The 144,179-nt window shown below is 43.1% G+C and overlaps 1 protein-coding gene across 1 annotated transcript; it reads left to right on the top strand.

Annotated features, from left to right (window-relative positions):
* The first annotated feature begins 38,333 nt into the window (after window positions 1-38,333).
* Window positions 38,334-133,846, top strand: LOC126147961 (esterase FE4-like). The gene is made up of 10 exons (XM_049915725.1): window positions 38,334-38,475; window positions 48,200-48,337; window positions 49,194-49,353; window positions 61,643-61,828; window positions 95,601-95,800; window positions 99,256-99,421; window positions 104,035-104,207; window positions 119,689-119,854; window positions 123,965-124,097; window positions 133,416-133,846. The coding sequence occupies exons 1-10, from the start codon at window positions 38,338-38,340 to the stop codon at window positions 133,612-133,614; spliced, it is 1,659 nt and encodes a 552-aa protein (XP_049771682.1). The 5' UTR covers window positions 38,334-38,337; the 3' UTR covers window positions 133,615-133,846.
* Window positions 133,847-144,179: the final 10,333 nt, after the last annotated feature.

Raw genomic sequence — 144,179 nt, 5'->3', positions numbered from 1 at the left:
ATACCATACTAGAACTGACATGTGATTACATTTTCACGCAATTTGGGTGCATAGATCCTGAGAAGTCAGTACCCTTAACAACCACGTCTGGCCGTAATAACGGCATTGATACGCCTGGGCATTGAGTCAAACAGAGCTTGGATAGCGTGTACAGGTACAGCTGCCCATGCAGCTACAACACGATGTAACGGCGGAAATGCATATCCTCCTATTTCCATCTGTTGTACTATAATTTTTTTCCTTGTTTTGTTACCTCAAGATATGACATTTCTGTCTCTTTATATATTGTAATTGTTTTACTATTTGTATATATATTTATGCATCTATGTCGATGTATAATTGGTTTCTTTTGTAAATATTATTTGTATTTTTACGCTGGGTCTTGCCTAGGGAAAACTATGCTATCGAACGAATACGTCGATAGGTCGTGTGGAGAACCAGGGTGTGTAGGATCTTTGATAGTGTTATCTCTGTCGCGTGGAGCGCGGGCAGAGGGAGAGTCTGGCTGGAGTAGTGCAGTGGAGCAGGTGTGTTGTGTGACGCTCCCGTGAGTTGCCGCGCTTTCGGGGTTTGGCAGCATGTAATTGCGCTCGACTCGCGATGATAGTTTCTGACACGGTGTCGCGGACGGGAAGCATTAGCTGGCGCACATCAAGAGCCCGTTTCGTCTGGTGACCGTGTCGAGAAGAAGGCGCGCCAACATCCAGCTTCTGCAACAGCGACGGCCGACAATGAGTGACAGTCGCCACCTCCTCGATCGACGGCTTCAAACCTTCAATCAACCAACAAGGAAGACTGGAAGCACATAAAGTTTTAGAACTGTATGGCAGACCTCAGCTTTTCAAACTGTACCATTTTCGTAACTATAATTAGAGCAACTTAACATGAACGTTTGTTGCTCATTGTCCCAATTGCATTACCAAGCAGGGTCCCTTCCTTTTCCGGAATGAACCAGAGTGTCGTTAATTTAATTTAATTTAATTTCAAAGTTCAGTTAAGGTATTCATAGCTGGCTACAATATTTAGATTGCACAAGCACAAATTAAGAGTGCGAGTTTTGTTACCGTATTTTAGTTACCTGTGACTGCAGCTCAGCGTGGTACGCACTAAATTTTACTATTGTTAATTGTTGAGATCATTTAATTCAAGTTCAAAGTTAAATCTCTTATTTCTAAATTGCGTAGATTCAAGTAGCTTTTGAAATGATTGTTGAGGTAGTCCAAGACTAACCGTATTTTACTGAATTTCGATGTGCTTCTGAAAGAAAGCTCACTATTAACTTCAGTCACTAAATTAACTTTCGATTTTTCGGTTTTATTAATTCTTTTGCTAAATTAAGTCAGAGTGTAGCGAAATTTATTACTTCTGACAAACTTTCAGTTTTCACACTGCATGTGTCAACCTTCGGTTGCCTCGCTTCTAGTGCTAATTATATGTGTAATAGCCTTTCTTTTTCAGTTACTATAGTAATTGTCCTTAGGACTGGCGACCGTAATTTTCCCCAAACCTCAAATATCTAATTACCGCTAGTTGATTGTTGACGTAACGGCCGCACATTTACTTTCTTTATTAACTTTACCCCTTTTCATTAGCATTTTTCCTTTCATTTAGATGTAACCCTTTCCTCCCTCTTTACCGACAAATTAACTTCGGTGACGATTGCTTTTCCCAAATTTCCATTAGGTACACGCGGTTTAATTTTTCACTGTCATTAAGGTCGATAAGTGAGGGGGAGGTTACATGTGGCGACCTAGTGACAGGACAATCTTCGGATTTGAGGTTGTTCTGGACACGAATTTTGCATTGTGCAAATCTCGTAACAAAGTACTGGTTACATAATGGTCGGTTCGTCAGTGAGAATATTAGTGTGAGGAATCCTAATTAGATTTGAGATTGGGCATTTATATTGAAAATTATTAAAATGAGTGAAGGCAACAATTACCAAAATTTGGTAGACTTGGATAAGGAACAATCGGTCGAACAGTGGGAAACACGCACCGCGGTACCCATTGTTCAGGGGCAGGCGTCTAGCACGAAAGACGCGACCGCCGAAACGCAACAAAGAACAAAAATGGAATTCCAAACTTTAGAAAATGTTTCGGAATCGGAAGTGGAAATCAAATCTGAATCCCATGATTACGAATACGGGGGGACAATTAAAGAGGAAGCCGCTACGGAAGTAAAACCGGTAGTTTCCGAGAATTTAACTGATTTACTAAATGTTTTGATTAATGAAATCAAGAGTCAATCGGCAGAAATTAAAGCTCTGTCTGCCAAGCAAGAAGCTCAGGCTGAAAAAATTGAACGGAAGCTAGACAATCAGAACAAAGCTATTAATGTTGTTAACAACAATGTTGGAGTTGTTAACACAAAAGTTGATAAAATCAAAGAAGATATTGCTGTAATTAATACCGAAATCGGTAATCCTAAACAGGAAATGGTAAGCGTTCAGGCGGAAATTGCGAGCATAAATACTCGTTTTAATTCCGAAATTAGCAGAATCGAGAAAAGTGTAGGAGAAGCAGTTGCTCCGATCATCGAGAATAAGGTGACGGAACAAAATCAATTAGTGAAAAAAGAGGATCAAAAGAAGGTGGAAACTTTAAAGGCTTTAGTATCCGAAGTAGATACCAAAGTGAGGAAGCAGGCTAATACCTGCGAAGAGAAAAAAAGGGAAGTAGAAACGCTTGCGACAACCACTTGCCATGTAATTACGAGAGTGTCGGAATTAGAAAAGAAACTTGACGACAAACAGAGCTATGTGCCAATCTGTGCACATAGTTCGGAATTGTTGACGAAAGAGGAGCGGTTCGACCCCTTGAAAAAAGGCGGTATACACGCGACGGATTTCATTAAGAATTGTGAAAGAGTTTTACCCAGATCATGGACTAATGAGAGAAAACTTAATGCGGTTATTGATGTGCTGGCTGGTGATGCCAAGCGTTGGGGCTTAAACCTCAACATTACGAACCTGACTTTTGACGAGTTTAAAAATTTGTTTCTGGCTGAATACTGGTCAGAGCAAAAACAGCAAAGTGTCTGGCGCGAATCTGTCGTATCGAGGCCTTTCGATGCGAGTTCGCGCGGCTCGATGAAGGAGTTTTGTGAGGGCTGGATCCGCAAGTTGGAATATTTGCGTTATCGCCGCACGGAATCCGAAATAGTCTGGGAACTCTACAAGAAGCTTCCAGATAATACAAAACGCTACGTAGGAAGCAATTACAAGACAATCAATGATTTCCTGGAAAGTGTTGAGGACGAGGACACTTGGCGCAATAATCGCGACAGTGGTAGAGGCCGTGGTAACAACAACGGGAACCACAACAACGATAACCATGGGAATAATGCATACCGCAACCACGGCAGCAATAACAATAGTGGTTCGGGCCGTAATAACAATCAGTACAATGCAAATAATAACACGAATGACGGAAACCAGTATCATACTAACGTGATACGGGCTTCACAGGATAGTAATAACGCCAGAGGGTGCGATAAGCCGCCTCAGCAGCATCCGGGGAGCAGATCTGCTGGGACGAGACAGGGAAACCATTAGCCGCGCCGGTGAGGGGCCGACCGGGCGTGGAGAAATTTTGGCGGCCCAATAACAGCAGAAAACCCAGGTGTCGTCGTTATGAAAATTCCGTGTGGAGTAATCAACGGCGGGAGAGTGTGCCAGTGTTAGGAGAAAGGAGTGCGCCACAAGTAGTAGATCAGCTGTATACACGGCAGTAGGAAGTACATTCACTGTCAGTGAGAACAATGTAAGTAGTGTTCCGGAAATCGATTATAAAGTGGCAGCTGTAATACCCACAGCGGAACTGGAGATTGAGTTTAAGAATGATTCGCAAGTGTTGAGAGAAAATATCAGATGTCGGATAAAACGTCCGTCATCGAGCGAGGGGATGCAGAGAGGGATGAGGTCTGGTTAAGGCAGTTCGGTCGCTTATACGACGAACCAAGAGATTATAGGGGCCTGTATGGGAGAAGTGTTTATGGGGAGCGCGTGCAGGATTTTCCGCATCTCGTCCCGCAGGAAGATAGTGTTTGTGAAATGATAGAAAGTTCTGGCCCTAACCGGCAGACTTTACCAGAAATAGTTGATGTTAATAGGGAGCACGACCAAGATTCGTCGTGTTCCGTCCTGCAGGAGTTGGATGTTGAAGTGGTAACGGAAAGTTCTGGCTCTGACCGGCAGACTTTACCGAAAGTTATAGTGGTAGACGTAGCCGACCCATTCGACGCAAACCTCCAGTTTAAACATTGCGAGAGTATTAAGGAGAAAGATTACGAAAATTTTAGTGATAGCCGGACACGATTGGTAGAAAAGCACATAGATTACAGCGTATATGAGGTTAGAGCTGACATTATACGGTCAGACGATAGCAGTGTGGGTTGCGCAGATCTAGAGGAAGTAATTGCAGATACTACTGGGCACATTCCTCCAGGTAAATTGGCAGATGAGATCAATCTGACCAAAGAGGAATCAACGAAGGTGACAATTAATGAATTGATAGCAAAGCAACACTCACTAGTTGACGAGTTACAGGAAAAGGTTTCGTTATTGGAGGCGAAGCTACAGACTAAGCCTCAGGAGAAACGTGTTGAAATTAAAACTGTATGTGAACAGAGGCTGAAAAGGCCGCCAGATAAGCCGGATTTAGGATCAAAGCCGGATGGTTTTTTCTGGAATGACCTGGATATAGACGAGGATTTACTGTGGGAAAATAAAGAAACAATCGAGGACAAGTGTAGACAGATAGTAGTGTCTGTTAATATACACGACCTACAACTAAACGTGTTGATTGACACCGGTGCAGAATTGAGTGCGGTATCTGGGAAAATATTTGAGTTACTGAAAGATAGACCTGGCAGAGTAGTTATACCAGTAACAGGAGTGAAAATTATCGGTGCTACTGGGAAGGCCAGTAAACCGGTCACAAACAGATTTTTCTCGACTTCGAGATATGTGGGGCACGATTTGAACAAGAGCTTGTCGTCGTGCCAGACTTGACTACGGAAGTAATTATCGGGTTAGATTGGCTGTTAAAGTACCGTGCAGTGATTAATTGCGAAAGCAAAACTTTGACATGTACGTCACAAGATAAAACAGTGGTAGTTGGTTTTGACGAGGCAGGAGACGGTGTGCATAGGCAATACCAGCCTATACACATTGTTAACTGGCCGGATGACATTGACGTAGGAATGAATTTGAACTGCCGTAACGTGAGGAATTTCGGCATTGACACAAGTGTAGAAAGTGAATTGGAAGAGATAATCAAATTCCCTCCACGGATTGACATTAGTATTGGTGTGAAAAAAGATCGTTTGCGAGAAGTAATGAAGCTAAAAGTCGATGCTGGCATACGTCGTCATGACGCTAAAGCGCGTTTTGCTAAGTTTGCTATTGGAGACTTAGTACTTGTAAAAGCCCATGAGAAATCGAGCGAGATAGACCGCGAAATCTCTAAATTTAAGTTTGTTTATAATGGACCATATAAAGTCATTGGTATACCTCACACAAATGCTTATTGCTTAGAGTATCCAAGCTCTGGAAAACTATTAGGTATACGGAACATTGTAGACTTGAAATTGTACCAACCTAGGATCGATTAATACCACACAATGGGTAATTTGTACAGTATGTAAAATAGAGTGTAAGATTTAACGATTTGCTAGATTGCCATGCTTTTGACTGACCAAGGTCATTAAAGAAGTTGTAATTAATAAGTAATTAATTTTGATTAATCAATTTCATTTTAATCAATTTAATCATGATCTAATCAACTGAAAAATCCAAGCTGCTAGTTTAAGTTTTCAGCTGAGTCACAGTAGATTAAGGAATGTAAATATGCTTTTGTAACTAGCTGTCAGATTTCATGAATGTGTGTTTTACTAGTCATTGCCGATGTACTTAGACGCTGTTTTAAGTTTCAGGCTAGTACATGCGTGTGATGATAGACAGTGTTGAGTTATCCACTGTGATAGTATTAAGGGACTCCTTGAGATTACTCGGGAGTGAGTTTTTCCTAAAGAATTCAGTGAAACGGACGTTCTGGAAATGCCGTTACACAGGCGAGTGAGATCAAGCGTGCCGCACAGGCGTACGCAACAATACTGACGAGGCGGAGCCGCTGTCGGCTCTTGTGCCGCTGTCGGCATTCTTTGTACTTGCGAGTACGGAAGGCGGAGTTGTTTTTCTTCCCCGACAGCTGATGTGAAAGAATTCTGTTGTCAATATTTATGGTTTTTTCGATCTACTGAATGTTGTTTTCTTGTTTAGCATAAATTGGACTCTCATGACGAGAATATTAATTATGAAAAGATTACATAAAATGTGTACAATATGTAATTAAAAATTAATTTGCGTATTTTGATCTACCTGTTTTTATGACCATGTACTCTGATTAATTTTGTAAATAGTATTCCATTTCTTGATAGTGTTACGAATTTTGACGATTTTGGAATAGCTAAATCATTTTCTATGTTTTCTATGAATTTTAATATGTTGTCAACCTGTTTTATTTTGGGCAAGATGACAGAGTGGAATAATATTAGGAGTGTCTCCACTCAATTATTATGGTCTAAAAATTGATTTATGGTTAATTAGACGAATGCTAAATTTTGTTGATATTTTGAGCATATGCATTTCCGCTGTTTCTTTTTTGGGACATTTTCTGAGTCTGTTTACGTTACATGAACATCCTCAGACAATGTGGGGCACGTGTAACGCCGGAAATGCATATCCTCCTATTTCTATCTATTGAACTATAATTTTTTTCCTTGTTTTGTTACCTCAAGATATGACATTTCTGTCTCTTTATATATTGTAATTGTTTTACTATTTGTATATATATTTATGCATCTATGTCGATGTATAATTGGTTTCTTTTGTAAATATTATTTGTATTTTTACGCTGGGTCTTGCCTAGGGAAAACTATGCTATCGAACGAATACGTTGATAGGTCGTGTGGAGAACCAGGGTGTGTAGGATCTTTGGTAGTGTTAACTCTGGCGCGTGGAGCGCGGGCAGAGGGAGAGTCTGGCTGGAGTAGTGCAGTGGAGCAGGTGTGTTGTGTGACGCTCCCGTGAGTTGCCGCGCTTTCAGGGTTTGGCAGCATGTAATTGCGCTCAACTCGCGATGATAGTTTCTGACACAGTGTCGCGGACGGGAAGCATTAGCGTGGCGCACATCAAGAGCCCGTTTCGTCTGGTGACCGTGTCGAGAAGAAGGCGCGCCAACATCCAGCTTCTGCAACAGCGACGGCCGACAATGAGTAACAGTCGCCACCTCCTCGATCGACGGCTTCAAACCTTCAATCAACCAACAAGGAAGACTGGAAGCACGTAAAGTTTTAGAACTGTATGGCAGACCTCAGCTTTTCAAACTGTACCATTTTCGTAACTATAATTAGAGCAACTTAGCATGAACGTTTGTTGCTCATTGTCCCAATTGCATTACCAAGCAGGGTCCCTTCCTTTTCCAGAATGAACCAGAGTGTCGTTAATTTAATTTAATTTAATTTCAAAGTTCAGTTAAGGTATTCATAGCTGGCTACAATATTTAGATTGCACAAGCACAAATTAAGAGTGCGAGTTTTGTTACCGTATTTTAGTTACCTGTGACTGCAGCTCAGCGTGGTACGCACTAAATTTTACTATTGTTAATTGTTGAGATCATTTAATTCAAGTTCAAAGTTAAATCTCTTATTTCTAAATTGCGTAGATTCAAGTAGCTTTTGAAATGATTGTTGAGGTAGTCCAAGACTAACCGTATTTTACTGAATTTCGATGTGCTTCTGAAAGAAAGCTCACTATTAACTTCAGTCACTAAATTAACTTTCGATTTTTCGGTTTTATTAATTCTTTTGCTAAATTAAGTCAGAGTGTAGCGAAATTTATTACTTCTGACAAACTTTCAGTTTTCACAGTGCATGTGTCAACCTTCGGTTGCCACGCTTCTAGTGCTAATTATATGTGTAATAGCCTTTCTTTTTCAGTTACTATAGTAATTGTCCTTAGGACTGGCGACCGTAATTTTCCCCAAATCTCAAATATCTAATTACCGCTACTTGATTGTTGACGTAACGGCCGCACATTTACTTTCTTTATTAACTTTACCCCTTTTCATTAGCATTTTTCCTTTCATTTAGATGTAACCCTTTCCTCCCTCTTTACCGACAAATTAACTTCGGTGACGATTGCTTTTCCCTAATTTCCATTAGGTACACGTGGTTTAATTTTTCACTGTCATTAAGGTCGATAAGTGAGGGGGAGGTTACAACGATACCACAGTTAATCAAGAGTAGTGACTGGCGTATTGTGACGAGCCAGTTGCTCGGCCACCACTGACCAGACGTTTCCAATTGGTGAGAGATCTGGAGAATGTGCTGGCCAGGGCAGCGATCAGACATTTTCTGTATCCGGAAAGCCCCTACAGGACCTGCAACATGCGTTCGTGCATTATCCTGCTGAAATGTAGCATTTCGCAGGGATCGAATGAAGGGTAGAGCCACGGGTCATAACACATCTGAAATGTAAAGTCTACTGTTCAAAGTGCAGTCAATGTGAACAAGAGGTGACCGAGACGTGTAACCAATGGCACCCTATACCATCAAGCCGGGTGATACGCCAGTATGGCGATGACGAATACACGCTTCCAATGTGCGTTCACCGCGATGTTGCCAAACACGGTTGCGACCATCATGATGCTGTAAACAGAACATGGATTCATCCGAAAAAAAATGATTTTTTGCCACTCGTGCATCCAGTTTCGTCGTTGATACACCATCAGAGGCGCTCCTGTCTGTGATGCAGCGTCAAGGGTAAACGCAGCCATGGTCTCCCATCTGATAGTCCATGCTGCTAAAAACGTCGTCGAACTGTTCGTTCAGATGGATGTTGTCTTGCAAGCGTCCCCATCTGTTGACTCAGGGATCGAGACGTGGCTGCACGATCCGTTACAGCCATGCGGATATGATGCCTGTCATCTCGACTGTTAGTGATACGAAGCCGTTTGGATCCAGCACGGCGTTCCGTATTACCTTCCTGAACCCACCGATTCTATATTCTGCTAACAGTCATTGGAGCTCGGCCAACGCGAGCAGCAATGTCGCGATACGATAAACCGCAATCGCGGCAGGCTACAATTCGACCTTTATCAAAGTCGGAAACGTGATGGTACGCACTTCTGCTCCTTACACGAGGCATCCCAACAACGTTTCACCAGGCAACGCCGGTCAACTGCTGTTTGTGTATGAGAAATCGGTTGGAAACTTTCCGCATGTCAGCATGTTGTAGGTGTCGCCACCAGCGCCTGCCTTGTGTGAATGTTCTGAAAAGCTGACCATTTGCATATCACAGCATCTTCTTCCAGTCGGTTAAATTTTGCGTCTGTAGCGCGTCATCTTCATGGTGTAGCATTTTAATGGCCAGTAGTGTATGTTTCTCAGCGCTCTCAGGCAGGACGCTGACCTGTTTTTTCTCCATGCCGAAATCACCCAAGTGCTCAACAAGAAACTGAATGTCATACCCGTTAAATTACGGAAGAAAACAGGTACGTGAGTTGCTTGGTAGCTGATACTTCAGATTGCACCTATTGTGAGCTGCGCCACAGACCTTCCCCGTAAGATAACAGTGGTCTCTACGAGACGTTTCCGGTTTTCTGTTTATTGGAGCTCCTCAAATATGACAGTCAACCGCGCTATTGGACAAGTCTTCATTCCCCTTGAATTTAGTCATGGGAATGTTGTCTCTCTAAAGATTATCAACCTCTCATGAACGCTTTTCGAGCTCAGACAGCAGCTAAACCGTAGGATTGTCCCCAGCATAAGATTTGTAAAGATTAAGATTTGAATGATAGCTCGTTACAATTTGGTGCATGGGTGCATTTGGTACGTGTTTTTCTGTAAAGGTGGTATGTGAGATCGTGGGCATTGCTTCTGATGGTGAGCATTTTTAAACTTTAGGAATTTGTTTTCCTCAGTAGGCGTAACAACACATACTGGGTCCTTGAATTCACAGTCCTCCAGATGCCTTTATAAATTCTTTTCTTCTGAAAAGATATTTCGATACCTGAAGCAAATGTGCTGTTTACACTTGTGTTTATTGAGTTGAGAGTTAAGAAGGCGGGACATGTCTTTGACCCAAACATAATGCTGATTAGCACCTCCAGAAAAGAGCAGCATGTTTACATGCATCTTACCGGCAAAATTTTGAGAAATGGAGGGGACCGACGACTATATGCCGGTCCTGCTCATCTGACTTGCATTTCTCCAGGCCATAAACATGAACCGATATGCCGGTATTCTGAGCCTCAAATTTAGCCATGTCCTGGATCTTGATGTGGAACTCGATACCATCACAGTTATAATACCCACGAATGTTATAACCCGCATGGTATGTACCAGAATGCTCAGGATGAACTCTGTACTTGTAATTTCTCTCGAAAGCTATGACCGCCCATGCAAAACAAGACTGATCGGTTTTATTTTCGACATTGATGCTTGCGCTCTTATTTGCGCTCTTATTGGCTACATCCTTAGGGAGCTTGATACAGCTGGAACCTACATTTGCCGGATCACAGACATGTGTATGGACGTTCAGGTGTAGTATTTGGCTGAGTGCTTGAGCTGACCCTCAAACTTCCATCTCGGAAAACCAGGCCAGTATAGCTCTCAAAGTGGATTCGCAAACCACTAGGCGACTTATGTCCTCTGCTTCCAGTTGATGAAGGATTCGGCGAGTTGCACAGGGGTATGCATGAAGGCACATATACCTTTCGTTACTGGCGAGCCCAAAAAGTCAGGACGAAGTGGCAACGATGGTGAGGCCCAGTGGGAGCGCCCAGGCTGATGCTGCTGCTGCTGCATGTTGGAGTCTTCACCACTGCCAGCCTGTGAGGTAGGAGGTCGTTACTGTTCTTCTTCTACCTCCAACTGAACCAACCACAGGCGCTGGAGGGTATGCGATGGTGCGATAGCCGGCACTTGCAGAGGCCGCAGCTGATTCTGCTGCCTCTCACGCAGCCACGATCGGTGCTTTCCACGGCGGTGCGTGCCGTTCGGGTGCATGTTTCATTCCTTCCCCCGCAACCACCGCTCTAGCTAGCTGTCGTAATGCTGATGACGACTGTGGTGCCTCTACCCCATACGAATAGCGAAAAAAGAAATTAAATACAACGCTCAAGGATTTTGAAAAAATATATACTGTCAACAAATAACAATATTCCAGAATGATAATAAAAGCATATGCTGTAACGACGATGGTTGCATTGTAATCATCTTTTCCGCTCTGGGTCCAAGGATTGAGCAGTTCAGTCGGACTTTCCAATACTTCTCACACCCAATCCATTACTTCCTCCTCCTCCTCCAAAAGGGCGAGATGGCACTGCCTATCAGTTTCCTCAGTAGCTGCCATCTCATGCACCCACACTGGTATTTTGCTATCGCCTTGAAGCCATCTATCTTGCTCGCTGACGCTACCAACAATAATAAGATACTGAACGTAATTATTTCTTGAAACTGTTAGAGCCTTAGGCACAGTAAATCGTACTGAAAATCTTATTCTTTAGCTCAATGAAATATAAACAGAAAATTGTATTCACTACTTCACTAAAATTACTTATATATGAAACACACTGAATATAAAAATCGTGTCCTGCTACTTACAAGATTGAATCGATGGCTCCTGGCTATCGGTCTCGACACGTACATCTCTTTCCTCATCCATAGAAGCGTCTAGAAAAGCAGATAATATATCTCAGACAACTAAATGCAACACGTTACGAAAAACAAATGTACATACATTCCCCAGCCCTCCTCAGGGATGAAGGCATCAAGAAAACAAAGGACTGTAATACCAACTACGAAATAAAAATTTGTCAGGCACTAAAATTACAACAGCGAACCATTCAAGTACTCGGTAGACTGTGACCTAAACAATGTATCAAAAAATAGACTGCAGAACTGGATTTTAGTAGTACTACCTGTTTCAACTGCAGGCCATCAACTGGTACAAAAATAACTTAAAACATTTTTTTTATCATGAGCATTGAAACACAAAGCATTGAATATTTTAATCCAAATAAACTGATTCATAGCATCCACAAGTGCAGCAATCGTCCTGTTCATATGAGATGACAACACCAAATTGTACTTTTGTGTGGTATTTGTTGTTGTAATCTCATATGAATAGGACGATTGCTGCACTTGTGAATGCTGTGAATGAGTTTTTTATTACGTGTTTGACGCGGATTAAAATGTTCAATGCTTTATTTTACAATATTCGCGACATATGAAATGTTTTAAGTGATTTTCGTACCAGATGATGACTTACGATCGAAACCACTAGTATTAATAAAATCCAGTTAATGCAGTTCAGTGTTACGAGTTTTTTGAAACATATATCGCCTGCTGATACTACCTTAAAAAAAAACCTATATGGATAAGCAGTTGCGTGAGGGATAAATGGCTCTGAGCACTATGGGACTTAACTTCTGAGGTCATCAGTCCCCTAGAACTTAGAACTACTTAAACCTAACTAACCTAAGGACATCACACACATCCATGCCCGAGGCAGGATTCGAACCTGCGACCGTAGCGCAATAATGTGAAACATCATATTCGTGGCAAAAGAATTCTTGTAACTTGCATATTACGAGAGTAAGCTATTTGAAGGCAGTGACCCACTGAAGATCCACTCAAAAAGGCATTGTTCTTGGTACAATTTGTTAGTGAAATATCTACGATTAAGGTTTTCAGCAAGGTGTTATATAGTGTGATTATATACAATGAGAAATTCGTTGGTTTAGCGTAATGCGTAGCGTCACTGCACTGTAATATGTTGGTTGTAGGAGCGTTGGTTCTCGTCTTAACATTTCAAGATTTTTTTCCTAACATTCACGTTTTTATTAGGTTCTGATACTTTATTATTAGTTTAATATAAGTATATACATTGATGTTATGTAAATATAAGTTCACCTGTTTTTTTAAGGGGTGACTTTGTCGATTGGCTTAATCTACAGGACAGCTTGCGGTACTTGTATAAAGATATTTTACTGCGCTTCGTAATTCACATGTTGCAAAGATTCTGCTACTGGATAGGAACAGTGATCAAGTAAGACTGACCTTGGGGTTTTACAAAAATGTGGGAATGATGAAATAATGTTTATTTTATGCGGAGAAGTAGTCCAAATTTGTAACGCGCTATTTGTAATGGAACTTTTATAAGCCTGTGTCCTTATTGATTGGACATGGTATTTCCTTTTCGTGGACGTTGGAGGAAATGTGCGTTTTAATAGAGCTAACGTGGGAATTTTACGCGCACCCGTTGAGTAAACAGTGTGATTTACGAACTAGAAACATCCTTCAACTGCCGCTGGAGTTCGTTGCGATCGCGTATACCACATTGGGGCCCACGTACCGTATGTACAAGTCGCATCGTTCCTGAGCGTTCAGCACCCGTGGTCTAGGAGTAGCGTCTTTGATTCATAATCAAAACGTCTTCGGTCCCGGGTTCGATCGCCGCCACTGCCTAAATTTTGATAAATAGTCAGCATTGGCGGCCGAAGACTTCCGGCATAAGAAGTCAGCCTCATTCTGCCAACGGCCTTGTCAAAGAGGGCGGAGGAGCGGATAGAGGTTCAGGGCGCTCTCTTGTCCTAGGGGTGGGAAATTGCTCCTAAAGGCGGAAGAATCAGCAATGATCAACGACATGAGGATGCAGAAGGCAATGGAAACCACTGCATTAAAGACACGCAACGTGTATCCACAGGACATGTGGCCTGTAATTGAAGAAGTGTCATGATGATCTCTCCATTGGCAAAAGATTCCGGAGTAGTCCCTCTTTCGGATCTCCGGGAGGGGACTGCCACGGGGGAGGTTACCATGAGAAAAAGATTGAATAATCTACGAAAGGATAACGTTCTAAGAGCTTACAGGAGAATATGGGCTTGGGACAAGGAATGAAAGAGGAGAAAGACTAATTGAGTTCTGTAACAAGTTTCAGCTAGTAATAGCGAACACCCTGTTCAAGAATCACAAGAGGAGGAGGTATACTTGGAAAAGGCTGGGAGATACGGGAAGATTTCAATTAGATTACATCATGGTCAGACAGAGATTCCGAAATCAGATACTGGATTGTAAGGCGTACCCAGGGGCAGATATAGACTCGGACCACAATATAGTAGTGACGAAGAGTAGGCTGAAGTTCAAGAAATTAGTCAGGGAGAATCAATACACAAAGAAGTGGGATACGGAAGTACTAAGGAATGACGAGATACGTTTGAAGTTCTCTAACGCTATAGATACAGCAATAAGGAATAGTGCAGTAGGCAGTACAGTTGAAGAGGAATGGACATCTCTAAAAAGGGCCATCACAAAAGTTGGGAAGGAAAACATAGGTACAAAGAAGGTAGCTGCGAAGAAACCATGGGTAACAGAAGAAATACTTCAGTTGATTGATGAAAGGAGGAAGTACAAACATGTTCCGGGAAAATCAGGAATACAGAAATACAAGTCGCTGAGGAATGAAATAAATAGGAAGTGCAGGGAAGCTAAGACGAAATGGCTGCAGGAAAAATGTGAAGACATCGAAAAAGATATGATTGTCGGAAGGACAGACTCAGCATACAGGAAAGTCAAAACAACCTTTGGTGACATTAAAAGCAACGGTGGTAACATTAAGAGTGCAACGGGGATTCCACTGTTAAACGCAGAGGAGAGAGCAGATAGGTGGAAAGAATACATTGAAAGCCTCTATGAGGGTGAAGATTTGTCTGATGTGATAGAAGAAGAAACAGGAGTCGATTTAGAAGAGATAGGGGATCCAGTATTAGAATCGGAATTTAAAAGAGCTTTGGAGGACTTACGGTCAAATAAGGCAGAAGGGATAGATAACATTCCATCAGAATTTCTAAAATCATTGGGGGAAGTGGCAACAAAACGACTATTCACGTTGGTGTGTAGAATATATGAGTCTGGCGATATACCGTCTGAATTTCGGAAAAGCATCATCTTCGGCCGGAGTGGCTGTGTGGTTCTAGGCGCTACAGTCTGGAATCGAGCGACCGCTACGGTCGCAGGTTCGAATCCTGCCTCGGGCATGGATGTGTGTCATGAACTTAGGTTAGTTAGGTTTAATTAGCTCTAAGTTCTAGGCGACTGATGACCTCAGAAGATAGTCGCATAGTGCTCAGAGCCATTTGAACCGTTTGAAAAGCATCATCCACACAATTCAGAAGACGGCAAGAGCTGACAAGTGCGAGAATTATCGCATAATCAGCTTAACAGCTCATGCATCGAAGCTGCTTAGAAGAATAATATACAGAAGAATGGAAAAGAAAATTGAGAATGCGCTAGGTGACGATCAGTTTGTCTTTAGGAAAAGTAAAGGGACGTGAGAGGCAATTCTGACGTTACGGCTAGTAATGGAAGGCTAAAGAAAAATCAAGACACTTTCATAGGATTTGTCGACCTGGAAAAAGCGTTCGACAATATAAAATGGTGCAAGCTGTTCGAGATTCTGAAAAAAGTAGGGGTAAGCTATAGGGAGAGACGGGTCATATACAATATGTACAACAACCAAGAGGGAATAATAAGAGTGGACGATGCATGGGGTCTTAATTAAATATAATGCAAATAATTTTTAATTTTTTTCGCTGTCTGTCCGGTTACGCAGTCTCGTAACCGGGTGGCCCAGACTAGTATTACTCCGCAATCTGACTGCATAGAATAACAACAAAGAATGAAAGAAAACTTCCGTTAACACAATTAATTAATTAAGTCCCCAGCAACTATAAAAGCTACGAAAAAACAAAGCACAAGTGTAACTGTTCTGTGTGTGGAAGTGTGATTCAACGTACACATCTGGCACGGTTCTTCCTCAATAAGACAAGGTATTTTAAGCACCATTTACACTGAAGTAATTAAAAAAAACCAGAAATACTGTAATTGCACATAGAAACCAGAATTACACTCTAATACATGAACACAAGCCAGATGCTTTGTTGACTGAACCTGTGACCAAGAGACATTGTTAGTTAGGAAATTTGAAATAAAAAATTAAAAAAATTCTTTACCTTCATATATATTGACGAAAAATACACTCTGATCATTACAACATCCCCATTCGAACAGCATCGGCTGTCTAGCCCATCAGGACAACTGCACACAACATGCTCACAACTAGTCATGGCAACATCAGAACTCCTACTGCCCACGGCAACTTCTCAACAAGAACTCTCCACGACGACTTCTCAACAAGCACTGCCAGTGGAGGCGGCTGAATAATACTCTTTGGCGCAATCTCGGGCGCTGTGACTCAGTGTAGCCACCTTTCATATGCTCCTCCTCCACGGGCTAGAATTTGATGGTATTTATGCCAGCATTGGTGGTGAAAATAGCACCAAATTCGTCCAAAAAATACAGACAAAAATCAAAAAGTAATATTAATAAGTAAATATCACATAACTAAATAAATTTTGGCTTTGCACTGACCCTTCAATAACCTAATATATAAAATACAGTAAGGAATGCAAATGCTTGCATACATATGATTTTACATAATACACTCCTGGAAATTGAAATAAGAACACCGTGAATTCATTGTCCCAGGAAGGGGAAACTTTATTGACACATTCCTGGGGTCAGATACATCACATGATCACACTGACAGAACCACAGGCACATAGACACAGGCAACAGAGCATGCACAATGTCGGCACTAGTACAGTGTATATCCACCTTTCGCAGCAATGCAGGCTGCTATTCTCCCATGGAGACGATCGTAGAGATGCTGGATGTAGTCCTGTGGAACGGCTTGCCATGCCATTTCCACCTGGCGCCTCAGTTGGACCAGCGTTCGTGCTGGACGTGCAGACCGCGTGAGACGACGCTTCATCCAGTCCCAAACATGCTCAATGGGGGACAGATCCGGAGATCTTGCTTGCCAGGGTAGTTGACTTACACCTTCTAGAGCACGTTGGGTGGCACGGGATACATGCGGACGTGCATTGTCCTGTTGGAACAGCAAGTTCCCTTGCCGGTCTAGGAATGGTAGAACGATGGGTTCGATGACGGTTTGGATGTACCGTGCACTATTCAGTGTCCCCTCGACGATCACCAGCGGTGTACGGCCAGTGTAGGAGATCGCTCCCCACACCATGATGCCGGGTGTTGGCCCTGTGTGCCTCGGTCGTATGCAGTCCTGATTGTGGCGCTCACCTGCACGGCGCCAAACACGCATACGACCATCATTGGCACCAAGGCAGAAGCGACTCTCATCGCTGAAGACGACACGTCTCCATTCGTCCCTCCATTCACGCCTGTCGCGACACCACTGGAGGCGGGCTGCACGATGTTGGGGCGTAAGCGGAAGACGGCCTAACGGTGTGCGGGACCATAGCCCAGCTTCATGGAGACGGTTGCGAATGGTCCTCGCCGATACCCCAGGAGCAACAGTGTCCCTAATTTGCTGGGAAGTGGCGGTGCGGTCCCCTACGGCACTGCGTAGGATCCTACGGTCTTGGCGTGCATCCGTGCGTCGCTGCGGTCCGGTCCCAGGTCGACGGGCACGTGCACCTTCCGCCGACCACTGGCGACAACATCGACGTACTGTGGAGACCTCACGCCCCACGTGTTGAGCAATTCGGCGGTACGTCCACCCGGCCTCCCGCATGCCCACTATACGCCCTCGCTCAAAGTCCGTCAACTGCACATACGGTTCACGTCCACGCTGTCGCGGCATGCTACCAGTGTTAAAGACTGCGATGGAGCTCCGTATGCCACGGCAAACTGGCTGACACTGACGGCGGCGGTGCACAAATGCTGCGCAGCTAGCGCCCATTCGACGGCCAACACCGCGGTTCCTGGTGTGTCCGCTGTGCCGTGCGTGTGATCATTGCTTGTACAGCCCTCTCGCAGTGTCCGGAGCAAGTATGGTGGGTCTGACACCGGTGTCAACGTGTTCTTTTTTCCATTTCCAGGAGTGTAGTTTACAGAAGTATCATGTGGTTAAACAATTCAATCAATAGCGTCAGCAATGACGAATAGGTGCAGGTAAGAGTCTCATAACATTTCATAAACAGTAGACACTGAAAAAAATCAGTTTATACAAATATTCACATAAAATCTTTTCAATAGTTCAATAAACAGGTAACACTCTTCAGAGTAGTTGACAGTTCCAACAGTAGCACCCAGCAATGATCAACAGGTGCAAATGGCAGTCTCATAACATTTCATCAGCAGTATTTAAACAGCTTCAACAGTGGCACCCAAAAATGGCGAGCAGGTGCAGACACCAACAAGTGACATTATCTCAGTAGAAGCAGTTCCATTAGTGACACCCAGCAATGTTGAACAGGTGCAGACACCAACAAGTGACATCATTTCAGTAGAAGCAATTCCGTCAGTGGCACCCAGTAATGTTGAACAGGTGCAGACAGCAACAAGTGACATCATTTCAGTAGAAGCAGTTCCACCAGTGGCACCCAGCATTGTTGAACAGGTGCAGACACTAACAAGTGATATCATCTCAGTAGAAGCAGTTCCATCAGTGCACCTAGTAATGTTGAGCAGGTGCAGACACCAACAGGTGAAATCATTTCGCCCGCATCTCGTGGTCGTGCGGTAGCGTTCTCGCTTCCCATGCCCGGGTTACCGGGTTCGATTCCCGGCGGGGTCAGGAATTTTCTCTGCCTCGTGATGGCTGGGTGTTGTGTGCTGTCCTTAGGTTAGTTAGGTTTAAGTAGTTCTAAGTTCTAGGGGACTTATGACCACAGCAGTTGAGTCCCATAGTGCTCAGAGCCATTTGAATCTTTTTTTTTTTTTTGACATCATTTCAGTAGAAGCAGTTCCACCAGTGGCACCCAGCAATGATGAGCAGGTGCAGGTAACAGTCCATAATATTCACTATCACTAATCAGACAGTTCATCAGAGTTCATTAGCAGAAATTAATCATCTCCAAGTGGCACCCATCATGTTGAACAAGTGCAGGTAACAGTCCATAATATTTTCTATCACTAATCTGACAGTTCATCAGAGTTCATTAGCAGAAATTAAATGGTTCACATCGCTCTGAGCACTATGGGACTTAACATCTATGGTCATCAGTCCCCTAGAACTTAGAACTACTTAAATCTAACTAACCTAAGGACATCACACACATCCATGCCTGAGGCAGGATTCGAACCTGCGACCGCAGCGATCGCGCGGTTTCAGGCTGTAGCGCCTTTAACCGCTTGGCCACCCCGGCCGGCAGTAGAAATTAAACATTTCCAAGTGGCACCCACCAATGTTAATAAATGTAAGCACGAACAACAGTTTAAATGCACACACAATTGCTTTTACAAAATTATTATCAATGCTCGTACACTAATCATACAAATTATAATAAACACACAAATGATATCAGATAATCGTCATATTAAATATTACAAATACACAAATATCAATAAACCTATAATATTTGTGGGTGTCAGTGCAAGCCACAACAAACAAGTAAAATAATATTTAGGTGATAAGTCGGTACCAATTATTTGGGATTAGGAAGGGGAAACACACAAAACACACTCACTCATCTTTCATCCATATTTAAGTACTACTGTGTAATTGAATAGTGTTAACTGTGTAAATGCAATTCTGTCAAAATCTGATGTTCAACATGTGTATCAAGTAGTAGTGGTGACAGTGTATAACAGTCAGTAATAGTTAGTCAACGTCATAGTCATCATGTCAAGACCAATGTTTGCCAAGCCAGATCAAAATGTACGGTTGTTGAACAACTGTCAATGTGCCAAGATATGCAAATACTTCCTCTCTCCAAAAAAAGTATATACTGCTTATTGATTTAACAAAGTGTGTGTGTAGACAATGTTCCTTCCACTTGAGTGTTCTAGTCTGCCGTCTTCATCCTCCTTGTTCCATATAAACCAACAAAAAAATATGCTCCTCACTTACTTTACCTCTTATCCACCAAAACTCCAATAATCATCAGCATCACATAATCTTAATACATCAATAATACCTCTTACATCGATACATATAAATCTTATCATCAATACCATTTACCTTACCGCTTGTCCACCAAAACTCCAATAATCATCAACTTCACACAATCTCAATACCTCAATAATACCTCTTCAATACGTCGATACATATAAACCTTATCACCAATATCATTTCACTTCCATAACAACTCTTTCCTCTAGTCAGTCTCCTCGAACAAGTACAGATAACATCCTAGTGCAAACTTCAATTCATCATCCCATACAATCTGAAGACACAATGTCCATACACAACCTCTGTGTAATCCATCTGACCCAAATCTTCTACTTATTATGAATTATAAAATACATTTTGGTTACCTTGTCCATCATTAAATAAAAGAAATGCATACATGACCTCTAACAGCCTTTAGTTTGAATAACTTTCAGTAAGTAAGTACGAGTACAGAGTGTGAATGATCGTAATATTTCAATGTGTACACCACTTCAAGAATCATGGAAAAACAGAAGCAAACATGTGGAGTAATTTTTTTTTTTTTTGTCAAGTGTCACTGCTATTTCAATTGCTCACGAAGAATGCAGTGTAATAACTGTCAATGGTCTAAACCTAGTGTTGGTATGTCATGTCGTTAGCTTCATTCCTATTAGCATAAATTTATACAGCTTCCATAAAATCTCCAGCTCATTTGACTTCAATGAAGTTTCTTGTACCAACGTCGTTCGTAGAATTATAGCAGTTCATTTTCTTATCTTAAAAATATAAGGCACTGAGCGTAAGCAAAACATGCAATAGCGAGTAAATATACCAGTAGACAACAGAATGTTAACAAGTGGATGTAGCACAATCCCTATAACGAGGCTCTGCCAAGCAAACAATCTATAATCAATACCACAGTGTGGCCTAAACTCAATGTTTTTACACAGTATATCAGCATTTTTATATACCAAATTAAAGAGTAGTTATGACAACAAAACAGAAATGTGTAAACATGCAATCCATACGCAAAGCAACAAGTATATATCTTACATAATAAACAGGTCATTAGCATCATACCAGCATAAGCAAATAAATGTTTATATGTAATCTTAATAAGTAAACATGAAGGCGCAAGCAATAAATCACAAAGTATAACTTACATAAATAACCATATTAGTACAATTAATCAGGTGACAATTATAATTTAAATAAATAAGCACAGCAGGCACATAATAAAAAAAAGTGACATCAGTGAAAAAGCATAGCAGCCAAGCGATGCATAATATACACAAGTAATAACCCTGTTCATTAATAAAACATTGTCAAAATCAGCAAATGTACGCAAGCACGTCGCTTCACAAGTAAATTCATAGAACATAAAATTTACCACAAAGTATAAATCAGGTAATCGCGAGCAGCAAATTACGTCTAAAGTACGTATCTAAGTGGAAATATGTTACCTGAAAAATAAACTCAATTAATAGTTACCTTTTTAGTTTATTAGTTTCTTCTTCGAAATTACATTCTTCCTGAAAATTTCTCGATAGCAAGTCCTCTTAACGTCGGACACACACAGAATTTACCTGAAGTTCTTAAATATTTTATACAACCGTATCCTGAAAAATACTGAACGTTAATAACATAATTTATCAAGTCACTATAGCTTTATACTGAATTTAATCTGAGAAATTAGACTGTGTATTTGTTTACGGCTGTCAGTGCAATCGCACTGAGCGCTCGATCAGCTTTAGGTACGTGTGACGTAGAAAGTAATTGTTTGCGGTCAACGACTGCCTTGTGCGGCGCGCAGAGTTGACTGTTGCTTTGAGTATGTGCCACCGCCGGAACACGGCGCGGTATCCTTGTACTCTCCGTGTGTTTACGTATAACTGTCAGTTTCTCAAAAGTATGTCATTCCACAAAAATTTTAACGTTCGATATATGATGTATTCCTTTAGAGCGCCGAGATTTAAGAGTTTCTACTTCGACAGTGTTACCATGAATAATTTTGCGAACTCTATATGGACCGTTATAAAGCAGAAAAAATTTGCGATACAAGCCCTTTCCTTTGTGAGACAAACGATGAGACTTAATTAACACCTTTTGACCAACTGACAAGGTTTTTAAACGACCAGGACGTTTAGCTGATTTCTCTCTTCTAGCAGCCGCAGATGCAATATTTTGCAGAGCCAGGTTCACAACTTCAGAATGCCGCAGTTTCCGTGTAGGTGGAAAAGGAACGAATTCAGAAATGCGATATGTCGGTGCTTTATTTTTTAATATCAATATAGGCGGCAAAGAAGTTGAATCATTAGGAAGTTCATTCAGAATGTTTTGAAAAATATGAAGATACTGATCCCACATTCTGTGATTCTGATGACAATAAAGTCGACACAATTTATTGATTTCCTTCATCCATCTCTCTGAAGCGTTAAATTAAGGGTGAAAAAGTGAAATGAAAATTGGTTTAATCTTACGACGCTGTAGAGTACGAAGCCAAATTTTAGAGCGAAACTGTGATCCATTATCTGATATAACCTTATCAACATGACCCACTTCTTTAAGAAAATGTTTGATGAAAGCATTAGATACTGTACGAGCTGTTGCTTTGCGTAAAGGTGTAAAACACACATATTTTGATGTCAATTCCACTGCTACCAAAATGTACGCAAAACCATTAGTAGAACGAACCACTGGACCGAACAAATCGACTGCAGCCATGTCGTTTAATTTCGCTGGAATGATAGGAAACAACGGTGCTCTGTGAGAAATAGTTGGCGGCTTAGCCTTTTGACATAATTTGCATTTGGCAAGAACAGATCGAATACGTTTTTCCATATTACTGAAGTAGCAATTTTCTCGTAATTTATGAAAGCATTTTCTGGGACCAAAGTGTGCATAACTGAAATGTGTGTACCAAATCAATTTATTAACCCACTCATCAGGAATACAAACTAACCGAACAGAGTTATCAACCGATTTTCGTTTAAAAAGAATATCATTGCGAACTAAATAATACTGTCTAATCGCTACGCTTTCCTTTCTCCTCCACGTCTCCTTAATGTCCTTCCAGATTGGATCCTTATTTTGCTCCTTAGCGATGTCCTGGAGCGAAGACGAAATAAAATTCTCAAACGCAACACCTTGAATATACATCAAACAATAATTGTTTTCTTTGCAGTCCTCTTTAGCACTTTGTTTCAAACCCATAGGTGCACATGATAAAGCATCAGCAATAATATTTGAAGAACCCTGTATGTAAACAATACTAAAATCAAATTCCTGTAGATACAGCGCCCATCGTGACAATCTTCCATGTGTTAATTTTGCTGACATAAGAAATTCCAGAGCTCGATGATGTAAACCTTAGTATGTCTGCCATACAAAAATATGCGAAATATTGTGAAAGCCCAAACAACAGCCAAGGCTTCAAGTTCCGTAATCGAATAATTCTTTTCTGATTTAGAGAGAACACGACTTCCAAATGCAATAGTTTTCTGTACTACAACGCCGTTTTCTTCTATCTCTTGAAATAAATGTGCACCTAGGCCTTTGTATGATGAGTCCGTCGCCAAACAAAAATCTTTAGATAAATCCGGATGTGAAAGAAGTGGAGCAGCAAATAAAGCATCACGAAGTTGTTCAAATTCTGATTGAGCTTCCTCATCCCAACACCAATTAGAATTCTTTCCAGATAGTTCACACAAACGAGGTGTGGCCAAATCGTCCAATCTAACAAAGCGTCTGAGAAAATTACAGATACCAAAGAAACTACGAACATCACGTTTTGTAGTAGGATCAGCATAATTACGAATAGCGTCTAGTTTCTCTGGATCAGGAAGAATACCTTCTGTAGAAATAATATGACCAAGAAATTTCACCTGAGAACGACCAAATTCAGATTTTTTCAAGTTCACTGTAATGCCAACTCTTGCAAAAATACGTAATAATGAATCCAAAATTTTGTTATGCTCACTCCAAGAACGTTTAGCAATAAGAATATCGTCAACATATGAAGTAATATTGTCACGAAGATAAACAGGTAAAATTTTGTTTAAACTAAGAATGAATGCTGCAGAAGATATAGTAAGTCCAAACGGTAATTTCCGAAATCACTTTGGGGTAAATAGTCATATCTGGTTATTCTTTACCGACTCTCTAGACATATTGATAGTTGAAGAGTTGTTTTGATAGATACAAAGAGTAGTAAAAGAGTAGGCAGCGGTGCAGAAAACTAAAAGGGAAATAGCACCACTACAGCTCGGGGCCCTGTGCACGTTACGGCACATATTCATTTAGTGTAGTGAATCCCCTGAGGACTTAAATAGCCGCACATAAATTCCAGTTTGTGACTTAGTGGCCAATTTGGTGGAAGTGCGTACATAAATTGATCTAACCATGAACATGGATGTATGTCGTTCTTAGAATTGCGAAAGATCTTAAATTTCCGAACAGTTAAGAAGTGTTTATAGTCAAAGTTTTCTCCTCGTGGCGACATAGACCTACCGCGTCTGTCCCAGTCCGAATGTCGATTATTGTCAAGTTCGCGCGCCTGGCGCTCTCTTGTTGCTTCTCGTAAATGAAATAAATTACTTTCTTCAAACCCCTCTGCTATCTGTGATGATTCTAAATGTCTTCTGCTGTTTTTTCCTACGATTTCGCCTTCAATTTGTTTGACTTGCTTTCGTAATGCCTCCCTTCTAACGCGTTCATTAAATTTTCCCTGATTTTCAACATGCTTATTTATGTTCTGGTACTCTTCGGTTTCTGCAAATGGCAATGGAGCTGTATCATCTGAATCTCTGTCCCCATTTAAACTAAGACTTGTCAATTTATCTGCAATCTCCTCAACTCTTTCCGATAAGTCACCTATTTGTTCTTTCTGTTTATTTACGTCTGCCGTAAGTGTCGCGACTCGGGTTTCAGTATTGACACATTTAGTAGTTAACTGTTCATACTGTTGTGTTAGGTTATTTATTCTGTCATTTGGTACGGATTCCTCGATTCTTTCAAATATTTCTTCCTTATCGTGTGCACGTTGTAAATTTAACTCTGAAAATTTTTGTACTATCACCCGATCTCTTTCTTCCTGTTCTCTATCCTGTTCCTTTTGTCTGATTTCTATTGAAATTAATCTATTATTGTGAGCATTCAAAATCGGTTGTACTTCTTCTCTAATTTCTTTCTTTAATTCATCTTTCATATTTTTGAAACATGTCCCTATTCGTGAGTCTTAACCAAGTTTCCATTGTTTCCATCTCCATTTTAATTGTTCCTATTTGTGAGTCTAACCGTGTTTCCATTGTTCCCATTTCAGTTTTAATTATTCCTATTTGTGATCCCACCGTTTTTAATTCAGATCCCAAATTTAATATTGCACTCATCAACTGCTCCATATTAACTGGTTCGAAATTCTTTTCACCCCTAACATTTCCCGCAAAACCAACTTCCTTCGTCATAGCCATAAAGCTATCTGTGTTCGATACTACTCCAGAATCTTCTGTCGTTAATCTCGAATTCTGAATATTTTTTGCTTGTGAAAAATTTTGAACTGGTTCCGAACTATTTTCCCAACTCACTAAATTGCTTTCTACTTCATTATTCATCATACTGTTCTCCTGTGGTGGCGAGTTCGCCATGTTAACAATTTCGTCATTCTCACTATCCATCATTTTTACCTTTTTCATCGATCGTGTAATCATTTACAAAACATACAAAACTCGTCACTATACGAAAATTACACACAATGATACTTTATCTTCAACAATACCATTCACACTAAATGCTTCCCGACAAACACGATTAACGAACAATTGAAATCCTCATAATTGCACAAAATTGTCAAACCCGTATACAAGGCAACAAAAATTAAATTCTGCAAAAATACCATTAGAAGAATGACAAGACAACTACAAATGTTCAATTACCAAATCTACACATGCAGTATAGACTACAATTACTAAACTACAAATTTCTTCAACAATACTACTGTCTGCTATTTTTACAATCAAAAGAATTCCAAGGGACGATCCGAAGCAGCGGTCGCCACGTGCATGGGGGCTTAATTAATTTATAATGCAAATAATTTTTAATTTTAGTTGCTGTCTGTCCGGTTACGCAGTCTCGTAACCGGTTGGCCCAGACTAGTATTACTCCGCAATCTGACTGCACAGAATAACAACAAAGAATGAAAGAAAACTTCCGTTAACACAATTAATTAATTAAGTCCCCAGCAACTATAAAAGCTACGAAACAACAAAGCACAAGTGTAACTGTTCTGTGTGTGGAAGTGTGATTCAACGTACACATCTGGCACGGTTCTTCCTCAATAAGACAAGGTATTTTAAGCATCATTTACACTGAAGTAATTAAAAAAAACACAAATACCGTAATTGCACATCGAAACCAGAATTACACTCTAATACATGAACACAAGCCAGATGCTTTGTTGACTGAACCTGTGACCAAGAGACATTGTTAGTTAGGAAATTTGAAATAAAAAATTAAAAAAATTCTTTACCTTCATATATATTGACGAAAAATACACTCTGATCATTACAACATCCCCATTCAAACAGCATCGGCTGTCTAGCCCATCAGGACAACTGCACACAACATGCTCACAACTAGTCGTGGCAACATCAGAACTCCTACTGCCCACGGCAACTTCTCAACAAGAACTCTCCACGACGACTTCTCAACAAGCACTGCCAGTGGAGGCGGCTGAATAATACTCTTTGGCGCAATCTCTAGCGCTGTGACTCAGTGTAGCCACCTTTCAACGATCAAGAACGAAGTGCCCGTATTAAGTAGGGTGGAAGACAAGGCTGTTGCCTTTCGCCCCTACTCTTCAATCTGTACATCGAGGAAGCAATGATGGAAATAAAAGAAAGGTTCAGGAGTGGAATTAAAACACAAAGTGAAAGGATATCAATGATACGATTCGTTGATGACATTGCTATCCTGAGTGAAAGTGAATAAGAATTAAATGATCTGCTGAACGGAATGGACAGTCTAATGAGTACACAGTATGGTTTGAGAGTAAATCGGAGAAAGACGAAGGTAATGAGAAGTAGTAGAAATGAGAACAGCGAGAAACTTAACATCAGGATTGATGGTCACGAAGTCAATGAAGTTAAGGAATTCTGCTACCTAGGCAGTAAAATAACCAATGACGGACGGAGCAAGGAGGACATCAAAAGCAGACTCGCTATGGCAAAAAAGGCATTTCTGGCCAAGAGAAGTCTACTAATATCAAATACCGGCCTTAATTTGAGGAATAAATTTCTGAGGATGTACGTCTGGAGTACAGCATTGTATGGTAGTGAAACATGGACTGTGGGAAAACCGGAACAGAAGAGAATCGAAGCATTTGAGATGTGGTGCTATAGACGAATGTTGAAAATTAGGTGGACTGATAAGGTAAGTGTAACGTCTCTTAGTAACACACATATTATGTGATAAAGAGAAAACATTGTGTATCACATTTTGTTATTGTATAAAATTATGTATTTTTTTTATTTATTTTAGATAATATCTGTGTCGGCGAGTAATGAAACCGCCACAGACGATAAATATCAAACAAAGATGAGAATATGTGACTAGTATAAATAATACGTAACGAACGTTAATTTCTCTGTCTTCTTCTTGGAGTTACGTGAGAAGGATAGCCTGTGACGTGATATTGTATGCTAGCGTAGCATTCTTTTGTCAAGTTTGTAAGAGGGACGCCATTAGACAAGATTGTTAAAAAGGTGTGTACTACTCAAATTGTTTAAATGTTTGAATAGAGTTATATAGTGAAACCTTGCATTATGATTTATGTCAAGCTTGCCTGGTATTTTATCCCATCCCTTTAAGACATTTTCAGTTGTTTAAATATTATTCGTGGTGCAGAGCGGCGCTACGAACGAGCCAGCCGCTGCCGCGGTTCATTTAAATTGCAGTACATGAAACCTATCATACCGCAAAGAAGCGGTCAGGTAATAGTGAAGTGAAAAATTATTTCTTTCAGCTTTCGAAGTCGCAAAGCAGAGCTACAGATTTTATGATGTGTTTTACAGGCTGACGCGGGCTGCTGATAATATAATACTAATAGTGAAAAGAGATAATTTATTTTCATCACATGAAAGAAATCTTGCTGTGCGTAGTTCTGGTCTGGCAACCTTATAGTAAAAACATTATTTTTCTCCGATAAGAGTCTCATGTTCTCGGGTTAGCCGTGGTACTTATTGTTGTTTTAGTATTAACAAAAATCCACTGCAAAATTATGATGCTGAACAATCATTGCGTACTATAACTGCTTTAATAGAAAGCCAGATACAGAACAATAGGAACATAATACATTTTCTTTTGTTGAAAATTAGTGATCCAAAGAAAGGCATAGCACAGCACCGCTAAAAGGTATTTCGAGTCTCTTTTCGCAGTAACATATCTCATTTAATATATGAGTTGTTACGCGAATAATAATAAGAATAAGAAATAAAAACAAAGCAAATAAATAAAAAAGAGGCCCGAGAAGTGAAACTAGGCCAGAGAGAGGTGAAACTGTCGCCCAAAAACGCGGGGCCCGAATTTGCAGTGGCTACGAAAATAATAACTGTTTTACGTGTTTTCTTTCATTGTCTATTGTTATATACATGTATGTATTTGGTGATAAATGTATGTATGTGTCATGATTAATGTCACGTATTAATGAATGTACAAAAACTCTTTCATGAAAAAAAAACGCACCACTGCAAGCGAGTCAGAGGAAACGATCCTGATAGTACTGAGAAACTGTAACGACTACATAATCCGGGGGCAGCCGAACCCCGAAATCAGATAAACTAAAGGTAAGACTGCAGTGTAGTTGTCCTGTTTGTTGAAGCTTAACTCCAGTGAAGTGATCTCATATCGCTAGTGGTGTGCGTAGTTTGACGTTAGTGTTTATAACAGGGCAAAGTTGAGTGTAGATAGTAATTTTTAGTGTGTAGTGTATTGTAGATAAATTAACATATTTTGTGTGCAAGTGGCAAAACTGTCAGATCTTGTGTTCGAGTAGGTAATTTATGAATATGGTTAAATTGCGTAGTCAACATCCGAGCAATATGGATACTGAGGAACAGCCATTAGTTAGTGCAGGAAATGTAGAAACGGGTGCATTAAGCAGTACAAGTACTCTCTTTGAGGATATACCATGCGCAAATGTGGGGGCAGAGGCACAGGAAGTAGTGCCACCGCCCACCAGTGCTCAAGGAGATGTAGATAAAGAAATTGCACCACTCCCAGAAAAGCAGGAACCAGAGAGTGGTAATCTGCCTGGTGGGTATTCACTTCAGGCGATATTAGAGCGCGTGCTGGATTACCAGTCAAAATTCGCACAACAACAAGCTGAAAAGGATGAAAAAATTGAGATCTTTCTCGCGCAGCAAGCTGAGCGAGATCGCCAGCAAGCTGAGCGAGATCGTCAGTTAACACAAAATCTCCTTGCCCAGCAAGCTGAGCGGGATCGCCAGCAAGCTGAGCGGGACCAGCAACTTATGCAATCGTTAGAAATTATGAAAAAAGAGATTGCCTGTATGAAACAGAATTATGAGTCGATACCTAAAGCCGTGCAGGAGTTGACTGTACAGGTCAACAACCTGCAAGTAGCAAACACTAACAGGGTAGACGAGATAGGTGTCTTAGCCAACCGATTAGAAAAGCTAGAAATAGATTCCACACAGCTTGTAGAGCAGAAGTGGAACGAACAAGCGACTAAAATTGAAACCGAATTCAACTCATGGCTAGAAGCGAAGGAGAGTGAGATCGACAAAAATATTAATTCTAAGTTACAAGCAGCCATGGCAGATAGAGATTCCGAATCGTTCAGTACCGCAGTAAATAGTCAGGTACAGAACGACGTGCAAACCATCAAACAAGTACTCAGTGAGGATATTCCGCAGTGGCAAGTGAATATTAGTAAACGGATATGCGACTTGGAAAAGGGTTTAGCCCAGTGCAGCAAACATCTTGAACATGAAACTATGTCGCCAACAGCCAATGTTTTTGGCAACGCACAATCTTATACGCGACGCAACAATGGTGAATCTTTAGGCGATAATGCGAAGAGCTGTAGCTTCGGTTCGGAGCACACAGCCTATGTCCCAGGAGCAAACCAGTATAGTCCGAAAATATTGGTTGAAGAAAGTTTGATAAAAAATAGGCAGTTTCAAACGTTTACTACTGAACGGAAGTCAGTACACCCAGTAGTATTCACAAAAAGCTTTAAAAATATCTTGCCTAGTGTGTGGAACGAAGCCCAGAAAATTCAATACGTAATGTCATACATTCAGGGTGATGCAGCGTTGTGGGCTACGGAAGTAGCAGACAGCTGCATGACGTATGAACAATTCGAAAGGGTGTTTTTGTCGAAATACTGGTCGCCTTGTATACAAGAGCGGCTAAGAAAAGAAGTATAAAATCCCGAACCGTACTCACCCCGTCTGGGGAATCTGAGACGGTATTTCGAGAAGTATATAAACAAAACGCGTTATTGGGATGAGCCTATCTCACCAAGAGACATAATAAGACTCCTAAAATCACATTTACCCATTCATATCAAAGAGAAATTAATACACGTACCAGAGAGCGACATGGAACATTTCCTGTCTGTTCTAGATTCAATAGATTTAATCCAGGAAGACGCAAAAGCAGCGTGTGATCACTCGCGGAATAATGGATCAGGGTGTAAACATGACAGAAATAATAGTGCACAAAACCACAACCATGGAAATGGTGGGGGTGGTAACAAGCGGCAAGAGCACTCGCAAAATTGTAATAATGGGAGAAGTCAGAGCGGGTATGGTCAACCGTCCCATAACAAAAAGCGTCGATTTGACGACCAGTACGATTCCGGACTGCCAGGGACCAACCGCTGGAAAAATGCGCGAGGTCAGTGGCATAGCAATTACAGTGACAGTAATCGCAATTAGAATCAGAATCAGCGACCAAGCCCAGAACGGCAAGGTAATGACCGGTACGACAAAAACAGACCACCACTGTAAAACGCGCCTATCGCGCAGTCGTGGCGGCCTACAAATCAAAACGTAAATATAGTAGAGGTCGCGGACAATAGTCGTCCAAGTACCTCGCAAGCAAGCCATTCAACAAACTAGAATCGGCCTCGATATGCTCTCCATCGCTGGCCGAGGGGTGGAGTGAGAGCAACACGGATGACAATAATATCCCTGGAATACGTATGCTGCGATACAACGACGGTATCAGTATGGATAAAGATCTACTGACCGAACCGCATGAATGTAAGAAAGATAGAAACGAGAATGTGCAAGCCATAATAGAAGCGAAGATCAATGATGTTGCAGTGAATATAATCATCGACACAGGTGCCTCAGTGAGTGTAATGAGTACAGAGTTGTTTAAAGCGCTGGGGAAAGGACGTAGCATACCGACTTTCCCGGTTAATAATTGCAAGGAGTCTGGGGCTATAAGTGCACAGAGCCAATTAGTTAAGTACCAGGTGCAGGTGGAGATTTGCAAGGAGGGCGAAGCCATAGCGAGCTCGTTCCTCATTGTTAAAGGGTTAAAGGTGGCCTGCATTCTGGGAGTAGATTTTCTCCGTGAGAGGGACGCAGTGATCGACCTCTCCTCGGGAAAACTAAGCATAGTTAATAAAGGTAGGAGGATTGAGTTGTCTATGGTGAAATCGAAGGAGGTACTTGTGCCATGTTGCAACCGAATTAGTATCAAATGTAGGAACCCCTGGGTACTACACCTCGATGATTGTTCACATGTAGCAGACCTCTATTATCCGAATTTAGAAGATAGAAATTTTGAAACAAATGTTGATGCATTTCAAACCAAAGTACAGGAATCTGAAAGTTTAAGCAACATACAAAAGCAACAGTTGACGCAGCTGCTATCGGAATATAACATGGTATTTACCGACCGACCAGGAATTATCAAGGGGTACCACTATCACATAGAGGTGATGCCCCACAAAACATACTGTCGCGCATCTTACTCCATACCTTGGTCGAAGAGGGAAGTAGTGGCTAAAGAGATTCGGAAGATGTTAGAGTGGGATATCATTGAGCCCTCCTTCTCCCCATACAGTAGTCCTCTTGTAGCAGTGGCGAAAGCCAACGGAAAAATCCGGCTAGTGTTAGATGCGCGGGACATCAATAAAATTATTATACCTGTCAGGACTCGTCCAGAAAATTTAGATGAGCAGATACAAAAATTCCATGGAGTGCAGTACTTGACCTCGGTCGATCTTAAAAGTTCGTACTGGCAAATCCCACTTGCACCAGAATCAAGGAAGTACACAGCCTTCATATTCGGAGGGCGAAGTTACCAATTCCAGGTACTTCCCTTCGGGTTGAATGTAAGTGCTGGAGTATTTATTACTGCTCTAGATACGGTACTGGGTCCAGATTTGTTAGAAAAAAATCACAATATATGTTGATGACCTTGTAATCGCTACTGCTACTTGGGACGAACATATGGAATTGCTGCATAGAGTATTAGAGAAATTTAAGCAAACAGGTGTGACAGCAAATTTAGAAAAGTCAAAATACGGACGCAATAAAATTAAATTTCTAGGCCACCTTATCACGCCGCTTGGTATCAGCCCAGACAACAAAAAACTAGAGGCGATCCGAGAATTTCCGAGCCCCCGAACTAAAAGGCAATTGAAAGCGTTCATTGGACTTACGTTTTTTTTCAGAAGGTTCGTACCTAATCAGTTGTTAAATGATGCGTCATTGTTAAATCTACTGCGAAAAAATGTGCAGTGGGTTTGGACGGACAAATGCCAGCAAGCTTCCGAAGCAATTAAAACCGCCCTGCTGAATGCAAATATTTTGCAGCACCCGGACCTGTCAAAGAATTTTTGTCTTGCGACGGACTCGTGTTCCTATGGCTTGGGAGCGTGCCTGTTCCAGTGGGAGGAAGGCAACGACCCGGCAACAATAAAGATTATCGGCTTTGCCAGTAGGACTCTAACTAGCTGCGAGAGAGCCTACTCGGCAACCGAACTGGAAGCGCTCGCCGTAGTCTGGGCTGTAAAAAAGTTCAATTACTATCTATATGGGAAGGAGATTAAAGTGTATAGTGACCACCAGGCATTAAGTTTTTTCATGTCATGCAAGTTATTCCATACCCGACTAAGGAGATGGATGCTTACCTTACAAGAAGACCGAATAAAGATTATGTACATAAAAGGCCAAGATAACATAGTAGCGGATGCTTTGTCGCGACTGCCGGTAGGATTACTGGAGTTAGCAGAAATGCTAGAACAATCCGCCGAGTATAAAGTGCTTTTAGTACAAGACAATGCGTACAGGAAGGATTTTTTTATATATGTGTAAAAATATGTCTGAACTACAGAGATCAGATCCGATGTGGGCACAAATCATTAGTAATATTGAAAATGATGCTAACAATAGAGATGAGCAAGGTTTTAAAATCGTGGACAATCTTTTATATCATAAACTTAGCACGAAAGAAGACTACTGGGCACTATGTATACCCAACCAGTACGTCAAAGTCATAATATGGCACACGCACTTGGCATGGGGCCATGCAGGGATCGGGAAGTGCGCAGAACTCATGGCGAGATACTGCTACTTTCCCCGAATGAAACACCAAATTCAGGTAACAGTTAGGACTTGCGCTATATGCCAGAAAGCAAAACACTATAATAGGTCCACAAAATTTGAACTTCATCCCATAGTTCCACTCCGGCCGCTTCAATTAGTATCTTTGGATGTAGCAGGTCCCTATCCCATGGCCAGAGGAGGTATGAAATATATACTGGCCATGTACGATATTTTTTCCAAATACTTGGCAATTTATTGTATAAAATCAGCTACTGCCAAAACCATAGTCAGAAGGATCAATCAAGAATACTTGCCTCACGTGGGGAAACCTGAAGCCATAACGACTGACAATGCCACTTATTTCACGGGTCGCACTTGGAAAAATTACCTACTGGAACAAGGTATACAGCATATTCTGGTATCCCGGTTCCATCCAGAAGCAAGTTTAGTCGAAAGAACATTCAGAGAATTGAATAAGTTCCTTAGAATTTACATAGGGAACCGACACACAAAATGGCCTGAGTTGGTACCTAAATTCGTAGAAATACACAATTTAACACCCCACTCAAGTACAGGATACCCACCGGTAGAGATATTGAAAGGGGTTAATGAGACACAAAGTGAATGGCTCACGCCTTTACCGAGACTACCAGCCAGGGCAGAAACAAGAGAGGAAAAGATAAAAAAGGTATGGGACAACCTAACTAGCTGTGCTGCAAAGAGAAAAAAGAAGTACGACCGAGGTGTAACTAACAAACAGAAATACAATGTAGGGGACATGGTGCTTATTCGTAACCACCCCAAATCCTCAGCCATCCTAAAGCAAAATAGTAAGTGGCAATTGTTATATTCAGGACCTTTTGAAGTAATAAAGGTGCCACACGAAGCTATTTGTTAGCACATCCCCAGACGGGGAAAATAAAAGGACTGTATCCACGTAAAGATGTAAAATTATTTATTCAATGACATGTCAGATGTAAACAGTAGTAGTAATAAGACGATTTCAATTGTGTTTTAGAGTATAAGTATGTTAGCTTTAAGAAAGAATTTGTGTGTATTTAGAATTTTGAAGAAGCAAGACATAAATAAGTAAGCATAGCATGAAAATAGAATTAGTAAACTGAGCAATAGCATGCAAATGGAAGACTTTGTTCACAGACAATTAGTGTCATTAAAATACTATATGCTCATCAAGCAATGAACAATCTTTTCGTTGATAAAATAATGATTAATTTCTTGAATCATTTTTCATTTGTAGTAAGTAAGTACAATTAATGATGCAATCTCATATAGTAATGTAACAGATGTAATTGTGTTAGAATTAAGGAACCCTGAGAGAGAGTCTCTACTGGCCAAAAAATTGACTTTGTAGTACGACACAATTATGTGATGTAACGTTTACTGCCAATAGTGATCTGAGAACGACACTGGAATAGAATTCAATCAAAAACAAACCCATTCCGTGTAACCTACGCTTTATATGTATCGATGCTTCAATTGAAGCCAGTGTACTTGGTACATATCCTTGAGTATTAATTACGCGATACGCGAGTCAAGTCAATCAACGTGGAAACTACACTGTAGTCGTGTAGGACAGATCATTAAAAAATAATACTAGTACTAAACGAAGTATTTATTGAGCAATATGCCCAAGTCCAGCTGTCATGCACATGGTAAAATCTGTTGGCTAGATGGGTGATAACCGGGCAAGCTACACTAAAAAGGAAAAAGAAAGCTATGTACCAAAAATCTCACACCTTTAAATAATTACAAAAAAGCCATATATGCCTAGTAATAGTATTAAAAGTGTGTAATGACATGGTAAACACAATGGACTCAATGTAGATGAGAGTGATTATGCTAAGAACAGTTGATATGCATTAAAAATAAACTGTGTGCATAAACAATCTAGGAAAGGACGGAATATTGTGTGTAGTAGGGACAGAAAATGACTGTTGTATCTGCACCAATATATACGTCGGTATAAGTCAAGTGTTGAGTGACTAACTGTCATAGTGCAGTGCTCAACGAATAATAAATTTACTGTGTGTAAAACCAGTAGTTAGTGATCCGTTCGGAGTCGATCCAAACAAACAGCGCTCGACGGAAACATTTAGTGTGTGTGAACCGAAACATTTTCGCGTGTTGAGAGACGCTCTGGCAGCGTATCGACCGTGAGAATAAATGAAAGTGTGTAGTACAACGTATGTGTGACGAACCCTGAATACCAGTGTCACAATGCGATTGACTTGTGAAGCCACAAGAAACCTGTTATCACGCCAAAACATCCTGTGCATACCAGCGAAACGACGGCTTACTGAACAATAAACGCTTTTAACCAAGTTGCATTTTCTTCCACAGCTAATAATCTGTATCCTTAAAGACAGTACACCGTTGTGGAATATTTGTTTCATGCGTTGTGACGGGGAGCCATGCGGAGAAGCAGAGACGAGTGCCGTGCCGCCAGCCAGCCGGCCGCGGGAAACCACTGCAACACGCCAACATTGGTGAATGGTTCGGCGCGGTTCGCGACTACTCGGGCGCCACCCCAGCACGCCGTCGCTGTTACGGTGAGCAGGTCGTCGACCCCAGCAGTCGTTGGCACGCCGCGTTCCAGACGACGCCACGCAACAATTGCTTCGCGCCGCCCGCTCCGTACAACATTGTTGACATTCAACTGAACTTTACCAACTACGCTGTTAATGTACTAATATGAAAACGATTTATTGGACACGAAATTACGTGACAGACATTTTTTTTCTTCTTTAATTCACTGTGTATAAACTCAAAACATTTACTTGTTCGATGATATATGTTATATGTTTTCGTCATATTAGTGAAGCAAACTGACACGAATGCCATACCATGGTAGAACATTGGTCGTGAGTAAGTGCAGAGACAATCAATTACACTACTGTAAAACTGTTTAATGATTGACTTTCAGTGTGACACAGAACACAAATGTGAAAGAGTGTAGAAGGTACATTTTTAACAAGGAGACTAAAAGTTTAACATTCTGTCATAAATAACCTTTGCTATCTGTGAACTTTGAATGAATTCCAACCTTTTTTTGATGAACAATCGAACTGTGTTTTAAGACAAACCAGGCGAGATGAACATGGCTCCGGCGCAGTTTTCCCAGGTTTTCTGACCGCACGTAGCCCGAATGGGGGAGCCAAAAAACTGTAATGACCCTGGGACTAGGTTTACGGTCACCTCGCAAAGTGTGAGAAAACCATAAAGAGTGTGATTAAAATTATAATGCAAAATAGCAAACAAGTGAATAGTGAATCTTCCAAATAAGGTAACAGACAATGACAAAACGGACGTTAGTGGCAGCATATTGCCGAACATTCTTAACGTTAGTCAATTGCTGCCAGGGGGCATTGTAACGTCTCTTAGTGAAAGACATATTATGTGATAAAGAGAAAACATTGTGTATCATATTTTGTTATTGTATAAAATTATGTATTTTTTTTATTTATTTTAGATAATATCTATGTCGGCGAGTAATGAAACCGCCACAGACGATAAATATCAAACAAAGATGAGAATATGTGACTAGTATAAATAATACATAACGAACATTAATTTCTCTGTCTTCTTCTTGGAGTTACGTGAGAAGGATAGCCTGTGACGTGATATTGTATGCTAGCGTAGCATTCTTTTGTCAAGTTTGTAAGAGGGACGCCATTAGACAAGATTGTTAAAAAGGTGTGTACTACTCAAATTGTTTAAATGTTTGAATAGAGTTATATAGTGAAACCTTGCATTATGATTTATGTCAAGCTTGCCTGGTATTTTATCCCATCCCTTTAAGACATTTTCAGTTGTTTAAATATTATTCGTGGTGCAGAGCGGCGCTACGAACGAGCCAGCCGCTGCCGCGGTTCATTTAAATTGCAGTACATGAAACCTATCATACCGCAAAGAAGCGGTCAGGTAATAGTGAAGTGAAAAATTATTTCTTTCAGCTTTCGAAGTCGCAAAGCAGAGCTACAGATTTTATGATGTGTTTTACAGGCTGACGCGGGCTGCTGATAATATAATACTAATAGTGAAAAGAGATAATTTATTTTCATCACATGAAAGAAATCTTGCTGTGCGTAGTTCTGGTCTGGCAACCTTATGGTAAAAACATTATTTTTCTCCGATAAGAGTCTCATGTTCTCGGGTTAGCCGTGGTACTTATTGTTGTTTTAGTATTAACAAAAATCCACTGCAAAATTATGATGCTGAACAATCATTGCGTACTATAACTGCTTTAATAGAAAGCCAGATACAGAACAATAGGAACATAATACATTTTCTTTTGTTGAAAATTAGTGATCCAAAGAAAGGCATAGCACAGCACCGCTAAAAGGTATTTCGAGTCTCTTTTCGCAGTAACATATCTCATTTAATATATGAGTTGTTACGCGAATAATAATAATAAGAATAAGAAATAAAAACAAAGCAAATAAATAAAAAAGAGGCCCGAGAAGTGAAACTAGGCCAGAGAGAGGTGAAATAAGGAATGAGGAGGTTCTACGCAGATTCGGAGAGGCAAGGAATATGTGCATAGCTACGGGTTTGAGGGCGATTGCGCAAGCATACGCACGCAGGAGCAGGTGATTCTGCCTGCTACGTGGCGGCGGCGTTTCGCAAGAGGCTCGTGGCGTGTCTGAATGCCGGCAGGAAGGCGGCCGTACAATTGCTGCGAGTCAAGGCCGGTGGGCTGCTCGGCTGCTCGGCGACGCTCGGCGTTCATCGCTCAGTGTGCCGGCAGCAGGCATGGCGGACGGGGCGATAGTGCGCGTGTCCCAGGGAGCTCTGCGCGGCAGCAGTGTGCAGGGCGCCTGGGCCAGCAGCTACCTCGCCTTCCGCGGCATCCCCTACGCACAACCGCCAGTCGGGGAGCTGCGCTTCAAGGTGGGTCTCTCCCTTCAAACGTGCTTCAACGGCATAAACGTTTACGGCTCAAACATCGTAAATTAGTAAATCAACTGAATTCAGTCCTCTGCCTGGGCCATCAGAGAATTTGGCTCACTGCAGTTTGCCGCACTTCACCTCAAGGAAAGCTATGGCTGACAATGGACGCACAACGATTCGTCATGCCAAAATTCTTGGGTTACCTCCTAACATAGTGCAGCAATTGGCCTGGCGATGACTCAGCAAGTTGTCGGAAGTCCCCTGCAGAAATATCGAGCCATACTGCCTCTGTAGCCGTCCATAGCTGCGGAAGTATTGCTGGCGCAGGATTTTTTGCACGAACTATAAATGTTTCAGTGTCTCAGACACTGCACTACAGCTGTAAATCACGGATACAAGCGACCAAAGAGACGTTTTCTTACGTAAACGTCCTTTGTATATAATACAGTCGCTTTCACTTCAAATAATCTACGTGTACATTCAGAAAGTTGCCTTATAGTGTGTGGCGGAGGGTACTTTGTGTCCCACAGCCACAGTCACGTTTTCTGTCCCAGTCGTGAATGGTGCGCGGTAAGAACAACTGCTAGTGAGCCTCCAAATGAGCTCGAATACCTCCAATTTTACCTTCATAAACTTTTCTCAAGATGTTATACAATCTGTAGGTTGAGCAAGTAGTGAGGAAACAAAGGAGAAATCTGGGAAGGGAATTAAAGTTTAGGGAGAAGAAATAAAAACCTCGCGGGTTGCCGATGACATGATTCTGTCAGAGATGGCCAACGAGTCAGAGACGGCCAACGACTTGGAAGAACAGTTGAACGGAATGAAAAGTTTTTTGAAAAACAGATTATACAATGAAAATCAACACAAGTAAAACAAGATTTATGCTGTGGTGCTGACAGAATTTGATAAGGGAATGAGGCACAAAAAGTAAACGATGAGTTTTGTTATTTGGGTAACAAAATTAGTGACAGTGACGAGGAGGTACTGAATCAAAAAATGGTGCAAATGACTCTAAGCACTATGGGACTTAACATCTGAGTCCCCTGGCCGGCTGGAGTGACCGTGCGGTTCTAGGCGCTACAGTCTGGAACCGCGAGACCGCTACGGTCGCAGGTTCGAATCCTGCCTCGGCCATGGATGTGTGTGATGTCCTTAGGTTAGTTAGGTTTAAGTAGTTCCAAGTTCTAGGGGACTGATGACCTCAGACGTTGAGTCCCATAGTGCTCAGAGCCATTTGAACCATCAGTCCCCTGTCCGCCCCCGGTATCTGAGTGGTCAGCGGGATAGAATGTCAATCCTAGGGGCTCGGGTTCAACTCCCGGCTGAGTCGGAGATTTTCTCTGCTCGGGGACTGGGTGTTGTGTTGTCCTAATCATCATCATTTCATCCCCATTGAGGCGAAAGTCGCCGAAGTGGCGGTAAATCGAAAGAATTGCACCTGCACCTGGCCCTAGTCACACGACACATCAGTCCCCTAGACTTAGAACTATTTAAACCTAACTAACCTAAGGACATCACACACGTCCATGCCCGAGGTAGGATTCGAACCTGCGACCGTAGCAGCAGCGCGGTTCCGGACTGAAGCCAGCTTACTGAATTGAACTGGGAAAATAACAAATTTATGGCACAACTTTACTAACGGTAGGACTTTCTTGATAGGACATATCTCGAGGCATCAAAGAATCGTTAATTTCGCAACGGACGGAAGTGAAGGGGAAAGGAGGGGTAAAACATTGTTGGGGGGACCAAGGACTGAATACATTAAGCAGTTTCAAATGGATATAAGTTCCAGTAGCTATGCGGAGATAAAGAGGGCTGTACAGGACAGCCTAGCCTGTGGTAAAACAGTCTTCGGAATGAAGAAGAAGACGATGACGACGACGACAACAACAACAACGTACGAGGAAACCATATGTTGACCGACTCTTCTAGGAACGCACGCTCTTCGAAATTTAACTGTAAACTGCTCCGTGAAACACAGCGCGTCAGCGTATGAGCATCTCCACGGCGCTCTCTCGCTAACTAAACGAACCTGGACGAAACGCGCTGTTCTTCTTTGGATCTCCTCTTCTTCCCTGTCAATCCTATACGGAATGAGTCCCGGACTTCGAGCAATACGCAAATACCGGTCGAAAGAGTGTCTTGTAAGCTTCCTCCCTCGTAGCTAACTACACTTTCTGACGATTCTGGCATCTGCACTTCTTGTGATGTGGTTGCTCCACTTTAAACCCCGTTCCGAACGCATGCTCTCACATATTTAACGGGTTTGACTGCTCCCAGTGAAATCAACAATCGCGTGATCGCACGATAACGAACTTTGCCGCTTTTTTAATCGTCAGCTGTAATCGACCGTCTGCAGCGCTTCTCGCATTTCGCAACAGTTCCCTAGTGTTGCAACGTCATTATATACAGTACAGTATCATCCCCGAACAGTCTCATGCTGATTCTGACATTATCCTGTTATATGTACAGTGAACAGTAATGGTTCTGTACTACTCTCACTGAAGAACTGGAGATGGACAATGCCATTTTGTTTTGGCACCTCTAGAGGCTTGCTACAGTACTGTGGCGAGGAGATTCCGAGGTGTTCGTGGAATGCAGACACGTACCTGTAAACAAGAAAAACGTTAGTTAAGTTACTGTAATTTTGCGAATTGATAATTAAAACTCTGATTGTCTCTCGCACACCCGCTTTCTTGCTCCGTACATTTAATAATTTCTTGTGTCAAACTTATTATACTGCCGAAATGTCATTAATTTATAATATTTATAGTGTTGTAATTAATATAAAACTAGTATGTAATTCGGGAAACGAGAAAATTTCTCAGCCTTGCATAGAGATGCATATGATATCAATGAAAATTTGTTTTTATTGATTTCATCCCTTTGCTCAACAACGTAAGTGAAGTGACAACTTGATTATAAACGCACCTTTGTTTGCATAACTTTTGAAAGTGGTCGCAAAATGTGCATTTTCTTCAGTAAATTATAATACTGTATCGTCATAAAGGTGCATTTTCTTGCCGCGCGGGATTAGCCGAGCGGTCTGGGGCGCTGCAGTCATGGACTGTGTGGCTGGTCCCGGCGGAGGTTCGAGTCCTCCCTCGGGCATGGGTGTGTGTGTTTGTCCTTAGGATAATTTAGGTTAAGTAGTGAGTAAGCTTCGGGACTGATGACCTTTGCAGTTACGTCCCATAAAATTTCACACAAATTTGAACATTTTGCATTTTCTTCAGTAAATTATAATGCTGTATCGTCACAAAGTTCAATTAAGAAACAGTTCAAATGTGACTACTTCAAACCAGCAACGAAACAGTAAGTTAAGTACGCTGGATAGATTACCTGTCAATAAGTTCATCAACATCTACATTTACATGATTACTCTTCAATTCACATCGAACCACCTTCAACCTATTTCTCTAGCGTTCCACTTTCGAACAGTCATCAGGAGAAACGGACATTCAAATATTTCCGTGCATTCTCCGGCCTCTCTTATTATATTATGATGATCATTTCTTCCTATGTAGGTGGGCGCCAACAAAATATTTTTGCGTTCGGAAAGAAAATTGGTGTTGAAAATTCATGAGAAGATCCTGCCACAACGAAAATACCTTCGTTTTAATGAACAGCACCCCAATTCGTATATCATATCAGTAGCACTCTCTCCCCTATTTCACGATAATACAAAATAAGCTGTCATTTTTTGAACTTCTCCGATGTCCTCCGTCAATCCTATCTGATACAGATCCTATACCACTCAGCAGATTCCAGAAGAGGAGGGATGAGCGTAATATAGGCAGCCTCTTTCACAGACCTGCTGAATTTTCTAAGTGTTCTGCCAATAGATCACAGTCTCTCGTCCGCTTCCGCCACATTAGCCGAGCGGTTCTAGGCGCTTCTGTCCGGAACCGAGCTGCTGCTACGGTCGTAGGTTCGAATCCTGCCTCGGGCATGGATGTGTGTGATGTCCTTAGGTGAGCTAGGTTTAAGTAGTTCTAAATCTAGGGTACTGATGACCTCAGACATTAAGTTCAAAATGGTTCAAATGGCTCTGAGCACTATGGGACTTAACTTCTGAGGTCATCAGTCCCCTAGAACTACTTAAACCTAACTAACCTAAGGACATCACACACATCCATGCCCGAGGCAGGATTCGAACCTGCGACCGTAGTGGTCGCGCGGTTCCAGGCATTAAATCCCGTAGTGCTTAGAGTCATTTGAACCATTTTGAACCGTCACATTATCTATGTGATCGTTCCAATTTAAGTTATTCGTCCTTGTCATCCTTAGGTATTTAGTTGAATTTACAGTCTACATTTGTGTCATTCATCGTGTAATCGAAATTTAGGCATTCCTTTTAGCACTCGAGTGAATGACTGCCACTTTTCGCTATTTAAAGCCAATTTCCACTTTTCGCACCTTACAGATATCTTGTCTAAATCATTTTGCTATGGTTTCGATCATCTGATGACTTTACAAGACGGTAAATGACAGCATCATCTATCTGCATGCATTGTAGGAGCGCAAATCGGAAAGTCTTCGCCTCTATTTTTATAAGCCATACCTATTTTTAAGCCATACCTATTCCCAGTGTCGGATCTTTCTTTCTTCCCGCCGGTCATATCTGCCTATAGTTTCGCCGCACGGCACTGTTGCCAGTTGTTAAATTAGCGGTTGTGCTTCACACATGCACGCCGTTAGAGCAACGAAGTGTGATTCATTTTCTGTTGAGCAAGGGACGGACGTGCATCGTGACCTACAGTGAATTGCAGCCTACGTACGGGAAAAACTCTCGCTTTGAGAGCTGTGAGGTGGTGGTGTTATGACCTCGACAAAGGTCGTAGGTCTTGCATGACAGTGAGCCGTCGGGGAGGCCGCATTCGTCGCTGACTGACGAAAAGATTTCCCGCGTGGATGCACCGGTGAAAGCAGAGAGGCGGGTGCACATCACGACCATTTCGCTGGAGCTTGCTACATCGTATGGAAGCGCTTACGACATCGTTCACGGGTTCTTAGTGTACCGGAGGGTTTCCTTTCGGTGGGTGCCTAAGCAGTTGGATGACATGACGAAAGGCAAGAGAATGATGTCTTCACTACATCATCTGGAACGGAACTTCAAGGAGAGTGAAGGTTTGCTGGACCTCATTGTTACTGGCGATAAAACATAGATAGTACATTTCAAACCGAAATCCAAGAACGATGTGGGAACACCCGGGTTCGCCTGCGATATAAAAATTCCGTTCATCGTCATCTGTTGGGAAACTGATGTTAACGGCCTTCTGGGATAGCCGTTGACCGCGCCTCCAGGATTTCGTGCCTCAAGGTGCAGCCGACAGTTATTATTCCACGCTGTCACGTCTTAGGGCTAATAAAAAAAATTGGCAAAGACTTTGTGATTTGCCCTCGTAAGAAGGCTGTCCAGATTGTTTCCTAAATCATGTACGTACGTCAGGAACAGCAGATGGCTGTAACACTTTCTTGCAGGACGCCAGATATTACTTTCACTCGGTGACTGCCCATCAATTACTTCGAACAGTGACCTTTCTGAGAGGAAATCACGAATCCGTTAACCAACTGAGATGGCACTCCATAGGCACGCAATTTGATTAGAAGTTGCTTGTAAGGAAAGTTGTCAGAGCCTTCTTGAAATCTTAAAATATACGGTCATTTGACATTCTCTGTCTATAACATTCGTTGCTTCGAGCGTATGAAGAGCTAGTTGCGTTTCATAAGTACGATGTTTCTTGAATCCTTGCTCAATGTGTATCAATAGACCATTACCTTCGGAGTAATTCTATTGTTCGAATACAGTACATGTTCCAAAACGCTATTGAAAATTAACGTTAGTGATATGGGCCAGTAATTCAACGGATTACTCCTATTTCTTTCTTGGATATTGCTATGACTTGTACAACTTTCAAGTCTTTGTGTAAAGATCTTTCTATGAGCGTGCGGTAGCATATGACTGGTAAGTATGGAGCTACTGTATCTGCATACTAATACACAATCTCCCTTGCCTTTATTAAGTGATTTAAGCTGCTATTCTATACTGAGGACAGACACTCATAAGTTACTTTTGTTAGCAGTTCTTCTTGATTCTAATTCTGGAATATCTGCTTTGTCTTTTTTTGTGAAGGAATTGCGGAAAAAATTTCTTTTACTGGCACTGGCACAAGTAACATTAACATTGTTACAGTAGACCCAGAAGAAGGCCGCTGCAACCGGTGGCCGAAACGTTGGTTTTCTCCAGCAGTAGTTTTATACAATATGAAGCGGTACTGTACCCATAAACACTTTTATGTAAAAACTTTTATATTGATCAACATCATTATCGCACATTTTTATCGAGCGTTGTTTCTGCGTCTCGGCTCCGGTGTAGTTTACATACCAACAGACTCTTTGGGTTTTCTGCAAGATTTCGAGACCGAATATAATTGTGGAAACTATTAAAACCATCTCGCATTGAAGTTCGCGCTAAATTTCGAGCTCCTGCAAAACATCATCAATTTTGGGGAGCAAGCTTTTTTCGATGCTTCTGCAACAGTGTTCTGATCTCTTTTGGGTACCATTAGGGATCAGTACCATCTCTTATAAATTTAATTGCTATACACGTCTCATCTGCCGTCGATACTATTTCTTTGAATTCACACCACTTCTAGTCTACACTTATACAGATTGGAATGAATGGAGACTGTCACTAATTGCTTTATCTGTCATAATGCTCCTTATTTTGTCAGGATTGTTTGTTGCCAAGAGGTCAAGTATGTTTTCATAACCATTTACACTTCGAGTGGGCTGTCAACTAACTGTTCAAAATAATTTTCTAAGAAAGTATTCAGTTCGATTTCGGACGACTTTTTATGCTTACCAGCGACTTTAAATATATATTTTCATCAATATGTCAATGGTAGATCGAAGACACAGCCAACTATAATTATGTGAGTGCGGTTATTAATTTACTCCGGTTGTCAAGCTTTACCTCCACCCACACGAACTCAGAGGTTCTATATACTTCAGTATCATTACTAAACTGCTTCAGACAGCAATAAACACGCCACCATCAACTGTACTTAATCTGCCCTTTCTGAACACTGTTAGGTGCTTTTTAAAAGTTTCGACTGAAATTATTTCCGGCTTTAGTCAGCTTTCTCTACCGATAACGATATGAGTTACAGCTCTTTCTATTATCAGTGGGAACTCCGGCTCTTTCGCAACATGGTAACGACGATGTACAACTATAGTGCCGGTTCTTGCTGGCTCTACCTTCGTCCAGTGTTTGCAATGTACCTTTTTAGAGTGGTGCCCTCTCTGTAATTTATGCCCAGTGATGTCTGGGTGCAGAACTAGTACTTGTCATTGAAACCTTGCTAAAGAAAAGAAAATCACGTAATAATTGCCGAATTCTGTACAAACCAATTGGATCAACTGAATATGGAAAAGATGAGAAATAGTGTGCATTACAAAAGGAAAATAAAGTAATTTTTAGGTGCCCAAAAAGGTGCTTTGCAACGGGAAAACAAAGGACTTTGAAGTAAAAATTGCTGGAACATCTGAACTGTTCACGAGCTTTTGTACCCCCTGACTTTCACCTTTTCTGTATTTAAATTAATTTGCAGCTGCGATCTGTTTTGAGTTTGTGGAAAAGACTCGCCGGATGTAGATCTTTCAGAACCGCATTTCAGCTTCTGAATTTAACCACTGGAAAAAATTAGACAAGATGCGTTGTACGAAACTGGCGTTCTCCGAGAATTAACTGCTTCTTTGGGTTGAGAGTTTCTCCAAGTTCAGTGTCAGGAGACATGCAAACATTTAGTTTTCATGCCTGTCGGGTATCGTGTGTATCAGAAGAAAGGTTTGTCACCTAGCCTGCTGTCGATGATAAGAGCGACACAACTGATCTACTTTATGCTGAGACGACGTTATTTATTATGTGGCTACCAGTTTCGGTGCTTTAGTACATCTTCAGGCCTCAACAGAGCGGCCTTGGAGACACAACATCGTTGTTACAGGTAGTCTGTGAAAACAATTCATATTTGTCAGCTACTGATGGCATCGTGTATACGATTGGAGTTCATCCTCTCAGCGTCAGTTAAGGTCTGAAGATGGTGTACTGAAGCACCGAAACTGGTAACCATAAAATAAATAACATCTCAAGGAAGGCTGCATGTGTTCCATTTTACTACTCCCAATTAAGTCTGGTCCGACATTCGTTTTATCAATATGTATTAACAAGGACAACAAAACACGAAGAATAAACAGCAATGGCTCAGTAGCGCTGCGTGCTTGGCGGTGGAAGTCAGCGCAGGACGGGCCAGTACTGCCACTGCTGGAGTGTTGGTTAGCCTTCATGTTTTACTGTCTCCGTTAATGCATACTGATAAAACGAATGTCGGACTACACTAATCAGGGACAGCTCTGTCGAATGGTCACGAAAAATTTCGTTTTAAAAATCATTCTTTTTCAAACGGGAAACAAACCAATGCTTTTGCTTTCAGCCGTCAGTGGGCGTCGAATTTGAAAGATATGATGAGCAGTATTTATGTGGGCTGACTCCGGCAACACAGTGCAAAAGCCGATATTGTAATTATGTCCTGAAACACCAGGGAAAATGCGCCTGACGGGTGTTAGGTGAGGCAGCCTATATAGTCGCCTTTAATCAGGCGATTATGAAGTAATTAGATTAGGGAATGAGGCACTAAAAGTAGTGGATGAATTTTTTTTTAATTTAATCTTCGAAATAACTCCAGATGGGGTAAGTAAATAAGACATTTAGTGCAGACTAGAAATAGAAAGAGACGCATTTTTGATCAGAAAAAGCATATATAATCGTCTAACGTAATTGTCAGGAATTTTCTGAAGGCATTTGTATGGAGTGTAGCCTGGTGGCGAAGTGTAACGTGAACGTTATGTGACTCAGACAAGAAGTGGATAGATGTTTATGAAATGTGGGGTTTCAGAATAATGCTGAAGATTAGATGGGTAGATGGAATAACTAATTAGGAGATGCTGATTGAGGATAAAATAAATTTATGGCCCAATTTGACCAAAAGAACGGGTCGGTTGGTGGGAGACATCGTGAGGCATCAAAGAGTCATCAATTTGTTAATGGAGGAAAGTGTGTGGTGTAAAAATTGTTGAGGAAGACATAAGGACGAATACAGTAAACAAGCTCAAATGGACGTCCTTTTCAGTAGTTATTCGGAGATGAGACATTTGCACACTATAGACTAGCTTGGAGAGGTTCTTCAGATCAGTGTTGTGACTGAAGATCACAACAGACACAAATTGTTTAAGGTAATTTGCGACATTGTTTCTCTGAAAGGTTATGGATGATGTCCTTACCCACCCTTTCCTATCCAGGCTTGTGCTACGACTCTAACCTTATTCTTTTCACAGAGACGCGAGAGGGTGGGTGGTCATTTCGTCACAGTGTGAGTTATGCCCTGTCGTTTTAACATCACCATCGCCGTCTGTTGTTAGCAACGGGTAAAAGAACATAGCAGGATGAGGATGACCAGTGAAACCTTTTCATCAAACGCTTGCGAAAAGAAAAAGAAAGGTATTCGTTTCCTCCTGTAGGGTCCCTGTATTTTTGTAAGTATGAGCGAATGTTTGGTACGATCTCTCCCTCGCTCTTCGCTCCTGAGATATAAATCTTCAGTTTTGGCTCATCTCATGTTTGGCGTACCACGATGTAGTGACACAGTGTCTCCTGGTGTTGCAGCCGCCGCAGCCGGGCGCTCCCTGGAGCGGAGTGCGGGACGCGACCAGCGAGGGCAGCGTGGCTCCCCAGCTGGACGATGACACGGGCCGCTACTTGGGCGACGAGGACTGCCTCTTCCTCAACGTCTACACGCCGCGGGTGCGTACTTCACGCTGACGACCACATTCTAAACAAATGTAACACGTCTACCAGTTTCTTCCCTTACCCACTCCCACTAACCCTTTCACCCTACACATACTGCCAACGTTTCCCAAATGTGCATCCTGTAGACAGCATTAGTCCCTTAAAAGACCGCATTGCTCGCTCTGGAACGCTGTGGATGGCGTAGAAATGCTACCAGGCGGTCACGTGACCCTCCACCACTGACGTAAGTAATGGCAATGAGGTGGGGCGAATCAGAACACTGAGGTCGGTGACCGGGAAAATGGCAAAGAATGGCAGAAACGTGTTTGGTGGAGACCGTGACCTTAACGTGGATGTAGTTGCTCAATTTGTTGGTGTACCAACGCGCTCTTCCAAAGTGTACATGAAGAGTGGCTCAATATTCGCAAACATGTCTTTAAAAAGACTGGTTATTTTAACTTCTCCCTTTTTTATGGCTCGGAACATTTTTTGTTGTGTCGTAACTCGTAGGGAGCTTTGTATCCTGTAAAATCAGCAGATCCCGCGCCACGCTCGTTTATGCTCTATTTTAAGAGATTAAATTCTTGACTTTATCGAAATTGATACACAACTTTGATTCTCAAACTGCAGAGTGAGTACGTCATAGCACGCAAGACAGCTTCTCCATGGCGTGCGATTGTGCCTCTAATTATTTTAAAGAATTTTCAGAGTCGACAATCGCCTAATGAAAAACACGTACAACATATGTTAACCTGGCGCCACTCTGTGTTTGTCAAAATAATTTCCTTGTAACCAGTAGGGTCAATATTTTTGTAAAGTGATATCTAACGCAGTGACTGTGGGACGTACAGTATTGGTGCATGTTACGCAGCTTCCTTCGGAGGCCACCAGGGAGCTGCTGCCTGTGATGGTGATGGTGCACGGCGGAGGGCTGGTGCATCTGTCTGGGAGCAGCCAGTGGTGGGGGCCGGACTTCCTCGTAAGGCGCGGCGTCGTTATGGTTTCCTTCAACTACCGGCTCGGAGTACTGGGTAAGGCACTCCCAAAACTGTAAACACTTACAACGCGGAGATCTTTCTATGGCCCACGGGGCCTATGGCTGTCAGTGTCAGAGCAGTCCTTTAACCACGAAGTCAAAAATTAATCCTAAACTCGGAAGAATCAGTAGTGATCAACTGCATGACAATACAGAAGGCAATAGAAATCGCTGTATAAAAGATAAATAATGTGTATCCACAGGACATTTGGTCTGTTGATGAAACATGTGAAATGATCTCTCCATTGTCAAAAGGTTTCAGACGAGCAACGCCCCCCCCTCCTCCCCCGCGGTTCTCTGGGAGGGACTGTCAAGGGAGAGATGACCGTGAGACAGAGATGGAATAGTCAACGAAAAAGTAACATTCTACCGTGAAGAGCGTGAAAGGACGGAAGTCCGAAAGTGGAAAGGAAACTAGGAAATGTGAAAAGGAGAACTGAAAGGACCGATGTAGCGGAAATCAATGGAGTGAAATGGAAAGACGATAACGATTTATGGTCAGATGAACGTAGGATGTCGGTACCGGTTTGAATTACCGCGATCGACGGTTTAACATCTGCGTGTACTTGTAGGCTGAATAAAGAAAGTAGGCTTGACTCGGCTTGATGTAACACTTTATTAACGAAGCCCTGCGGACAGAACAGACCATAATACACTGCACTCAATAAATCGTGCTAAGGCGTAAGAAAAGTTCAGTACGGTAAATTATTCCGTATCTAACACTTGGATTCACGCTTTTCGTCAAGGAGTAAGACGTGGAACAGAAATCAATAATCAAAGAGTAAATCACAGAACAAATGTCGCTTGTGTATAGCGTCTCTGGCGTCCAGCGGTAAAGTTTCGCGGCACTGTACTTGCAAATACCCGCGCATGTCACAGCGCTGGACGATGACAGTAGACGCCACATAGGATAATATATACAGCGCGGGAAAATGATGTAACAGAAGAAGAATGTGTTATGAATGGGAAGGTAGGGAAGAGATGAGTTATTGTGAACAATTTACTGAAAGCGTTATCATTACCAGAATCGAGCAGCAAACTATCGCCAAGTATAAATGCCGACGTCACAAGAAGAAGATAAAGAGATAGAGCATATGAGGACATTAAACAAATAGCTGAGTACGTAAAAGGAGATTAAAAATAGTAATCATGGATGACTGTAAAGTTTCGTAGTGGAAGGAATAGAAGACATTGTTGTGGGAGAATATGGAGCCGATTGTGGGAATGAGAGAGGAGAAAGACTCCTGAATGACTTTCAGCTCCCTATCATACGCGAAATACCGATGGCAGGATGTTGAGTAATAAACCGACCTTGAAAATCAAATATTCCACATGGCGTGCTCACATCAGTGTGCTGTCGACAAAGAGTCCAAGCCATTTGACTGACTGACACCCTAATCGTTTCTCGGGTGATGTTGTCGTCCATCACCTGCCGTGTAAAGACAACCGCCGAAGAATTTGGTATTTTCCAGATTCAGTCCAGTTCTACACTTACGCGAATACAGTACGTAAGCCGCTCGATCCAACCACCTTAGCGTCATCCTCAAGGTGGGGGGGAAACGTGTACATGCAAATGTCATCGGCGTACATTAGGACTTTTACTGAAGGATCAAAAATTGTGTTACGGTCTGACGAGTACACTGCATAAAAGATGGGACTTGCGGCAGTTTTCTGTACACGCGGTTCATACAGTGTACTGTCCCGTCGTCTGACATAGATTAAACGTTGCCGTAGGAGAGAGTAAACATTTCGGGTAATAAGGTCTGGCACACCCACTGACTGGAGCTTGCGTACCAGGATGCTCACGTCCACGCTATCATACGCAACAGTGCCATCACGTAACCATTAGAAGCATAAACATGTTCTATGTCGGTAGTTACCAGGTGTAAAGTATGAAACCGGAATTTCCCTTTGTATGGCGCTAGACGTCAGTGTAGGGCCAGTGAGATCGCGTCTGCAGCGTCATCTGCTTCCTGTAACGGCTGACGACGAATGTCAACACGCAGTAACTGAGGTCTATACATCGTATCTGTTTCAAACCCGTAAAAATGTCAAGTTTTGTGCCTACGAACTACTATTTGCAGACTGCACTGGTTTTCTGTCATCATTTGAAGAAAACTGCTGCAGAATCGCATGGAATGCTTGTCGAAGCTTTCAGCGACTAAGCTTTTGGGAAAACAGTGTTTCGAGTGGTTAAAAAAATACAAACGTGGTGATTTTGACGTGATTAACGACGAGCGTGGAAAACCACCGAAAAAGTTCGAATACAACGAATTGCAGGCCTTATTGGATGAAGATGATACTCATACTCAACAGGAACTCGAGGAACAGTTGGGTATGACACAGAAAGCCGTTTCTCTTCGGTTGAAAGCTGTGGTAAAGGTGCAGAAAGTGAGAAAATGCCTTCCGCATGAACTAAATGAAAGACAGCATGCAAATCGAAAGACCACTTGTGAAATGCTGCTCGCAGATACAAAAGAAAGTCGTTTCTCCATAGAATAGTGACAGCTGATGAAAAAATGGATTTATTTTGAGAATCCTATGCGTCGTAAGTCATGGGTGAATCCAGGCAAACCATCGACATCCACTGCAAGGCCAAATCGCTTTAGAAAAAAGACAATGCTCTGTGCTTGGTGGGATCAGAAGGGTGTCATCTATTATGAACTGCTAAAACCTGGTGAAACCGTTAACATTGATCGCTACCAATAGCAAATGGTCGTTTTAGACCGAGCATTACGTGAAAAGCGACCGGAACATGAAAAAAGGCAAAACATAGTCATATTTCTCCATGATAACGCCCCATCACACACAGCTAAACGGACCAAGAAAACGATCGAGGCGTTCAGTGGAGGAATACTAGGGCATGCGGCTTATTTTCCAGACTTGGCTCCAGCGATTATCATCGTTTTGCATCACTGGGACATGCTCTCACAGAACAACTTTTCAATTCGTATGAAAATGTACGAAAATGGTTCGCTGACTGGTTCGCTTCGAAAGAAGAACATTTTTTGGCGTGGCATTCATAGCCTGCCGGAGAGATATGAGAAATGTATAAATAGCAATGGAGAGTATTATGAATAAATATCGTTTATCAGTTTCAAGCAACAGACGTGAAATTATTGCAACTAAATTCCGGTTTCATACTTCTGCACCTGGTAAGAGACTTAGGCTGTCTATGATGTCTCTGCCTTTTCGAAATCTGCTTTGAGAGCGTGGCAGAAGGGGTTCCTCTTAAACCACCATTCCAAACGGCGCTTTATGATACTTTCTAATGACTTAAACGTGAAAGAAGAAAGAGCGATGAGACAGTATGAACTACCCAAAGCGGGGTCTTTGCCGGGCTTGAGAATGGGAACAATTACGTAAGTGTGCATTCGTCCGAGAAGTTGCTAAATTCCCGCAAATGATTTTAGATGCCGAGCTATATGTGTAAGACTCCGCCCTGCAAATTGACCAGCATTTTGTGGTGGATGTCGTCATATCCTGGAGCAGCATTGCTGGTACCTTCTAAGACGTTTCGCAGTTCTGAGAACTGAAATGGAGTCAGTAAGGATTGATTCGACCCCAGGGACGAAGGAGAAGCACCATGCGAGGTTGGTAGTGATTCAGAGATGACCAATGGGGCGCGACGATTTGTGCGAAGTCATTCAGCCAGCCATGTAAACCTTTACACAACGGGCACCTGTTTCGAAATTTGCGTATGGTGGATCAAACCGAAGACAACGGTGTTTCTCTGGTGTCTCACAAAACTGTTTCCAAGACGCTCTTTTCGCTGCTTCAAAAGCCTTTTGGTAGCGTCGGCCACCTATTTGTACACTCCTGGAAATTGAAATAAAAACACCGTGAATTCATTGTCCCAGGAAGGGGAAACTTTATTGACACATTCCTGGGGTCAGATACATCACATGATCACACTGACAGAACCACAGGCACATAGACACAGGCAACAGAGCATGCACAATGTCGGCACTTGTACAGTGTATATCCACCTTTCGCAGCAATGCAGGCTGCTATTCTCCCATGGAGACAATCGTAGAGATGCTGGATGTAGTCCTGTGGAACGGCTTGCCACGCCATTTCCACCTGGCGCCTCAGTTGGACCAGCGTTCGTGCTGGACGTGCAGACCGCGTGAGACGACGCTTCATCCAGTCCCAAACATGCTCAATGGGGGACAGATCCGGAGATCTTGCTGGCCAGGGTAGTTGACTTACACCTTCTAGAGCACGTTGGGTGGCACGGGATACATGCGGACGTGCATTGTCCTGTTGGAACAGCAAGTTCCCTTGCCGGTCTAGGAATGGTAGAACGATGGGTTCGATGACGGTTTGGATGTACCGTGCACTATTCAGTGTCCCCTCGACGATCACCAGTGGTGTACGGCCAGTGTAGGAGATCGCTCCCCACACCATGATGCCGGGTGTTGGCCCTGTGTGCCTCGGTCGTATGCAGTCCTGATTGTGGCGCTCACCTGCACGGCGCCAAACACGCATACGACCATCATAGGCACCAAGGCAGAAGCGACTCTCATCGCTGAAGACGACACGTCTCAATTCGTCCCTCCATTCACGCCTGTCGCGACACCACTGGAGGTGGGCTGCACGATGTTGGGGCGTGAGCGGAAGACGGCCTAACGGTGTGCGGGACCGTAGCCCAGCTTCATGGAGACGGTTGCGAATGGTCCTCGCCGATACCCCAGGAGCAACAGTGTCCGTAATTTGCTGGGAAGTGGCGGTGCGGTCCCCTACGGCACTGCGTAGGATCCTACGGTCTTGGCGTGCATCCGTGCGTCGCTGCGGTCCAGTCCCAGGTCGACGGGCACGTGCACCTTCCGCCGACCACTGGCGACAACATCGATGTACTGTGGAGACCTCACGCCCCACGTGTTGAGCAATTCGGCGGTACGTCCACCCGGCCTCCCGCATGCCCACTATACGCCCTCGCTCAAAGTCCGTCAACTGCACATACGGTTCACGTCCACGCTGTCGCGGCATGCTACCAGTGTTAAAGACTGCGATGGAGCTCCGTATGCCACGGCAAACTGGCTGACACTGACGGCGGCGGTGCACAAATGCTGCGCAGCTAGCGCCATTCGACGGCCAACACCGCGGTTCCCGGTGTGTCCGCTGTGCCGTGCATGTGATCATTGCTTGTACAGCCCTCTCGCAGTGTACGGAGCAAGTATGGTGGGTCTGACACACCGGTGTCAATGTGTTCTTTTTTCCATTTCCAGGAGTGTATTTGAGAAATTTCACTCAGGTGCTTTCTCGTGTATAGATGCTGTAAGTTAGCTTTTGTTTAGCAACTTGTCTTGAGCATTCCTTATTCCACCATGGAACTGAAAGACCTTTCGCTCTCCGTATCGGTTTGACCTGGAATTTGGAAAATACGGCCGCCTCGCTTATTAGGGAAATGAACAGACTGTAACGTTCGTCTGCGGGCCCCTGCAATAAACCTGCGTGAAGGTGTTCCTTGATGTATATGTTTTACACCCCTCCCAGCTGGTTTTGAACATGTTCCATTTTGATGACGGCATGTATGGATCTGACTCACTCTCATTTATCCTAATTATTCGAATACCAAATGATCAGATTCCAGTGGGTAGCAGCAGACCTCCCACTTAAATTTTTTAAAGATACTCGAAGAACACAGAGTCATGTCTATTGCAGACGAACGCCTTCCAGGCCCCGGGATGAGAGTTGGGCAACCGATGTTCAGAATAAGTAAACTGAATTAATATGATGTCCAAAACAGCTGCTCCATATCCATAGTTCATTTCGCATCCCCAGGTCATATGGTGCGCATTGAAGTCTCTACAAAACAGGAAAGGGGGCTCGAGGTGATTAACCAATGTATGCCACTCATCAGTTTCGATTTTGGTTCTTGGACGGCGTATAGTGCCACTTTGGAGAGGTCTAAAGTCTTGGAACGAGTGTTCGCCGCTACAGCCTGAAAGTCTCTTTATGTGTGTGTGGTCGACGTATGTAGCAGTAGTAGGAACTGAAGATCGAACGAACAGTGCAACTTCGCCTTTTCCGTCGTGTCTGTCTTTCAGAAAAATGTGGAGGCCTGGAAGCGAGAACAATGGATGTGGTTTAAACGAAGTGAAGATAATTCTCTTTGCAGGGTTTCTTTGTTGGAAATGACCGACCTGGCATCCCATTGTAGAATTTTAATCACTGTTTTGCTGAATCAGTGTTTCCAGCAACATCTGGTATCGCTGCGGAACCGACTGGTCCTTGTGGTGCTGTTTGGATTTCTTGAATGACCCGCACGATAAGATTAAAAAGTTTTTCTTGCAAAATGAGTGACCCTGGAGCGGACATTCTGCCTGTTTCCATCCCCAGAGTAAAACAGCTATTACAAGAGCTGTCCAGTAACATGGAGGCTTGTTGTTACGGTGGGTGCGGATTACTGCGGATCGGTCCCAGTGGCAGTGTGTTCGGGTGCAGAGGTGGAGGTAGCCTCCATTGGGGCGTAGGCACGGGCGGGCGGCCTCACGTCGTTGCTGTGTGGCTGTATACGAGGGGGGTTTGAAAAGTCCGTGCAAAAATAAAAACTACGTACGTGTTTGGGGTAAACCTTTTTTATTTTTCTACTTAGTCTTCTTATAGACTTATACACTTCGTCCAACGCTGTTCTAATTCGTTGATCCCTTCCGAATAATAGGAATTGTCCAAGTGTGCAAAATAGCTATTAGTTGCTGAATCACCTTCTCGTTTGAATAAAATCTTTGTCCCGCCAGCCATTTCTTCAAATTGGGGAACAAATAGTAGTCTGAGGAAGCCAAGTTGGAGAACAGGGGGGATGTGAAACGAGTTGGAATCCTATTTCCATTAATTTTGCGATCACAACTGCTGCGGTGTGTGCTGGTGCATTGTCGTGATAGAAAAGGACTTTTTTGCGGTCCAATCGCCGGCGTTTTTCTTGCAGCTCGGTTTTAAAACGGTCGAATAACGATGAATAATATGCACCTGTAATAGATTTACCCTTTTCCAGATAGTAGATGAGGAATATCTCTTGCGAATCCCAAAAGACAGTGGCCATAACATTTCCGGCCGAAGGAATGGTCTTCGCCTTTTTGGTGCCGATTCTCCCTTGGTAACCCATTGTTTAGATTGTTGTTTGGTCTCAGGAGTATAAAGTCCTGTGGATTCTTCCTGAACAGCTGCAAACCATCCTTGCAACACTTCACACGATTCCGTTTTTGGTCAAGCGTGAGCAATCGCGGAACCCATCTTGTGGATAACTTTCTCATGTCCAAATGTTTATGCAAAATATTATGTACCCATTCATTCGAGATTCCCACAGCACTAGCAATCTCACACACCTTAACTCTTCTGTCATACATCACCATATCATGGATTTTATCAATGATTTCTGGAGTCGTAACCTCCACAGGGCGTCCAGAACGTTCAGCATCACTTGTGCCATATGGCCACTCCGAAAATGTTGAAACCACTTATAAACTGTTCTAATCGAAGATGCAGAGTCATCGTAATGTTTATCAAGCTTCTGTTTAGTCACCTGAAGCCTTTAGCCTTTCATAAACTAATGTTTAATCACCACACGAGATTCTTTTTCGTACACTTTTTGACAATCACTCGACTTCCTTGATTCACACGAACGCCAAACACAAAGAAATAGACCCATATGGCTGAAACTTGGTGTGGGTTCTGTCCAAAGATTCTACTAACTAAACATGACCTCGACAAGCGCCGCTGGTGTCATCTCTCGGACTTTGCACGGACTTTTCAAACGCCCATTGTATCTTGCGGCTAAGCCTACAGAACTGGGAAGGCTCGTTAATCACGCACGGATGGAGGAGATTTCACTGCTTCGGCATACGGACTATGTGAGATAGCCGTCTCGGCTACCTTGCCTGGTAGCGATTTCCTTTTGGCGCGCGTACTACTTCCGGTTCATCGCCTCATGCGCCTGTTTGCAGTGTACACACCGCGGCTGAGTGGACGGGCAGTCGGCTCGCGCATTATTTCCTCCACATTTGGCGCATCTTATGGCAGAGCGGCACTGGCTGCTTACATGATTAAATCTCAGAAAATTAAAACATTGCCGCACGGAAGGGACATATATAGACAACGGGAACACATGCTGTAGTTTGAAACAAAGTCTGGCAGTACTTGCGAAGCAAACTGCACCACACACGGTCCAAATAGTGCGGTAGAGGTAATTCCACCTTTCATCCCTTTTTTGACGTGCGCCTGACACACAAGGCGGTATAGGGTGAAACTATCGTATGCAGGAGTTCTTATTCATTTAAGCTGGTGTCAACTTTTCTGATTACGCACTGATGCGTTGTGGCTTGACTTGGTAAGCATGCCTCCAGTTGGTGAGCTGAAAATACCGGGGAGTCTGCCAGTTAGTTGGTTGCTCTGGGAGGGTTAAGTTCAACTGTGATTCTGTTACGTCCTATTGATAAGAAATTTGTAATGTCTTGGCTGCTCTGTGAATTCGTTGTGTTCACAAACTTTCCAGTTGCCATCGGATGCAGCCTAAAAACGTTTCCTGCACTTCCTTAAACATATATACAGAAAGGGCCAACGTCACTGCTTCGATAACGGTTGTTTTTATTCATGGCATAAGCTAATCGACGGGAGGGAGCAGCATTGTTTGTATGACGAATTGGTGCAATACTAGAAGAGTTTGCAAGTGCATATTCAGCTGCAGGGCTCTCTAATGGCAACGCTTTATCTGCGCACTGTTGCGATAAGCTGGCTACTTCCTTTGTTTGGTTGTTGTACTGCTCCACGGCGAGTGCTGTTCTTTCGTCGCTCTTCTTTTCTTCCTCATGCTCGAATGTCTGCTTCTGTACGTCAGGCGAAGCACCGGTACCGGATGAGGTGATGGTGTCATTGCTGGGATAATCACTGTGAACTTTCGTGGCCTCCGCGACCGCTGTGTGTAGTGGCTGCTGGTCTGCCGTCGAATGATGCACGCCCGCCGGCAAAGGGGCCAGGTAGCAAAATTTTATTCCAACACAATGGGTAAGCCTATTTCATTGCTCCAAGCTTTAAAGTCAGATTTTGAGAAACGTAACTTTTGAGGCAAGTGGGCTCTGGCCCCTGTGTTCAGACACTTAAGAGTCTGATTGAACAGTGCGAGAGGACTCACTCATTTCTTGTCAAATTGGAAACCAGAACAGAAAGTGTCTGACACAAAGAATACCTTTATTATAACAAGTAGCCAAATATAATGAGTTCCGCTCGCTGCGGAGCTGGTTGAGACACACTTATACTCGCTGCTGGTAACAAAAAGGTCCGGTGCTGCATCTAGACGACACAAGTGCAGTCACAAAGTGTACTGGGCTGGGGCAAAAGTGAGACGGAGAGCTCAACACCTTGAATGCCTCGTTATTAATATAGAAATGTGTGTGTGGGGGGGGGGGGGAGGGGGGGGGGAAGATCATGCACTATTAGGGAAACGTTTTACACACAGTAAAAGAAATTGCTGGTACTATGCCAGGTCGCGACGCGTGTGGCAGGATGAAATCAGTTTCATTCAGTGATGACAGTTTCAAGAGGAATTGACGAGTTAGATTTTGATGTGCAACATTAGTTTTTTGATGCGTTGAAGAACAGATAATTTGTAATGCATATTGATGAACCGTTAGCTGTAGTCAAGGAACCTTTGCTGGTGTCCTAATTCATTAATCGGAAATTCGAGGTAATATAGGAAATGTTCCATACAGAAATTTAGCCAACTCTAGGAAATACTGTTCTCTCTGTTATAAATTGGAATATATTTTTAAAGAATACAAAAAATCCTTTTGCTAACATACTTGCGTGTCCAACCGCTGGAGTTGCGTCCATGATTGGCAGATATCACTGACTTTTAGACACTTTAATATTAATCTTCTGTTCATTAAAGATAAATGTCTACCTACATCATTGTTTTTATGTTCTCCTTTTCTATCAACTAGTAGTTTAAGTTCGAATTATTCATTCTTGCCCATAGAATGTTTTCCCCATTATAAGTTAATTGTCATTCTATCATCAAAATACTCAATTTTAATTATTCGCCTGAAGAAAATACCTCTTTGATCATTCTTACAGTGAATACCAATATGTTAAAAGTATCAAATTTTACAGAAATGTGTTCAGTATTGTGAAATACACGTTTTAGTTTTGAAGAAGGAAACTTCGAAAATTTTGTTGAGATTGTTTTTTAAAAATATATTTGGACATAAAGAAAAGTAAATTTACGTTATCTAAAAACATATTTATTTATAAAACCTTTCCCATTTTTCCAGCTGTGATTATGCCATTGCTAAGTACATACAAGGTAAACCTCGATTTTACACCAGGAAGATCTGTGGCGGTGACGTCGCGGTGGTGTTAAATGGGACACGGGGCCGGCCACCATTTCAAAGCGACAAGAGGATGCTTACTCGAAAAAGTTTGAAAACCACTGCCTTAGACCATGGCCTAATATCCATAATATCTACGCAGCTCTTGCAATTGACTTTTCACCACAGAATTTTTTTATTGTTTGCCTTCGATTCCTGGCACAAGGGCTGTTTCAGGTTCCGCCCGCCATAAGGCGCGCCATAAAGCCAAACTGAGAGCCGGAAGTAAGGGACAGAGAGATCCATTTGAGATAAACGGCTGGGGAACGTCAACTCTGGCATTTTTCTTACAACCAAGAAAAGCCACCTTAAAACCACTGAAGGGATTTGGATACTGGAGATATTATTAATTTGTTTAGAGCTAAAAATATGAATGTCGAGTCATTGTACGTGTATGTATTTGTGCGTATTAATAAGTAAAGTTAGTAAATAGCTTGGCATGGATGGACGTGTTGTGCAGTGCGCAAAGGCCTGCTGCACTCTATTGGTTACTGACCCGTCCGTGAAAATGACTAATCTGCCACTAACGTCTGCAAGGTCTAGCAGCATGAGCAGTACCAGCCTTCTAGAAGTCCATCGATTCACGTTATATACCAAAATTATGTGGTTTCTTGGCCCCGCCCACTCATTTCAATCACACGCTGTCACTCATGGCCGGCCGGAGTGGCCGAGAGGTTTTAGGCGCTACAGCCTGTACTCGGCCAGCTGAGGTCGTGTTTCTTCCTTTTTTACCATTCAGTTATTGAATGAAATTTGGAAATTTGTGGTAAGGTCTTATGGGACCAAACTGCTGAGGTCATCGGGCATTAAGCTTACACACTATTTAATGTAACTTAAACTAACTTACTCTGAGGACGACACACACATCCATGCCCGAGGGAGGACTCGAACCTCCCACGGGGGGAGCCGTGTGGACCGTGACAATACGCCTCAGACCAGGCGGCTATCCTGCGTGGCAGTTACTGAATGAATTCACGGTTATACACTCCAGTGACACATTGTCTACATGCAGCTCTATCTGTAATGACGATTTAACAATAATCAAAGCTCATAACTTATTTGACTTTTGATTGAGCTAGACGATATGTTCTTATCCATGTGGAAAATTGAACTCTACGTTCGTTCGAGAGTCATTTCAGTTCCGGCTCGAAATCTCTAACCGACCTTTCGTCAACTGCCACGATTCGATACGAAAAAACTTGACTTTCAAAAATGTTTGTTTCACCAACGTTGGGAGCTCTAGGCGGTTGCAGTTTTATTCCGCACTCAACCAGTGAGGGAGCCATCGCGCAGTAATTTTTCTCAATAGTCAAATTACGGTATACTGCAAGATCGAATTCCTGTATCTTCCGAAATACCATAGCTTGTCCCATGATGATTTTGAAGAGCTTCTGCTATAAGTCTCAGAATTCGTTCACCTGCTTATTTTTTCGGCCTTTCTGGTCATGGACCGTTGTTTATGCCCACACAATGTTCACAAAACGATTAGTTCAACGAGGAAGAATCCACTGTTAAAGAGAAGTCACTTAAAGCATTGAAAATTTCGATCCGATTTATGTCATGCAACGTTTCGACCATACTGTACGATCTTTGATGTTCAACAAATGCAGAACACGAAATCAGTGAGAACGTCATTTCTAACTTCCGTTACTACAAAACAAAATACGTCGGTGAAGACAAAACACGATCTTCCTCCACAGGTGTTGGCTTACACTAGCCAAAACCAACAATCTCGACAAGTTAATCTCTCTACAGGTGTCAACTTGTTCATTTTTATGAAATGTCCCTCGCATTTACGACTAACCGACTAGTATTGAAATTCGTAAAAATTCGTTTACTTGTGTCAAGAGGATAAGGATAAAAATATAGGTGTAATTTAAACATAAATGGAAACGTGTAAGATGTACCGGTGTGTCGTAGGTTTCCTGGCTACCGGCGACTCCGTGGTGCCCGGCAACATGGGCTTCAAGGACCAGGTGATGGCGTTGCGCTGGGTGCGCGACAACATCGCCAGATTCGGCGGGGATCCTGACAACGTCACCATCTTCGGGGTCAGCGCAGGCGGCTGGTCTTGCCACGCGCTCATGATGTCGCCTCTAGCTAAGGGTGAGCCACCTGCCTGTACTTCCCTCGATTCCATCACGCAATCGAGTGGTCTGAGGCTCTGAGCACTATGGGACTTAACATCTATGGTCATCAGTCCGTGTGGTCTCGTATCCTCCGTCGAGTTATTTGCGTGGTGCTCATCGCGCAAAGTATGTGGAAATGTACACACCATCAAAACTGCAGTTCCAGAAACGATGACGAGCAGCAATATTTTATCTGTTCTGTGTATACAGTATCATACGAAGCACACATTATTAAGTTTGTAGGTGATTTAGATTATAGGAGAGAGCCGTGTAGTATTGAGTAGGATAAGGTATTTGACTTTACTACTGTGTAACTATGGTGGTTAATCGGTATATTAATATACTGTTTTCTACCATCAAGACATGTGAAATAATTTATATGTTTTATTTACAATACTTCATTTCATCGAAAGTAAAAGAGGTATAGTTACAAGGCTTGTAGAAAGTGTTTTGTAATACCGGCCATCGATTTTTCTGTGATAACATCGGTTGTCAATGATACACTGCACTAGCAATTATTAAATAATTATAGAAGAGATAGCTTGGGACTTATTGTTACTATTTTGGCTCAGTTCACCAATGTTTAGCTCGCTGTTTTAGAGACAGGAAAGACAAAATATTCTTCTGTCCCATACATCCCATATGTGCCCAGTCAGTACGCTTGGTACACGGCATCCAGGCTTCTTCAGATGACTACAAACACATAGTGCTCTTTTCAGTCTGTTCTGTTGACCCATTATTTCCAGTAAATTCGAGTTTTCTTTGCCACTTTGTAATTTGCTTTCAATGACCACTCTTTGCTCTTTTATTTTATTTTGGAACATCCGACTTAAGTTCTTTCTTTGGCTCTCTTTCAGATCTTAGTTTTTCTGGTTTTCATGTCTTCTCTTCGGCGGCGACTTTTATCTTTTCTAATTGTTCAAAACTCTTTAGCTGCCTACCTCGCTCTCATTTTGTACACATAACCTTACTCAAAACAATTTTCATGCAATCTTCTTTCAATTTTCCTCTTTTTTTCATTTTCCGCCATTTAAATCTGAAAAGAAGTAAGAAGAAGAAAATTACTTTAAATTTTTAAATTACTATACAGCAAACATGCAGTAGGATCTAGCCATATTCTTTATAGACATTATCATGAAACATTTCTTAGATGTCATTCCTCAACATAAATAACCGAAGTAAATTAACCACTTACCATAAAAACGTGTACCACAGGCCTCAAAATATCTTCCGTGCACTAAGAGAAACAGCAACAACTTCAAGCATTCATAGCAGAAAAAGCATTGGAGAGAGGAACAAGATATTGGACTCCAGTGCACAGGGACACACATGCTTGCGTCTGCTTCTGCTGTTTGGAGACGGAAAGGGAAATCACAGTAATGGCTGATACTGCATGACTCTCCCCTAAATGGTAAGAACGGTAGTAGACAGCATCACAGGCTCTGACCTGGCTGGGTACCGAGTGGAACTGAGCTTAGCAGGAGTGTCATTGCATGCTGCTTCAACACTATGCCAGGGTTCAGCAATCATAGTATGTGGTGACTGGTCTAAAACTGGCTATGCGAACCAGAGGTGATCTTGGTTTGTACCCACTGACACCCTGCAGCATCACACTAGGCGCTAGATCCATATGACAGATACCAATGTTTATAGTCCTCAGTCTCAACGATGGTCACCGTTTTTATAGTCCGTGGTGATCCAGACACCATCGTGCTGTCTGTGTGAGTACTTACCTTGCTGCAAACAGGCACAATTCCTGACTCAAGCCACATGATGTGGCTGTACTATCCTGAACAGCCTAGTGAACAACTTGTGCACCCTCTTAAACTACCTATTCACAGGCCGACCAGTCCGCCAACTCTCCCTGGCAAGCAGGTCTGCCTGACACATTCGTCTTCGTGTGGACGATCTTATAGCTGTCGGGTCTGTGATCATCGGAGCAGCACCGACCTCTACTTGCCACGCCACACTCCATCCGTTACACAGTCGCAGGGTGCCCACACATAGTCAGACGGGTCGGTGACCTGCTCAGCAGGGGTGGGAGGCCTGTGAATGGGTGGCTTTAGGTGCTGCCAATCGCCATACCACAGTGCTCACATTGATTCCTGTCAGATTACCGAGGTTAAGTGCGTCGGGCGTGGCTAGCACTTTGTTGGTTGACAAAGTGGTTCTGCAGAGTGCTGTTGGCAAGTGTTGTGCACTCAGCTCCTGTGACACTAATAGAAGAGCTACGTAACTGGGAAGTACTGGTGTCAGTGACGGAAACTGCTAATGGGTAGGAGTGTAGTGTGGTGACCACATGCCTCTCCAGTCCAGATGGACTGTGGATGTCACGGTAGTCAGCTGGTACCATTGGGGTTTGAAGGCCTGTTCGAGTTTTTTTATTGCTCCTTAGGCGTTCGTCGTGTGGAGCTGTTGAGATCTTACATGGCGCTGAATATGGTGCTCCTCGAACCGTCAATTCCATAATCACCTGGCAATCATGATATCGTGACGAATGCGTATAGAATTGTTATGGAACCATGAAACCGCAGGCTTGCAAGGTCACAATTTTGACGCGTCTGATTCTGACACATTGTGGTAGACGATACTCCTTCTTACACAAGGCGTTATATCATCTCACAACGACTTCATAATGTGAAACCCACTGCAGAACGTGGATAGCGTCACCCCTCGTACTTCGTACGATTGTGCCGAACTGTGAATCATTTTCATGTCCTATATGTGGCAAACCTTATGGCAGTTTAACGTATGTTACTTTTCTGCTTCATGGTGTTGTGATTTTAATAGCCAGGAATTTATTAATTTCTTCACCTCTCTCCTGTCACAACTTCCTTGCGCGCCGTGTGATTCCTTAGTGGGTAAAGGAGCGAGAAACAGATGCTGTTCATGAACAGAGAATACAGATATTAATTTATTCTACAGCTAATATCAAGCACTAAAAATATACATGACCTTATTGCTGTAGTAGCAGCGACAGTTCTTAACAGTAGCTTTGAATGTTGAAATATATATCGACACAAATGATTTACAGTTCAGACAGTCTTAATACTATGACTATTTGGCAAATGACGAGCCCTGGCCACTATGAAAGCCTGTAAATGTTATTCAACAGGCAAACACACTAAAGGAGCTCAGTACATGAATGTTCGAACTTAAGCACACGCGCTGCTTGGGCTCCGGAAGGGAGGGGGGAGGGGGTGCTTGCATCTCATTGGCAGCAGCGTAATCGTTCATGGCAGTTGCCTCCTACTGCTGTAGGAAAGGCGGCGGAGTAATGTGGCGCGCGTATTTGAAATTGCGGCCGACAGGATCACGGCCGATAACGCATGCCGAAGCATCATTGTTTGTGTAATGCAGTTCCTATTGTGCCTCACATGTAATATTAAAGTAACTGTGTCGCACTGAATTGAAACTCATTTCGTTCGCCTATTGCACCATTTTAACATCTCAGGCAAAGCAGCAGCGCGTAGGCTTACGTTTTCCCTGAAATATACAGGGTGATCAGAAACAGTCCGAAAAGCTGGTAAGGATGTTGCAGGATAGGTCGTGCTGAGAGATAACTGCTAAGAAAAATGTCGATCCGTTGCGCCGTTTCTGTGTTAATTAGCACCGAAGTTAGAAATCAGGCTGTTGCGGGAGCAAATTCAAGCGGGCCGCCAGATACAATTAGAATCAGCAGTTATTTTCATAGCGTAGAAGACAGCACATGAGACTGCTCAGCCTTTGGCTCGGGTTCAGTACCAACTACCGTAGTATTGTAACAAGGCCAGCCCCATTCCAAAATACCGTTATCCATGATGGCGGCCATGACGTCAGAGTCATTATGAACTGTTTTCATAACACCGTCACCATTCCTAAGCATCGTTAGTCGACAACAACAAGGTCGCACGCAATGTATCCGGCATGTGTTGACTCTCTAGTCTTTATTACCGTAGCGGGTTGTGACATAGAGAGAGTCCATTCCAAAGCATCGTTAGTTGACAACAACAAGGTCGCACGCAGTGTATCCGGCACGTGTTGACTCTCTAGTCTTTATTACCGGCGCGGGGTTGTGACATAGAGAGAGAGTTAGCGCCATCTCTCTCTATGCCGCAACCCTGCGCATACATACACGCGCTAGGCAGGACCTATATAAATCAATGCACGACCTACCTCACTCTCACACTGCTCGTATACTTCATTCATCCAATACTTGTCACGTCTTCGTAATTAAACGTGTAAAAATGAAACGATCACGAACCGCCAGTGACAGCAGCAGCAGCAAACGTGCTCATGTGGACGAAGTTCCATTTCCTGGTAAGTACATTTTCAGTATTCTGATATCTACACCCTTTAACTCTGTGTATGAGTGCTACATATCTTTTATAATGCTCTCTATAAAGATCGCTCCTCCACTTGTTCTGTGTGTGTTCTGGCTTACGTTTTTTACCCTTTTGAATCTCTCTCTCTATAAAAATTGCTTATCCACGCCTTTTTTTTTTACCTCTAACTTGGGTGTCTGAATCTTTTATTTTAACTGTTACATTTGTTTTGTACTGCTCTCTATAAATATTGTTCACCCACGTGTTGTATGTTATGTGTTATACCCGTTTTCGATCTCTCTCTGTAAAGTTTACTAAGTCTTTTAACGGATTCTATTTTTGTGTATGTGTTAAGTCTTATATCCGTTTTGGACATCTCTATGTAAAGAATGACTTTCCACATGTTGTATGTGTTATAATTAATTTACCGTATCCGCTATAAAGATAGAGCTTCCACGTGTTGTGTATCTGTTATATTCGTTGTGCAGTGCTCTTTGTAAATATTTCATTTCGTTCCTTTTTTTTTTTAATTTGCTGGTCCGCTTATTTCTCTATCACTTAACTGAAAGCACACTTCCCTTTCCATATGCGATATTATATTCAGTCTTCTCCATCTTTCCAGATTTCTTCCAGCAAATCACGGCTGATCTAGACAACCAGATCGAGATGGAAAGGGCTCAAGCGCAGCTCGAATGTAAGTACATTTATAATACAATCATACTTCTTAAACTTAATTAATTTCATCTAATATATACCCGTTTCCTGATTGTATACATTTAGTCCTCATAAGCCGGTCTTTTCTTTGTAGATGCGCCTAATTCAGCATTCGGTTCAACCACCCAAAACGTTCAAGGAGGCGGCGGTAGCGTTCAAATGGCGCCCGCCACACAGGACACTCAGTCTTTAGAGGAGGAGGAGACCAACCTGCCTGACCCGTTTGAGGAGGAGATCAACCTACCTGAGTGGTTTGAGGATCTACTTGGTTTTGGCAATGAGTTGCTCAAACCATGGAGTCAGAGTGGAGAAGGTGAATAATTTTGAACATTAACATTCCTTCAAATAACCGCCATTATCTACTCTTATTGTTATTATTTATCGCTCTTTTAAATATAAATCACTAAATTAATTTTTTTCCTTATTTATCTTACGGGTATATCACACGGCGTAGGCCGTGTTCCTAGAGCGATGGTTGCGGGGGCGGGACTCGGGCGCACCGAACCGCAAAGACACGCTGCGCCTTGCGTAGCCCCTATAAGGGCTTCGCGGGAGACGGATGCAGAACACGCACCAGCTCCTCCCCCAGCGCTGTCGCAACCGTTTGGCTGCGCAGCCCGTCCGCCGTCGCCACAGCCTGGCCCTTCAAACCGGCTGTCACCCCCTCCTCCTCTAGAAGCAGCAGCTCGCCGCCGCCGCCCACGCAAGGTATGCGTTCCGAGACGTATACCTCTCCCCGCAAATGATGATGATTACGATCACCCATCACCAGCCCATTCATCTATCGGATGGACTCCTAGTTGTAGCAACAGTAATAATAGTAATTTCCTTATGGCTAGCGGTAGTTCTCACCCCCGTCCTATCGATAACGAATTCTATCAGAATAACGGCGTAATGACTCCCTTAGAATACTCAGCAGTTGCTAGAGCGTTTGAGGGGCGAATCTCTTTCCCCGTCTTGGAGTCCGAGCTCCTCAAACTCTTAGAAGATCCGGAATTTAACGCCTTTAAATGCAGTGCTGTGTTATGCTGTGAACTGAGTCACCCCCCTAAACATCAAGGTGATGCGGAGACGGCTACTCTGCATTATATATGGGGTGACAATGGCGTTATTTCTCGGAGCACATCGATTGCTGAGTGGTATCGAGAATCCACCTTGAGCGCTATTATGGCCCGATTTTCCGAGATGGAAGTACGTGGATCCGCTAAAGCGCTCAGCAGTATACCACACCTCGACATCCATATACATGTCTATGATCCAATGAATGGAGGGTCCAGTTATATTAAACTCCCTATAGATATTGAGAAAAACCAAGCATGCATTAATGTTCAAAATAAGTATGATAATGCGTGTTTTGCATGGTCAGTCCTGACTTGCGAGAGAAATTACAATTACAAACATCATCCCGAGCGTCCCAGCAGTTACAAAGTCAAAGATATTAAGAGACAGTATAACTTTGACGGAATAGAGTTCCCTTTAAGAATCCAGGACATACCTAAGTTTGAGGCTCAGAATACCGCAATATCGGTCCACGTTTATGGCCTGGAGAAGAAAAGCAAGTCAGATGAGCAGAACAAGCATACAGTAGTAGGCCCCCTCCATTTCTCAAAATTTGCAGGTGAGCGAGAGTTGCATGTCAACATGCTGCTCTTCTCCGAACGTGATAATTATCACTACATCTGGATCAAAGACATGTCCCGACTCATTTCCTCCCAGTTAAGTAAAAATGATCATAAACAACATATTTGTATAAGGTGTTTGAATTATTTTTCATCTCAAGAGTTATTAGCAACACATCTATTAGATTGTGCATGCAAGGACCCGGTACGTGTTGTTATGCCCACTGAGGAAAATAACTTCATTAAATTTAAAAATGCTCACCACCAGCAGCGTTGTCCTTTTGTACGCCGATTTTGAATGCTTGCTGGCTCCTATTACTCGTTGTGAAGGGAACCCCTTAGCCTCACACACAACCTTCACACAAAAACACGTACCTTATGCGGCGGCGTTCCAAGTTGTATGCGCATATGATTGTAAACTTAATAGCTATCAGTCTTATGTAGGGAACGACCCGGCGGTTTGGCTTCTCACAGAGCTTGAAAAACTTTCTTGGCAAGTTCACAAGCTCTACAGCATCAATATTCCCATGACCAAATCAAAGGAAAATGATGACTTGTTTGAAAAGGCTGTTAATTGTCATATTTGCGGGCTGGTCTTAGATAGAAAAGCGGAGACTCCTCGTAGAGACCATTGTCATCTTACGGGTAAGTTCCGCGGTGCAGCCCACAATGCATGCAACTTGAAGTATCAGTTACCTACACACATATCCGTCTTTTTTCATAATCTGAGCGGGTATGACGCTCATTTTCTCGTTGAGCACTTGGCTAAGTTCGGTATGAAGAATGATCAGGTCAATATCCTGCCTGAAAGTGTTGAAAAGTACATTTCTTTTTCAAAACGAATGACGCCGAAAATTACGCTCCGCTTCCTTGACTCTCTACGATTTATGCAAACTTCGCTTCAGAAACTGGTTGAGACTTTACCTCGGAATGATATGCATATCACTCGATCTGCATTTACCGATGAGGAAAAGTTTCAACTTGCGACGAGGAAAGGAGTTTTCCCGTACGAGTATCTTGATAGTATGGCAAAACTCAATGAAACCAGGCTTCCCGACATAACTTCTTTTACCAGTACTCTCACTGGCGATACCATAACTATCACAGATTATGAGCATGCCGTTAATGTCTGGCAGGAATTCAACATCCCCAATCTGGGAGAATATGCAAGGTTATACATGGACACGGACGTTCGTTTGCTTGCAGATGTTTTCGAAAAGTTCCGGAGTGTATGTATGACCACGTACTCTCTGGACCCTGCCTTTTATTACACGGCACCTGGGTTGTCCTGGGACGCTATGCTCAAAAAAACGGATTGCAACATTGAACTTTTGACTGATGCTTCAATGCTTCTATTTTTTGAGCGAGGGATCCGCGGTGGACTTTGTCAATGTGTTCACAGACACGCCAGGGCAAATAATCCGCGGATGGGTGTCGAGTACAACGCATCCCTTGATTCTAGTTACATTTTGTACTTAGATGTTAACAATTTATATGGGCATGCTATGAAGCAACCGCTGCCGGTTGCCGGGTTCCAATGGGTGCCTGAAGACGAATTGAAGGGATTAGGTGGACAGATAATGGGTCTTGCGGCCGATTCTGATGTAGGGTATGTGCTTGAGGCAGACATCGCGTACCCTAATAATTTGCATGGAGAGACAAGCGACTTGCCGTTATGTCCAGAGCAACAAATTCCACGAGGAAGCACCATCCCTAAACTGATGGCCACTGTTGGGGATAAGCAGAGGTATATTATTCATTATCGTAACCTCCAGCAGTGTCTCAGATTAGGAATGGAGCTCATTAAAATCACCCGGGCACTCTCCTTCAAGCAATCCCCCTGGTTGAAGGAGTATATTGAACTAAATACCGAAAAGAGGGCGGTCGCGAGTAATGATTTTGAAAAAGACTTTTATAAATTAATGAATAATTCCATTTTCGGGAAAACTATGCAAAATGTAAGAAATGAACGCGATATTGTTATTAGAACCGCATGGGAAGGGCGTTACGGCGTGAGAAAATGTATAGCCAGGCCAAATTTTAAGCGTGCCACCATCTTCAATGAAAACTTTGTTGCTGTGGAGATGTCGAAGACTGCAGTAGAGTTTATGAAACCCATCTATTTGGGGATGTGTATACTCGATATCTCCAAATTCTACATGTACCGATTCCACTATGAGTTTGCGAAACCTCATTTCGTAGATCCAAAATTACTTTATATGGATACAGACAGCTTTATCTACTGGATCAAGAACTGTGATCCATATGAAGTAATTAGGTGCAATGGTAAAGAATTCGACACATCTTCTTATGAGGTCAATAATCCTTATGGTATTGTTCCACAGAACAAGAAGGTTATCGGTCTCATGAAAGACGAGTCGAATGGTTTACCAATTGTAGAGTTTGTGGGACTGAGATCGAAAATGTATGCATATCGCACAGTAGACGGGGGCACTCTGAGACGGGCAAAGGGTGTTAGACGGATCGCGTCTCGTGCGCTTACGGCCGAGGACTACTTGCAGTGCCTGTACGGTCGTAGCGTTGAAGGCGCTCATCCGCACATGGTTCAACAAACTAGCATTCGATCACGAGCTCACGAGGTGTACACTGTGCTGCAGTCTAAAGTCGGACTGTCTCCTCATGACGATAAAAGAGTCATTTGTGAGGATGGGGTGGGAACCCTCCCATACTCACACTATTTACTTGAAACGAAAGTAGAGGTGGGGTACTCTGGTTGAGTGATAGAGAGGGAATGAGCGTGTGAATGTTACGAATGTGGGCTATGCGTGGAAATAGTATGGCTCTTTTATCATAGTGTAAATAGTTGATGAGCGTGTTTTGTTGCGTGTATCAGTTTGCGTGCTTCCATGCATGTCTGAGTGTGCGAATGAGCGCGAACTTGTGTTAAGTGTGTGTGTATGTAAATATAATCATTATTTTTTCAAAGAAAATCATAATAAATAAAATAGTCTTTATATCTACATATTGCTGACCATTATTAATATATATATATATATATATATATATATATATATATATATATATATATGAAAAGGCTATAAATTTAGCCAATTAACTTCTGTATGAACAAAAAAAAATAATAAAATTTTCTCACGTAATATATGCATCACTTCTAGTCATTATAGAGCTTAGATTTTAGTTTGTAAGTTTCACCTACCGCTAGCCACCCAGCCAGAACTAGTTTTTAAGTGTATGAGTTCCACTAATTAAATTCTTTCTATATGTTCAATTGCTTGTTCTAGCGGAAAATGTTTCTAGACGTCCACTTTAAAGAAAAATATATATGTTCACCTTGTTCTTGTAGTTGAAAATCTTTAAATCGACTTACTTGAAAAAAAATTTATATTCAATTTGTTGTTGTTCTTTCGAAAATGTTTAGAGCCATTGACTTGAAGCAAATAGGTTTGGTATTAATTAAAAGTGCTTTGTTTTTCTGGTGGAACTTCATTAGCGATATTAGTTACTTTGTAAGATAGGGTAGTACCTCTGCATTAGCTTTAAAATTATATATATAATTTATCTGAAGAGAATGCTTATATATATTTCTTAATTATCTAAAATAGTTAAAAAAAATTATCTAAAAAGATGTGGAATTTCAGATTTTTGGTTAAAAACCAGTCTTATATCTGTAAACTCGTATATGTAATGTGAAAAATGTTAAATTCTGAATTCAATAATAAACTCAGTTATTTCCTTCTAAAAAAATGTTGTTATTATTTGATACCCTAATAATGATTATTCTTTTTATTAAAAATATTATAAATTTATTTATGTGTGTATGCAGAATACGTACATACAGCCACATCGCAATGCATAAAGTTATAAGGTTTCCTGCTTTTAATCACAAGTGCCGGACTTCTGCTAGTTGTCACGAACACACACAGCCCACTGCAGCGCTATCTCTTACAGTCCTACGTCAACAGATACTTTAGAGATCGTAATCTGACACATCGCTTTCCACAACGGCCGCGAGGCCGGCAACTGGTGCAACCCCCTACCAAGCGTCAGCGCGTGTCTGCCGATTTCGACGGAGGCCGCGAGATCGGCATCTGACGCATCCGCGCCTAACTATGACAGTAGGCTCATTCCACGTCAAAGGCCGGGGTATGTGTCTCTCTCGGACAGTTCCCTTCATATGCAATATAAAAAGAATAAACTTACAATACTAGGGACGTTGGATGTCATAGAAAGAAAAAACACTCAATCTTATAAATTATTATTTATTTCTAATAAAAGTGAAAAGTAATTTTACATTCTCATATGCAGATACAAAAGCACTTTTTTGGTAATCGTTCTTCAGTCGATGGATGGATGGACATCCGTACCATTCAAGGTCTTGAATAGATGCAAATTTAAATATTTGACGCATCCAGGAGGTTTTGTCCTTTCCCTTCACGTAAACGATGGCGTCCTTGTGATCGAATAATTTAAGTGCGATCACCACATCTTTATAGGGTATGCCGGGATCATCCCAGTGAATTCCATGATAAAAATTAGTTAACCACAATGCACTGGTCCGTGTTTTACAAGATTTCACTTGCGTGAACGGTCTTGGTGATCGAATATTTGCGGAGAAGGTTTCAATTATTCCTGCGTCTTGTGTGTAGGCCACAAAAGCAACTTGTTTAAATACGAACTGTCTTCGCTCTCCGTCATGGAATCCTTGAACATCTGCAATGATCTTCACAGGCTGAGTTGCCATCGTCAAATGATCAATGCACAGGACAGCATATTTTCATTTATACAGCTCGTTGCACAACACCTGTGAGCGGTGAGTAATTGATTATTCTGTCGTGTAGGACTAATGCATATGCAGCGGTGTGTTCTGGGAAATTTGTCGATGATTCAAATTCAATTCGAACGTCTATAGGTCCAGACTTAATTATCTCATTCTGTTTAGAGCAGTCTATTACAATGATCGGTGAAAGCTCTTTGAACTTACGAGGACTCAGTAGACACCCCCCTCCCTCTCCTTCAGCAATTTCATAGTAAGAAGGACGAAACCTTGCATACATGTCATACGCGAGGCTGTATACATTTTCATTCCATTGCAGATGTAGATTGTCATATGGGTAGAATTCTGAATTGAGGTAGACTTTGGCGTTAGTTAACTTGCAGTTATCGAACACGGTGGAATCGTTTGATGTATTTGCTCTTCTATCAGTCTGAAACGCAAGTATAATGAATCTGGGTGTCTCGATATGACTGGAGGTCTTAATAGCCCATGTTTGTCTGCTCGCGATCGGTAACACTGGATACTCAAAGATCTCCCATGAGCGGAAGGTCAGTGACAGAAATGTACCTGAATTCAACACTTTCAAAAGCTTCAATCGTTCCTCGTCGGATACACTGACGTGAGGCATTTTCCATATTAATTTGTTGATTGTGATCCTATTCTCTTCTTGAGCTCCCTGAATGTACGAGTTATTGTCTGTCGCACTCCGCACGAGAATAAGTTCCTGTTTAGCGTTCATAATAATCTGTCTCATATCCTCAAAATATCCCATAAGTATTTTTAGAGGTATGCATGCAGTAAATCGCTTGTACTCCTGGGGTGTTCTACCCTCCGCATCGTCTATGAACCATCCAGCATTTTCTAAACTGTGCAGATCTGCTGGTGATGCCGAGACGTATGTTTTAAGGGTCGATGTTAGACCAACATTGCGTGTACGATCAATCTCAGAACCATTCAGTTCATAGCGAATCTCTTGGAAGAGGAATGCCAATGCGTTGCGTGTCAGCTTGGACCCCACTGTATCGGTGCCATCAGTTTTCTTGAATGACCCTTCGAGATATATGAAACTCTTGCACGGAAGAGTGAGTGTGTCCTGGTGCTGTATGACAATCCTGATTTCATCATTCTTGTTAAACGTGGTTGAAGCGTAAGATTTATGAGAGAAGTATTCTTGACGTATAATTCTGTCATCATACTCTGTTGGATTGGTTATATTGAGTGATGACGTCATTGCAGGGTTTGAGACCAACTGATTTAAGAAATTCGTAGTTCACAGGTGTTATCAGTTTGCTGTTCAGTAGCGAAGTGGCGCGCTGTGTATTGCGTGCACTTGTTTTATACCGCAAGCCCATCTTGTTTTAGATGTAATCGTATAATGATTTCCTCACCGCGAAAGTCGACAAGTTTATTATTCTGATCCACAATACGCAGCTCCAAATATCCCAGTGTCTGAGCAGTCACTGGAAGGTATATTGCATTGGCAGGTGTCTCAACAATCTTATACCTCGTTGCAACTGAGGGGAAGAATCCGTAAATAGTGTGAATGAGAGTATCGTTGAGATAGGAATTCGTAGCAATGTTACACTCGACACGTATTGTGCTGACTGGAAGTATATCCACAGACTGATTGGACTTGTAAAATTTAGTTGTATCTTTCTTCAAAATCTGCCCTTTTGTGAATCCAAGCAGGGGTCCTATTGAATGTTTCTGGCTAAAGTCAATCGTTGCATTTAGAGTCCTTATTTCAGATTTAAGTGTACTGATGTTTGCACGTAGTTCAATACCTTTTCCAGACTGTTTTAAGAGTTCGTTTAAATCGTCAATATCGTATGCACCAGATTCTATTTCAAGAATATCTTTTTCACCATTAATATCGAGATGCAGTTTATTGTTAGTGTTGGTGATATTCGGGATGCTGTTGTACGTCTCCAGTCCAATCAATGCAACACTCCATTGACCTGCACTCAAATCAATTGGTGGGAAGTAATTTGCACGCAATACAGATGACCGTCCTTTCAACGTCAAAGTGTACGACATTGCATCTGAACGTCAACTGATGAATGAAGGTTTAAACATCCTGCTTATATACGTTAGTTCTTGTTCTTATTCTTCATTGTGAACGTCAAGAGAAAGATGATGCAAAGATGCCCGCAGAGGTATGTATTAAAGTCCTGATACCGTTGATAATTGTATAGCACATGTCTTCTGTGAGTGAAGTATTGCTGTAATTCTTCGGGTGGTTGCAGGTCACCAAAGGAGTCGAAATAGTAGACTACCCCAGCGTCTTTCATAACGTACGCCACCCAGTGGGTGCCAGGACCTCCGACAACATCTAAATTCACAATACCGCATTCACCAGTTTTCCACATAGTCTTAGGTAATGTATCCCTCATAAACACACCACGGAATCTTGGTATCTTGAATTTATGTCTAACAAACTTAAGAAGGTCTGTATTTGTGAGTGGTCGATCTGGTAGGACCGCTATTGGGCTTTTTTTTTTATTTATGAATAGACCAAGACACTTCTTGTATGGTTTCAAGTATAGACCTTTTCCAATGACTGCTGCTTCCATCATGCGGTTATGTCTTCTCACCTCTTCTAACTGGGTTTGCGAGTTTTGCGCATTCTTGACTGTTCGAGCGATAGCTGCAGCCCCACCGGCGAGCGAACCTACCGCTGAGAGCGCGGAGAGGGCTGGGATGAGAAAAGGAATAAAACCGCCGGATGTCTTGGGTATTGGTAGAATGCGAGGTGCTTTAACGGATCTTCTCGTTGGTGATTCTTTGTCCTTCATTGCGTTTGTAGCTGCATACATCGCTGTCAGGATACATTTCTTCAAAGAACCCTTCTTGTTCTTCATGTTTAGTGCGCGACGTGCAGCGTTCATAACGCGCTTGAAATTCATCACTCCTAATCCTAACTTGATTTTTCCGCGCATGGTTTTATCAACTGCGAATGCTGCGATGCGTTGACCTATACCAATATCTTTTCTTTTCCGTATCGCCTTAGCTTTATCAGCTAAAATCCTATCTGCAATGTGACGACTTGGTAGATCTTTATTTGCTTCGTATGCAATGTCGTGTTCCATGCACGCTTCGTCAAGCAGATTCACTCCCTTATCACCTCGCGCCAAGCGTTTCTGAAGCTTTGTCCCAGGTCCGCAGTAGTTATACCCCGGGATGTGTAATTCCAAAGGTAGTTTGTCCAGAACACCACCGCCTCCTCTAATGTGCCCTCGATCACGCATGTCAGGCTACTGTGGTGGTTGTGGACGATGAATGTTCATTATATAGCAAATCCCTGGCATCAATCCAACTGTTTTGTGTAGCAGGAAAACCAAGCCATTTGACTAGGGCTTTATTTCCAAGTCGTCTTATGACTCTCTCCACGAGAAAAAGATCTGGTTGTGAGCTCTTCTGCATCTCCTCAGTGTAGAAGGAGCCTGCAATTTCTTCACCTTTACTGTCTTTCAATAAATAAGTTCTAGGATTCGTTCGCTGCACATTTGAAACTGTAAATATCTCAGTTGACCAGTTCGGTAGGTATGATTTCTCAAATGCGGTCTTGTGTTTTGAGATACGCACCAAATCACCTACATTAAATTTCTGTTTGCGTGGATCCAGTATCTTAATGTGAAAGTATACCGTATCCATGAGTGTGTTATCACGAACATCAATTGGCCGCATTTTTATTGTGCTATGTTTGGTTCTATTATATTGAGCAATTATTTCTGGGAGGATATCTGTCCATTTGTATGAGCCACGAAGGTTAAACCGCATCCACATTCTGCCTTTTATTGTTCTGTTCAAGCGCTCTACGATACTTGCCTTCAGGTGAGTGAATGTCGAGTAGTGATGTATTCCATACCGCTGCATCACTGTCTTGAAGTACCTATTGTAGAACTCACCACCATGATCGGTTTGGAGATTGTCCGGGCATCGATTGGTTCCTATCTGTAGCAAGCGTTCAAAAGCATCAGCGACATTTGGTCCGGTTTTTGTCTTGACTGGTACTGCCCATGCAAATTTGGAGTATGTATCAATAACAATTAAAATGTATTTGAAGCCTTTATTCTCATGTGAATATTGTCGCATATCTACAAGATCAGCTTGCCACAAGTCATCCATCCCTTTAATCATGACATGCCTGCGCGGGTATGTTTTGCGTGCTGGTTTGTGTAGTTTTCGAACTACGGTCTCCATACTTATTCGATGATACCTCTCTCTCGAAGCTCAGAGATTATGGAGATAACTTCATTCGAATGAGCTGTATTACCTGCAGCAGCTGATGCCATGAGCAGACGTAGTCGATCTATTAGTTCGTTGGGGTCGTCATAATATATATACTGAGGGACTCGATTGTTCACTGTCTTAAGACCAATGTCAATACCATCTCCGCTGCTGGCATCGTTGTTGTTGTTTTGGTCTTCAAGTATTGGTTTTATAATGGTTTTATACTTCCTGTTGGTTAGGCTTTTGGTGATCTTGTGTACACCAGTCATGTGTAGTATTTGACGGTACGTGTCCTTATCACTAACTGAATAATTTATAGGTTTTTTAGTTGGTCTTAGGAAAATAAGATTCATTAAGCCTGGTGTTCGGTCAAACTGTCTATCAGCTATTTGTATTTTGTCTTCTGTTACAGTTATGGGATGCGTGCCCAACATGTACGGTCTTCCCGGGCTAACGCCGAATGTTCTATCTATCTGGCCTGGTGCGTGACTAATAATGAATTCATCAATGGCTTGACTGTCGTTTTGGGTCGTTTTTGTTTTTGGTGAGAGCTGTCGGAGAGACTCAGTAACGGGCTTAAAGGTCTCTCTTAGTGTTTGCTGACGATCAATATACCCTAACCTAAGCAACCGTAATTTCTCTCGGACTGCTTTACGGGCTTGAATGACTTTCTGTTTGGTCGTCGACATCTCAACGTATACTAATCAGACGTCTCTGCGACATGAGGCTTTATATATGCATTCATTTTCTTCAGCTTCTTAGTATGATCACGATCACCCTTATCGACAACAATGAGGTCTACATCTATTTTTCTCTGAATATGATCGACCTTTTCAGTTAAGTCGGTTACTTTCTTACTGACTTGATTAACTAGCTCATTTAACTGATTCACCATTCTCAGAAGGGTTTGGTAATAGGTCTCTAGTTCCCTGCGCATACTTGCAACTTTAAGAGCCATAGCTTGAATTTTCGCATCCATGTACAAGCGAATGTTCTGTCTGTGTACACCAATCATCTCAGGTTGAGAGGTGGACATACGCGCGAATTTGTCCATGGTATGACGTAGACTGATGTGTTAACGTCTATTACCTTGTTATATATGCAAAAATTCTTGAAAGTTTCGTCTGTATCTACCATCATACAGTTTTCTTGTTTTATCAATAACGAGAAACCCATACTGTGAATGGTTCCAACAGTCTGCACATATCTTTAAGAAATCATTGAACGACATATCCGTCCCCACATGTGCTTGGTAAATGTGTCTTAAATTAAGATTGTCTTGCTTGAAGGCTATAATGAGATTTGCGTTATCCCTAACAAGTTGTTTGGGGATTCTGGAATATGTTTGACTTAGATAAAATACGTCAGCACCCATATGGCGACCGAAAGAGAAATATTTGCGAATTTGGTCTTGGTTTTCTACTGCAACATCGTCAAATATGAATACTGTGTTTGGTTTTGTTTCTTCAGGTGGGGGGATATCAGAGCTTTCACTGAATGTTGTGTATGTAGCGCCATCTACACCTCGAAATATCTCATGCAATAGCTGATACTTGGGTTGAAAGAGTGTTTTTGAGAATAGACAGACATGTTCAAATCGGACACCTTGCACATGAGTTAGCAGAGTCATGAGGACATTAGTCTTGCCGCAGTTGGATGGGCCTACAATAATTGCTCTTATATTATCGGGAAGGAGAATTCCGTTTTTCTTGTTCTTCTTCTTCTTCTGCTCTTCACTTGAATCTTCACATGACCAGTCACCGACAACAAAGTCCTTGTGGTGAGGGTGCTTCACCCAGCCAGCCATGATAGTAAATGAGCCATGTACAAACAAGTACTTGACATATATAGAAAATATAACTGAGAGGATAATAATAATATTTGTGTGTAGCCAGTATAGTTCGATCAATTAACCGATTGAGCTATACTGCCTACACGAGGAACACATGTATGAAGAGTAAGATGGTCATAATTTGAGTAGAATTAAAAAATTATTGGATCAATTTGATTATAATAGGAGTGGTGGTCTGAAATAAAAGAGAAACAGGAGATAAGATTAAATATAAATTATTTATTTAAAAATCATACATTAGATGTACTATTTCTGAGGTGTTATCATAATCTGCACGTTTCTTCTTAGAACCTGTAGAATATATACCAAATAATTCTCTTTGGTTGGCAATAAATTCTGCACGTATCTCACGCAATCCGATAGGTGACTCTGAGTACTCTGGTTTTTGACACACGCATTTCAATTGAATGTCTGTAGTTTTAATGGTCATATGCGAACGAAGATGCTGCTCAAAATCGTCAATATGTATATTATTAACACGTAGAGAGTTTTTAACATCACTATATGCTGCCTCTATGCTAGGAACCCAACGATTCAGTCTTTCGAGAGCAAACCGTATAGAGGAGTCTAGGTTGAATAATTTGATAACTGATGGATGCCTTAGATAGACGCTGTCGACACCTGATTTAATGCATAAGGCGCAGTCATCATATACAGTAGTAATGGAAAGTGTGACATCGGCAAGACGAATTTCTGGTGGGGGATGAGTTGGATCATATTCGGTGGTCATTTGTTGATTGATGTAGCGCTCTGCATGACAGATCCCGGCCCAGTCGAACTCGGAAATCGGGACTTTAACACTTTTGGAAATATTTTCAACCTCCATTATAGCTTGGATCCCCCAGACATGATGGACGTCTATAGAAATGTTCACACGTTTGGAACCACTGGAGGTTAAATTGTATGTCGTGGTGAATAGCGTAGCCGCACTAGACGTATTCTTCTTATTTACAGTATCTAAACTCGGTGGTTGCACTATCACGGGAGTGTTCGATTGTGATGAGTTATATTTAGGCATCCAGTACTGACCACCATTTAGTTGATCTTTAACACCACCAGTGGTTGAATTCGTTGTGTGGTGAGCAGATCGAGCATCTTCATCACACAAGTTGCTGAGTGGGACGGAGAGCAGCAACTCCTTGTCCTGCTCCAACATGAGAGCTACAGGATCCCACGTGGTCGCTACTGGCTCAAATGAGTCGGCTGTCGCTGGTGTAGGTCCGGATGAGATGGTTAACGAAGCTAATGATGATGCAGGTTCGGACGCATCTGTGGAGCTAAGCATGGTTGCGTTTGACTCTGTTGAAAAAAGAAGATGAATGATTAGATATTAGCGAATAAGTGAAAACATTGAATAATAAGGATAATGAACGAGATAGAATAATGTGAAATATGATACTTACTTTTCCGTTTGATTCTGTTCTGAGTGACTGCACTGGAGGTCGACTGGAGCTTCATGATTGTTCTTCTTAGTCTCCCGCTGACTGAGTGACCAAGACTGAGGTCCAGGAACTTAACCTATATATGTCCTACAATGAGGTCATAGGATAGTTGAATCCAATTGGTAGAAGTCTAACATGTGACTCAATTAAGGGATCGTATTGGATACAGCCATTTCCACCACCCCACAAAACCATCAGCTGACTTGATGACAGATTACTCTGGTGGCGGTAATAAAGACTAGAGAGTCAACATGTGCCGGATACACTGCGTGCGACCTTGTTGTTGTCGACTAACGATGCTTTGGAATGGACTCTCTCTATGTCACAACCCGCTACGGTAATAAAGACTAGAGAGTCAACACGTGCCGGATACACTGCGTGCGACCTTGTTGTTGTCAATTAACGATGCTTTGGAATGGACTCTCTCTATGTCACAACCCGCTACGGTAATAAAGACTAGAGAGTCAACACGTGCCAGATACACTGCGTGCGACCTTGTTGTTGTCAACTAACGATGCTTTGGAATGGACTCTCTCTATGTCACAACCCGCTACGGTAATAAAGACTAGAGAGGCAACACGTGCCGGATACATTGCGTGCGACCTTGTTGTTGTCGACTAACGATGCTTTGGAATGGACTCTCTCTATGTCACAACCCGCTACGGTAATAAAGACTAGAGAGTCAACACGTGCCGGATACACTGCGTGCGACCTTGTTGTTGTCAACTAACGATGCTTTGGAATGGACTCTCTCTATGTCACAATCCGCTACGGTAATAAAGACTAGAGAGGCAACACGTGCCGGATACATTGCGTGCGACCTTGTTGTTGTCAACTAACGATGCTTTGGAATGGACTCTCTCTATGTCACAACCCGCTACGGTAATAAAGACTAGAGAGTCAACACGTGCCAGATACACTGCGTGCGACCTTGTTGTTGTCAACTAACGATGCTTTGGAATGGACTCTCTCTATGTCACAACCCGCTACGGTAATAAAGACTAGAGAGGCAACACGTGCCGGATACATTGCGTGCGACCTTGTTGCTGTCGACTAACGATGCTTAGGAATGGTGACGGTGTTATGAAAACAGTTCATAATGACTCTGACGTCATGGCCGCCATCATGGATAACGGTATTTTGGAATGGGGCCGGCCTTGTTACAATACTGCCGTTTCTGTGTTAATTAGCACCGAAGTTAGAAATCAGGCTGTTGCGGGAGCAAATTCAAGCGGGCCGCCAGATACAATTAGAGTCAGCAGTTATTTTCATAGTGTAGAAGACAGCACATGAGACTGCTCAGCCTTCGGCTCGGGTTCAGTACCAACTACCGTCGCATGTCCAATTTTTGTATCAGTCTTTTGTTCGGTTTCAGAAACCAAACTAAGAACACGTTCGGCGCCACCGTCCAGTTATTTCTCACCACCGCCTAACCTGCAGCACCCTTACACACTTTCAGATGTTTCTGAGCATCCTCTATAAATTTCATTATACATATTATTTCATTCCGTTTATTATTTTAATCCCTCATTAACAATGCGTCACATGTAGTACTTTTATCATCCCCGATTTTTCCTGTGCAATTCCCATTTTTATCGAAAAGCCATTTTGCCTCAGAGTGGGATCGGACTAACCTCTTAACTACGAAGAAAAGCTGATCAAGTTCGAAACAATTAAGAGGTTACACAAATTTACTACTAACTTAATAGCTTCGATATAGACCGTGAGATATGTTGAAATCAGTGGAATAGTCCATAGTACTATAGGAATGTTTTAGAAATGTTTCGTGTCGCTGAGGAAATCGTGAATTTTGATTTATTTAAGATTCTAAGGAATGTATTAATGCTTCCATCAAAAAATAAGAATGCATACAGAATATTTTCTACATGCACAAGTGAATGTAAAATCTTTACACTTCACTTTACTATGATATATTGTATTTGCGTAACACTAGTAGACATTAGAAGACATTTCCCTGAGGAATGCCGTCTTTGCCTGTTCTAGAAAGTCTCTTATGTCTTCCTTGTGTTCTCTGTTTGTTTCCAGGGTAGCAGGATTCCGTAATCTCTTCTACTTCGTTGATGTTAAGTTTATCGGTACTATCATTTGTGGTATTCCTCGATATATTCGACTTTCTTCGGTTTTCTATCAGTCCATTGTGTGTCCTCATCAGACCGTTCATTTCATATATATGTCTTGCAATTCTTTCTCGCTTTCACTGAGAATAGCTATGTAATCGCCGAATCGCATCTATGATGTCGCTTCACACTGAATTTTAATCCCATTCCTGAACCTTTTTCTATTCCCGTCTTTGCTTCTTGAATAGTCGAAAGCCTACATCCTCGTCTTATATTCTTCCTAATACGAGTTCTTCGTTCTTGGTCTTCCGTCCTTAACTATGGAATGAATACGATTCACTGGCGCATCACACCCAGCTTGGGTGGAATTAAACTGGTCTGCAAAACTTGCATGTACACTGCCAAATAACGTAATTCGATAACAATGGGAACCGCTATACTATAGAACAGTATATTATAGTACACCACAGTGCAGTACAGTACACAAGGTAACTGAAAGATATGCAATGAGACGAACAGAAATGACACTTTTATTCAAAGTCAGTAATTATATTGAATTCACGTTATTAATGACTATCCCCTGGACACTGCAAAAGGTGGGACATGGTTCTTAATAGGGCGTGTGATCACCACAGGTGATGGTGCATGATCTGAAACGTGCTCGCCACAAGGTCAGTAAGTAGTGATAGGACGTTCCATTTCTCCAACGCGGTTGACAAATGCTGGATGAACGTTGGTTTCTGTGGACGTACTGCAGTGCGCCTCCCCAACGTGTTCCACACGGGGTAAAGGGCAGGCCAGTCCATTCGCCGAATACCCTCTCATTCGAAGACCTCCTCCGCCTGCTCTGTTAGATGCGGTTGCACGTTGGCATCCATAAAAATGAGGTCAGGGACGGCTGCAGTCCAGAACAGGCGAACATGGAGAAGGTGTACAGTGTCACAGTAACGTCCAAAGATTTGGAGGTCAGTATCTCCACTCAACATTGTGCCACCGCTCATCATAATACCTGGACTAGCAAAACGATTGTGTTCATCAATTTTCCTGGGTTCATTACGTGCTCCACTTCTCTCCTTAAGAGGGTGCTTCCAGAATCACACAACTCAGACTGAAGCTGCTTCAGACTGAATCTGCTTCAGACTGAATCTGCTCCCACCCGAGAAGAGCACACCACCCCAATCTCTATGCTCTTGGCACAATCGCAGTACAGCGCCGCCGCCAACAGAAACCAAAGTACGTACAGGTCGTTGGGCAAAGTGACCGCCGCCACGCATCCTCCTTTCTCCTGTGGAACGTAAGATTGCTTGCCTTGCACTCCTGTTAAACGTACTTGCAATTGCACCCGATGCGCCGGCCGCTGTGGCCGAGCGGTTCTAGGCGCTTCAGTCTGGAACCGCGCTGCTGCTACGGTCGCAGGTTCGAATCCTGCCTCGGGCAGGGATGTGTGTGATGTCCTTAGGTTAGTTAGGTTTAAGCAGATCTAATTCTAGGGGACTGATGACCTCAGATGTTAAGTCCAATAGTGTTTGGAGGCATTTGAATCATTTTTTAGCACCCGCTGCTTGATGTGAGTCCCTTCTTGCTTGTTGTGTAATGCATTGGTCATATACACCTGGAGTTGACAGTGGCCCACCACCTCCTGTATTTCGGGCAGCCGCTCGGGATTAGCCGAGCGGTCTAGTGCGCTGCGGTCATGGACTATGCGGCTGGTCCCGGCGGAGGTTCGAGTCCTCCCTCGGGCATGGGGGTGTGTGTTTGTCCTTAGGATAATTTAGGTTAAGTAGTCTGTAAGCTTAGGGACTGATGACCTTAGCAGTTAAGTCCCATAAGATTTCACACACATCTAAACATTTTTTCTTTCGGGCAGCAGTGCCTGTAATCTGGAGCGCTCTTCATGCATGCGAAACAATATCAGACTTCGTCCTTCTTGAAATTTCCCAATGATTCTTCCCCGTGTAAAGGCATCAGATTTCGTCTCCGGGTCATGTTGCAATGAAGAACACCATCATAGTGCACTGTAACTGCTCGCTGATCACACGCACTGTCTTATCCTGCCTCGTATTGCGAGACCAGCCCTATTTTGCGCCATAGTCACGTTGACCTCATGCCACGTGATGTCCAGTTTTCTGTGCACGGCTGGGACACCACCGGCAACATGCTCCCGCACTGTCATTCATTTCCACGTAGTTGTTAATAAGTTATGGAGTTTTACGTATCTCGTCTCCTTAAGTTTTGCAGAGCTGTGTGTTAATGAGCATGGCTACCGCTTCGGACAGCTGTACTGGAACGTTGGCTAGGAACGAGAATATTGCAAGCGAGTGATTAACGCTCTGTCCACAGGGAGCTATCTGGGCATAACACACAAATGAACCAATACATTCTGTGTTGGCCCATATTCTGAAAACATAATACTTCAGCGATTGTGATATAGATCCGACAAATCCTTGGTAAGTTTACGGAGGTATATGACAGCAGATGTGTAAGCAAAAGTCACGCAGTTCCTATAAATCACGGGCAGGTCACCCCAAAGTGTCGAGATATTTTCTAATGGATTCATATAAGCTCAACTTGCTGTCCAAAACATAAATGTAAGTTCACCCATAGTGCTCCTCAAACCACAGTAATACTGTTCTGGTTTCGTCAGATGGCCATTTATCCTTCTGAAGCATGCCATCGCCAGCAGGGAAAGCATAAAATGTAAAGGTAAGCAGATGGTTCGCAATAATGTTCAAATAGTCCAGAGCTGTGATGGTGCTTTCGATTACTATTTCAGGTCCCATGGGAGCCAGGTGAATGTTCCCCACAACCTAATAGTGTCCCCATCAGCTTACGTCCGCGGAGCATGTTTACAGTACCCATTAACATGGATGCTTGCATATCTGAATGTGACCATCGAGCTGATACGTGATTCATCCGACCATGTGACACGGTCCAATCTCGATAATCCCGTACCCATTGCAGCAATAATTACCGACGTCACTGGGTCAATTTGGTAACCCATAGTATTGGTCTGCTGCGGTCCTGCATTTTAACAATGTGCCCTCAACGGCGTGCTGCGAAACACTTGTGTCGGCAACAGCATTGTACGTTGTCGTCATGTCTGCCACAGACCGCCGCTTATCGTGTCTCACACTGTGAGCAGGTCTCCGACCTCGAAGTTCTGTGGTGAAGCATGTTTTTCCAACACCTTGGCGCTTACTCCTTGTTTCATATAGATGCTCGTGACAGTAGCACGCATGCAGACTACCTTCTTCACCGTTTCCGAGATAGTCATTCCCAGACGACGGGCCATAACAATCTGCTCTTTGACGAAACCGCTATTAAAACTGTAGAACCGCCGCAAGTCGCATATAATTTTGACTTATTTACATGTTTCATTCGACAGCCGTGTGGTTCTTTAGAAATATACTAACCAAGAGCCACGCGTTGAATGCACAGACGGAAAAAAATGCCATACAAAAAAATAATTAATATAGAATAATGATATTTCTGGAATACATTTTTCTAGGTAACATATTTAAGTGATTCAAATTACAAGATCATAGGTTAATGTAAGAGAGGGATAAGCCATTGCAAATGTGAAATGCTGGCACATTAATAACTAGTGTACCCTCTAGAATGTTGAATACAAGCATGGAAATTCGCACGCATTGTGTTATGTAAGTGCTGCATGTCAGTTTATGGGATGGAGTTCCATGCCTGTTGGTCGGTCAATACAGGGACAGTTAATGCTGTTTGTAGCTGTTGCTAGAGTTGTCGTCTGATGGTGACTAAAATGTGCTCGATTAGAGACAGATCTGGTGATCGAATAGGCCAAAGCAACATTTCAACACATTGTAGAGCATGTTGGGTTACAACAGCGATATGTGGACGAGCGTTATCCGGTTGGAAAACACCCTGTGGAATGCAGTTCGTGAATGACAGCACAAGAGATCGAATCACCAGATTGATGTACAGATTTGTAGTCAGGGTGTGTGCGATAACAACGACCGTGCTCCTGCTGTTATACAAAATCGCACCCCACACCATAACTACAGGTGTAGTTGCAATGTGTGTAGCACGTAGCCAGGTTGTTTTCAGGCCTCAGCTGGCCTCCTCCTAACCAACACACATCCATCACTGGCACGGAGACAGAACCAGCTTTCGTCAGAAAACACGACAAATCTCCACCGTGCCCTCCAATGAGCTGTCGCTTGATACCACTGAAGTCGCAAATCGCGGTGGTTTAGGGTCAGTGGAACGCACGCTAAAGGGTGTCCGGCTAGGAGCTGTCCTTGAAGCAACCGGTTTATAACAGTTCAATTCGTTGCGTCACTGTGGTGCCAACTGCTGCTCAAATTGCTGCTGCAGATGCAGTACAATGTACCACAGACATACGCCGAACACAGTGGTCTTCCCTCTCGGTAGTGCCAAGTGGCCGTCTGGACCGTGCGCTACCGTGACACACGCCCCTGGCAATAGTGAACAGTGGCTACATTCCTACCGAGTCTTTCTGCGATATCGCGGAAGGAACATCCATCTTTCCGTAGCCTTTTTACGCGACCTCGTTCAAATTCAATAAGGCGTTGATAATGGCGTCTTTGTCGACTTACAGGGATCCCTGACTAACATCAGCTCACGACGTCCAATCTCAAACGTAACTAACGTTCAGGACCGTTACACCGGGTACGTAAATCAAACTGATTTGCATCCTCATAGTCCGTAGCTCGTGACCGTGCGGTAAGGTTGTCGCTTCCGACGCCCGGGTTCCCGGCGGGATCAGGGATTTTCTCTGCCTCGTGATGACTGGGTGTTGTGTGCTGTCCTTAGGTTAGTTGGGTTTAAGTAGTTCTAAGTTCTAGGGGACTGATGACCATAGATGTTAAGTCCCATAGTGCTCAGAGCCATTTGAACCTTTTTTTTTTTTTTTTTGCATCCTCATAGTAGTGCTACCTGCGCCACTCTTACGCGTATGGCGCGAAATTTTAATAGACATTATCTTTCAGATGTAGAAACACGCCTACCAGATGTCGTTTATGTCGCACAACTCCTTCTTGCTGCTCCGTGAGTATTTATTTGGCTGCGTATTTTTTTATCTAAGGCGGCGGGGCTATGCACGGCCAGATATTTTAACGTGTGGCCCTTAGCTACTAAATTTCTGAAGAAGCTCGCGTCTGTCGAGTGAAATATGTCAATAAACGACATTTATATGCGGTTGTGGCTGTTCTACAATTTTAATTTCTAACGATCACTTTTCCTCCACTGACTAAAGTAGGTTATGTCAGTGGATTTCCCGATTTTCGGTCTGTCTCGCCCTAGAATGATGCCCCATTCGTCTCGGTTCCCCTGATGTGCTTTCCCAGCCGCGTCACGGGACCGCGACGCCGCAAGGCAGCACTCACAAGGGAAAATTCCCATCGCACCTCCCTCAGGTTTAGTGGTAAAACGGGCCAGTAGGTAGCCCGTCAAAAACCACACACAGGTCGAGCAGGAAAACAGGAAGAAGCTCCACTGAACTGTGAATGAAAATAAAAACCGTGAACGGTTCAAGCTCCACACGTGCAATATTGAGGTGTACTGAATATCAGTGGCGTCGTGCTTAAAGCCGGCACGGTAGCGCAGCGTGTTCAGTCACAGGGTAAACTACACTCTGTAATAAAAAAAAAACCGTAGTGAACGAATCAACGAAGACACTGAACGGGTGTCATCGGACGTCTGCCCCGATCAAATTCAACGAACAATATAGAACAAAAATGAGATCAACAAAAAAAAGAGTGGTCGTGCTATTAGACTGTAAACCGCCCGAGCCGTGTTCAAGACTCTTCACACCATTTCTTTTTGTTTCATCTTTTTTCACAACATTATGAACTGTCTGTCCTGTCATTGAAATGTTTTTACTCTGTTTCTGTAGTCCTGGCAGTTGTCGTACCATACATTCGTTGTAGAATATGAATCGTGTGGTAAGACTACGTTACCGTCGCCAGTTAATGTGATGAATAGTGAGAGCAGATGCGATGCCATATAGACGTCCCACAGAAAGGAAAACAACAAATAAACGGGTGTGAAGTATGTTACAACGAAGGAATTCAAGAGTCAAAACTTCCAAAACGGGAAGCAACTTCAAAAGCGTTAAAAACATATATATGTTTTGACAGAGCACAGAGAAACTGTGTGCTTGTGAAACTGTTGTGCTCATTTGTTGCACCTTATGTGACAAACTGTTTGTCTTCATCATTTCCTTGGGAGTGATCACATTCATACGAACACCTAAATGGGTCGAGGAGGCATATCTCACTCACCAGTTGTGTAAATGAAGTGCGTCGATAAGATTGTTATGAACAAACGTTTGCGGTTCTTATTGGAAAGCCACTTCCTTTCCGCTGCCAATAGAGTAGTTCTGCAGCATCAACTGTCATTATAGGTCCTTAGCTTACACCTTGCTTTTGCAAACAGACTTTACACCACGACACAGACGTAAATTTGAATGCAGCGACCAGCGGAAAAAAAAGGTTGACACTATGGAGGATCGAACACAAGTCTCCCGCTTGACAGTCCAACACCATGACTAGTTATCCACGACGCAGTTTTCCGTCAGTCTGCTTTATATTGCGCTTCTTGGACCGTTTACTGTTTCTATTTTGCTTTTTTTTCACAGTTCAGTACACCTTCCTGTTTTCATGCTTGACCTGTGTTCAGTTTTTGACGGGCTGTCCTCTGGGTCCCCTACCATTAAATCTGAAGGGGAGGGGAGCGATGAGGGGGGGGGGGGCGGCCTTGTCAGTCTCGCGATGAGTGGATGAGCAGTGGTCGTCGTGTCTTGGATCATCAGTGTATTTGGAAAAGGGATTCAGATGGGCTCGAGAAGTAGCTTAGGTTATCGTCCTCTGGGGAGATGTTTTCATTTGTCGAACAGCACAAATTTTCACTTGTCGCCACTGAGTTTCCTCAATACCGTCATGCGGCTGACGTCGGTATTCCTCTTTCATCACTTATTTATACGGCTGCAGAACCATGACTGTGTGGTCTCTGTTCTTTTGGACATGTGTGAAAGAACAGACGTAAATGTAAATAATAATTAATATGTCACTACCACAAGCTACTCTAATGTGTTCTGTCGGTGGTAGTCAGTACGCGTAAAGAAGTTGCCTGAGTTCCGATAATGGAACTGTACAAATGCACTTGGCGCTGAACATCACTTTAGGAACCACGAAGTGTCAATATTGAGACTGTTGAAGCTGCGGACGTGCTGCGGTGCACTGGGTCTGTATTCAGAGGAGCACAGTGCCCATCTACCCACTGTCATAACTTGTGCTTTTGGAAGCATATTTCCTCAAAAAGGCAGAGAAAAAAGTGCTGCCAATACTCTAATAACTGAAATATGGATTCACCTCTCAGCTGTCAAACAAAAACTACCATTGTCCCTCATTTGTGGAAGAACACTTTAAAAGCTATGAAACCTTCCAGACTAAGTGATTTCTCTGTAAAACAGCAATCTCATCAAGTAGGAAAGGCTGGTTCATTTTCAAATCTTTAAAAACAAAGTCTGGGAAAACAACACTAGCGCTATGTTACTCGAACAACTACTCTCACTGCTCAAAAAATCTCCTTGCTTTCTGTAATGTCTCAATAATAATTTCTGAATGTAGAAAATCACACAATTTTGGGGAAACCAATTGTACTATATAAGGGCCAATACTATGGTGAATCCTGGCGCATTTATTATGATCAAATCAATTCCTTTGAGTTACGACATACTATCGAAAAGAATCTGCGAAAGTGCCTTGGTATGGATGTGTCAAATCTTTCACAAATACGTCCAGTATTAGTCTGAAAATAAGTAAAGTTCTGAAAAATATAATTAGAATTATTTAAATTTTTTTGCCAGAAGCTACAGTAAATTTGCAGTTATGTGTAAATTGTGGCAGTGCTAAGTCTATAATAAGGTTCGCATACTACGTAAACTATGACTGTGTTTAAATTAGGCTGACTTGTGGCGGCGACGGTGTATTGGGAGGATGGGAGTGGCCGCTAGCCATCATTCCAAAACCTAGTCGAAAACGTTGAACACCACAGGGTAACGCGTAGCCACAGTATGTCCCAGGACCATTTAGAGGCTGCTGAAATTCAGTGTACGTTATCTGAAACACATGGAAATGGAAGTAAAAACATTGCAGATAGACGTCTCGCTTCGCGATGTGTTAACTGAACGATAACGCAGAAGGTTTTGCCTGACCTTTCCTTGGAACAAGTCGACCTACTGCTGTTGCAGATACCATTTCTTGTGTAACTTTTTGTGACATTTATTATTTCACTATTGCTGCATTTGTAGCCACTCTCAGCATCTGTTGCAGATGGAGGAGTTGCAAGAGCTCAGAGTCTCTTTCGATTTGTAAGGAATATGAGTTATTACCACATCCTTGTCGCCTTATTTATAAAATTAAAAACTGGTTAATGTAGCCGATCGAGAAGCTAATAATCCAGATTGTGCTAAATTGTTATTGGCTGAGAAAAATACTGTCCAAAGCCAGAGGTTGCAACAACATAACATTTTAAAGTGTGTAGAACATCACACTTGCAATACCACGCTACAATGAGCAGCATTCAGAAACAACCTTTGTGGCATAAAGGCATCACCGTGACTCATATGTGTGTTGAGGTTCTGACTCTTCGCTAAATGTTAACCCTAACTTTATTCTCCTCCGCGTTGCTGACAGGAGTAGCTATATTGGTGGAAGTCGAATGGGCCTGTCGGTAGTGACAGATTCCTCGGTGCAGCTAATCTGGTCAAATTCGGGAAGACGACGGTTCAAACCCGCGTCCGACCAAACTGATTTAGGTTTTATGTGATTTCCCTAAATCGCTTAAGGCAAATGCCGGGATGGTTCCTTTGAAAGGACACGGCCGACTTTCTTCGCCTTCCCTAAGCCGATGGGATCGATGACCTTGCTGTTTGGTCCCCTCCCCCAAATCGACCAACCAACCTAACCTGGTCAAACTTAGGAAGCAAGTGTCGCCCGTAATCAAAGGAAACATAAATGTTATTTCTAACTGACTTTCAAATAGTTTAAATTTTTTAATATGTTGAATGCAGATACTCTCTGCACTTGAAAGCTAGGGTTTGTAGCGACTGGAAGCTGTTGAATATCCGTCCGAAGTCATACACCGCGTTCTGTTTTCTATCAAAACAGTTACCCCTTCAGCCACTGCACTACTGCACAGTGGGTCACCTTACAGTAAGCAATTAATATGCTGTCCAGCAGCTGTCACACACCTGATGTACATGTGCTAGATAGGTGGTTCACTGTGGCCATGTTGTATGGCTTCCATGCATGCAGCATCTCTGACAGGTTGTTCTGTTTCTTATGGGAATCAGAAATGGTGTAATACTGGGTTCCGGCCCTCCACAATATTTTCGCTACTACAGCATAAAACTGCTGCAATATGAATAGCTACACTGAAGTGTGTAAATTGTACTACTGTTCGATGAAATCCTTGCAGATCTGAAACAGTTGAAAGCTCTGGAATGAATAATAGGGGTTAACAGCTTTTTACAATTAAATCTATTATATACAAAGAGCAGAGGGTATGTATCTATGTCCGTGATCTCCTCCCACACCCCTGGGTCAATTTCCCCCAAACCTGGCGCAGAAACAGCACGCATCATAGTACCAGCACTATGTGGTTTATAACCTCCTAACTCCAATAGGAGAGGACATATAGGCAAAAACGTGTTTTTTCCAGCCCTTAGTCTATAGGCTGCTTTGAAGACAGACAAGTTGTGTAGAAACAGTACTGCTCCGCCAAATCAACCTGCTTTTCATGCAGCCCATATGTCAGAGACAAGAAACAGTCTCCTGGGCTCCAACATATAGGCTACCCTGCATGACACGCATGATATTTTAAAGTAATATCGGTCTACTTTATCGATCAGCTGTACATCGTGGCCTGTAGTACAAGGGGAAATAAATGATTTTCAAGCCCCTTATATGTAGCCTACCCACTTGACAGGCATGTTGAGGGAATATTGAAAGTATAGGAAGGATTAAACTACCAAAAGGTGGGAATTTAAGGAGATGGGACGTGGATAAAGAACCAGAGGTTGTACAGAGTTTCAGGGGAGCATAAGGGAACAATTGACAGGAATGGGGGAAAGAAATACAGTAGGAGAAGAATTAGTAGCTTTGAGGAATGAAATAGTGAAGGCAGCAGAGGATCAAGAAGGTAAAAAGACGAGGGCTAGTAGAAATCCTTGGGTAACAGAAGAGATACTGAATTTAATTGATGAAAGGAGAAAATATAAAAAAGCAGTAAGTGAAGCAGGAAAAAAGGAATACAAAATGAGGTCGTCAGTAAGTGAAAAATGACTAAGCAGGGATGGCTAGAGGACAAATCTAAGGATGTAGAGGCTTACCTCACGAGAGGTAAGATAGATACTGCCTACAGGAAAATTAAAGAGATCTTTGGAGAAAGGAGAGCCACTTGCATGAATATTAAGAGCACAGCAAAGAAGGGAAAGCAGAAAGATGGAAGGAGAACATAGAGGGTCTATACAGGGGCGATGTTCTTGAGGACAATATTATGGAAATGGAAGAGGAGGTAGATGAAGATGAAATGGGAGATATGATACTGCGTGAAGAGTTTGACAGAGCACTGAAAGACCTAAGTCGAGAAAAGGCCCTGGGAGTAGACAACATTCCATTAGAACTACTGACAGCCTTGGGAGAGCTAGTCCTGACAAAACTCTACCATCTGGTGAGCAAGATGTATGAGACAGGCGAAATTCCCTCAGATTTCAAGAAGCATCTAATAATTCCAATCCCAAAGAAAGCAGGTGTTGACAGATGTGAAAATTACCGAACTATCAGTTTAATAGGTCACAGCTGCAAAATACTAACTCGAATTCTTTACAGACGAATGGAAAAACTGATAGAAGCCGACCTCGGAGAAGATCAGTTAGGATTCCGTAGAAATATTGGAACACGTGATTCAATACTGACCCTACGACTTATCTTAGAAGAAAGATTAAGGAAAGACAAACCTACGTTTGTGGCATTTGTAGACTTAAAGAAAAAGCTTTTGACAATGTGGACTGGAATGCTCACTTTCAAATTCTGAAGGTGGCAGGGGTAAAATACAGGGAGCGAAAGGCTATTTACAATTTGTACAGAAAGCAGATGGCAGTTATAAGAGTCGAGGGGCGTGAAAGGGAAGCAGTGGTTGGGAAGGGAGTGAGACAGGGTTGTAGCCTCTCCCCGATGCTATTCAATCTGTATATTGAGCAAGCAGTAAAGGAAACAAAAGAAAAGTTCGGAGTAGGTATTAAAATCCATGGAGAAGAAATAACAACTTTGAGGTTCGCCGATGACATTGTAATTCTATCAGAGACAGTAAAGGACTTGGAAGAGCAGTTGAACGGAATGGACAGTGTCTTGAAAGGAGGGTATAAGATGGACATCAACAAAAGCAAAACGAGGATAATGGAATGTAGTCGAATTAAGTCGGGTGATGCTGAGGGAATTAGATTAGGAAATGAGACACTTAAAGTAGTAAAGGAGTTTTGCTATTTGGGGAGCAAAGTAACTGATGATGGTCGATGGCAAGGAAAGCGTTTCTGAAGAAGAGAAATTTGTTAACTTCGAGTATAGATTTAAGTGTCAGGAAGTCGTTTCTGAAAGTATTTGTATGGAGTGTAGCCATGTATGGAAGTGAAACATGGACGATAAATAGTTTAGAGAAGAAGAGAATAGAAGGCTTCGAAATGTGGTGCTACAGAAGAATGCTGAAGATTAGGTGGGTAGATCACATAAGTAATGAGGAGGTATTGAATAGAATTGGGGAGAAGAGGATTTTGTGGCGCAACTTGACTAGAAGAAGGGATCGTTTGGTAGGACATGCTCTGAGGCATCAAGGGATCACCAATTTGGTACTGGAGGGTAAAAGTCGTAGAGGGAGACCAAGAGATGAATACACTAAGCAGATTCAGAAGGATGTAGGCTGCAGTAGGTACTGGGAGATGAAGAAGCTTGCACAGAATAGAGTAGCATGGAGAGCTGCATCAATCCAGTCTCAGGACTGAAGACCACAACAACAACAACATGTGTACCAATGACCATGGGTAAGGGCAGGTTGAGATGGATATGGAAACGGTGGATAGAGCAAGGAGGAGGAGAGGGAGACGTATGAGGAAGGTGGAAGGTGTTCAGGGGTGGTAGGCAAGTGGGAGAAGAAGAGCGGGAGTTGGAAATGGAAAGAGTGAGGGGGAGGGGAATATGGTCAGAGGGAGGGGGTGGAGGAAATGGACAAAGAGAGGGATAGGAGGAGATGAAGAAACAGAGAGCGGTTGGAGGATGAGTTAGAGAGACATGGGGAGGAAGAGATGGACGTAGAGAGAGAGGAGGGGGTGTGTTCAGTATATGCCTCGAATGCATACATGCTAGAAGCCAAGAGGCAAAGGATAGTTAGAAAGAAGTGCTGCACTTTCATTGCAGTGGCCACATAATGTCTTTTTTTCGGTTAGCCAGAAGAAATTTGTGAATTTTAGTGAATAATGGCTGTCGGCATTGCATCCAGTGATAAATAAATGTCTTCTAATGATGATTTTTGATTCCAGTCTCTTTTTGATTGTAGTCAAGCGTGTTTCACAACCTTTGAACGTCTTAACCTCGTCCTCTCTTTGTTCCCTTGGTTTCTTTAATTTTGATTGCTGCCGTTGTTCCTAGCCTGACTTCCTGTGTCTCGTTGAGATGGCGAGCTGCCTGTCACGATGCCGCAGGGCTGTTCCGGCGAGTGATCGCGCAGAGCGGCGTGGCAGTGGGCGACGGCGCGTTCAGCGCGCGGGTGCCGGAGCGCTCGTTCGCGCTGGCTGCCCACCTCGGCCTCGCGACAGCAGACTCCAGCCAGCTGCTCGAGTTCCTGGCGCGCCAGCCCGCCACGGCGCTCGTCGAGAACACTCTTCGAGGTCGCACCGAGGAGGTACGTCATGTGTCCGCCACGTTCTGGCGTCTCGTCTACACAGCCTGTCACAGGATCAGTAATAACTATGGAAACCATAAGACAGTTGTCACAAAAGTTGGAAATTTTGTTACGAGAGAAGAGTTACAGAAAAAGCGTATCGTCTAAATCAGTGGCGCTGCTGTATTCTTGCGTCGTCTGTACATAGTTGGAGGACTACATCTTATGGAGTACTAAAGTATTTGTGATAGAAGATGAAGTATTACAACTGGGATAGCTGACTCACTTGAATAGTGTTGAAGTATCGAAGTTACGACCGATCCTACAATTTTTGTACTTATAGATATTTTCTGGTACTGATGGTCACCATCGGAGTAGGACTCATTTGTGTACATCAATATTTGAAGGTTCTTCCTTCCAGTACTCGAAACATACCTGCAACGCCATTTACGTTTAAGACGCGGTGGGATCCCATCGTGTTTGCCTTCAAACATGGCGCAAAGAAACCTATGGTAAACTGAATGAGATTTTCACTCTGCAGCGGAGTGTGCGCTGATATGAAACTTCCTGGCAGATTAAAACTGTGTGCCGGACCGGGACTCGAACTCGGGAACTTTGCCTTTTGCGGGCAAGTGCTCTGCCAACTGAGCTACCCAAGCACGACTCACGCCCCGTCCTCACAGCTTTACTTCTGCCAGTACCTCGTCTCCTACCTTCCAAACTTTACAGAAGCTCTCCTGCGAACCTTGCAGAACTAGCACTCCTGAAAGAAAGGATATTGCGGAGACATGGCTTTGCCACAGCCTGGGGGATGTTTCCAGACTGAGATTTTCACTCTGCAGCGGAGTGTGCGCTGTTATGAAACTTCCTGGCAGATAAAACTGTGTGCCGGGCCGAGACGCGAACCCGGCGTGAACGGGGCGCGAGTCGTGCTTGGGTAGCCAGTTGGTAGAGCACTTGCCGGCGGAAGGCAAAGGTCCCAAGTTCGAGTCTCGGACCGGTACACAGTTTTAATCTGCCAGGAAGTTTCATATCAGCGCACACTCCGCTGCAGAGTGAAAATCTCAGTCTGGAAACATCCCCCAGGCTGTGGCAAAGCCATGTCTCCGCAATATCCTTTCTTTCAGGTGTGTTAGTTCTGCAAGGTTCGCAGGAGAGCTTCTGTAAAGTTTGGAAGGTAAGAGACGAGGCACTGGCAGAAGTAAAGCTGTGAGGACGGGGCGTGAATCGTGCTTGGGTAGCTCAGTTGGTACAGCACTTGCCCGCGAAAGGCAAAGGTCCCGAGTTTCGAGTCTCGGTCCGGCACACAGTTTTAATCTGCCAGGAAGTTTCTATAGTAAACTGTTCGTCAGCTGCCACTGAAATGAATCTGTTTTGATGAAACGTGCCATGGTGTAAGGACTCAGATCAAGATCGACAAACAATAGCGCTCTAAGAGCCAGCAGACCCGGCTGATGCCCCCACTGTGTTCAGGTGGTCGTGGTAGGTTTCTGGGCGCGTTATCAGACGCCGTAATAAAATAATGAGTTGTAATACATGTTTATTCAGTAATTTTACAGTTCAGACGGCGTCTTCCGTTCTCTCCTAGGTCCTGGGTCGGACTCTCACGTCTGTCTGCTGCTGTGGTCCTGAGTGGACCTACGAGACGACGTGGGAGTGCTCGGTCCCTCCCAAGGCTCCTCTCGCCTTCTCACACCGCGTGGAGTTGTCGGATGCCGCGTTGTCCGACACTATTGCAGTAGCAGGCTCTGAATTTTGCCGTGTTGGGTCATCGCGATGAGCGGCGCTGTTGCCCATCAGGTGACTGCGTCGTCGTGATGTCGTGCTGTTCGCCGATCGTGACCCACCCTGCAGCAAGCCGGTGGTGGATCGGAGGCTGCGACGTTAAAACGTCATGGCAGTCTCTTGGGTAGCTCACGGGCGGCAGTGTAGCGGATATGTGCTGTACAGATGGAACAATCGTGCACAAACTGTTACCTAACAGTGGTTCAAATGGTTCAAATGGCTCTGAGCGCTATGGGATTTAACAGGTGTGGTCATCAGTCCCCTAGAACTTGGAACTACTTAAACCTAACTAACCTAAGGACATCACACACATCCACGCCCGAGGCAGGATTCGAACCTGCGACCGTAGCGGTCACGCGGCTCCAGACTGAAGCTCCTAGAACCGCACGGCCACACCAGCCGGCCACCTAACAGTAATCAGACAATCTAGCGCTAAGGGCTTGAACGCCATCGATGATTCTGATAGAGTCATTACTGGTCTGTCAGCTGGAGAATTTTTTTTTTTACGGTTGGGGAAGGGGTTTTGCTATTAAACATCATTCGTAATGACCGGACCCTCTTCCTTTAGTCCCAGCCGTTAACAGTCTCTGCTATTGCTACGTTTGTTTAACGATTCGTGTCGGTACAGTAGCCCCCTTGACAAACCAACAGTGCAGGAAGTTGCGAATCGAATCATGTGTCTTGCATAACGTTGCGGAGGCGCACTGAGTCCCGCCTGATTGTTCTGTCTCTGCCTCACGCCACCTGCTGAATCGCTCGCAGTCACGCACTGCCCTGCTGTGCTCGCTGTTTCCGCCGGCCTCCTCGCCAAGCTTACTGGGTTACGACACACGCCGTGCCTGTTGACACATCGGCACCGCTGCGGACGCAATGTTCGGACGGTAAACTGAACTGTTCTGCCGTAAAGCAGCTCATTGATACGCTGCGGCAAATAGTTCCTTATTAATGCGATTAGTTTAATTTCTTTTGTTTCGCGAATGAACACCATGTTATACAGTTTTAAAAGCGTGTAAGGGTGTTGCAGATGAGGCTGTGTTGAGAAATAATTGTAAAGAAAAAAATTCGATACGTTGCGCTTTTTCCGAGTCGTTTATCATTGAAGGTAGCCAATCAGGTCGTTGCGAGCTCAAATTTAAGCACTTAGATGTGCTAAAATGCGGTAATGTAAGGCATCTGTGGGTGGGTAAGTTACCACTTGTAGAAATGTTCATTATCAGTTAAAATGTGCCTCTTTCAGAAGTTTTAAATTTAAGCGAGGTGAGCAAAAGCTACGTGTGTTCGGTTTGCGGAAACCAAACGAATAACACGTTTCACGACACCGCCTCTGGCAGGCTGCTTTGATTTGCACACGTTACGACCTGATTGGCGAACTTCAGTGTTAAATAACTCCCCAAACGGCGGAACGTATCGAATTTTTTCCTTAACAATTATTTCTCAGCACAGCACCCTCTTACAAGGTTTCGAGACTGTTTTTGACCATTCTGTATAAGTTAATAGCTATTAGTTGTAGACGCCACGTCTAGTAGGTGGTGACGATAGGGAAAGAATTCTAAGTGTAGCTGTAGCAGCATAGTTCGGCTTATTGAAGTTTATACTTTAAATGTCGTAGATAATAGCGAAATTGTGGCGCTCGCTCTCACCCTTCGAGTAAAAGCAACTGTACGTTATACCGGCGTGTCGGGCGGTTGCAGGACAAGGCGCGTGGGCTGACGTTCCCCTTCGTGGGCACCGTGGAGCCGGCGGGAGAGGGCGCCTTCCTGACGCGCCACCCCGAGGACATCCTGCGCAGCGGGGACTTCCAGCAGCTGCCGCTCATCACGGGCGCCACCGCCTTCGAGGGCTCACTCTTTCTCCCAGGTCGGCAGAGCCGCCACGTTAGCTGTACAACCTGCTACTCTCTTTTTTTACAAAGTGCCTTTAAGTGAGTATTGATGAATAATACACGACTCAGAATACTTCGAGCGTCTGTAGAAATTCCTGATATACCATCTGAAAAATGTAATGTCTGAGAGAGCAAGAGCCTTACTTTTCAATTTTAATTTTGTTTAACGTTCGTCTGTAGCATCACACGCGTTGCAAGCAGAGAGCTATCATTGAGTTTCTTTTGGCGGAAAACCAGAGCATCGCAGATATACACAGGCGCTTGCAAAATGTCTAGGCAGACCTGGCACTGAACAAAAGCAGGGTGAGTCGTCGGGCTAGGCGTCTGTCATCATCGCAACAAGGTCGAGCACGCTTGTCCGATCTCTCGCACGCAGGGCGCACCCAGCTGTGACTCCTATTATGTTGGAAACTGCGGACACTCTCATCCGAGGTGATCGACGGATCACTGTCAAACACGTTGCTGCACATCTGTACGTCTCTGTTGTTAGTGTTGGCATACTCATCTACCAGTTGGGGTACTGAAGGGTGTATTTCCGCTGGGTTCCTCGCCACCTAACAGAAGAGCATAAAGAGCAACGAAGGACCATCTGTGCGGAATTGATTGGGCATTACGAGGCTGATCGTGACAATATTTTGGCGAACATCGTCAAGGAACCAGAGGCAAAACAGCAATCCATGGAGTTGCGCCAAACCACCTCTCCTCTGAAGAAAAAGTTCATAGCTGCACCCTCAGCCGGTAAAGTCGAGGTGAGGATCTTCTGGGACCATGAATGCGTTATTGTGTTTCATGTCCTGCCTCACTGTGTAACGATCAACTCTGAAGTGTGTAATGCTACTCTCAGGCAATTGAAGAAACAACTTCAGTCTGTTCGTCACCACAGAAATGCAAACGAAATTCCTTCTCCATGACAATGCAAGGTCTCGCACGAGTCTGCGCACCCGAATCAGGTACTCACATAATTCTGTGGACTATTCTTCCTCATCACCCTACAGCCCGATTCTCGCACCTTCCGAGTTCCATCTGTTTGGCCCAATGAAGTGGTGCACTCTGCACTCCGCGGGAAGCAGTACGTGGACGGTGGGGAGGTTATTGAAGCAGCAACACGTTTGCTCCGACGTAAACGAACAGAGTGGTACCATGCGGACATATATTGTCTCCCAGTAAGGTGGCGTAAGGCAGTCGCACTGAACGGAGATTACGTTGAAAAATACGGTTTTGTAGCCAAAGGAGTGGAGAATAATACGGTGTATTGTGATCCTGAATAGATCCAACCTACTGTCAGACTAAAGTGTTGCATTACTTATTGAACTCCCCGTGCATATTTCACTCGCTATTCCAAATAATCCCAGCCACTTTTTACGGGACTAAGTTGGCTAGTCGAACTGCTGAAACACTGATTCATCGAGAATTTTGAAATTAGCATCTTGATTCATGTTCAGAGTAAAGTGAATGAATGGGTCCATATCATGGTACAAACAACACCCCCAAATAGGCACAGAACCACCTCCAGCCTGAGCTACACCTTCGAGACACTACGCGCTAAATGACTCATCGGGCTGTCGATGTACACGACGCCTCGCATCTTCTGAAAAGAAGCAAAAGCACGACTCGTCGGACCACTCAGTCAGCTACTGTCCAGTTTCTGTGTTGTTTGATCCACTGAAGATGCGCAGCTATATGTGCCTTCGTGAGCAATGGACTTTCGTGAGTCACCCGGCCCCAAACGTCCACTGCATGAAGTTTCCTCCACAGTGTTCGCTCGTAAACTGGGCGAGATGGACCTGCGTTCGTTGACAGTGGCAATTCTTGTCGCATATGAAATAGATTGTCACTGACAAGGAGGGACATCCGTCTTCAGCCCCCTGACGGTTTGTTACTATCTTTTTTACGTCCAATATTCTTACGCTGTGTTACATGACTACGATTGATGCGCCATTACTTGTAGAGGCGTTGGGACATTCTGCGTTGACACACCATCAAATTTTAATAGTGGTGTGGTCATGGGCACGCCTGAACACAATATCTCCTTACTGCCACTATGTCACGTTTCCGTATCGACTCATCTAAATGCGCTGATCGTATGCGCAGTGAATCACAGTTCCGTTAAGACTATGGCTATAAAAAATAAATGTCGTGACTTATGTTCACAAAATCACTATATTTATTCAAAATAGTCTCCCCCTGAATCAAAGCAGAGCTGAAATCGTTTTAAAAGTGTTTTGAAACTGTAATTGCAGTCCTTTTTTGAAAAACTGCATTTAGTACTGCAGTACAGATGTCCTGGATATCCTTAAGTGCGCCGTAACGGGGTCATCTCATTCCTAATGTCTATCTGGGGAACAACTAGATGTCGGCTGTGGCCAAATCTGGGGGGTGATCCAGGAGTGATCCGCTAGCGCACGATCTTCGCTTTGTGGACTGGCGCGTTGTCATGGTGGGGCCTGATGCAACGATGCTAGAGCTTTGACCTCCTGCACGGCTGTTGTTCACACTTCAAGGATCGTAACGCCGCAACTCGTCACGAGACATTATTGCAGCATGGAATTTCACACAAGCAGTCCTAGAGGAACTGGGACACAATGTAATAACCAACTGGCTCCCCTCCCCCCCCCCCCTCCTCCAAACACACACACCTCATTTCACTATCATGGCTTGTATCAACAACAGACAACACAGTTTGACATGATCGCCTGATAGTAGTTCTACACCATTTGCAGCGAATCAAATCAAGCACTGTGCGCTTTTAAGGCGGAGACTAACATTCTTTTCCGGTGAATTAACTAAGTAGGGATCACGGTTCTTCTTGTCGCTTTTTTCCGTTACTAAGTGCGAAATCAGAATTACTTTCCGGCCTCATTTCTATTTTGAAGTAGAACTGTCCTTCGTCTAGTACCTCTTCCATTTTCGTATTTAATCTTCTGTGTATAATTAGATTCAAAAGATTTCACCTATGAAATCTTAGACTGGCCCCACGGTAATTTTAATATACACTCTGAGACAAAAAATGAAAAAATGAAGAAAAACGTACTATATGGGTATTATCCGAATGGGCTGGAAAACGGTAGATGTGATGTGCACGTAGGAACAAAAAAGTGCTTACAATTACAGAAAAATTGGATAATTTATTCAGGAGGAAAGAGTTTCACCGGCTGAGTAAGCCAGTAATACGTTGGCCCACCTCTGGGCCTTATACAAGCACTTATTCGGCTTCGCATTGATTGACAGACTTGTTGGATGTGCTCCTGATGGATGTCATGGCATATTCTGTCCAATTGGCGCGTTATATAGTCAAAACACCGAAATGGTTGGAGAGCCCTGCCCATAATGCCCCAAACGTTCATTTGGGGAGTGATCTGGTGACCTTGTTGGCCAAGGTAGTTTTAGGCAAGCAAGAAGACAAGCAGCAGAAACTCGCGTCGTCTGCGAGTAGGCAGAAATGTAAGGACAGCATGGCTTGCTATGAAGGCCAACGAAACGGGGTGTAAAATATCTTCGACGTACCACTGTGCTGTAAGAGTGTCACCGATGAGAATAAAACAGGTGGCACCCCAGACCATCATCACTCCTGGCTGTCAGGTTCTGTGGTGAGCGATAGTCAGGTTGGTATCCCACTGTGTCCTGGCCTTCTCGCCACAAGTCGTAAGCCGGGAATCTCATTGACTGGAACAGAGTTGTCTTCAGTAACGAGTCTCGCTTCGAAATGAGCCCCGCTGACCAGCGGAGACGTGTCTGGGGACGCCCCGGACACCAGTGGGAGACCAACCTGTCTGTCGCCCGCCGTATGGCCCAACAACCAGGAGTGTTGGTCTGGTGTGCCGTTTTATTTCACAGCATGTCTTCTTTGGACATCATCCACGGCACCCTTACAGCACAGAGGTGCGTCGACAATATTCTGCGCACCGTTTTGTTACCATCCATGGCAAGACATCCTAGTCTTACATTTCACCAAGATAATGCCCGTCCGCACACGCAGAGAGTTTCTACTGCTTGCCTTCGTGCTTGACAAACCATACCTTGGCCAGCAAAGTCGCCGGATCACTCCATAATGAAAAACGTTCAGAGCACTATGGAAAGGGGCTTCTAACCAGCTCGTGATTGTGACCATCTAACGCTCCAATTAGAAAGAGTTTTGCACGATATCCCTCAACAGGGCTTCCAACAACTCTGTCAATCAACGCGAAGCCGAAAAAGTACTTCCATAAGGGCCAGTGGTGGCCCAACGCACTGTTGATGTGCTCAATTTATTAAACTTTTTCTGAAGAATAAATCATCCACTTTTCCTGAAATTGTAATTTTTTGCTTGTCTCTGAGTGTACATCGTATCTACCGACTTCCGTCCTATTCGGATAATTCCCTCATGGTGCTTTGTTTACATTTTGTCTTAGAGTGTATATGCCCTCGTCACTTTTCTGTATTACGATGACAAGGCTCAGCTCAAATAACCTTTGAATTCTTATATCTTCAGACATAATTCGGTAGTTCTGAACATATGGCAGTGACGGACTTAATCTGCTGCAAAATGGCATTTTGTCCAATCGCCACACTGTCAGGTAATTTTCATTTCTTGTTGGTGTTTTCTTGACAGGTCTGCTGAAGGAGCCGAAGATCGTAACGAATTACGCTGTGAACCACCGGCTACTAATTCCATACAACCTCCGGTGCAGAGACGAGGACAGGGATACAGTGGCAGAGCAGATACGCAGTTTCTACTTCGGAGACCGAGCGATTGGTATGGATACTATGAAGGAGCTTTGCATGGTAAGCAATTCCCATACAACTCCTTTGAAGTCTGGTGCTTTTTGGTAAAAATGAGCAAATCAAGCGTAGATAATTCACTCATTGTTTATAAGGTAAAACGCAGGTGGTAAAGACAGCCAGATGTCCTATCACTAACAGATCAAATTTGCAATACTAATAGAATGCCGATTCCCAACATTCAGGAAATGTGTTTTCGACTGTGCTTGTAGCAACGCAATGTTTTGTTACCCGAAAAGAGCAACGGTAGTATTGGGTAACTACACTGGTTTCCATAAAATATCGTAACTACTAGATCAGATATAGCTCAGAAGAAAACTGATTAAATTGTCACCACTGCAGCTATTCACATTACTACATCATGAACCCTAGGGCATCTTTCTGATACTGCGTCATCTTTAAACATCACACAACTGTATGAGAGAAGGCAGCTGAGACAGCGTTTTAGCTCACACTTACAAACTTTCTTCACAGTCACCATACAATTTGCTGAATTATCGTCCCTTTAGCAATTTGTCCTTGTTTTATGGAAACCGATGTAGTCTGTGTGCATCCCTTCTACGAGAAAGAATAATGTTTTGCTCCATACGGTATAAATCAAGGATCTCTTCCATATTTTGCGTTAATTATAATAGGTGCTAAAGCGTAAAGTACACACATAGATGAAGCTTGAGACAACTTGCAATGTGTCCCTCGTCTTTGGCACGCTTCCGGTCTTAAGTTTGAATGCCATTGCTGTTGATTGAAATAATGTTCCCTGTGAGTAACACCGTCTACTTTCTCTCACGAAAACAATAAAGTTCATGAACTACCGATACTGAGCTCATAAAGAGGAGGAATAGTTTTAAAAACACCACTCCCCATGATGAATAATAATTTGTCTGTTTTTCCTAGCCATCTTCAGCAAAGCATTAGCTCATTGTCTTCATCATCTGAGGCTAATTAAGTCCATGGCTCGTTTTTAAAACTCTAAACACAGAAGAACCATTTTCTTGCCCCTCCTTCCATCCTACTCTCGAACTCCTTTCATTCCCTGCAGTTCCTCCGCTATTACCAGCGTACTACATAAGACCAATAAAGCGATTGTCAACAAACCCCAGTTGCATGTTGGAAGCTGCTTTGCAAACGCCTTTACGATCCCTTGTGTCACTGATAGAGTTGAAAAACTACCGTAAAGTATCATAAGTAAGCGTAGTCGACAGTTTTCCTAGCAACTTGGGTCAGTTAACATGGTAAATGTAAATGTCGTGCGTCTAGGGCCTACCGTCGGATAGACCGTTCGCAAGGTGCAAGTCTTTCGATTTGACGCCACTTCGGCGACTTGCGCGTCGATGGGGATAAAATGATGATGATTAGGACAACACAACATCCAGTCCCTGAACGGAGAAAACTCTCCGACCCAGCCGGGAATCTAACCCGGACCCTTAGGATTGACATTCTGTAGCGCTGACAACTCAGCTACTGGGGGCGGACAGTTAACATGGTAAACGCATTACATATACATTAGGCGTATTGCATATGTATCGGGCGTCACCTCATTTTGATAGCTTTGTTTGCGTATGCGATCAGTGTCTTATTGGATTCGCCTAGAAACAGTTAGTGGTGAACAGTCTAGAAATTGAATCAGGGTGCTGTCTATTACTTAAAAATAAACACTCTGTACAGCAAAATTGTTTCAGTTTTATTCAAAAATCGTTGATTTTCCAAGTGAAACAGAGGGATGTGGTAGCGAAAACAAAAGAAAAAAACACAGATTTATCATATAGCATTAGAAGTCGCAATTTTCTCAAAAAGAGGGTAAACTTGAAAAAAAAAATGCAAAAGAAAAACAAATCGAACATCCCTCAACTACTTGGTCGAGCTTATATAAAACTTGTTTCTGTTATTTGTAAACAACTTTCGCACTTACCATAAATAAGAGGAAACTCTGGTTTTGATCATGATGAGGAACGTTCTATTGCAGGGGTCTCCAAACGTTTTAGTCCGCGGGCCACATTGACTCCTCCACGAAGTCATAAGGGCCAAGATCAAACTAATGGGATCAAAGAACCCTAGCGCTCCATGATCACCGTAATGTAAGGCTAAAGGAAAGATGAAATCGCAAACATCTAAGGTTGTGGGACTAGCTAGCACTGAAACGAACTACGATTTTTATTTAATTACATAATTTTCATTGGTGAACGTACCTGACCGTAATTCTGGCGTATTTTATTCTGGCGAATTTCACCGACAAAAAAGTATGTCACTGCACACTATTCACGAAAGCGTCCTGCAAAGTTAACGAAATATCAAAATCAGTGTTAGCAACACTATTACTGCAAGACGTAACAGAGGTTGATATGTCAAAGCCAGAGCATATATTTGATAGTTCTGTTGCGTGATTGTGTCTATGTTGCGAGTGTCTCACGAATTTTTTAGTGTGTTATGCGGTGTACTAGTAGGTGAGACAACGAAGTGTGGGACAATTCAAAGGCTGAATTCGGAGAGACAAGGAAAATCTGAAAATCGAAATACGTATAGCACGACTTGAGTATTTTTTCTCTGTAGTTTTTAGTGGAACTACAGTGTATTTGTGAGTATTTAATTCAGTAATTAAAGTACCTTAAAAATAAATTCATTGCATTTTGTTTCGGCAGACTACTCCATAGTTTCATTAGTATTAAATAGCACAATTTTATTTTCAGGTTACAATATTTCGTGAAGTTCTGTACAAATGTGGAAAAGATACGAAAGGTTGACAGTGAATGTAGAATTTTTAAAGACCAGTGGGGATGTCAATATTTCGTGGTGGAGTCAAGAAACAAACCAATGTGTATTATTTGCAATGAAGCAATATCAGTCCTCAAAGAATACAATATAAAACGTCACTATGAGACTAAGCACTCTCAGAATTACTCCAAGTTTACAGGATGCGAACGATTAGAAATGTATGAGTCTCTGAAACGCCAGCTAAAAACCCAGCAGTCGCGGTTTAAGAAAGTAATTGCTGAACAACATGTAGCAACACTAGTTTTCATGTGGCTCATTTAGTAGCGAAACAGTGTAAGCCATTTAATGACGGTGAATTAATTAAGAACTGCATTATTGCAACAGCAGAAGAAATGTGTCCAGAAAAAGTTAATTTATTTAAAAACATAAGTTTGTCGACAAACACTGTGGCTCGAAGAATAGATGACAATGCACAAAATATATCAGCACACCTGCGTGACAAAAATCAAGACGAAGACTGGTTCTCTTTGGCCGTGGATGAGTCAACAGATGTATCAGATACTGCTCAAGTACTACTTCTTATTCGAGGGATTGACAAAAATTATGAAGTTTATGAAGAGCTCCTTGATGTTCGCAGTATTCACGGGACGACCACTGGCGAAGATATTTTTAAAGGAGTTGAAAGGGCAGTTCAGAAAAACAATCTTCAGTGGAAGAAATTAAAATGTATTACAACTGATGGCGGCTAAAACATGTGTGGGAAAAATAAAGGTGCTGTTGCTCCCCTTTCTAAGACCGTAGACAATGACGGTGGCTCAAAACCATTAGTAGTGCATTGTATTATTCACCAACAGTCTTTGTGTGGAAAACATTTAGATATGTCAGAAGTTTCAAAGCCAGTTATTTCACCTAGCCGTTGGTGGGGAGGCTTTCGTGTCTCAGCGATACAGATAGCCGTACCGTAGGTGCATCCACAACGGAGAGGTATCTGTTGAGAGGCCAGACAAACGTGTGGTACCTGAAGAGGGGCAGCAGCCTTTTCAGTAGTTACAGGGGCAACAGTCTGGATGATTGACTGATCTGGCCCTGTAACGCTAACCAAAACGGCCTTGCTGTGCTGGTACTGCGAACGGCTGAAAGCAAGGGGAAACTACGGCTGTAATTTTTCCCGAGGGCATGCAGCTTTACTGTATGATTAAATGATGATGGCGTCCTCTTGGGTAAAATATTCCGGAGGTAAAATAGTCCCCCATTCGGATCTCCGGGCGGGGACTACTCAAGAGGATGTCATTATCAGGAGAAAGAAAACTGGCGTTCTACGGATCGGAGCGTGGAATGTCAGATCCCTTAATCGGGCAGGTAGGTTAGAAAATTTAAAAAGGAAATGGATAGGTTAATGTTAGATATAGTGGGAATTAGCGAAGTTCGGTGGCAGGAGGAACAAGACTTCTGGTCAGGTGACTACAGGGTTATAAACACAAAATCAAATAGGGGTAAATCAGGAGTGGGTTTAATAATGAATAGGAAAATAGAAATGCGGGTAAGCTACTACAAACAACATAGTGAACGCATTATTGTGGCCAAGATACATACGAAGCCCACGCCTACCACAGTAGTATAAGTTTATATGCCGACTAGCTCTGCAGATGACGAAGAAATTGAAGAAATGTATGATGAAATAAAAGCAATTATTCAGATAGTGAAGGGAGACGAAAATTTAATAGTCATGGGTGATTGGAATTCGTCAGCAGGAAAAGGGAGAGAAGGAAACGTAGTGGGCGAATATGGATTGGGGCTAAGAAATGAAAGAGGAAGCCGTCTGGTAGAATTTTGCACAGAGCACAACTTAATCATAGCTAACACTTGGTTCAAAAATCATAAAAGAAGGTTGTATACATGGAAGAAGCCTGGAGATACTGACAGGTTTCAGATAGATTATATAATGGTAAGACAGAGATTTAGGAACCAGGTTTTAAATTGTAAGACATTTCCAGGGGCAGATGTGGACTCTGACCACAATCTATTGGTTATGAACTGTAGATTAAAACTGAAGAAAGTACAAAAAGGTGGTAATTTAAGGAGATGGGACCTGGATAAACTGACTAAACCAGAGGTTGTACAGAGTTTCAGGGAGAGCATAATGGAACAATTGACAAGGAGGGGGGAAAGAAATACAGTAGAAGAAGAATGGGTAACTTTGAGGGATGACGTACTGAAGGCAGCAGACGATCAAGTAGGTAAAAAGACAAGGGCTAGTAGAAATCCTTGGGTAACAGAAGAAATATTGAATTTAATTGATGAAAGGAGGAAATATAAAAATGCAGTAAATGAAGCAGGCAAAAACGAATACAAACGTCTCAAAAATGAGATCAACAGGAAGTGCAAAATGGCTAAGCAGGGATGGCTAGAGGACAAATGTAAGGATGTAGAGGCTTATCTCACTAGGGGTCAGATAGATACTGCCTACAGGAAAATTAAAGAGACCTTTGGAGAAACGAGAACCACTTGTATGAATATCAAGAGCTCAGATGGAAACCCAGTTCTAAGCAAAGAAGGGAAAGCAGAAAGGTGGAAGGAGTATATAGAGGGTCTATACAAGGGCGATGTACTTGAGGACAATATTATGGAAATGGAAGAGGATGTAGATGAAGATGAATTGGGAGATATGATACTGCGTGAAGAGTTTGACAGAGCACTGAAAGACCTGAGTCGAAACAAGGCCCCGGGAGTAGACAACATTCCATTAGAACTACGGACAGCCTTGGGAGAGATAGTCCTGACAAAACTCTACCGTCTGGTGAGCAAGATGTATGAGACAGGCGAAATACCCTCAGACTTCAAGAAGAATATAATAATTCCAATCCCGAAGAAAGCAGGTGTTGACAGATGTGAAAATTACCGAACTATCAGTTTAATAAGTCACGGCTGCAAAATACTAACGCGAATTCTTTACAGACGAACGGAAAAACTAGTAGAAGCCGACCCCGGAGAAGATCAGTTTGTCTTCCGTAGAAATGTTGCAACACGTGAGGCAATACTGACCCTACGACTTATCTTCGAAAATAGATTAACGAAAGGCAAACCTACGTTTCTAGCATTTGTAGACTTGGAGAAAGTTTTTGACAATGTTGACTGGAATACTCCCTTCCAAATTCTAAAGGTGGCAGGGGTAAAATACAGGGAGCGAAAGGCTATTTACAATTTTTACAGAAAGCAGATGGCAGTTATAAGAGCAGTGGTTGGGAAGGGAGTGAGACAGGGTTGTAGCCTCTCCCCGATGTTATTCAATCCGTATATTGAGGAAGCAGTGAAGGAAACAAAAGAAAAATTCGGAGTAGGTATTAAAATCCATGGAGAAGAAATAACAACTTTGAGGTTCACCGATGACATTGTAATTCTGTCAGAGACAGCAAAGGACTTGGAAGAGCAGTTGAACGAAATGGACAGTGTCTTGAAAGGAGCGTATAAGATGAACATCAACAAAAGCAAAACGAGGATAATGGAATGTAATCGAATTAAGTCGGGTGATGCTGAAGGAATTAGATTAGGAAATGAGACATTTAAAGTAGTAAAGGAGTTTTGCTATTTGGGGAGCAAAGTAACTGACGATGGTCGAAGTAGATAGGATATAATATGTATACTGGAAATGGCAAAGAAAGCGTTTCTGAAGAAGAGAAATTTGTTAACATCGAATATAGATTTAAGTGTCAGGAAGTCGTTTCTGAAAGTATTTGTATGGAGTGTAGCCATGTATGGAAGTGAAACATGGACGATAAATAGTTTGGACAAGAAGAGAATAGAAGCTTTCGAAATGTGGTGCTACAGAAGAATGCTTAAGATTAGATGGGTAGATCACATAACTAATGAGGAGGATTGGGGAGAAGAGACGTTTGTGGCACAACTTGAGCAGAAGAAGGGATCGGTTTATAGGACATGTTCTGAGGCATCAAGGGATCACCAATTTAGTATTGGAGGGCAGCGTGGAGGGTAAAAATCGTAGAGGGAGACCAAGAGATGAATACACTAAGCATATTCAGAAGGATGTAGGTTGCAGTAGGTACTGGGAGATGAAGAAGCTTGCACAGAATAGAGTAGCATGGAGGGCTGCAGCAAACCAGTCTCAGGACTGAAGACCACAACAACAACAACAATTATATCAGATCCCATGCACACAGTCATCGCCAGTTCCGCGAGTTTCTTGAAGATATTGAGGAAAGCCACTTGCCATATTATACTACAGTGCGCTGGCTTAGCTGCGGTAAAGTTCTGACCCGTTTTTTAAACTCCGAACAGTAATTGAATTTTTTTGGAACGAAAGGAATCGGCCTCTGTCTGAGTTACGGAACGGTGAGCGGTTATGGAAGCTAGCATTTTATACAGATTTAACTAAACATATGAATGACCTTAATTTAAAATTGCAAGGTGAAAACCCGCTTCTACCTGATTATACACGCATGTTAAGTCCTATCGACAAAAGATTGCTTTGTTTCAATCTCAGTTGAACAAAGTATGCTTCATGCATTTTAATACATGCCAAACATTCAGTCAGCAAACTGAGATTCCGTTTCCCGTAACTATCGCAATTGAAGCTTTGGGCGCTTTAAAAATTAATTTTGAATCACGTTTTTCAGATATAGATGCAAATTCAAACGATATCAAGATACACTCCTGGAAATTGAAATAAGAACACCGTGAATTCATTGTCCCAGGAAGGGGAAACTTTATTGACACATTCCTGGGGTCAGATACATCACATGATCACACTGACAGAACCACAGGCACATAGACACAGGCAACAGAGCATGCACAATGTCGGCAATAGTACAGTGTATATCCACCTTTCGCAGCAATGCAGGCTGCTATTCTCCCATGGAGACGATCGTAGAGATGCTGGATGTAGTCCTGTGGAACGGCTTGCCATGCCATTTCCACCTGGCGCCTCAGTTGGACCAGCGTTCGTGCTGGACGTGCAGACCGCGTGAGACGACGCTTCATCCAGTCCCAAACATGCTCAATGGGGGACAGATCCGGAGATCTTGCTGGCCAGGGTAGTTGACTTACACCTTCTAGAACACATTGACACCGGTGTGTCAGACCCACCATACTTGCTCCGGACACTGCGAGAGGGCTGTACAAGCAATGATCACACGCATGGCACAGCGGACACACCAGGAACCGCGGTGTTGGCCGTCGAATGGCGCTAGCTGCGCAGCATTTGTGCACCGTCGCCGTCAGTGTCAGCCAGTTTGCCGTGGCATACGGAGCTCCATCGCAGTCTTTAACACTGGTAGCATGCCGCGACAGCGTGGACGTGAACCGTATGTGCAGTTGACGGACTTTGAGCGAGGGCGTATAGTGGGCATGCGGGAGGCCGGGTGGACGTACCGCCGAATTGCTCAACACGTGGGGCGTGAGGTCTCCACAGTACATCGATGTTGTCGCCAGTGGTCGGCGGAAGGTGCACGTGCCCGTCGACCTGGGACCGGACTGCAGCGACGCACGGATGCACGCCAAGACCGTAGGATCCTACGCAGTGCCGTAGGGGACCGCACCGCCACTTCCCAGCAAATTAGGGACACTGTTGCTCCTGGGGTATCGGCGAGGACCATTCGCAACCGTCTCCATGAAGCTGGGCTACGGTCCCGCACACCGTTAGGCCGTCTTCCGCTCACGCCCCAACATCGTGCAGCCCGCCTCCAGTGGTGTCGCGACAGGCGTGAATGGAGGGACGAATGGAGACGTGTCGTCTTCAGTGATGAGACTCGCTTCTGCCTTGGTGCCAATGATGGTCGTATGCGTGTTTGGCGCCGTGCAGGTGAGCGCCACAATCAGGACTGCATACGCCCGAGGCACACAGGGCCAACACCCGGCATCATGGTGTGGGGAGCGATCTCCTACACTGGCCGTACACCACTGGTGATCGTCGAGGGGACACTGAATAGTGCACGGTACATCCAAACCGTCATCGAACCCATCGTTCTACCATTCCTAGACCGGCAAGGGAACTTGCTGTTCCAACAGGACAATCCACGTCCGCATGTATCCCGTGCCACCCAACGTGCTCTAGAAGGTGTAAGTCAACTACCCTGGCCAGCAAGATCTCCGGATCTGTCCCCCATTAAGCATGTTTGGGACTGGATGAAGCGTCGTCTCACGCGGTCTGCACGTCCAGCACGAACGCTGGTCCAACTGAGGCGCCAGGTGGAAATGGCATGGCAAGCCGTTCCACAGGACTACATCCAGCATCTCTACGATCGTCTCCATGGGAGAATAGCAGCCTGCATTGCTGCGAAAGGTGGATATACACTGTACTAGTGCCGACATTGTGCATGCTCTGTTGCCTGTGTCTATGTGCCTGTGGTTCTGTCAGTGTGATCATGTGATGTATCTGACCCCAGTAATGTGTCAATAAAGTTTCCCCTTCCTGGGACAATGAATTCACGGTGTTCTTATTTCAATTCCCAGGAGTGTATGTTGCGGAAATATTAGTGGCAGTTGGTGGTCGACTTCCCTTCCTGTCGCCATCACTCCTCCTCCCCCTCCCCCCCCTACCACCACCACGGCACGGAATCTGTGCACCCTTTCTATCTGCGTCGAGAGTGAATCTCTTGTTCAAGTGTGGCAAAGTAATTGTTTGTGTAGCTTGTAGCTGCGGCGGGACGTGGGCGCCGCCGCTGCATTACCTATTTGGATTTTGGGAACCGCCTAAAAACTGCAGCCAGGCTGGACGTCTCACCAGCCCTCGTCATTAATCCGCAACGTGGGTCAATCTGGGCCGGCTCGTCTCCGGCATGGGATAGCAACGCTTCCTTCTTTTCTGGAACATCTGAACTCCCAACATCCAAGCATCTGTTTCACCATGGAGGTAGAGAAAGATGGTGAGCTTCCGTTTCTGGATGTTTTGGTTCGTAAAAAAGGAGACGGCTCCTTGGGTCACAGTGTGTTCCGGAAGCCTACGCACACAGACTTGTATTTACAAGCTACGAGCTGTCATCATCCCTCACAGCGCAGCGGTGTATTACGGACGCTAGTGAATAGGGCTAGAACCATCTCAGATCAGGACAGCTTATCGGCAGAGCTTGGTTTTTCTACCGTATGTCGGTGGCGTGTCTTTTAAGATGGGCAGAATTTTCAAGAAATACCGGATTAAATGTGTTTTCCGGCCCCCAGCACGAGTGCAATCAATGCTGGGCTCTGTTAAAGACAACCTCGGCTGGAGGAGACCAGGAATATATAAAATGCCGTGCCACTGTGGGAAGTCTTATATTGGCCAGACATGTCGTACGGTTAAAGACAGATGCGACGAACATAAACGTCACACGAGGTTGGGTCAGCCAGAGAAATTTGCGGTTGCTGAACACTGCCTTGAAACGGTACGCGGCATGAATTATGAAGAAATCAAGATCCTCTCGTATGCTTCCACATACCGGGACTCCATCATCAAAGAGGCGGTCGAAATACGTATAAGCAGTGACCTAGTAAACAGAGACACGGGGTTTCACCTGAGCAAAGCCTGGGAGCCAGCCTTGGCGGCACTAAGGAATCGTCAGCCGCAGATTAGCAACTGCACCGAGTCCACGCAGATGGGAAACCTTAGCGCAGATGCCTAAATCGCGCGCCAACACCTCGCGCGCGCGAACGGGGTTCGTCGCTCCCGGCCGCATTTTCCCGCGCCGCGGCGCGCTTCCGCAGCCCGCGACCCGTTTCTCCAGCAGAGGGCTCTGGTATTCGACGCCGTCTACGATTGGTCTTCGATGACGTTATGCCGCCGCTGGCGCCTGCGCTGTTCTAGAAAGCCAACACACAAATTGGCGAGCTTCTCAGCGACGCGTCAGTAGCACCTTAAGATGGCAGGCAGTTGTCTCGCTGAAATATGTGCGGTTTTTTACAATATTATCCGGCGTAATTCCAGGGAAACTATCAAGCTGACTATTCCTTAATGTGAAATGTTTTTTCTTTTTTTTTATTCCTGTCTTTGATCACAATATACAGTCCTTCGACGTTGCCCGGCTTCAGTCAGTAATGGCCATCTTCAGATCAACAATATAAAAAATATACACCTACTGGGCAGTCTAGCTTTCAAAACAATACAGAATTTCATATCACAATACACTCTCATACAATCTGGAAAATGTACAGATAAAATAAGGTAAAGCGTACCTGTTCTGCACCATGTCCTAATGTGATAAAGCCGTAATGGCATCGTCAAAACATATAAATACACTCAGTAAAGCATCGTCACGTAGAACTAAAGTATGGTGTAAAATAGACCACATCGTCCGGACAGGACACAGGACTCCTCGATGTCTCCGAATGCGTCCTATCAAGCGATCCCTTCATTTAGTCAAGTTTGCCACGAATTTCTTTTCTTCCTAATTCGATTCACTACCGTCTCGTTAGCTGATTCATAAAAATGTGGGAATTCAGCCGTCACCAAACTTGTCTGCTGTTAATATTTGATGACTGAACAGTTTACAGCAGAAATATTAGCAACAGGCAAAATTTGCTTACGACTGAATTTCCGCGGTGAGAACATGAAAACTGACACCCCTTGTTATCCAGTCTACTCGTCTAAGCTTCAGTATCTTCTGTAGCAGCACACTTCACAAGCTCCTCTTCTTGTCTGATCTGCTTTTGATCCATATTTCTCTTCAGTATGAGGCTATGCCCCAAACAAATAACTTCAGAAAAGGTTTCTAATTTAAGACGTAAATTGAAAAAAGACCACATTGAGGAAGAACAAATGTAATGTAGAGTAATGAAGAATGAAATCAATTCAGAGTCAAAAAAGGCTAAACAACAATACTCAAAGGACAAATGCAAAGAAGTGAGTGACATTATCAAGGAACCTGCCTATAAATCAGTTAAAGAGTTCTTTGGAAACAGACAAGCAAAATGCAGTGGATTTCAAAATGGGGATGGAATTTTATTATATGCACAGAAAATAAAGACGATCTGGTACTGGAGAAAGATGAAGAAATCGATCCGTAAGAAGAGGGAGACTATCTTGCGCGATGAGTACGACCTTGCGGTCAGGCAGCTAAAACCTGGGAAAACCACTAGATTTTACGATATATCAACAGAATTTATACAGCCTGCTGGAGAGCAGCTACATGAAGAACTGTTCCATCTCATACAAGTTAAACAGGAAACCGGGGAGCTCCCAACAGACTTTAAGAAATGTATCACAGTGCCAATATCAAAGAAAGCATGTGCAAACAAATGTGAATAATATAGGGCTCTCAGTTTGGAAACACACACCTCGAAGATCTTCGCCTCTATCATTCTAAGACGGATAGAAGGCAGAATTGGAGAGACTGTCATGAAGTATCAGGACAGAAGAACAATGCAGGGACAGTATGGAGAAGAGGTGGCTGTGGTACGGTGTGGAGAATATCAAGAAGATGTTACTATTAAGCAGGATGTAGAAACAGGGTTGCTCAATCTCTCCTGTCTTCTTCAGTGGATACATTCAAAGGACAATAGATGGTGCTAGAGAGAAACTAGGAGCTATACAGGGTTATTACAAATGATTGAAGCGATTTCACAGCTCTACAATAACTTTATTATTTGAGATATTTTCACAATGCTTTGCACACACATACAAAAACTCAAAAAGTTTTTTTAGGCATTCACAAATGTTCGATATGTGCCCCTTTAGTGATTCGGCAGACATCAAGACGATAATCAAGTTCCTCCCACACTCGGCGCATCATGTCCCCATCAATGAGTTCGAAAGCATCGTTGATGCGAGCTCGCAGTTCTGGCACGTTTCTTGGTAGAGGAGGTTTAAACACTGAATCTTTCACATAACCCCACAGAAAGAAATCGCATGGGTTTAAGTCGGGAGAGCGTGGAGGCCATGACATGAATTGCTGCTCATGATCACCACCACGACCGATCCATCGCTTTTCCAATCTCCTGTTTAAGAAATGCCAAACATCATGATGGAAGTGCGGTGGAGCACCATCCTGTCGAAAGATGAAATCGGCGCTGTCGGTCTCCAGTTGTGGCATGAGCCAATTTTCCAGTATGTCCAGATACACGTGTCCTGTAACGTTTTTTTCGCAGAAGAAAAAGGGGCCGTAAACTTTAAACCGTGAAATTGCACAAAACACATTAGCTTTTGGTGAATTGTGAATTTTCTGCACGAATGCGTGAGGATTCTCTACCGCCCAGATTCGCACATTGTGTCTGTTCACTTCACCATAAAGAAAAAATGTTGCTTCAACACTGAAAACAAGTTTCGCACTGAACGCATCCTCTTGCATGAGCTGTTGCAACCGCGCCGAAAATTCAAAGCGTTTGACTTTGTCATCGGATGTCAGGGCTTGTAGCAATTGTAAACGGTAAGGCTTCTGCTTTAGCCTTTTCCGTAAGATTTTCCGAACCGTCGGCTGTGGTACGTTTAGCTCCCTGCTTGCTTTATTCGTCGACTTCCGCGGGCTAAGCGTGAAACTTGCCCGCACGCGTTCAACCGTTTCTTCGCTCACTGCAGGCCGACCCGTTGACTTCCCCTTACAGAGGCATCCAGAAGCTTTAAACTGCACATACCATCGCCGATGGAGTTAGCAGTTGGTGGATCTTTGTTGAACTTCGTCCTGAAGTGTCGTTGCACTGTTATGGCTGATTGATGTGAGTGCATTTCAAGCACGACATACGCTTTCTCGGCTCCTGTCGCCATTTTGTCTCACTACGCTCTCGAGCGCTCTGGCGGCAGAAACCTGAAGTGCGGCTTCAGCCGAACAAAACTTTATGAGTTTTTCTACGTATCTGTAGTGTGTCGTGACCATATGTCAATGAATGGAGCTACAGTGAATTTATGAAATCGCTTCAATCATTTGTAATAGCCCTGTAGGAGGAATTAAAATTCATGGTAAGAAAAAATAGACATGCTAGGACTTGCGGATGATATTGCAGTATTAACTGAAGATGGAGAACAGTTAGGATGCTGGCCCAGGCGGAAACAACCTTCCGCTCTTCCCATAATATGAAAATTAATAAAGGTAAAAGAAAAATCTTAGTGGTGAGCAGACAAAACTCCGTTACCGAATGCTCACTTAACAATGAGCGATTGGAGACGGTTGAATCCTTTGCCTCCCAAGGGAGCAAAATTAGATCAGACGGAAGGCCAAGGAAGGATATTGTAAGCTGAATCCATCAACGAAAACCGATTTTAACAAGAGAAGAAACGTTTTCACATCCAGTAGCATAGACAAACATCGCAGGACAAACCTCATAAATAGTTTAGTTGGGAGTATGGTGCTGTAAGCAGTTGAAACACTCGGGGAAGCAGAAAAACATAAAATAACAGCCTTCTAGATGGGTGCTACAGCTGAATGCTCAAGATATCCCGGATAGACAAGATGTCAAACGAAGACGTGCTCCACAGAGCGGAGGAAGATAAGCCTTGTCTCCTGAAGGTAATCGAACACAAAAGAAAACATGGGTGCCATCTGCTGAGACATGATGGTATCATTAAAAGTGTCATTGAAGGGACTGTAGAAGTGATAAATACAAGAGGCAGACCGAGACTAGAAAACATCAACCAAATCATGGAGGATACCAGCTCCAGCACGTATACCAAGCTCAAAAGGAAGGCCGAAGACAGAAATGCATGGCGAACTGCTGATGGTTGAAGACCTAAGAAGAACAAGAAAAAAACTTATAATAGATGTCGACAAATTCCTGTAGGCAGAAACCATTTTCTTGCTATTAACAATCTGCATTTTAAACGCTCTCTACTTTGTCCATCACCAGTTAGTTTTCTGTCCAAGTAACAAACCTCATCTACTACTTTTCTAATTCAATTGCAACAGCTTCTTCTGACTTAAATCGAGTACATTTCATCACTCTCGTTTTGCTTCTATTTATGTTCATCGTTTAACCTGTTTTCAAAGTATTATGCATTCCGCTCAAACGATATTTCAAGTCCTTTGCCGTCTCAGATGGAACTACAACGTCGTCGGCAAGCTTCAAAGTATTTTTTTTGTCTCCTTCCTGAATAATAATTCCATTTCTATACTGCTCCCTGGCTTTCTTTATTACCTGCTCAATGTACAGAATGTATAACATACGACATAAGCTTCAGTTTTACCCTACTCTCTACTGAGTTACTGCTTCTCTTTAGTATCCTGCTAATCTGCAGCCTGATTGTTGAACAAATTGTATAGACCATTTTGCTCTCCATATTTGATCTCTGCAGCCTTTAGAATTTAAAAGGATGTATTCCAATCGTCATTGTCAAAAACTTCCTCTATTAGTATACAAATGCTATAAATGTAGATTTACCTTTCCTCAGTCTAGACTATCTTCTAACTCGCAGTCTCAGTATTTCCTCGCATATTCTTAAATTTCTTCGGAACCCAAACTGATCTTCCGCAAGGCCTATTTCCACCAGAGTTTTCCTTCTACTGTAAATAAAGCGTGTAACCATGAATTATTAAATGACGGTTCGCTTACATTCACACGTGTCAGCAGCCGAACTATTTGAAATTGGAATTATTACATTCTACTTGAAATATTAGAGTATTTCGCCTGTCTCATATATCGTACCTCACATAGAATATTTTTACCGGTCTACATTTTCCCAAGTATCTCAGCAGTTCTGAGAGATGTCTTAGGAGTGATTTAGCTTGCTTTTTCGGATATTTTTGATTTTTACTTTATTTTAGGTTGCGCAATGAACATTGATTACACATTACTATAGAATTATTTCACCATTTCATTTAGCAAGGCAGGTGAGGCAGTTCTAAGATAGATTCTCTGTTTTCAGCTGCGAGGCGACGCGATGTTCACCTACCCCGCAGTGAGAGCGGCAACAGCTCACAGCGCTAAGTCTGCGGCACCTGTGTACTTTTACAAATTAGATGCCTTCAGAAAAATGGTCCTAGGAGATACAGTTCCAGAAGAGGTGAAGCAACAGGCGGAAAAAACTGATGGTACACGACAATTTTGTCCTCCGTTGAACAGTTGAATGAAAATAAAAAAAAATCGGTGACTAAGCTTAAAAATATAGAGATATAATAAAGAAAATCACTGAGTGGTGCAAATTATTGGATAGTTTCATAAGATTATATTGCACCGATACTGAACGTTATTATTTGATCATACCAGTTTCCCAAAGCCGTAAGTTTGAAACTTGTACTCTGACATTCTAACGAGTACCCCAACTCCGAGGCACATTCTCTGCTTCCAGCTTCTGGTCGATCTGATACCTTCCAGGGACTGATACTGATAATAGCTAACGACGAGAAGTAAGCAGCTTTTGCATATTTTTACATGTAAGACACATTCGCAAAGATAGTCCTATGGAATTGATGTACTATACATCAGACCGCCAAGACTGAAACTTAAGGTCTCTCAAGCATGTCCGCAATGGCGTTCCTAATGGGTGTGATATTAACGCCATCTCAAGTCTGCCAGCACATTTGGAGGTAAGTGAATGTATGTCTGGTTTTTGGCAAAAACGTACAGAAACAGCTCAAACACTGAGAAAGACAGAGAACAAGGCGTCAAAGTGCGCAGACTGTTGACTGCAGATGACGTAAAATCAATCCATCAACATACCAGGTCACAATTTAGTTACTCTCAAATGTTGGCTTGTCAATATGGTGGGGGCGTTATCCGTTTGGAAAATGAATTTATATTCTTTCTCCCTCTCCACGAGCTGTGGAACTTACCACTAATCTATCGTGTTCAGGTGTCCTATAGCAAATCACTCGGTGAAGAAAGATGTTTCCCTTTATGATATCATAAACAAAAAAAAAGACGCACCACGAAGGAAGTATCCGAATGGGGCAGGGCTCGGTGGAAGATTACAGTTTCAGAAAAATTGGATGATTTATTAGAGAGAAAGAACTCCACAAATTGATCATGAATAGTGCGCTGGTCCAGCTATGACCCTTATGCAAGCAGTTATTCGGCTTGGTATTGATTGATGGAGTTGTTGGGTGTCCTCCTGAGGGATAGCGTGCTACATTCTGCCCAATTGGCGGGTTAGATCATCAAAATCCCGAGATGCTTGGAGAGCCCTGCCCTCAACTTTCTCGATTATGGAGAGATCAGGCGACTTTTCAGGTGGAGGTACGGTTTGGTAAGCACGAAGACAAGCAGTAGAAACTCCCAGACCACCATTCCCAGTTCTGGAATTACGTCAGGCGACAGACAGTCTGGCTGGTTTACCACCACAGCCTGAAGCGTCTCTGGACGCGTCTTCGGCCTGGAATCTCACAGACTGGAGTAGAATTGTGCGATGAATCCCGCTTTGAACTGAGCCCCGATGGCCAGCGAAGAAGTGTCTGGAGACGGCCCAGAAAGCGGTGGAATTCCAACCTCACAGGAGTAATGCTCTGCGGTGCCATTTAACTTCATAGCAGGACCCCCTTTGCTGTCAACCGTGGCGTCCTTACAGCACAGCGGTACTCTGACGATATTAAGCTTTCCGTTTTGTTGCCCTTCATGGCAAGCCATCCTGGGCTTGCGTTTCAGCAAGGTAATACCCGCCTTCAACCGGACAGACTTTCTACGCTTGTCTTCGTGCTGGACAAACATCACCTTGGCCATTAAGGTCACCGGATCTCTCCCTAATTGAAAAAGTTTGTAGCATTATGGGCAGGGCCTTCCAAACATCTCCATATTTTGACGATCTAATACGCCAACTCGACAGATTTAGGTACGATATCCCTCAGGAGTACATCCAGCCACTTTCTCAGTCAGTGCCAAGAAGAATAACTGCTCTGAGTTTCCAAACCTATTGCTTGTGTATCAAGTGAAATTTTTATGGGATCCACATCAATTACTTCCGTAGAATCTTTCCTCTGTTGAACTCCCTGACTGCCGCTGTTGTTCCGCTCCCTGCTGTGTAGGAAACTATCCAGTACCTTGTCAACCGTAGCTTCTCTGACACCTGTCTGCCATCTGCAGCGTGATCAAGCGGAATGTGTATCTGGCAATGTAGCACACTACCAGTTTGTCCTACTATGTTAAGAAAAGGGACACATCAGATATTAGTCACAAACAGGAACTGCAACTCTCACGATTATTAACCTCTGCAAAGTAGAAATACAAAATGTATAGCGAACAAAGAGCTCTTTCGATTTCAGAAAATATTTGAAGAAATAATTTATTGGTAAAAGTTGTCATATATGGTTAATTCATTATATTTCTGGAGGTACTAGGTCGAAATATTATAAGAAGAAATAAAGTTTATGTGGCTGTACTCCCGAAATGTAATGCATCAGTTACCACGTCGTGGTAACGGAAAACAACTTTCGTTACTTGTTCTTAAGCATGCACACTAAGAGTGATGAGTAGCAACTAGTCTGTCACCATTGGAATGAACTGGCACAACTATGGAGCTAACACATTCGCTACAAATTTCTTGATCACTCCCACCTAGACGTCTAGTACAATTTTCAACCTCGTCAGCTAGCAATGCAACTGAATGAAGTTGTGTAATGTATTACACTTAAAAAAAAGATGAAAAGCAGTACATCAGGATATTTGATACAGTGGTTAAGGCAATGGACTCATAATCGGAAGAACATACGTTCAAATCCCCTTTTTTTTTGCCATCTAAATTCAGGTTGTCTATGATTACGCTAATCGATTAAGGCAGAAGGACACGGCTTATTTTGTTTTCCTACCTTGCCCAATCCGAATTTGTGCTCTGATTGTAATAACGTCATCGTTGAAAGGAAATTAGATCTCCCCCTTTTCTTTTAATAAAGAGATCTAAAGTAAAAGAGTGCCAGCAGATAATATGGTTAAGGGCAATGAGTTTCACTAACGAAAATTTGTGCTGAACCTATATGAAATTTTCGTTATTCAGACTACAAATTTTTTAGTGAATTGAATCATTTTTGAAGGACTGAGAAGCAGTAGAATAGGAAACTAAGGGCGACCTTGATCATCGAAAACTGATCGAAAAGTGAAACGACTGGGGTTGGCTCTCGCCCGACACTTGACTAACATTGAGGCTTGTGATTAGTACGTTGTATTTGAATCGTTTATTCTTCACCACACTTCGGATATCCAAAAGACAAAATGACAAGAGAAAGCATCACAGCCTAATACGAAGACAACCTCAACAGAATCTAAAATGACATGAATTTCATCAGTCGTGTTACCATATATGTGTATTTGGCACCTGCTGGTATCGTCCTCTAAGAACTTTCGTCTCCTGTAAAGTCAATCAAGTTTTTTTACAAAAAGCTTCTAGAAACACTCAGAAAAAGGACGATTCCACGACAGACTAATCACTGCGAGAGTTTGGCTGCTGTACCGTGAAAGTGCTCCTTATCACACAGCCATTTAATGAACATTTGACGAGCAAGGAGATTCTGTGGTTCCACATCCTTTTATTTACCGGATCTCAGTCCGTGTAGCCTTCCTGATATTGAGCAAGGCAAGTACCACAGGAGAATATGTCATGTACTGTCGAAGACATTCGAACCGACGAACTGAAAGATATTCGAATTGTCACTTTCCGGCAGTACTACGAAAAATGGAAACAACACCGCCACTGATGTGTTGCTGCCCAAAGGATGTGGTTAACAGTAAAGCAGAAAAATAGAACTGATCCAAAACAGCCTGCGTCATTCTTCTGCTGCACATCCTACACTTCTCAAGGGAGACTCAAGAAAACTGTGCTATCTGTACGGCAACTCTTACTGTGTGAAAATAAATCCTAATGCCTGCACTTTCGTATTTCGATTTAGCAAGTTACACATACTTACGAACTTAACACTATCTTCGTGCACATTCTAGTATAATTCCAAGAGGCCCAATCAGTAGTAGTACCAAGCACCTCCATGACTTCGGTACAGGTTTCCCTCTAGCCGTAAATCAGATTACAGAAGTTGGAAGCTTTATATCTGCGATAAGGATAAGGGAATGTATATATAATATATTCAGTACTGATGAAGGTATAGTCTTCAGATATTGTCCAGTAACTTGCAGTTATCCTGTACTGTCAAATGTGTGTTTAATTTTTAAATTATGGGCTTTCTGTCCGTCCATGTTTTCGATATTCATTTCATTTGTTGCAGCTGCCGGCCATGGAGCAGACTTGGGATACCTGTTTCGATGTGTACTCTATCCTGAGATACCAGAACCAAGTTCTCCCGATGGGAAGATCATTGACACGATGACACGACTATGGACAGACTTCGCCAAGACAGGGTAAGAAGGATTCAGAACTCTACTATCCGACGTGAGGCTAATTCTTTGGAATTAGTATTAGAGTTCAACGAATGCAATTTCGCGATGGTAGAAATGGAACGATAACATTTCTGGACACATTACGGAATTGCCTGCAAATGTTGCGCTCCAGACGATTATGTGTTCTGCGTGAAGCTGGACGTATTCAGCAACGGAAAGTGTGCTGCATGTGCTGTTTGACCCAGAGCGGCGACGCCTGTCTGGGCGTAACAAGGACTAAAAATATTGGGATGGGCTAACTGCATGCTCATATGAATTGTACAAGAACTCTTTTTTGTTTACCTCAGATTGGTTTGAATCCTGATCTGCTTGTCGAAAAATGTATACGCAAATTCTTAAAATTTTTTGTAAATCAGTCCTTGCCAGAGGTACATAAATTTATTGTGTTTCATTTGTGTTCCAATCACTGTTTTCATTCAAGGAACCACAGACATGAGCAGTACATATATTTACTTCTTTCATTTATAAATATCTGTTCACTTTTGCAACGTTGACGATACATAAAAGTTGATTTGTGGCATTGTTCTATCCTGGTGGCTGGAGCTTTTGAAAATATCTGACAATAATCATACTTTAGTTGTTCCAATTCCTGCTAGAAGCTCTGCCTTTGCTGCTTTTCCGTGTGTAGTTACTCATTATTCTCATGCATTGTGACTGAGGAGATTTGTAGGTTCACGTCGAATCCGTACGGTGGGGCTGATTAAGATCACGTAGAGAAGGCGATGCCAAAGGCTAAACGCAATCGCAACTTCTACCAAACGCCCAGCATCCATTTAGAATACAGTCAGTTCGTACTGCTGTCTCAAATACACCTTCCAACGCAACAGTCTTACGACTGAACAAAATATTTTTCTACTCCCGTTAGTGTATTGGCTGCCAAGATATACTGGAATTTCCAACTAAAAATTATAGCCAATCATATATGAAGAAAAAGCATTCGGTTCAAGTGCTCCTAAATGATCGCATAAATGTAAATGTGATGTGAGTGATGTAAGTTAAGTTGTGATTGCCTATCTTAAGGAGCATGAAGTGTTTTCCTGGACAGTTTTATTTTGCACACACTATAGTTTGTTCATGACCTCCTCCCTGAGGATTCCTTAGTCCTAGGTCGGCTGAAGCCGGTACAAGTCGCTCGAATTCGGGCTCGGAGTGTTTTGTGACCGGCCGATGCAAACATAGTCAGCCTATGAGTACACGACTCGTGTGTACCGAAGTCGTTACGAAGTGACTGTCTTGCCATCGTGAGTTGTACCGAAACAGTACGCATAAGTGTAGTGCCACACAGCGTGAGGAGGGAGTCTGTCAGTGTGTGGGTTTACGGTAAACAGAGCAGAGATATATCAAAATGGGGATCGGAAATGCAGCAGTTTTACCCAATCACGATAATGGTTTAAAACGTTTCCAGGGAGATTATTATAATGACTGAATACCCGGCGCTTCCCAGGACCATATTTAATCCAGTCTTCTATTAGTCCATCTCCTACTTCCCCCTCTGTCTGAGCACCTCCTCTTTCCCCCATCTCTGGCCACCTCCTCCACCCCCACTCCCTATCCATCTACTCCTGCCCCTTTCTGTCCATCCCCTCCTCCATCTTCTCTGACCGTCTCTTCCTCTTTTCTTTCTCTGTCATCGCCTCCTCTCCCTCCGTCCATCGCCTCCCCTTACTTTTCTCTGTCCATTTCCTCTTTTCTTTCTCTGTCATCTCCTCCTCTCCCTTCTCTCTGTCCATCTCCTGTTCTTCCCTTTCTCTGTCCATTACTTCCTCCTCAGTCTCTCAGAGGTACTTTCATTAAAATGGACGCTCCCAGTCCCCAACAGGTTGAGTATGTACCATCTGTAATATTATACATCTCTCAGCAATAAAATGCTTCGCTGATATAGGAGAGTAATTATTGTATATTGCCCTTCTCAGTATTTGAATAAAGTAGGTCTACTTTGGCATTAAAGTCTGCACAGATCACGTGTACTGGAACATATTCTGGGGTTCATTTAATTTATGTTGCTTATAAAACATTTAGCGTCGTAATCGTAAATGATTTTTAGGTCTGCAGTAATTTTTAATAATGAGAACTTATCTGATAACATACTTGCAGAATCCACGAAGAGCGGGAAAACTCATCTAGAACTACTATTCTAGAAACATTTATCTCTCTGGTTAACATTGTTTAGACGACTGTTTGTCAAGGTGAAACTAGATTATCAGTAGCCTTAGCGTATAAAAAAAAGTGTCTAAAATGAAATAGTGGCTTATAAACAACACCAGACCACAGAGACAAGATGTTTGAAATTCCCGCGGCCCCTGTTCAACCAAACCATATCAGAAATTTCGACTGGAACAGTGCAAATGCTCCACCACCGAAAAACTACTCCATGCCTAGCACTATACTTAACCAACAAGGACTGCTGTGGCGATTCACTTTACTAATTTTCAATCGTAATAGATCATTCTCAGCCATTAAATATTCTCCTTATCGCTGCGTTTGTATGTAGTGACAACCATGGCATTCGAAAATACGTTATGAGATAGTAGCATTTCGTTCAACATTGCACTGAGGATGGTGTGTTAAAGATTCAAAACAGTTCCATCAATTCTTTTGTCATAGCAGCTATTGGTGGTTTAATATGAGTTCCAGTAACTAACAGTTAATTCATATCCCTGTCAGACGAACACATCAATCCTCCAGAATACGTTGGCAATGTCGTTTCTAACACTCCCAGCGTAAATAATGATAGCTGCTCGTACATGCGGCGCATAGAAACTACATGCGGTTTCCCACAACGAAACAGCATCTCTCTCTGCGCTGAACTGTGCTCCTGAAAAATGGTTATGTGCCTCTTCAGAAGTTAAATTTCGAATGTGTGGCCCCTGTGGTAATCAGTACTGCAATAACATACACTGTAATGATGATAACAGTTTGGTGCGAACTTCTAAAACCTATGCGGTAGAGACGTTCGTCCACCACTGGTAGTGCGTGTAGAGCAAAATCCAGTACCATCGCGCATGTGCATATACTCGTTGATCCACCGCCTACAGCACATTCTTATCGTGAAGCCCAATACGCTTCACTAGCTTTTTTATTTGCAGATCTTTCCAGTCGTCTCCACTTATGGCGGCAGTAACAGCTACAGTTAGGGATGACCGAGAAGACTAGAGACTGATAAATGTGATTTTACAGAACATTATATGGAATATAGAATGATTATTATAGCACAGAGCGAATCTGGTGCTAAAAGTAAGTCTCTAGATCATATACAACAAATGATCACAGACACATTCTGCTAACTAAAGGGTATAAAAAAAATAGAGTGAGCTATCAGAAACGTGACCTATATAAATATTATTGGCAAAAGGTGACAGTGGCCCTTACTTTTACTGCAGTATGTTCTGGAGAATGAGAGAATGTAGAAAGCAGCCAATAGAGAATAATATAAAATATAAGGTTATTGACAAAAGGTGACAGTGGCCCTTACTTTTACTGCAGTATGTTCTGGAGAATGAGAGAATGTAGAAAGCAGCCAATAGAGAATAATATAAAATATAAGGTTTGAGTTGGATTGATGACATTATAAATCACGTTTGATTTTGTGACTTTCGCCGATGACGCTGTATTTTCTGCAGAAGCGGCGCTGGAGCAAAATAGCTATTGGAAATTGCTGCGTCTACAACTGATTTAATGAAAGAGTACACGAGCCGGCAAAAAGGGATCCGTTTCAAAATATCAAGAAAGCGTATATCACTTGAAAATGAGTCTACAACTGTATAACGAAGTATGCACTATTTTGAAACTTGCTGGCAGATTAAAACTGCGTTCCGAACAGGGGCTCGAACGCGGAAGCTTTCGTGGACAATGCTCGTGTCGACTGAGCTATCCATAAATGGCCACACCTCCTAACCCCTCACAGTTTCATTTGCGCCAGTACCTTTTTCCTGCGTGGCTTACCTGTGTACCTTGCGGGACTGGACTGGCACTCTGAGGAAACGATATCTCGGAGAAACGCCTTACAAGGGGACCTTCTCACAAAGGATGGACTGAATACAGATGGCGATGGCGTGATTGTTGCTGTTAGAAGCAGTTTACCTTGTAGCGAATTGAAGTTGATAGTTCCTGTCACTTAGTATGGGTAGACGTAATTCTTGGCAACCGGAATAATATAATAGGTGGGTCCTTTTTCCGGTCTCCAAACTCAAATTATACAATTTCTGAAAACTTGAATCTTAATTTCAGACACTTTCCCGACTCATGCTACTGTAGTTGGTGGTGACTTCAATTTACCGTCGATATGTTGGCGAAAATACGCATTTAAAACATCCGAAATCATGCTACATGCACTCTCTGATATTGTTTCGAGCAATTAGTCCATGAACCCACTCGGACAGTAAACGGTTATCTTAACACACTTGGCCTCTTAGCAACAAATAATCATGAGCTAATAACGAGCGTCAAAATTGATACAGGGATTAGTGACACAGGGTTGTCGTAACGAGACTCAATGCCGCAACTCCCAAATCCTTCAAAAATAAACGAAAAATGTATATTCAAAAAAGCATATATAAATTCGCTTGACGTCTACCTGAATGACAATCTCCAGCCATTTCTAAAAAGCAAAGTAAGTGTAGACCAGATGTGACTTCAATTCGAAGAAATAGTATCGACAGCAATTGAGAGATTTATACCAAATAAATCAACAAACGGCAGAGCTAATCCCCCATGATACACAAAACAGGTTAGAACACTGTTCCAGAAACAACGAAAAACGCATACCAAATTTAAACGAGCGCAAAATTCCCAACATCGGCGATCTTTTACAGAAGCTCGAAATTTAGCGGTAACGTCAATCGGAGAATGCTTATAACAGTTTCCAAAACGAAACTTTAGACTGGCAGAAAATCCAAAGAGATTCTGGTCTTATGTAAAATATACTAGCGGCAAAAGACAATCAATGCCTTTTCTGAGCGTTAGCAATGGAAATACTATCGTTTACAGTGCTGCTGAAGCAGAGCTACTAATCACAGCCTTCCGAAATTCCTTCACCAAAGAAGACGAAGTAAATATTCGAGAAGTCGAATCAAGAACAGCTGCCAGCATGAGTAAGTTGGAAGTAGATATCAACGGAGTAGTGAAACAGTTTAAATTACTTAATAAAACCAAGTCTTCCGGTAAAGACAGTATACCAATTAGGTTCCTTTCAGAGTATGCTGATAACAATAGCTCCATATTTAATCATATACAACTGCTCGCTCGACGTAAGATCAGTTGCCAAAGACTGGACAGTTACACACGTCACATCAATATTCAAGGAAGGCAAAACGAGTAACCCACTAAACTACAGGACAATATATTAACGTTGATACTCAGCAGGATTTTGGAACATATATTGTGTTCGAACATTATGAGTTACCTCTACGAGAACGGTCTATTTACACACTCAAGATGGACTTAGAAAACACAACGAGCTCTTTACACATGCAAAGTGTTGAGTGCTGTCGACAAGGGATTTCAAAGTGATTCCGTATTTCTAGATTTCCGGAAGGGTTCTGAGACCGTACCTCAAAAGCGGCTTGTATCAAATTGCATGTTTATGGAATATCGTCTCATTTAGGTTACTGGATTCGTTATTTCCTGTCAGAGGTCACAGTTAGTAGCGGTTGACGGAAAATCATCGAGTGAAACAGAAATTATTTCTGGCATTCCCCGAGAGGGCGTTATGGGCCCTCTGCTGTCGCTGATCTATGTAAATGATTTAGGAGACAAATAGTTCAAATGGCTCTGAGCACTATGGGACTTAACTTCTGAGGTCATCAGTCCCCTAGAACTTAGGACTACGTAAACCTAACTAACCTAAGGACATCACACACATCCAGGATTCGAACCTGCGACCGTAGCGGTCGCGCGGTTCCAGACTGTAGCGCCTAGAACCGCTCTGCCACTCCGGCCGGCATTTAGGGGACAATCTTAGCAGCTGTTTCAGGTCGTTCGCAGATGATGCTGTCGTTTTCGTCTAGTAAAGTCATCAGAAGATCAAAACCAATTGCAAAACGATTTAGAAATGATATCTGTATGGTGCGAAAATTGCCAATTGACTCTAAATAATGAAAAGTCTGAGGTCATCCACATGAGTGCTAGAAGGAAACCCTTAAACTTTGGTTACACAATAAATCAATCAAATCTAAAGGTTGTAAATTGAATTAAATATCTAGGAGTTACAATTACGAACAACTTAAATCGAAAAGACACCTAGAAACTGTTGTTGGCAGAACGCTCACAGATCTACTAAAGTGGCTGCCTACACTACGCTTCTCCGACCTCTTTTGGAGTACTGCAGCGCTGTATGGGGTCCTTACCCGACAGGGTTAAGGGAGTACATCGACAAAGTTTGAAGAAGAGCAGCACGTTTTGTACTATCGAGAAACAGGGGAGACAGTGTTACGATCATGATACAGGATTTGGGATGGAAATCATTCAACAAAGGCGTTTTTCGTTGCGGCAGGATCTCCTCACGAAATTTCAATCGCCAAATTTCTCTTCAGAATGCGAAAATATTTTGTTGACGCCAACCTACATTGAGATGAACTATCATCATCATAAAATAAGGGCAATCAGAGGTCGCGCGGAAAAATATAGATGTTCGTTTCCTCCGCTCAGTGCTCCAGAGGGGAATAATAGATAATGATTGTGAAGGTGGCTCGATGAACCCTCTGTCACGCACTTGTAATTTGCAGAGTATCCACGTAGACATTGATGGATACAGGTCCAGCTCTCATACTAAACACTGTTTTTTCATATAGACGCAAACATGTTCTATTAGCTTCGTGCGATCGGAAAGTGTTATTTACAGACGAAGTTTTGAAAAATTAGTGTAGTATTTTTAAGTGGTTTTCAATAAATCATGGGAACGCAGATGAAAAATCTTAACTTGGAGATGAGAAGCTAGCACTACCTGGTAATGTACAGAGGGTCAAACAAAACCCTATAATGTAAAATTAAGATCATAATAAACGAAACCCACTGACGATGGCACAAAGTTGCTAAAGCGTATTTGGATCTATATTAAAAAATTGTTTTTCATAAAAGGTGGATCATGTATCCAACACACAGAAAAATTCATTAATGAAACTGAATACATTCTACATTTTTTAATAAATGCGGGGTGTTCAAAAAGTCTCCACGCAGTGCCGTATGATTGTTAGCCGCGCGTGCCGTAAAATTGTTCGCCTGCCTTGGTTTTTCAATGAAACAATAAACGCACAACGTTACTGCAGAGATATTTTGTACTCATTCATAGGAGAACTTGTGTTATGCGAAATACTGAACGGTTATTTCCAACAAGATGGTGGAACCGCGCATACAGCTCGCGTTTCGATGTTACTGTTTGCAGATGTTTTTGGTGATCGCATAATTTCACAGGGACTTTGGCCTCCACGATCGCCTGACCTAACACCACCTGACTTGTTCTTCTGGGGTGCAGCAAAAGCAACTGTCTATAAAAATCGTCCAAACTCCATCGATGAATTGAAAGCTGCAGTATCCACTTTTACTGCTTATGTTACAGAAGAAATGTTACGGCTTGCGTTTGGAAACATGATTAGACGAATTTAATTGTGTATTCAACAACAGGGGGGACACTTTCAACATTTAATGTGAAAATCTGTAAGTAAAAATGAATATTCAATAAATTAATAACTTGTATTTCACTGAGTTTTGTTTCGGTATATTCACTGCGGCACACGGCACGCGCGGCTAACAATCATACAGCACTGCGGAGAGACTTTTTGAACACCTTGTATAAAATGAAAAGCTTTATCCAGTTTACATCATATGAGCTTTATCTCTTTTGTGTCTATTGTATTCTGATGTTTGTCAATACTTCAGGCAATTTATGAGATGATGTATGGTTTTTGTAAAAAAGTGCGCAATCTTCAGCCACCTGCAGTAGGTCTCAGTTGAGGTGAGAAGACATTGAACTGAGATAGTGTCGGAAGTTCCATGCGGCTTTTCGCGGATGATGCTGTAGTATACAGAGAAGTTGCAGCGTTAGAAAATTGTAGCGAAATGCAGGAAGATCTGCAGCGGATAGGCACTTGGTGCAGGGAGTGGCAACTGACCCTTAACATAGACAAATGTAACGTAATGCGAATACATAGAAAGAAGGATCCTTTATTGTATGATTATATGATAGCGGAACAAACACTGGTAGCAGTTACTTCTGTGAAATATCTGGGAGTATGCGTGCGGAACGATTTGAAGTGGAATGGTCATATAAAAATAATTGTTGGTGAGGCGGGTACCAGGTTGAGATTCATTGGGAGAGTCCTTAGAAAATGTAGTCCATCAACAAAGGAGGTGGCTTACAAAACACTCGTTCGACCTATACTTGAGTATTGGTCATCAGAGTCGGATCCATACCAGGTCGGGTTGACGGAGGAGATAGAGAAGATCCAAAGAAGAGCGGCGCATTTCGTCACAGGGTTATTTGGTAACGTGATAGCGTTACGGAGATGCTTAGCAAACTCCAGCGGCAGACTCTGTAAGAGAGGCGCTCAGCATCGTGGTGTAGCTTGCTGTCCAGGTTTCGAGAGGGTGCGTTTCTGGATGAGGTATCGAATATATTGCTTCCCCCTACTTATACCTCCCGAGGAGATCACGAATGTAAAATTAGAGAGATTCGAGCGCGCACGGAGGCTTTCCGGCAGTCGTTCTTCCCGCGAACCATACGCGACTGGAACCGGAAAGGGAGGTAATGACAGTGACACGTAAAGTGCCCTCCGCCACACACCGTTGGGTGGCTTGCGGAGTATAAATGTAGATGTAGATGTAGATGAAGAAAAAGAAGCAGAGGAATAAGAGCTAGACTAGCGGCATGTGAGATTTTCCCTCTGTTAATACCCTTTGGGCTGACGGCCTTTCTGCAGTTTGAACACTGGTTCACGTCACTGTCAGGCTTGGCTAACACTTGAATGGGTGACACTTCGGGTCTACCGAACACTATTGGCAAGCGAGGTGTACTCAGCCCTTGTGATGCCAATTGAGGAGTTAGTTGACTGAGAAGTGGAGGCTCCGGTCACGAAAACTGATAACGGCCGGAAGAGCGGTGTGCCGACCACATGCTCCTCCATATCCAGTGACGCCTTTCGGTTGGGGTTGACACGGCGGTCGGTCGGTACGGTTGGGCTTTCCGAGGCCTGTTCGAACCGAGAGTTAGTACCCTGTGAACCGGCAGCGCGGCCTGCCGAGCGTTCTGGTGTGGGCTGATGCGCCTGGTTTGTTGACTGCCCGCAGGAGTCCGACGCCTCGGGCGGCGGAGGGCGAACAGCTGCAGTCGGAGGCGGCGGCGACGGCGGCGGAGCAGTGGCCGGCGTTCAGCGCGGAGGCGGGCGCATACCTGCTGGTCAGCCCCGGCGGCTTCAGCGTCGTCCACAGGCCTTTCGCCCAGCGGGTCGCTTTCTGGGACAGCTTGTACACCCGGTACAGTGCTTAGCCTGCCGTCTCTTTCTGCAATAGGAAACAGGAAACTCTAAACCAAATCGTGTATTTGGAATGGCCTTTGTGAAACACTGTTAAATTCTTTACTTATAAGATCTAATTCCATTACCACTGTCAGTACAGCAAGTTACTGACGAGGCGAGGTCTCCTGATGTATGCGGATGAACAACCATATTTGTACATTCCATTAGCCGGCCGCGGTGGCCGAGCGATTCTAGGCGCTTCAATCCGGAACCGCGCAGTTGCTACGGCCGCAGGTTCGAATCCTGCCTCGGGCATGGAAGTGTGTGATGTCCTTAGGTTAGTTAGGTTTAAGTAGTTCTAAGTTCTAGGGGACTGGTGACCTCTGAGGTCACTACTTAAACCTAACTAGCCTAAGGACATCACACACATCCATGCCCGAGGCAGGATTCGAACCTGCGACCGTAGCAACTGCGCGGTTCCGGATTGAAGCGTCTAGAACCGCTCGGCCACCGCAGCCGACAGCAAAATGACATTCGTTTCTGACTGTCGTGAGACTGGCGCAAGAGATGTTCAGTACGCTGTCCTCCGTTTTCTCCCACTCGTTGAAATCGAGAAGCAGCATGTTCCACAACAGATCGAAGTGTCTCAGGGGTCAAGTTCAGAATGCGTTGCTGAATGCGCGGCTTCAGTTCAGCTAAGTTCCTAGTTGGAGCACTGAAGACAACACGTTTCAGATCACCTCACAGCCAGAAGTCACACGGATTAAAAGCAGGTGATCTGGAGGGCTAGGCTGTACGGAAATGATGGCTGATAATTCCAGCATGTCCGAAATGCCTCTGCAGCAGCTACTTTACTGACTGTGCAGTGTGAGGAGGAGCGCCATCTTGCATGAAAATGATCCTACCCTCACACCAACGCTGTCGGAGGGTTGGAATGACATTGGTGCACAAAAGACTCTCACAGCGTTTACCACTGATGTTTCAGGTAACAGGGCTCGCAGGATCATTTCTTGAAAGAAATACGGCCCTACGACAAACGATGCCGTCAACCTGCACCACACAGCCCCCTTTGTAGAATGATGTGGTATCGGTTGATGTGCCTGCGAATTTTTCGTTGCCCAAACTCTGCAGTTCAGCTTAACTGACATGTTCTGGAAATGGGCTTCGCCTGTCCACAGAATGTCTATGGCCATTCACTCTCCTCTTCCAAGCCAGCAGGAAAATCCAAAGCAATCGTTTCTCTTGTTGGCAGGTCAGCAGGAAGTAATTCCTGAACATGGGTGATTTTGTATGGACACCGATGCATGATGTTTCGTAGGACTTTATGCACCGTGCCCGCAGGCATGTCCAGCGTTAAAGAAATTTCCCAAGCACTGCATGTTTGCACACCCCGCTCGATCCCTCCTGCAGTGGCCACATCTTCGACAGACGTCAGATAAACTGCTTTCCTCCCTCTGGACATTGCATTTGAAAAGAACTTGTCTTTTCGAATTTTGTAACTATTTTCTCCACCCACTTAACAGACATGGGATCAATGCCTTTTTTTTCATACGCTTGAGTGTCCGGAACATCTGCAGGGCTACTGGTGCACAGTCACCGTTCTTGTAAAAGAGGCTTACCAGTAAACTGAGGAACGTCCATGCGCCGTGTATCGGGTTGGTGTGCATATTCTGACGCTTACAGCGCCATCTATTGGTCCAGTTTTCATAAATTTGTTTTTATTCCATGACATTTTATCCTGTATCAATAATATGCTGTTCAAATTTAACGTCATTCTATACAGTAATTCTCTTTCTACAGCGTTTTCAACTGTAACTTTAGTTAAGGACACCCTGTACATCTCTCCTCACGTCAACACGCAACTTATTGCAACGCAACAAGTTCCCACATTTCCTCATCTTCTTCGAACTCCTTCGAACCTACTTCATTAACTGTAGAATCAAGTGCTATAATATGAGCACAGTCTAAAATAAAAGTGTTCAGAAGTACCTGATTTCATAATACGCCTGGAACCTTTTCATGATTTGAAGAGAGCGTTTTAAAGTTTACGTGAGTAAGTTACAAGCACTCTACATGACAACGTACCTGAAGCCCAGAACCGAAAAATCTTATCCATTTTCGATTAAACTTCTTAGAAACATGAAATTCCTAAGAAACTCGTGGTAAGTTCACTTCCAACCCTTGTCAAACTAGGCTTGTAAGTGAGTTAATGGCTCTATAAGTTAATAATTAAATTGTAATAGAATAATTTCTCCACTGTAATTGCAAAAGTGATCGATAGATGAATAAAGCTACTACTACTGCTACTACTACTATACGAACCATGAGTAATCTTGTAGGAAATTAGGCCATGAAGGATATTACTTTCATAACTGGCCAAGTCAAGAGATAATTTGTTTGAAAAGTTAATAAGTATGACCTATTTTAAGTTATTTTCCCAAATGGGTTATTAAAACACAATCGTAAAAATTTAGCTATTGAAAATATTGTTATCTTGTAGTTTAATGCATGTGTACTCTCCTTACTCTTGTTCCCCTTTAAAAATTAGTGGATAACTTGACCATCTTTGAAACTTGTCAGCATATATCCGTTTCACATATTAATATTAACACTACGATAAACAAATCAAATTCTGAGATTATTGCTATTATTATTATTATTATTATTATTATTATTATTATTATTTAAGGTGGCGTCGTGCTTACGCCGTTTGATATGGCCTGCTGCGATCCCCTCTCCTGCGCCATCCTCTTCATCTCAGAGTAGCACTGGCCCCCAACGTCTTCTGTTATTTGTTGGATACATTCCAATATTTGTCTTCTCCCACAGCTTTTGCTGCCTAAGGGTCCGTGTACGACCACGGAAATTATTCCCTGCTATCTTAACACATGTCCTATCGTCCTCTCCCTTCCTATAGTCGACTTTTTCTATTGACTCTCTCGAGAAGTTTGTCATTGCTTCACTTAGCAGTCCGCTTAACTTTCAACATATACTGGTAGTTTTCGCGAGAAATGGCCTCTTGGCCTGTCCTGCTCTGCTTCTTATTTTCCTTGCTTCGTCCGTCATGCGTAATTTTCCTTCCGAAGTAACAAAATTCCTTCATTACACCTACACTGTGGATCCTATCCAGTATTGTGTTCCACTTCTTACCCTTAATTTCGTTGTTGAATTACGAAGTAGATGTGAGATATGCATATAACAAAGCTATACCCCGTCGTTTTCATTCTTCTGGAGGCAGTTTCTACTTTTCAGGTATGAACGCTGTCATAAATATGATGAAGATTTGTTTTTGATTATGCGTGTGCCTTCCTCCACTTGAGCCTCTGCACTACTCACATGATTATTGTATGGGTATGTGGTTTTAACTCTTGTTATGTTTACTCTTAAAATTGTAATAGCTGTACTTTTTATGATGCGAGTCAGTAACCGTCATGTTCTGAGACGCCAAATGTTATGTCCTCGCTGCTGATGATAAATGGATGGAAGGTGGCCAAAGGATCTATAGCCGTAGGAATCTGGACAGGCAAGCTAAAGATTAGTTCACACAAGTGCACTTTAAATAAATATATTGTACTCAACTTGTGGGTGAAGAAATGCTACACTTACAGGAATGCGTGGTGTCTGTTCGTTTGGAGATGTCCATACAGAATCCGTAGCTGTGATACAAATTATGTAAACTGATGGTGCAGGGAGGGGGGGGGGGGGGAGAAAGGGAAGAAAGTGGAAGGAACTAATGATATCTGCTGCATCAGGGCTTCATATAATACATTTTTCTCGACTGGCAATGAATCCATAATCTTCAGTGCAGATGTATGTTTACTTTTGACCTCCCGTGCAAATCTAAAATTAGAGAGCACGAAGGACATGGACGGGCGCTGCAGATAGGTTGGAGTGGGGGTCAGCCAGGGAGCGTACCGAGGTAGCCCGCGCGTTTGTGATTTACACTATGTCTGAGTGGCTCAGAGGTTAACGCAACTACCTAATAAACAGGAGCTCCTGTTTTCGAGTCCCCATCCAGCACACATTTTCGCTCCTCGCCACTGATTCTGCATAAAGTCCCGATGCAGCTGATATCTCTAGTTCCTTCCTTTCACCCCTTCCCCTCTTCCCTCCACTATCAATAACTTGGAATAACGTTCAGCAGCGACTGGCACTTGTATTAGAAGACTGGTGCCCAGGCCTGGAGGTCTCCTTAGTCGGCGGCCTGGAAGTTCGTCATTGGTGGTGATGCTCAAAGTGCTGCTCGCAGCGTCCACGGACTCTTCAAGGCGCCGGCTCCGGCAATATCAATAGGATACGATACTACAGTGCCGACTATATCTCTCTTCAATATAAATCGTACAGACGGATTAGGGATTTTCAATTCAATATGTATAATTCGCGATGTTTAGCTCTTAAGTTGCTTTTCTCGGTTTCACCACCGTACTTCCCCCCCCCCCCCCCCCCCCCCCCCCGGGCAACCGCTTAACCAACGTGCCACGGCGTAACTGATGCCTCAGGCAGTGAAAACTGTTCGTTTGTATCTGTTCTGACAAAATTAGTCATTTAGTGTCGCAACAAATACACTCCTGGAAATGGAAAACAGAACACATTGACACCGGTGTGTCAGATCCACCATACTTGCTCCGGACACTGCGAGAGGGCTGTACAAGCAATGATCACACGCACGGCACAGCGGACACACCAGGAACCGCGGTGTTGGCCGTCGAATGGCGCTAGCTGCGCAGCATTTGTGCACCGCCGCCGTCAGTGTCAGCCAGTTTGCCGTGGCATACGGAGCTCCATCGCAGTCTTTAACACTGGTAGCATGCCGCGACAGCGTGGACGTGAACCGTATGTGCAGTTGACGGACTTTGAGCGAGGGCGTATAGTGGGCATGCGGGAGGCCGGGTGGACGTACCGCCGAATTGCTCAACACGTGGGGCGTGAGGTCTCCACAGTACATCGATGTTGTCGCCAGTGGTCGGCGGAAGGTGCACGTGCCCGTCGACCTGGGACCGGACCGCAGCGACGCACGGATGCACGTCAAGACCGTAGGATCCTATGCACTGCCGTAGGGGACCGCACCGCCACTTCCCAGCAAATTAGGGACACTGTTGCTCCTGGGGTATCGGCGAGGACCATTCGCAACCGTCTCCATGAAGCTGGGCTACGGTCCCGCACACCGTTAGGCCGTATTCCGCTCACGCCCCAACAGCGTGCAGCCCGCCTCCAGTGGTGTCGCGACAGGCGTGAATGGAGGGACGAATGGAGACGTGTCGTCTTCAGCGATGAGAGTCGCTTCTGCCTTGGTGCCAATGATGGTCGTATGCGTGTTTGGCGCCGTGCAGGTGAGCGCCACAATCAGCACTGCATACGACCGAGGCACACAGGGCCAACACCCGGCATCATGGTGTGGGGAGCGATCTCCTACACTGGCCGTACACCACTGGTGATCGTCGAGGGGACACTGAATAGTGCACAGTACATCCAAACCGTCATCGAACCCATCGTTCTACCATTCCTAGACTGGCAAGGGAACTTGCTGTTCCAACAGGACAATGCACGTCCGCATGTATCCCGTGCCACCCAACGTGCTCTAGAAGGTGTAAGTCAACTACCCTGGCCAGCAAGATCTCCGGATCTGTCCCCCATTGAGCATGTTTGGGACTGGATGAAGCGTCGTCTCACGCGGTCTGCACGTCCAGCACGAACGCTGGTCCAACTGAGGCGCCAGGTGGAAATGGAATGGCAAGCCGTTCCACAGGACTACATCCAGCATCTCTACGATCGTCTCCATGGGAGAATAGCAGCCTGCATTGCTGCGAAAGGTGGATATACACTGTACTAGTGCCGACATTGTGCATGCTCTGTTGCCTGTGTCTATGTGCCTGTGGTTCTGTGAGTGTGATCATGTGATGTATCTGACCCCAGGAATGTGTCAATAAAGTTTCCCCTTCCTGGGACAATGAATTCACGGTGTTCTTATTTCAATTTCCAGGAGTGTATATTTGTAGCTGCGGTTGAGGTGATTTTTTTATGTTAAACCATTTCTAATGAAATGAACACTTTTTTCTCAAACTTTACTACTTATTTCTGTTAGTGAGTGTAACACAAATTTCTGGCTGAGGTTTCCCGTGTATTTATTTTCAGAAACATTTAGTGGTCTGTTCGTTATTTTGGTCCTCTACATATTCTGAAAATCACTAGATAGCACCCTTTCGATTCTGACCCAAACCATTCCTTCTGCTTTGTAACTGTTTTCTTTTTCGTTTCATAGATTGAGAACTGTGCTGACTACTATTACTCCGCACACCCAGTATTATTCACTTGCATATATAGAAGTGTCAGAAGTTCGTGTCAAGATATTCTGGGATACGGACACCCACAATGAGTCATTTTTTTTAAGAAAAAGAATCTTAGGCATCGTGATTATATATTCTACCAGTGGGAATACAAATGAGCGCGCCAAGAGCAGAAAGAGTGACATCTATCCAGGTAAGGTGGTCACGGGAGGCGTCGCTTTGTCGGAACGAAGTCCGGGAATAGTCAGGAGAGACAGAGGAAGGCGCACGTCACGCTAGACTGGAGACCAAAGAATGTCCTTAAGTGGTTCGACGCTCTGGACGCGCCCTGCAGCCGACACACGACTTCCCTTCCAACCTGCTTATCGGTTGTTCGAAAAGTGCTATGCAGGGGATTGTTGGTCAGCGTATTTTAATGGAACAATCGACCTCTACTGAATGATGATTCCACTCGTCACATAGCCACAGTAGTTGGTACTTTAATACTGTGAAAGTATGACATTTTCCATAATTTTATAAGTAATAACTCTGACCGATAAACAGCTAGAAATCGTAGAGGAAAAGGTAAATGCAAATCAGAACATGTACATGCGATAAAATCTAAACCGGATAATATATTTCAAAGGATTACAGTTTTAGAATTATCAATGACTAAAGACACCTTAGAAAACTGTACAAGTAAGAATACTGAATTAGTATCATCAATTATTAATGAACTAGAACCTATTGAATTGGAAAGGAATTTACCTGTCAAGAAAACACACAATAAGGCTAAGGACCTTTTCAAGACAATATACGTCATACACTTATAGGTGATAGGCCAACAACAGATTACAACGAAAATTTAAAAAATGATAGAAAAGAGATACCACACAATAATACTAATCCAAATCAATAAAAGGAAAAAAGAAGAAGTAGCAGCAGTTACGATTATTTCACTGCTGCATTAAGTAACGGACTCAATCCCAGATTTCCAAAATTTACACCATCAGGGGATATACGTCATGTCTCATTTCTAAAATCTTTCAGAGACATGCTTCCTGAATCGTGGACAGATTACAATAAAATAAAATTTGTGATAAGGCATATGACTGGTGATATGGCAAAGTGGAGACTGTTAAAATTTGAGGATTGTCAAACGCAAAAAGGTTTTCAAAGGTCCTTTAAATAAAAATATTGGAGTGGCAGGGCTCAAAAGAAGATACATCTAGAACTTATATGTTCCAAAATTACTGGAAGGGTTACAGAAAGTTCGTTGGATGGCGAATCAATAAGGCAAAACATTTAAACGATCCCACAAGAGAGAATCATTTGTTAGAAGTGATTATCAGTCATTTACCAGGGAGGGTAAGAGACAAACTTTTAAAAAGACACTGGGGTAAAATTAATAATTGATTAATAAATACACACCACTGAGACACAATCTGAAAGCTGACAGGCTGGTAGGAACAGCAATGACAGTAACCAACGCCATACCGTCTGCAGCCATTGCAACAGAGACAACAACGGTCACTAACACAGATTAGGACAAAGATTACAGTATCGGGCATAAAAGCAGAGAACATCAAAATAGGACAATCGAGAGCAACATTTCTAATTTATTTAGATATCATAATGGAAAAAGTTTAAGAAAAGATATATTACAAGGAAAATATACGATCCATCATACATTTTATACAACAAACGTATTCAAAACCTTTCCTAGACTTTCAGTAATCAGATCAAGACTATACGAATAGCAGGAGCTGCAAGTAAACCAGTATGTGAAAACTATTAATTGTATTTACGCTAAATAAATATAAATTTCAATACATAATGTTCGTCGTAATAGGTTCAAATGTACCTATGATTCTAGAAATAGACTGATTAACAGGATACCAAGTAACGTTGGATTCTCAAAATGCTGTAGTAAAATTTCCATATGGAGCAGATGAAAAAACCTTACATTTTGAATCATTATCTGCACAAAAATTAGACGTAATGCTTACAGCAGAAGCTGAGCTAATGAGTGCAATCAAAGATCTCAGGATTATGACTTAAAAATAGCCCAAGATGATACATAGTAAGTACTATGCAGGATCTTATGGAACACTCTAGCGAAGACCGAGCATACCATGATCGGCTGGAAGTCAGCAGGGGATGTTGGGGCGGCCTTCTTGGGCAGCAGTGATGTATGGGCTTGAAGGAGTCAGGATGAGAGGCGATGGGACAAAAGGAACAGGTTTAATACTCGTACTTTCAAGAGGACCTCACAGGGGAGACGGTGAGGCTGGGCTGGCAGGAGTACATTAGGGTCCGCTGTGGAGCAATGAGGTGGGAGTGCTGAAGTGACCTCCACCATCGTGATGGGCACCCACAGCTGTTAAGGGCATCTCGGCACAGGAAGGTAACAATTAATTATCTAGATGGTCCACTCGACCAGATGGTCTCCAGGTGAAAAGGTGCTTCCAAAAATCCACCATGTTAGGAACAGCAGGTGGTAGGTGAAGGAGCATTCTGTCCAGAAGGCCATTGATGCACTGCACGACATTCTTGGAGAATGCACACTGGCAGACAGCATATTGCCTCCTGCACTGGGCCTGTTTCCACTCCAGTGGCTGGGACATCTGCTTTGGGGTGACAGGATTGTGGGGCGCCTCCTTGCTGCCAATGGCATCAAGGGCAAGTGGCTGCATGCCCATGATGACGGAGCTCATTGTAGTTGGTCCCAGTGCCAAGATGTCATCAACGAGCGAAACTTCGGCCCCGACGGTGTGAGGCTTGCCAAAGTCGACCAGACAGCCTGGTCAACAGTGTCCTCAACTGTGTATGAGGATTTGGAAGCTGCACAGGTCCCTGCAATCAACACAGCTGCACCCAAAGAACGTGGACCTTCCCCAACAGCAGAGAGGGCAGAAACAAACTCAGCAACTTGGTTCCTATATGCTACTGCTCGATGCTGGCCTTTAATGGATTCCAACGACCATTGTGGGAAAGCCTCCACCAGTTCCTGATTGAGGAACTGGGTGCCCTCGGGTGTTAGTGCTGCCTCAGCATGTGCCAGGCATAGTAGTTCTTCACTGGACCACCTGGCCTTCGGCCTTTGGATGTTCACCTCTGAGTTGGCTACATCAGGATGGGCTCTGCGACGATGGACATCAAGATCAGTCTTGGTGGTGAAGCTCCGATAGCACTCTGGGCAATGGACAACAGACACTGCAGCTCGACCCATGCTGGCGGCGTCAGATGATGACCCAACAGCTGGCACAGCACCTCCTGTGGGAGGACTGCTACCTGTTTTCTTCCTTCTGTTGGGGCCAGCTAAAACAAGGGGCAGGGGGGCGGCTACACCAAGGCCCAAAAGATTCACCCTGCTCTGTCGGTTGGGAGATGTCAAAAGAGGAATGCCAGAAATCACTTCTGTTTTACTCGATGACTTTCCATCAGTTATGTGAATTGTGACCCCTCTGACAGGAAATCATGAATCCAGTCGCATAACTGAAACGATATTCCATAACTATGCAATTTGATTACAAAATGCTCGTGACGTACGGTGTCAAAAGCCTTCTGGAAATCTAGAAATGCGGAATCAATTTGAAATCCCTTGTCGATGAAGTTCAGTACTCCGTGTGAGTAAAGAGCTATTTGTGTTTTGTAAGAATGAAATTTTCTAAATCCGTGTTGACTGTGTGTCAACAGACCGTTCTCTCCAAGTTAATTCATAATACTCTAACAATATATGTTCCAAAATCCTGCTGCATATCGACGTCAATGATACAGGCCTGAAAACCAAAAAATTGCACATTTGCTTAAAATTCACATGCTTCGCTTAGAGCTGAAGTCAGTTCACTAAGGACAAATGGCTATGGAGAATGGGGTTCACAGGTTATTGTTTAGAAAAATACATGAATGCAAAAACAGCACAATAACTGCAGGACAGATTGCAGCAGAATGGTGTTTAGACACTGAAACAGCTGTAGAGTGTCAGGTGACAACAAGGTGACCCCTTCCTACCAGAAAAGGAACAGAAACCAGTACTGGGAGAACGCTGAGTAAAGATTGTGGATCTGGCTCTGCTCAGAACAGAAGACAAGAAAAATAGGGTAGTGTCTATGATGTGCCAACAGGATAAGAAAATAGAGTGGGAAGAAAAAGGGAAAAAAAGCTTGATAGAAACCGATCACAGCTCCTTATGGATGCTAAAAACGCCGAGTGTCAGAACAAACAGTTGTGTATCTCCCTCTCACACTCAGTAGCTTAACAAACCACATGCACTGAATGAACTGTTTCCCACTTGTTCTATACTTGCTACAGGGGCAAAGAAACTCTTACTC

The sequence above is a fragment of the Schistocerca cancellata genome, chromosome 2, assembly GCF_023864275.1.
Source record: "Schistocerca cancellata isolate TAMUIC-IGC-003103 chromosome 2, iqSchCanc2.1, whole genome shotgun sequence".
Taxonomy (NCBI): Eukaryota; Metazoa; Arthropoda; class Insecta; order Orthoptera; family Acrididae; genus Schistocerca; species Schistocerca cancellata.
This window is presented reverse-complemented; position numbering and strand designations above follow the sequence as displayed.

Excerpts from the sequence above, each read along its gene's own strand:
- LOC126147961 (XM_049915725.1), top strand. The coding sequence starts at position 38,338 with ATGGCGGACGGGGCGATAGTGCGCGTGTCCCAGGGAGCTCTGCGCGGC. Across the intron at positions 48,338-49,193 it reads TCAACGTCTACACGCCGCGG|CTTCCTTCGGAGGCCACCAG; the intron begins GTGCGTACTTCA and ends CATGTTACGCAG. Across the intron at positions 49,354-61,642 it reads CTACCGGCTCGGAGTACTGG|GTTTCCTGGCTACCGGCGAC; the intron begins GTAAGGCACTCC and ends GGTGTGTCGTAG.